This window comes from Bufo gargarizans, chromosome 3 (genome assembly GCF_014858855.1).
Source record: "Bufo gargarizans isolate SCDJY-AF-19 chromosome 3, ASM1485885v1, whole genome shotgun sequence".
In the NCBI taxonomy this organism is placed as follows: Eukaryota; Metazoa; Chordata; class Amphibia; order Anura; family Bufonidae; genus Bufo; species Bufo gargarizans.
The window spans coordinates 340,347,892-340,449,995 of NC_058082.1; the positions used below are offsets into that span (position 1 = coordinate 340,347,892).

Genomic DNA, 102,104 nt, shown 5'->3' on the forward strand with positions numbered 1-102,104 from the left:
GTTTCGGCGCATTACCGGATCCGACATTTAGCTTTTCCTGAATGGTTACCATGGCTGCCAGGACGCTAAAGTCCTGTTTGCCATGGTAAAGTGTAGTGGGGAGCGTGGGAGCAGTATACTTACCATCCGTGCGGCTCCCGGGGAGCTTCAGAGTGACGTCAGGGCACCCTATGCCCATGGATGACGTGATCGCATGGATCACGTCATCCATGCGCAGGGGGCGCTCTGACGTCATTCTGGAGCGCCCCGGGAGCCACACGGACGGTAAGTATACTGCTCCCCCGCTCCCCACTACTACTATGGCAACCAGGACTTTAATAGCGTCCTGGCTGCCATAGTAACACTGAACGCATTTTGAAGACTGATCCGTCTTCAAATGCTTTAAGTTCACTTGCGTTTTTCCGGATCCGGCGTGTAATTCCGGAAAATGGAGTACACGACGGATCCGGACAACGCAAGTGTGAAAGAGCCCTAAGAGTAAACGTCCTGAGATGTTTCGAACTGTTAGAGTGTTATTTGAGGTAATAGTTTCCACATTGAGACGTACACACCGTTAATGAAGCTATACAGGTATTAGGGGTTAGCAAGTATGTAAATTAATATGCCAACTGTGTCGGGGGTTACTTTACCCCCTCCTGTCTTAGGATCAAGTCTTCTCGTTGCTTGCTTGAATCGGTGTTAGGTTCTCTGTTGCTCCTTCGCGGTTGTACGGACCACCCGCGGCGTTTGGTTTCCTCAGCGTAGCACGTGACCAGAAGGTGATGCTGGCTACTCACGTGATCTAAAATCAGAGGACGCTCTGGCTTCTACTGGGTCCTAAAGCGGGTCAGAGAGCGATGCCACAGGTTCCTTAGTGTTAAATGTGTCCTTGGTAATGTTTGGTTAGGTGGTGGAGCCTTGACTGCTGGAAAAGGGTTGAGGGCCGCTAGGAGATGCCTCAGGTTGTAACACATTAGCGTCACGGTTTTCACAGGCCACTTTATAGTGATGCTCCATGTGTTGACGCAGGGCCATGGTGCCAATATTAGCACCATGGCCACCCTTCACCTTCTGCCCACAGATTCTACACACGGCCACGATGATGTCCTCTGGCGACTTTATAAAAAATTCCCACACTGGCGAAAATGGCATTTTACGACCACCACCATGTGCTGACTGCCTGCCGCCTCTATAAATCCATTAACCACTAGTTGTTTCGGGACAGGTAGGATCCCGAGTAGAAGACAGTCTACCCTGGGCACTTTTGGCTCCAGATCTCACACTGCTGACTCAGAGGCACGCTTGCACTCTGCTGTCTCAGCATCTGTCTCACGCGGAAGCTGCCACCCTCATCCCCTGATGATAATGAAGTCCCCTCTTCACCCAGCTTCCACGTGCAATCAGCTACATCAACATCCACTACTGTCTGCATGTCACGCTCACCAGTCTCATGGCTGTGTGCCTGACCACTCACAACACCTGCTCCCATGCGACTCTTATCAACGCTACTTGCCTGTCTACAGGAGGAAGCAGAGGATCTCTCCTCCAAATCTTGGCTGGGCAGTAGCTGCTGACTGTCCTCAATACGCTCGTCCTCACTGAAAAGTGGAGCAGAGAGACAGCATACAATACTTTCTGAGCAGAAGGAACTGAATATGAAAGAGGCAGGTTCAGGACAGGTGAGGGCACAGAGCTTGTTCCTGGGCCATGCCAACTAAGCATGGTGTCAGAGGAACCCACCGACTCCTGGCTGGGGGTGTCTGATGAGATGATGTTCAAGACCGAGTCAACCATTCAAGGACAGCAGGATTGATTGTCAAAACACGACCGTTGGATGAAACTGGCAGCACTGACCTGGTCCTGCTAGGGCTGCTACTCTACCCACCCCTTCCCCCCTTCATTGTCTTTTGGCCATACTGTACAGTAACTGAAAGTGCAAATTACAATTACAGAATCGAGGATTAATGCAATTACTTATGTAAAAAAAAAAAAAAAAACCACACACAATGTGAACGGCTCAAAATCAGTAATATCAGGCCGCAATTTCACCCCAGAATCAAGAATTAATGGAAACTTAAGATAGATGGTTGCTCTTCTTTGATGAGATCACTGATGAAGCATTTGCATGACTTTTTATAACTTTCAGGGAGTATTATAGTACAAAAAGCATATTTCAGAGACTTAGATTTAGATCTAGTTTCCTTTACTCCCTATTAGAAGACAGAGAGAGCAACCAAATATCAGGCATACAATAAGCAAATTAAAAAAACAATGTGTATTTTTTCTTCCCACAGGGGAAACTCATGGAGGGTGTAGCCGAGGATGGATCTGAGCCTTCCATATGGGTTACAGGAGTCTCCGATGCGGCTGACATGTTTCCTATGGCAGACCCGCTTTGCTTTAAAGGGGTTGTCCGGTTTCAGAGCTGAGCCCGGCCATACCCATAATTTCATACAGGCAGCCCCCCTGAGGTTAGCATCGGAGCAGTTCAGGATCACGCAGGGCAAAGGCTCTTTTGTTTACCTCAACACACTGCCGGTAGGAGGCTTCCGCCCAGCATTGTGTTCGGTGATGTCACCGGCTATGATGGGCGGGCTTTAGCTCTGCCATAGCCATTTTACAGGCTAGGGCAGCGCTAAAGCCCACCCATCAGTACCGGTGACATCACCGGGCTCACTGCTGGGCGGAAGAAGAGGCTTCGCTTGGCAGAAAGGGACCCGGTACGTTACTGACTGTAAGAAAAACGGCACTTCCGGCTGGGATTTTCTCAATGGCAAAAGTGGCATAAGAATTGTCTGGTAAAGGTAGGAGAGGCATGAGTGTAAAATTTAGGGCACTGTTGTCCACACACACCAATCTTCCCAATCCCGGACAACCCCTTTAAATAGACGTCATTGACAGGTGCGGCAGCAGACTTCCTGATGTGCACGGCACCTGGCTCAATGTACTCAAGCCTGGTCTAAATTGTAGTTAGGAGATGCGGCCGCACACTTCTGGGTATGCTTATGGCATCCTATCTCCTCCGCAATGTGGTGTGTGGCCTCCAGTGTTACTGGCCTGCTTCCTCCAGCCAAGGAAGTGAAGGCCGTTAGTTTGCAGTACAGTGCAGACTCCTGATCAATAGGAGCAAGCGCATAGGTGTTCCAGCTGACCAGCCTTAGCCCCTGCCGCAGGAGGACAAAGGAGAACCCCTGATTACGCAGGATAGGGTAAGAAGAGAAGAGAGTTAATACTCTCCATAACAGGGGCGTAAAACCAAACAATAAAGAAAAAAGCCAATCTTCTTCACCTACCCAGGGAGGCCTCTCTGTTTACTGAACCTGTAGGAACTGGAAAAACTGATGGGAGGGCGAGGGTGGGGCAATTTAATCTCTCTGTTCCTGCCCCTACAGAGGTCAAGGGGCAATCTCATTGTGTCCATCATGGTGGATGAAATGGAAAATAAAGGATTTCTGTGAAAGTTGGGAAACAAAATGATAGCATTTGCTTGCAGGTAGCCACTTTTGAGCTGCACATGTGATATCAGGCACAGCCACAGGTCCTGTCTCCTCTTTCCATGTCTGTCAGCTGCCCTGCTTCTCTCTATTATACACAAAACACATAATTCTTTATTGGAATCCTAGACTTTCCCTTCACTATTCCTGGCAATAAGCTTAATTGATAAATTTTTTACTGCAATAAGCTTAATTGATTAATTTTTGACTGTCCCTGATTGAATTTTCACTGTCCCTGTGTCATGAACCAGCGGGTGTGAACCCACAGTGCCATGTGTCCTACCTCCTATAAGGGCATTGTCTAAGTGAGCCCCTCGTTCTTTACCGTACCCCTGATGGTGGGGATAGACTTTCCCAAGGGGAACACCAGGTTACTACTGTTATAGAAATCACTCACATCAGTCTTTGTGTAAGGAAAGGTAAATCTCTCAACCACAGTCAGACAAAGATGTTTTCATGTTCAGTTCTGCTGAGCGACTGCCCTGCTCCCGCCCAGTCTGTTCACTTTTATTGTTTACTCACAAAAGAAAAGGGGCTGGCCCATCACCCGACCACTTACTTAATGTAACAAGGGTGCAGGAAGTGATGACATACAGGAAGTGATGACATAGGAAGACAAGACACCATCATTTAGAATAACATAGCCAGCTAACAAACACATGTATCCTATAACCACTGGAGTTAACTTTATCCAGCCTTGGTCAGTGATCAATGCCAGATAAAGTTACTATGATCCTCATGCATGTTTATTTACAGGACAACGTCATTATCTCCAGCGGCTGATCAGGCGCACTAGAGACAACAAACGCACGTTCCTTTCATATATTGTTCTCTTAACAAATGCATCCACGCCAAGCCAATAAATCTGCGTCTTGCGCGGGGGCCCTAGCCGGCATCCATACATCAGCCAACAAAACACTGTGCTGCTGAACACATCAGTCTCCCCCGGCCCACAGCCCAGTGCTTAGCACATGGACCATTCGCCGACGGAGACCTCTGTGCCAGGACATACACAGGAAGATATCCACTCCAATGGTTTACCCTGACACTGAGAGACATCATGACAATACACAATATATTAGAAACACAATAATAACATTTCCACAACAGTCCCTCCTCTTTGTCATATGCTCCCCAGTGTCCCTCGATGACTCTCGATCTTCTTCTTTGATGGAAAACAGAAAGTCAATCTTGACACGTAGCTCAAAAACAAATCTTGACTCGGAGATTCTTTTCTTCGGGAGCTGACTCAGTAGGTGGTTTTTTGCTCTGGTCGCCGGCTGGTTTGGAATCCTCTGCATCTGGTCCATAGTTTGGTCTTCAGGGCATCTTGTCTGTTTGGGCTTCGATAACTCAGCCGATTAGACATTAGGAACGTCTCACTCCGGCGTATAGAAGGAATGGAAACAAAAAAACATAAGTATATGTCCTATTTCCTTTTGCCTGGATTAAATAGAAAACCAGTGAGCCCCAAGACCTCCCAAAGCTTTAAAAAGGATTCCAACCCTCACTAGTCATAGCTCCGCCTCTGCCCTGCTCCTGTCAGTATGGCCCTGACCCTTGTCAATGGTGTCTGCTAGCCAGGCATAACCATCATCTAATTCACAGAAACCCTCCTTTAGACGTTCTACTGTAGTTTCTCGGTGATCTCTCACTGCCTCAATGGTTTCTTTGAACATCTCATCAACTATGGACGAGAAATTGTTCAATCGCTTCAAAAGTCCAACTCCCCATCCCGTCCAGCCAGAAAACAACTCCCTTCCAGCTCTCCCTACCCTTCTTACCTCCTTCCATACCATTAGTTTCTCCTAATCGACTGCAACGTGGCATTAGGGGGAATTACCTTATAAGCTGCTAACCCACATAGGAAATAGTAAGGACCCGTCAACTCCACACAAGAACTTCTGACAGTCACGGGCTTCCAGTAATAACTGAATAGACTGAGGGATCGCTCCCTGAGTCCGAACATCCCACCTTTCTTTCCAGCAGATATAATCTGGTCTATGGGTGTTATTAAAGAGATCGGGGGTTTCATTAGTAAGGTTAACCGTTATACCTTCCTCACAACTGGAGGATCCCACCAACTTATGCCCCTTACCACATCTATGGGCCGCCTAGCTGCCTGGACACCCATACAAGATTAACAAACGAGGAGCAGAAGCCAGAGCTATTATTAAACCTATAGCTGATATTACCCTCTAGGAATGTAAAACCAGTGCTATCAACACATGTCTCCTTGTGGCCCTGGCTAGGTTGATGTCCGTTTCCCTCCCTAAACATTAAACTAAACAAATAAACAAAAGTGATACTCTTCCATCTTTGACTTAGTTGAGCAGCTTCTTGCAGTGACCTGTGTGGATCCAGTTGTCTCGTCCCTCCAATTTCAGAGGCGTCATCAGCAGCACCTGGAATGGCCCATGATATCTCGGCTCTCTAGTCCCGTCCTCCAATGTTTTGTTAGCACGACCCAATCACCTGGTTGACTAGAATGAACACTGGTTATTGAGTCTGGGTCCGGGAGAGATTCCCGAACCCGGGGGTGGACATCGGGTCATAACCCGTGGGGCTGCCTGGGGGCAGACCTGATGGAATAAAGGGTTACAGCGGAACATTCAGGCCATGGATCGGTCGTGATTTTTTCCTTCTTTGCAAAAATCTGACCCAAGTACCGTCAAATAAAAGGCAGTCATGATGGTTCTCAACGTAATTCCCTACTAGGTTAGAAAATTGATTGACAGTTGAGAGGTTAGAATGGTTAGTAAAAAGTTTGAAGAACGTTGTTTTCGGCACCACTTTCCCCCCTTTTCATCATCCTTAAAACCAGGACGAAGAGAAGCTGGATTCAACATGGTGCATCGTCTCAAGGTTAGATGGAGAGATGAGGGAGGGATGAGAGAGGGAGAGATAGAAAAGCGCTTCTCTTGGACTCTGCAGTCTTAGCGGGACAGGAGCACCTGACAGTGTTAGTTTGCACTGTCTGGGACTTTTGAATGCCCTGTTGCTGGAGATTGATGGATTCGTGCAGCCACAGTTCTGCTTTCTGGAGGGAACCATGGCTTTGGAGTCTAGTGGGGAATTTACAGACAAACTTTTTCCCAAATCCAGACCTCAAAGGTCCCTTCTTTGGGGATGGTCCACTCTGAACCTACAGTCCCTTGGTGCCAATCTTTGAGGGGCTTAACAACTCCTCCTCTATAGATGGATTTCATGTACTGCTTGGCTGTCCTATAGTCAGAAGTGGTACCCTTCTGTTTCCTAGATTTCCCTGGACGGCTGGATGGCTCCCCTTCATTCGCCTCGAGTTGCCCTAGGGTTTCTGGCACCGTGACACGGACTCCGTTCACCCTAGTTAGACCCCAGGAAAAGGAGTAGCAGTGTGAGAAAAAGGGCTCTCGCCGACACACGGCGGGCCTCAGAGTCTCCTAATAAGATATACCAGCCTCGGTTTTGGCTCTGAATAGTGACCTGACCACAGGATAGGGCTTCCAATTGACCTGGAGTGGAATGTGCGCACAGGAAACATACAGTACGCCTGTAAGGACGGGGTACACACAGAGAACACACAGTACCTTCTGTGGGGAAAGGGGTTACTCACACAGCTATTGGTATGCCCGGGTGATATATATCACCTTGTCTCCTTAAAAAAAGCTCATCAACTCACTTTCCTTTGCCTATATTATTCTATATAGTCAAGCTGAACAGCACACAAAGCCCTTTTTGCAGTGACTGATCAAAAACCTCTCACTCAGCAGCAACCCTTGAATTCAGACAGTAGTTCCCACACAATATCACGAGACCCCCAGTACTCTCAACCAAATCTACAGAGAAGAGAGAGAGAAAGAAAAAGAAAAAGAAAAAGAGAAAAAAGAAAAAAAAGAGAAAAGTGCCAAATATGAAAAAGGAAAAACTGAATAATAGACTAAAAATAAAAAGGAAAAACTGGAAAAAAAAAACTTGATTACATCAATAAAAACCTAAAAAATAAAAATGGGTTAGTAAAAGAAAACATAGAAAACTTCAGTTACAGGAAGTCTTGCTATTTATATTGAGATTCAGTAAATGTTAACTTGAAACCAAACCTCACATACAAAAACAAAAAAACTAAAACCTGTTGGAAAACATACAACTGTACAGGACTGAATTAACAAATCAATTTTTTTTTTTTTTGGGGGGGGGGGTCTATTTAAATTAGGTCTTAGAGTTACAATGGTTTATAAATACCTTAATTTACCCTTCTCTGGCACACAAAAATTAGAAACTCTACTGAATTCCAGGAACCGATCTCTTTCTGAGCTTCACATTTTCATCGTTCACATTGGGGTTTAAAATCTGCTTCATTGATCCATGAGCTTGGCTGTCCCTGGGTTCTCTGCCTTTGCAAAGAACCATGTCTGGGACCATTACCCCACCTTGCTGAATAAACCACTTTACTTCTAGGTGTGGTTCTGGAGAACTTAACATACCTGTGTCTGTTGCCATTAGCAACGTCACAATATTGTGCAATGTGCCCACATTTTCTGCATACAAAACAACAAATAGCTTGTCTCCCTGCACAATACCTTGTCTGGGCATGGGCACATGGCGATCTGACTTGCTGCACAATATTAATCATCCCAGCATGACTAGATCCCACACTGGATCCCTGAGTCGGATCCACTATGTGACCCACAGTCCTCAGACTTCTCCATACCTACAGCCCATACATTGCCTCTAATCTCAGACACATTACTCTCTAACGATTATTTCAATGCCTCTGGCTGCACTAAGCACTGAGAATGTTCATCTTCTGTCCTCCTGCAGAGAGCAGATAATTCCCTTGTTTTGGAGCTCATTATTACACCTCACAGTACATTCATAATTAGCGCTATCTTCAGCTGCCTGCTAGACAAAAGTTCTCAATTTAACAATTTCCACTTTTCAATCTTCCACTTCTCCTTCCAAACTCAGCTTCAGCCTACAAGACTCCTGATATTTATCCGCTATCCATCCAGCAGCAAAAATCAGAGCATACTTGCCTTTCCCTTCGCACCATTTTCTGGTACCGATGAGGTTTGCTACACAATTCTGAGCCTGCAGCCATGGATCAGTAGATCCCTGCATAGCTTGAAGAATGGCCTCTGTGTCCTTCAACTTTGCTACTTCTTTAAAAATGCTTTGCATTGTACAGGAATATAAACACAATGGTTGCTACACAAAAACAAAACACTGGTACCGATCTCTAGAAGTTGTCCCAATACTTTTGGCACAGAACTACAAGTACCTCCTTTCTACACTGTAGTACCCGTATTAATTATGCCAAGCAAGTCTACAATTCAGTGTAACAGCCACAAATATACAAACATTAAGCAGAATCATCAACTATAGCACAATTTACCGCTAAACTGCCACTAATGCTCACACAATGATTCCCCTATCAGACTGGTCACTGAGCTATACCATAACCGAACACTCAACTGATATTCAGCACAAAACTTACCAACACAAAATCAAACTGTACATAGTAAGTTGCAAAAAGGATACAAAAAGACAAGATAAGTATTCTAGACAAAACTGACATTTGAGGCAAAAACAACCAAATCGCTTTCCATAAACACCAAAACTAAATGAATTCCTTGTTAAAACCTGCAGCACCAAACTCACCAACATGTCTGCCAAAGCACATGGTCTTCACACCACACAAAGGAAATTAAAGATGGCCGACAAAACCACATGGCTTGACACACACAAAGGAAAATAAAATGGCCGACAAAACCACATGGCCTTCACACAAAGGAAGACAAAATAGTATCTACAATATCCAGCAATAGGAAAACCAAACTAAACAAAACAGTTTATATATTCCCTGCTGACCATCCACCGATGGAGATCTCTGCGCCCAGCAGCTGTGACAGGACATACACGAGAAGATATCATCCACTCCAATGGTTTACTCCGACACTGAGAGAAATTATGACAATACACAATATATTAGAAACACATCCTAATAAAATTTCCACAACACTACCTCTTGAGGAGGATTGGCACACGAGGTAACTGGTCCAGACAGACAAGGAGGTACCTGAGCAAGGTACCAGAGGTACAGATGTAGTCAGCAGGCTGAGTCATAACCAGGAGCAACAGTGCAGGACCAAAGGATGAGGCAAAAGCGATGTAAAAAAAGCAATAGGTCAGGGCAGGCAGCACAGGTACAGGTCAGGCAATCCGGATTGGCAACAGGAGAGTCAAGGCAAGAAGGCAGGGATCAAACAGGTAGCGGAGTCCAGGAACACAAGCATGGGTCAGGTACACAGAAACATGAGCAGAGATATTAGCACCCTTTGCAGGACACAAGGACCTTGACGCTCAGGCATCTGGGAAGGGGGCTGAGCCATTTATATTTGTGCAGGAGGGCTAGGATTGGTGGGAAAGGTCACATGAGCTAACCCATAAATCACAGGAAGTGACGCGTGCCAGTGTTCTGCCAGATTCCTATATCTGGCAGAATGCTATACCGGGAAGTGACGCGGCCGCAACGGAATCAGCTGGAGGAGTGTGTGTGTGTGGATCTGTGCAAGCGCAGATCCACTGGATTTGTAAAAATAATTGCACCACCGCGGGAGAAGCACCTACTTAATTTGCATGTGCAAAACCGTACACCGCGTGTGCGCACTCAGGGGTAGGTAGATTTTTGTCAGTGCAAAATGTTCCACCAGATCTCCTTACCCCTGAGCACGCACATGTGGACACATTATGTGAAGCAGCTCAGCCTCACCACATAGCAGAGCTGAGTACAGGATATTGGGGTGGTGGGGGTCACCACATAGCAGAGCTGAGTGCGGTCCCTGCATGCGCATGCGCGGTGTATAGTTTTGCGCATGCAAAACTATGCGCATGCTTCTCCCGCTTGCGCAGATCCACACACACGCACTCCTCTAGCTGATTTCGGTGCGGCAGCGTCACTTCTGGGTATAGCATTCTGCCAAGGTATAGGAAGTGCTACAGAGAACAAGGTGGAAGCATGCTGTGCTCAGGGCTGGAAAGAAACTGCGGAGCAGATTCTAGGACAGACAATACGTGCAAGGACAGAGGCAAGGAGTGCAGCAGTGAATGGGGAAACACCGGCAGCAGATCACTGCTGAATACGGAGCCTGAAACCGCGGCGGTAAGCAGAGGAACATCGGCGGACAGCAGCAACTGTTACACCCTGACTCCCTAAGATCGTTTTCCTGGCAGAGACTGTAAAGCAACCACCCTCTTTCATAGCCCAGCACAGAATGGCATTCTGCTAGGGCACCTCCCTTCGGTCCGAACTGGTTCGCTCATCCTTAAATCGTGTGCATGAGCCCTTAGGGTGCTTCCATTCTTAGATTTTGGCTGTCATTTTTCTGTATTGGTGCATTTTTGTGCTAAAAGCGCCAGATCCAGATGTTATATAAAGGTCTATAGGAAACATGAAATGCAGGAAACACAAGTGCTTTTTTGCTACTGCTGTTTCTATAAGGGCTCTTTCACACCTTTTTTAGAGTGGTTACCATGGCTGCCGGGACGCTAAAGTCCTGGCAGCCATGGTAAAGTGTAGCGGGGAGCGGGGGAGCAGCATACTTACCATCCGTGCAGCTCCCGGGGCGCTCCAGAGTGACGTCAGGGAGCCCCAGGCGCATGGATGACGTGATCGCATGGCACGTCATCTATGCGCATGGGGCGCTCTGACGTCATTCTGGAGCGCCCCGGGAGCCGCACGGATGGTAAGTATACCGCTCCCCCGCTCCTACTATGGCAACCAGGACTTTAATAGCGTCCTGGGTGCCATAGTAACACTGAAAGCATTTTGAAGACGGATCCGTCTTCAAATGCTTTCAGTACACTTGCGTTTTTCCGGATCCGGCGTGTAATTCCGGCAAGTGGAGTACAAGCCGGATCCGGACAACGCAAGTGTGAAAGAGGCCTAAGGTGGCTTTTTTGTCTTCTTTTCGAAAACAGCATGCTGTAGCTTTTGGCAATTTTCAGGCGTTCACCTCTGTAGGGGAAAACACCATTAATGGGCAAACGAACTGGTCCAGATTTAGTAATCCTATAGATGGCGTAAAACTTATACAGGTTTAAGTTTGTGGTGCAAAATGACACATTTTAGTCTCCGTCTCCTAATGTAGAAACGCTAAATCAGTGGTGGCGAACATATGGCACGGGTGCCAGGGCGGCACTCAGAGCCCTCTCTGTGGGCACCCACACCCTGGAAAAAGTATATGGTGTATCAATATGCCTTAGACTTTTCCTGTCGTCTATCAGAGCAGGGCGCACTATGAACAGCACAGGCAGCGCACTGAATGTAGGCAAGCTATTACAGCTACATGATAAAGTAAATGGAAGATATATTACATTAGACTGTAGTATTCAGGTTACATTGATGTGTTGGCACTTTGCGATAAATAAGTGGGTTTTGGGTTGCAGTTTGGGCACTCGGGCTCTAAAAGGTTCACTATTCAGGAGATACTCAGGAGGTAATCTGGAGGTGGATACAATCTAAACAAGTAAGATTTGTTTCATTAAAATCTTTCCCCTCTTTACAATGGCAGACGTGGTTCTTTGCAGAAATTGTTGTGCTTTTATTTCAGGTTCCACTCTTCAGGGGTTTAGATACTGTCTGATCTGTAGACAGCTCTCCATAATGCAGCAGGAAATTACCTTTTTGAAATATGAGATTTGTAAATTAAATATGGGAAGATGGGTTACTGTAGGTTCTGGTAGACTGAGAGTTGTGGATAGAAGACATGTCCCACAGTCTGTGGCTCTCCATAATTCATTTGCAGCACTTTCAGAGTGCAAGAGCAACATGGAGGATGGCTCAAGCACAGTGGGTGAGGAACAATCATCTCCCATGCCTAAAGTATGCAAGACTGCAGCCAAAGACAAAAAGGAGAAGGTGAGGACAGATAGTAAGAAGCTGTTGGTGGGCGATTCCATGATAAGAGGTGTGAAGTTTGAGGAAAATGGTGTTGTGAGATGTCTCCCTGGTGCTACCGCTAGCAGGGATAGACGACGGATCCTTAATATTGTTAGGCAAGCAAAGCAGGAAAGGGAAGTGGATGTTATTGTCCATCTTGGGACAAACTATCTGGCTTGCAATAAGGTTTCAAAGGTGAAAGAAGCTTTTCACACACTTGGAAAGGATATACGGGAGGTTGCATCAACTGTTTTATTTTCTGCAGTTTTGCCTGTGCATAACCTTCTGCATGACAGGAAGATGCCCATTAAGGAATTCAATGCATGGCTTGGTGAATGGTGTCTGAACCAAGGGTTTGGCTTTGTGTCTCATGTTAGCTCTTGTTGGAATGGAAAAGAACTGTACAAGAAAGATGGTTTGCATCTTTCTCTCAAGGGAACGAATGTCCTCGGGTGAACAGTTCCAAGTATTTGCTAAGGAGCATTTAAATTAGGAAAGGGGGGCAAAAGAGTGATAATCCAGCAGTCCGACTGCCCCCCGGAACAATGCCAGAAGATGCCAGTAGCACAAAGGTTAAGAAATGACAAGCTCAGAGTCTTGTCTACAAATGCTCGCAGTTTAGGGAATAAGTTCAATGAACTTGAGGCTATAATGGCATCTGAGAATATAGATGTACTGGCTGTTACTGAGACGTGGTTGAAGGGGAGTAATGACTGGGATATATCAATACCAGGGTTCTCTCTATATAGGAAAGACAGAGAAGGCAAGAAGGGGGAGGGGTGGCCCTGTATGAGAAAGATAGCATAAAATCTAATTTAATACAAGTTATCGAGAACAATTTAGAGTCAGTTTGGGTTACCTTGCAGCTTGATAATCATAAGGTAACTCGTGTAGGTGTGATATATAGACCACCTAGCCAAGTCAAAGAATTAGATGATCTACTAGTTGAGGAAATCGCTAAAATGACATTGAGTTATCATTATGGGAGACTTCAATCTGCCAGATGTAAACTGGAAAACCAAAATAGCTAGTTCTGCCAGGAGTACAAATATTCTAAATTCCTTACTGGGATTATCTCTACAGCAAGTAGTGGAGGAGCCAAACCGGAAGGAGGCCATTTTAGATTTAGTATTCACAAATGGGAATTTGGTATCTGATATTACTGTAGGGGAAAGCTTGGGATCTAGTGATCACCAGTCAGTGTGGTTTACTATAAGTACAGTGACTGAGTCACACCACACAAAAACAAAAGTTTTTGATTTTAGAAAAACAGACTTTTCTAAAATTAGATTAGTGGTACACGAGTCCCTATCAGATTGGAACAGTTTCATTGCAGTCCAGGAGAAATGGGACTACTTAAAAGTGGCACTATTGAAGGCAACAGAAAATTGCATTAGGCTTGTCAGTAAAAGCAAAAAAAGGAAGAGACCACTGTGGTGCAGAAGTGGCCAGAATCATTAAAAACAAAAAAAAAAGCATTTAGGAATTATAAAAACAAAACGAGGATGACAGGCAAATTTATAAGATTAGGCAGAGAGAGGCCATACAAGTTATAAGAGCTTCTAAAGCGCAGGCAGAAGAGAAATTTAGCTCAGTCAGGGAAAAAATACGATAAGGCATTCTTCAGATACATAAATGAAAAAAGGAAACTAAAACAAGGAATTACCAAATTAAAAACAAAAGAAGGAAGGTATATGGAAGAAGATAAAGAACTAGCTGACTGCCTCAATGAATACTTCTGTTCAGTTTTCACAAAGGAAAATGAAGGAGAAGGACCTCAGTTAGGAAAGAAGACTAATGTCACGGCCATGGTCATGGTCGTGACTCCTGAACCGCAAGCTGTTGCCTGCGGTTTTGTTTGGTTGTTCAACCACAGGTGAGGGCCGCTAGTGTGTTACCTCACTTGTGGTTGCCGCGGGCAACAAGTTGTTTTGTATTGTCGCAGTATAGCAGCCTGAGCTGGTGCTAGGCAGCTTGCTGCAATGTGCATGCGGTTGCACCTGGCAACCTGTCTGTTAGGTGTGTCTTTTGTATGTCTGGTGTGCACAGGGTTTTGTTATGTGTGCACTTTCCCCTTTAACTGGTTTCACTTCCCTGGTTGGTGTTGGAAGGGTTAATTCCCTCTCCTGTGTGTGTCCGTGTGGGTGTGGCCACTTTGGGCTATAAAGCCTCTTTGGAGATCTGAAGCTGAGGGGTTCTTCAGCCATGCTTTGCTGAAGACATCCTCCTGGTAATTAACCATCTGCCAGTGGGGGCCACCCTTGTGGTCATAAGTTTATGTGATGTTCAGTTGATGTTTTCCTTTTTGGTGCAGCTATGGATCTGGGTTCCTGTGTGTGGATGTGTGTGCGCTGTGTTCATTTTGTATTGTGTGGACATCAGCTTGCCAGCACAGCGATCCAGTCAGCAAGGCTATGGCAGGTGGCTGGAACTAGTGCAGTTCACCTGCCATATCCATAGGACTGTTTGTGTTCCCCTTTTCCCTGCAGCTTGGCCAGTGAGACTCCTGTTCCTCCGTATCCAGAAGGAACAGGTCGTCTTACCCTGCTCCTAGTTCAGGGATCGGCGGAGGGTGAGTAGGGATCCGAGGTTCCTGAGCATGGGCCCTCCTACCTTCAAGTTCGGCTCATGCAGCTAGGAAATAGAGTCGGATTAGGGATGCGTTAGGAGGTGACCTGCTCCCTAATTCTGTCGTCCTGGCCGAGCAGCCATTAACATCTTCCGTCATCGCACGGCTGAGGGTTTTCCCCATCCTCAGCCGAGACAACTAATGAATCTTTTGATGCATGTGTCTTTACAGAGGAAGAGGTTCTAAGTCAGCTGTCTAAAATGAATACAAATAAGTCACAGGGGCCTGATGGGATACACCCAAAGCTATTAAAAAAGCTCAGCGGTGAACTAGCAAAACCATTAACAGATTTATTTAACCAATCACTGTTAACAGGAGTCTTCCCAGAAGATTGGAAATTAGCAAATGTTGTGCCCATTCACAAGAAAGGTAGTAGGGAGGAATCTGGCAACTATAGGCCAGTAAGCCTGACATCAATAGTGGGGAAATTAATGGAAACCATACTTAAGGAGAGGATTGTGGAACATCTAAAATCCCATGGATTGAAAGATGAAAAACAGCATGGGTTAACTTCAGGGAGAATCTTATTGATTTTTTTGATTGGGTGACTAAAATAATAGATGGCGGAGGTGCAGTAGACATTGCTTATCTAGACTTTAGTAAGGCTTTTGATACTGTCCCAACTAGAAGGCTTATCAATAAATGGCAGTCTTTGGCCTTAGACTCCTATATTGTTGAATGGATTAGGCAGTGGCTGAGGGACAGACAACAGAGGGTTGTAGTCAATGGAGTATATTCAGACCATGGTCTTGTTACCAGTGGGGTACCTCAGGGATCTGTTCTGGGACCCATATTCTTTAACCCCTTAAGGACTCAGCCCTATTTCACCTTAAGGACTTGGCCATTTTTTGCAAATCTGACCAGTGTCCCTTTAAGTGCTCATAACTTTAAACCACTTTGACTTATCCAGGCCATTCTGAGATTGTTTTTTCGTCACATATTGTACTTCATGACACTGGTAAAATGAAGTCAAAAAAATTATTTTTTTTGCATAAAAAAATACCTAATTTACAAAAAATTTGGAAAAATTAGCAAATTTCAAAGTTTCAGTTTCTCTACTTCTGTAATATATAGTAATACCCCCAAAAATTGTGATGACTTTACATTCCCCATATGTCTACTTCAGGTTGGAATTATTTTGGGAATGATATTTTATTTTTTGGGGATGTTACAAGGTTTAGAACTTTAGAAGCAAATATTGAAATTATTCAGAAATTTACAAAAACCCATTTTTTAGGGACCACTACAGCTCTGAAGTCACTTTGCGAGGCTTACATAATAGAAACCACCCAAAAATGACCCCATTCTATAAACTACACCCCTCAAGGTATTCAAAACTGATTTTACAAACTTTGTTAACCCTTTAGGTGTTGCACAAGAGTTATTGGCAAATGGGGATGAAATTTGAGAATTTCATTTTTTTGCCTAATTTTCCATTTTAACCCAATTTTTCCACTAACAAAGCAAGGGTTAACAGCCAAACAAGACTGTATCTTTATTGCACTGACGCTGCCGTTTACAGAAACACCCCATATGTGGCCGTAAACTACTGTACGGCCACACAGCGGGGCGTAGAGTGAAAGGTGCGCCGTTTGGTTTTTGGAAGCCAGATTTTACTGGACTGGTTTTTTGACACCATGTCCCATTTGAAGCCCCCTGATGCACCCCTAGAGTAGAAACTCCCTAAAAGTGACCCCATCTAAGAAACTACACCCCTCAAGGTATTCAAAACTGATTTTAAAAACTTTGTTAACCCTTTAGGTGCTGCACAAGATATAATGGAAAATAGAGATACAATTTCAAAATTTCACTTTTTTGGCAGATTTTCCATTTTAATATATTTTTTCAACCAACAAAGCAAGGGTTAACAGCCAAACAAAACTCATTATTTATGGCCCTAATTCTGTAGTTTACAGAAACACCCCATATGTGGTCGTAAACTGCTGTACGGGCACACGGCAGGGCGCAGAAGGAAAGGAATGCCATACGGTTTTTGGAAGGCAGATTTTGCTGGACTGTTTTTTTTACACCATGTCCCATTTGAAGCCCCCCTGATGCACCCCTAGAGTAGAAACTCCAAAAAAGTGACCCCATTTTAGAAACTACGGGATAAGGTGGCAGTTTTCTTGGTACTAGTTTAGGGTACATATGATTTTTGGTTGCTCTATATTACACTTTTTGTGCGGCAAGGTAACAAGAAATAGCTTTTTTGGCACCGTTTTTTTTTTTGTTATTTACAACATTCATCTGAAAGGTTAGATCATGTGGTAATTTTATAGAGCAGGTTGTCACGGACGCGGCGATACCTAATATGTATACTTTTTTTTTATTTATGTAAGTTTTACACAATGATTTCATTGTTAAAACAAAACAAGTTTTAGTTTCTCCATAGTCTAAGAGCCATAGTTTTTTCAGTTTTTGGGCGATTATCTTATGTAGGGTCTCATTTTTTGCGGGATGAGATGGCTGTTTTATTGGCACTATTTTAGGGTGCATATGACTTTTTGATTGCTTGCTATTGCACTTGTTGTGACGTAAGATGACAAAAAATTGCTTTTTTTAAACCGTTTTTATTTTTATTTTTTTACGGTGGTCACCTGAGGGGTTAACTCATGTGATATTTTTATAGAGCCGGTCGATACGGACACGGCGATACCTAATATGTATACTTTTTTTTATTTATGTAAGTTTTACACAATGATTTAATTTTTGAAACAAAAAAAATGATGTTTTAGTGTTTCCATAGTCTAAGAGCCATAGTTTTTTCAGTTTTTGGGCGATAATCTTGGGTAGGGTCTCATTTTTTGCGGGATGAGATGCCGGTTTGATTGGCACTATTTTGGCGTACATGCGACTTTTTTGATCACTTTTATTACCTTTTTTGGGAAGTAAGGTGGGCAAAATTTAAATTTTCTCATAGTATTTATTTTTTTATTTTTATGGCGTTTACCGTGCGGGGAAAGTAACATGACCGTTTTATAGATCAGGTCGTTACGGACACGGTGATACCAAACATGTGTAGGGAATTTTATTTTTTTTCATTTTTTAATTAGTGATAAATGTGTTTTTTGATTTTCACTTTTTCTTACTTTTTTTTGACTCAGACCCACTTGGTTCTTGAAGATCCAGTGGGTCTAGTGTCTGCATAATACAGTACAGAACCTATATAGGTTTCTGTACTGTATTTTACTTACACTGAACAGATCTATGCTTTCAGCACAGATCTGTTCAGCACCATGGACAGCAGGACGCCTGGGCAGGCGTCCTGTTGCCATGGGAACCTTCCCCGTCTGCCACAACTTCGCAGACGGGGAAGGGTAAGGACTGGGGCTTCGGGGGGCTGTCTGGGGGCTCTCTCCCTCTCCCATCGGGGGGCTGCAAAGGAACAGCAGCCCCCCGATGGGAGAGGGAGGGAGCCGCATCTTACTGTTAACTCTTTCCATACAGCGGTCCGTACGGACCGCTGTATGGAAAGGGTTAAACGGCTGACATCCATTCACAGATGTCAGCCGTTTATACCAGGGTGCCAGCAATGTGCTGGCACCCTGGTATGCCCACTAGAAGCCAACGATTATTCGGCGGGAGGCGGACGGGGGATCGCGATCCCGCCTGCCGCACCGCCCGCCTCCCGCACCGCCCACACTGCCCGCAACACCCCCCCCCTGCACCTCCCACCAGGCTAAAATCATGCAGGGGTGCAGGGGGGGTGATCACTATAGATTTGTGCCACACTAAAGATTCTGATCGCCGCGGCGATCAGAAACAGCAGAAATAGCAACAAACCGCAGGTCTGAATTGACCTGCGGTTTGCTGCGATCGCCGATACGGGGGGGTCATATGACCCCCCCAGGCGTTGTGACAGGATGCCGGCTGAATGATTTCAGCCGGCATCCTGTGCGGATTAACCCCTGGGGCGCCACAATCTCAATTTAAACTCATGACGTACCGGTACGTCATGGGTCCTTAAGGACTCGGGAAACATGCCGTACCGGTACGTCATGGGTCCCTAAGGGGTTAATATCTTTATCAGCGAAATTGCAGAAGGCCTTAATGGTAAGGTGTGTCTTTTTGCTGATGACAAAAAGATTTGTAACAGGGTTGATGTTCCTGGAGGGATACACCAAATGGAAAAGGACTTAGAAAAACTAGAGGAATGGTCAAAAATCTGGCAACTAAAATTTAATGTTGATAAGTGCAAGATAATGCACCTGGGGCATAAAAACCCAAGAGCAGAATATAAAATCAGTGATAAAGTCCTAACTTCAGTATCTGAGGAAAGGGGTTTAGGGGGTCATTATTTCAGAAGACTTAAAGGTAGGCAGACAATGTCATAGAGCAGCAGGAAATGCTAGCAGAATTCTTGGGTGTATAGGGAGAGGCATTACCAGTAGAAAGAGGGAGGTGCTCATGCCGCTCTACAGGGCACTAGTGAGACCTTGTCATGGAACCATGAACCAGACGTACAACAAGAGATAAGTGGAAATAAGAAGGCTTTATTGAAAATCAAGCTGTAAGGCAAAAGTCCAAACGGATGGCTAAACCGAAGCAGGGTCTTGCGAAGCCAGAGGTCAGGAACCAGAAGGGTAGTCAGACGAAGCCTGGATCAGGAACCAGCAGGGTAGTCAGACGAAGCCTGGATCAGGAACCAGCAGGGTAGTCAGATAAAGCCTGGATCAGGAACCAGCAGGGTAGTCAGACGAAGCCAGGATCAGGAACCAGAAGCAGCAGCAGTCTTAGAAGCATGTGAACACAGGAGGACCAAGCAAGGAACTGAAGCCACAGACCTCCTATATATATGAGCTAGGCATCCAGCTCCTCCCAGTGGGAAGGAGAAGCCGCAGGGTGGGAGGCTACAAGAAACCCAGAAACCAAGATGGCCGCCAGCACATGTCAAACGAAGGAGAACAGCAAGAAGGTAAGACCATGACAGTACCTCCCCCTCAAGGGCCCCTCCTCCGCGGAGTAAAGAACGGTTTCTGAGGGAAGCGTGCGTGGAAGGCTCGGAGCAAGGCAGGAGCATGGACATCTGCGGAGGGAACCCAGGAACGCTCCTCTGGACCATAACCACGCCAATGGACCAAAAACTGCACCCGACCGCGGACCAGGCATGAGTCCAGGATATTGCTCACCTCATACTCCTCACGATTGCCCACTTGGACCGGACGAGGCCGAGGAACCGAGGAAGTGAAACGATTACACACCAGTGGCTTCAACAGGGAGACATGAAACACGTTGGAGATCCACATGCCAGGAGGAAGCGCAAGGGCATAGGCTACCGGGTTTACCCTGCGAAGCACTCGGAAGGGACCAACAAAGCGAGGCGCCAGCTTGGGAGTGGGCACTCGAAGGTTGAGGTTGCGGGTGGACAACCATACGTGGTCTCCGACCTGGTAGGAAGGAGCGGGCGCTCGTCTGCGATCAGCCTGGAGTCTCTGGCGCTGCGCAGAGACCTCAAGGGACCTCTGGATCTGTACCCAAGAAGCACGTAGGACGGAAAGGTGATCCTCCACAGCCGGAATATCCTGGGGAGAGAATACCTCCGGTAACACGGCAGGTTGGAACCCATAATTGGCCATGAAGGGAGACGTCCCAGAGGAAGAGTTCACCGCCGTGTTCCTGGCAAACTCAGCCCAAGGCAGGAGGTCAACCCAATTGTCTTGGTGATCGGAGACATAGCAACGAAGGAATTGCTCCAAGGCCTGATTGGATCGTTCTGCGGCCCCATTGGACTGAGGGTGGTAGGCCGAGGAGAAAGAGAGATGAATCCCCAACTGGGAGCAAAAGGCGCGCCAGAACCTGGACACAAACTGACTCCCCCGATCCGACACAATCTCCTTGGGCAAACCGTGCAACCGGAAGACCTCCCTGGCAAAAATCGAGGCCAACTCTTGTGCAGAGGGTAACTTCTTGAGAGGAACACAGTGGCACATTTTGGAAAACCGATCCACAATCATGAGAATGACCGTATGGCCTCGGGATGCAGGGAGGTCCACAATGAAATCCATCCCCAGGTGTGACCATGGACGCTCCCCGGTGGCTATGGGTTGCAAAAGGCCCAACGGAAGGTGCCGAGGGGACTTACTCTGGGCACAAACGGAGCATGCCGCTACATATGCGGCGATGTCGGAACGTAGAGAAGGCCACCAGAACAGACTGTGAAACAGCCCAGGACAGCTGATTCTTTCCAGGATGCCCCGCGGCCTTAGGAGTTATGGTAGGTTCGCAACAACCGAGTGCGCAACTCCTCAGGCACAAAACATCTGCCGTTGGGTCTCCCAGAGGGAGCACCAGATTGAGCCGCCAAAATCTGCTCACCCAGGGGAGAGGTCAGGCTGGTGCGAATAGCGGCCAGGATCTGATTCGGAGGTATGACCGAAGTCGGAATCGACTCCTCCCCGGACAGCTCGGAGTACTGCCGTGATAAGGCATCCGCTCTGATGTTCTTGGAACCGGGTAGGTAGGAGACCACGTAATTAAAACGTGACAAGAACAGAGCCCATCTGGCCTGACGTGGTGTCAATCTCTTGGCCTCAGAGAGGTAGGTCAGATTCTTGTGGTCCGTCAGGATGAGAACCGGAACCACCGAGCCCTCGAGCAAGTGCCTCCATTCTTTAAGGGCCTGCACGATGGCCAATAACTCCCTGTCACCAATCTGATAGTTGCACTCCGCGGAAGACAGTTTCCGGGAGTAAAACCCACAAGGAAGCAGAGGACCCTCTGGTGTTCTACGCTGAGACAGAAGGGCGCCTACTCCCGTCTCAGACGCGTCCACCTCGAGGACAAAAGGCAACCCAGGGTTGGGATGCGACAGAATCGGAGCCGACACAAAGGCGGACTTTAGAGCCTCAAAAGCTCGGATGGCCTCGAGCGGCCAGACCTGGGGATTACTGCCCTTCCTGGTCAGATCCGTGAGAGGCTTGGCTAGCATGGAAAAGTCCCTGATGAACTTCCGATAATAATTGGCGAAGCCCAAAAAGCGCTGCAGGGCACGAAGACCACTGGGCTGGGGCCACTGTAAGACAGCCGAAACCTTCTCAGGATCCATGGAGAACCCCTCAGCGGAAATGATGTAACCTAAGAAGGTTACCTGGGATCGGTGAAATTCGCATTTCTCAAGCTTACCGAACAGCTTGTTCTCTCGTAACCGTTGCAACACTCGTCTGACATCCAGAATGTGGGCCTCCATGGATTCAGAATATACCAAGATGTCATCCAAATAGACCACCACACACTGCTGCAACAGGTCACGGAAAACATCGTTGATGAATTCCTGGAAGACTGCGGGCGCATTGCACAACCCAAAGGGCATAACCAAGGATTCATAATGACCGGTCCTGGTGTTAAACGCGGTCTTCCACTCATCGCCCGCCTTGATCCTTACCAGGTTATATGCCGCCCTCAGGTCGAGTTTGGTAAAGACCGTGGCCCCTTTGAGGCGATCGAACAGCTCGGAAATCAAGGGTATCGGGTAAGCGTTCTTGATCGTGATGCGATTGAGACCCCTGTAATCGATGCAAGGCCTCAACTCACCGCCCTTCTTTTTCACAAAGAAAAATCCAGCCCCTGCCGGGGACGAGGATTTGCGAATGTGTCCGCGTGAAAGCGCCTCCCTCACGTACTCCTCCATGGCCTCATTCTCCGCTACCGACAGTGGATAGACTTTGCCACGAGGAGGAACGGCACCAGATTGTAACTCTATGGCACAATCGTATGGGCGGTGCGGAGGTAGGGCAACCGCACGCACCTTATCGAATACATCCCGGTACTCCTCGTATTCAGGAGGCAACAGAGAGTCCGAGGAAGTACACAGCAACTTGACAGGCCCATGGATGCAACTAGCCCCACACTGCGGTGACCACGAGAGGATCTCGGCCGATCTCCAATCGAAAGTCGGATTATGCTTCTGGAGCCAGGGGTACCCCAAGACCACCGAGTAGTGTGGAGACGAAATAACCTGGAGACAGACCGACTCTCTGTGAACGGCACCAATGGCCATCCCCACTGGAAGGGTCTCCTGAGTCACGTGTGGCGGCAGAAGGGGTCTGCCGTCTATCGCCTCAAGAGCCAGTGGGGAACCTCGAGGCTGCAGAGGAATGGAATTGGCGGCAGCGAACACACTATCAATGAACAAACCACCAGCACCAGAGTCCACCAACGCCTGGGTCGTCACCGAGCCCCCGACCCAGGAGAGGACAACAGTAATCAGTGGTTTGTCAACACGGGAAACCGGGGACGAGGAGACTCCACCCAAGATCTGCCCCCGACAGGATCTCAGGTGCGAGCGTTTCCCGGACGGTTCGGGCATGCCAACCGAAAATGCCCACCGAGACCACAGTACATGCATCGGCCCTCGCGTCTCCGGAGTACCCTCTCCCCCTCGGACAGGCGAGCAAACCCCAGCTGCATGGGTTCACCCCCAGACAAGTCATCCCCAGGAGGCGTGGGAGGAGAGGGAGGCACGGGTGGGACAGCAAACGTAGGCGCCAATCTGTTAGAAGACCTCCGCAGGCTCTCCTTAAAGGAAGGTCTCTCCCTGAGTCTGGTGTCAATCAAAATCAGGAAAGAAATAAGAGACTCGAGCTCCACTGGTAGGTCCTTAGCTGCAACCTCATCCTTCAAGGCATCCGAGAGACCATGAGAGAAAGCAGCGACCAGAGCCTCATTATTCCAGCCCACCTCTGCTGCCAGGGTACGAAACTCAATGGCGTATTCAGCTACAGATCGTGAACCCTGTCTGATGGACATAAGGAGCTTCGCAGCAGAGGCAGCACGAGCCGGCACATCGAATACCTTCCGAAGAGAAGCAACAAAACCGGAAAACTCGGCAACCACCGGATTGTTGTTCTCCCATAAAGGGCTGGCCCAGGCCAAGGCCTTGTCCGAGAGCAGCGAGATCAAGAAGCCCACCTTTGATCTCTCAGTAGGAAAGGCATGTGGCAGCAACTCGAAATAAATGCCCACCTGGTTAAGGAAACCTCGGCACTGAGTTGGCTCTCCCCCAAAGCGCTGTGGAAGGGGGGCAGAACCGGTCATACCCCAAAACACCGCAGGCGCAGCAACAGGTGTCGGGGTAGACTCTGGCGCAACAACCGGAGCGGCAGTAGGAGCGGGCCCAGGAGCGACAACCGACCCATCGGCAACGGAAGCTAAATGAGCCGTGCGTTCAAGCAGGGTTTGCAACGCCACAGCGAACCGACCCAACAGGTGATCCTGCTGATCAAGTCTGGCAACCAGCGTAGGTAGCGAGGATGGCCCTGTACCGTCAGAATTCATGGCTTGGTCCTAATGTCATGGAACCATGAACCAGACGTACAACAACAGATAAGTGGAAATAAGAAGGCTTTATTGAAAATCAAGCTGTAAGGCAAAAGTCCAAACGGATGGCTAAACCGAAGCAGGGTCTTGCGAAGCCAGAGGTCAGGAACCAGAAGGGTAGTCAGACGAAGCCTGGATCAGGAACCAGCAGGGTAGTCAGACGAAGCCTGGATCAGGAACCAGCAGGGTAGTCAGACGAAGCCTGGATCAGGAACCAGCAGGGTAGTCAGACGAAGCCTGGATCAGGAACCAGCAGGGTAGTCAGACGAAGCCAGGATCAGGAACCAGAAGCAGCAGCAGTCTTAGAAGCATGTGAACACAGGAGGACCAAGCAAGGAACTGAAGCCACAGACCTCCTATATATATGAGCTAGGCATCCAGCTCCTCCCAGTGGGAAGGAGAAGCCGCAGGGTGGGAGGCTACAAGAAACCCAGAAACCAAGATGGCCGCCAGCACATGTCAAACGAAGGAGAACAGCAAGAAGGTAAGACCATGACAGACCTCAATTGGAGTATTGTGCTCAGTACTGGAGACCATATCTCCAGAAGGATATTGATACTTTGGAGAGAGTTCAGAGAAGAGCTACTAAACTAGTACATGGATTGCAGGATAAAACTTACCAGGAAAGATTAAAGGACCTTGGAAGCTTGGAAGAAAGACGAGACAGAGGGGATATGATAGAAACTTTTAAATACATAAAGGGAATCAACAAAGTAAAAGAGAAGATAATATTTAAAAGAAGAAAAACTGCTACAAGAGGACATAGTTTTAAATTAGAGGGGCAAAGGTTTAAAAGTAATATCAGGAAGTATTACTTTACTGAGAGAGTAGTGGATGCATGGGATAGCCTTCCTGCAGAAGTGGTAGCTGCAAATACAGTGAAGGAGTTTAAGCAAGCATGGGATAGGGATAAGGCCATCCTTCATATAAGATAGGGCCAGAGGCTATCCATAGTACTTAGTATATTGGGCAGACTAGATGGGCCAAATGGTTCTTATCTGCCAACACATTCTATGTTTCTACTATTACTACCCTAGCTGCACCAAACTGTGCCACTTTTTAGACAGATTTTTTGCACAGACATTTTAAAAAATCTGTGACCAAAAAATGAAAAACATGCATATGTTTATTCTGAATTTTTTTAGTGGTAAAAAACTGGCAGGCAAAACTCATGTGTGAAAGGTCCATAATGAAAGCAAAAACGTCTGTCTTCATTCCAAAGGGAAGCTGCCCTGTTGATGTTTTGGGAAGTGTATAACACTACAGCATTACACAGCCCATATTACCATGAATAGGCAACCATATAATCCATGACTGGGCCACATTCGCCAGTAGAGGGACTGCTCTTTACATCATTACATTAGGCCTTCTGCACATGCCATTCCGAGCATCGGGGACCGCAATTTGCAGTCCCCAATGCATGAGTAACATCCGTGCGGATTCCGCAGACGGATCCAGATCCATTTGAATGGGTCCCTAAATCGTCTGCAACTCAAAAAAATAGAACTATTGTTTTTGCAGTGCGGAAGCATGGAAAGAATCCCCACGGAAGCACACTGCAGTTCTTCTGCGAGGTCCTGTGCCTCTGTTCCACACATCACCTTCCGGATTCCACGTCCATGATGTGGGGAGCATATGGCTGGTGCCCGCATATTGCAGGCAGCAAATACAGCTGTGTGCATGAGGTCTTAGCGTTCTCTTTTCTGTTGAGGCTTCATTGCTTTTTAATTAGTAGAATTACGTAGACTGCAGCAATATTCAAACATAACAGAACCAGTAGGATCCATTTGGGAACACACCTGTTGTAGCGGTCATTGGCGCTATGACACTATGAGAATATAGCCTTAGTAAAGGTCGTCTGCAAACTCCGAAACGCCAGCTGTTGTGAAACTACAACTCCTAGCATACAAACTGGCTAGGCTGTACTTGGAACTCCGACAGAAGCGAATGGAACATGCTGGGAGTTGTAGCATCAGAATAGCTTGCATGCCAGAGGTTGCTGACACCCTGGCCTTATTGTCTCTCTGCGGTGGCTATGAAAAAAGTGATACCTTTATCTAACTGGTTTCTTGTATTTTCTTAAATCAGATTTAAATACACACACAGTAAAAAAATAAAAATAAAAAATGATTAAAAATCATCTTCTTAAAGAAAAAAAAATAAGCTGTTCATCCAAACTCTAACCGAAAACACGGAGTAGTGCCTAGAATATATGGGCTCTGGAGAGGTTTACAATCTTTACATCACGTGAAGAGGTCATGTGACCCATGCGTATTCTACGTGATTTTTTTTTTTGCTTTGGCTGCGTTGCTTAGTGCCGGCATTCTGCCCGCCTATTAAAAACTAGTGCGTTGGTAACATGTGTGTGGATATGGACCAATCACAGCTTCTTTCCTATACACACTCTTCTAACAAGATCAACGATTGGCGGCCTGTCGAAACGCGATTGGTGGAAAGTAGGTGTGGGCGCGGTTAGGCGTGGCGGGTAAACGGTTTGAAGACAAGCCCCGCCCAGCTTCCGGGCACGGGCAGGTTATATGTTACTGAACTCCGGATTCGTTATTACCGGTGACAGAGTGCAGGTGACGTATTGTATGCTATAGAGGCTTCATCTGGTCACGTAATTGTTGGACGCTTTCCGTTATCCCTGGTATCAGCCATACGTTTTTGTGTAAACCGCTTACAGGCTCCTTTGATGCCTCTCGAATGGAAAGCGTTTCAAGATGCAAACGCTTGTGTGAACAGAGCCCAATCCACACTTGTTCTGGTGTGATAGTGATGTGCTGTCCACCTGCACCTCTACTGCAAGAATTAGTATTGCCAAAATGAAGTGAATGCTATGTCACGTCATGTCAGTTGCTCCTCAGCGGTATATTTTGTTTTGGCAATGAATACCAAACGTGCATTGTAAATGTGCATGCTTTAGTGTGACGGCAGCTGCCCATTTACAGTACATGGTTGTCAGGGGTTCCAGCAATACACAAATGGTTGTCAGTGCTACATGTTAATATTGTGTCTCTGAAGAGCTTCTAGTAACATGCCATGTATTGTTTAACGCCCAGCTCCATAGAACACAATGGCGGCTCTGGACAGGTACAAGGACTCGGGATTCCAGCAGCCCGCTAGGACAGGTCTGTGGTCCTCTCTCTCTCTACATGTCACGCCCTTTGAGGGTGTCTGTGTCTGCTTATAACCTGTGGTATCATTGTGTTACAGTCAGAAGCAGCTCTTACACAGAGTGGCAGACTCCTCAAGTGTTGGCAAAACCTCCCAGCAGAATTTCTGGATCTCATGGAGCCAAGGAAGGTGCCAGTCTGCCCAATGGGGCTTCTGCTTCTGAGCATGTTGATGGTGAGTTATGATGGCCATCTTTTAACCCCTTTAGGAGCGGGCCATTTTCAGTTTTTTCCTTCAGAGCTGTGACTTATCCTCAGGATAGAACAACACATAATGCAACAGCATTGTACAAACCAAAGAAAGTACAAAGGCATATTACATTGCAAATGCTATGCTAATAAATTAGAGATGCTTGGCAAATATATTTTGTACAAAAATATTTGAGCCTCTCTGCTGCTCGTCAAGGCGATCTCTATAAGACGGGAACCTAACGCTAAATTCACCTGTTATTAGGGGTGCACCGAAATGAAAATTCTGGTCTGAAACCGAAAATTCAGGATGCCCTTGACCGGAAACCGAAACCGAAACTGCCTTTTTGCCCAAATACTTTTAAAATACTTTTTTTTTTAATGATATTTATAACAGTGCCATCCACAGACCCCCACCCACCCCATAACAGTGCCATCCACAGACCCCCCCCCCCACCTCATAACAGTGCCATCCACAGACCCCCCCCCCACCTCATAACAGTGCCATCCACAGACCCCCCCCACCTCATAACAGTGCCATCCACAGACCCCCCCCCCCCCCACCTCATAACAGTGCCATCCACAGACCCCCCCCCCACCTCATAACAGTGCCATCCACAGACCCCCCCCCACCTCATAACAGTGCCATCCACAGACCCCCCCCCTCACCTCATAACAGTGCCATCCACAGACCCCCCCCCCTCACCTCATAACAGTGCCATCCACAGACCCCCCCCACCTCATAACAGTGCCATCCACAGACCCCCCCCCCCCACCTCATAACAGTGCCATCCACAGACCCCCCCCCACCTCATAACAGTGCCATCCACAGACCCCCCCCCCCCCACCTCATAACAGTGCCATCCACAGACCCCCCCCACCTCATAACAGTGCCATCCACAGACCCCCCCCACCTCATAACAGTGCCATCCACAGACCCCCCCCCACCTCATAACAGTGCCATCCACAGACCCCCCCCCACCTCATAACAGTGCCATCCACAGACCCCCCCCCACCTCATAACAGTGCCATCCACAGACCCCCCCCCCACCTCATAACAGTGCCATCCACAGACCCCCCCCCCACCTCATAACAGTGCCATCCACAGACCCCCCCCCCCACCTCATAACAGTGCCATCCACAGACCCCCCCCCCCACCTCATAACAGTGCCATCCACAGACCCCCCCCCCACCTCATAACAGTGCCATCCACAGACCCCCCCCCCCCCACCTCATAACAGTGCCATCCACAGACCCCCCCCCCACCTCATAACAGTGCCATCCACAGACCCCCCCCCCACCTCATAACAGTGCCATCCACAGACCCCCCCCCCCACCTCATAACAGTGCCATCCACAGACCCCCCCCCCACCTCATAACAGTGCCATCCACAGACCCCCACCACCTCATAACAGTGCCATCCACAGACCCCCCCCCACCTCATAACAGTGCCATCCACAGACCCCCCCCCCCACCTCATAACAGTGCCATCCACAGACCCCCCCCCCCCACCTCATAACAGTGCCATCCACAGACCCCCCCCCCCCACCTCATAACAGTGCCATCCACAGACCCCCCCCCCCCCACCTCATAACAGTGCCATCCACAGACCCCCCCCCCCCACCTCATAACAGTGCCATCCACAGACCCCCCCCCCCACCTCATAACAGTGCCATCCACAGACCCCCCCCCCCACCTCATAACAGTGCCATCCACAGACCCCCCCCCCCACCTCATAACAGTGCCATCCACAGACCCCCCCCCCCCACCTCATAACAGTGCCATCCACAGACCCCCCCCCCACCTCATAACAGTGCCATCCACAGACCCCCCCCCCCCAACTCATAACAGTGCCATCCACAGACCCCCCCCACCTCATAACAGTGCCATCCACAGACCCCCACCCACCCCATAACAGTGCCATCCACAGACCCCCCCCCATTGCCGCTCCAGTACAGACTAGTTATAAAATGTGTACAAATAATAAGGATTCTATTCATGAGGCCCCCTCTGCAGTAGAACATTCAATATAGCCACATCCTACTCACAGGGCTGTTATCTTAATGCTGGCCGGCCGGGCAGACGATCGGCGGCGTCACGACTGACGTCACATGCCTGCGCCGCCTCCTTCATTCAGAAAGTAGGCCGGGCACATGACGTCAGTCGTGACGCTGCCGCTCGTCTGCCCGGCCGGCCAGCATTAAGATAACAGCCCTGTGAGTAGGATGTGGCTATATTGAATGTTCTACTGCAGAGGGGGCCTTATTAATTGTACACATTTTATAACTACTGGAGCTGGGGGCCGGAGCACAGTGAATGCATCGGCCCCCAGCTCCTCCTCCCAGTCCCTCCCCGCTATTTTCTGCCAATATGTACCAATATCGGCCGAAATAGATTAGGCCCATTTTCGGCCGATATTTTCGGCCGCCGGAATTTCGGTGCACCCCTACCTGTTATGTGTCATGACGGCCCACCATGAAGTTCAGGAGGTGTAGGTCCCACATGCATGCTGGGCGCCTTTTGGTTTATATTTCTGTGGTGCCAAAATGGCAGGATCGGTCATCGGTATCTGATAGGTCACCAGTACCAAGCCGCTGTGCTTGGTATTGCAGCTCAGGCCTATTCAATTCTATGGGGCTGAACTGCCCCTAGGCCTTGTGAACAATGAATTTGATGTCACTGGCCTAGAAAAAGCAAAGAGAAGGCCGCAGCGCTCACAGGAGCTGCACTGCCTTCTAAAACAGCTGGTTGGCGGGGGTCCTGGTTGTCAGATCCCTGCCAATCAGGTACTGATGACCTATCCTGAGGATAGCAAAGAAAAAGGGTCAGTCAGCACATCTCAATGCGCAGGTGCGGATCACAATGCTACAGCACTCTGCAAGCCAAATAAAGTACAATAATGCCTTAGTAATGCTAAGTGGTGCTAATACTACGCTTCTTTTGTAAATGTGAGATTCTTGGCAAATACATTTTGTACAAAATCTCAGAAAACTCTTAACTTTTATTTTTCCATTCACCTAGCTTTTGAGAGCTTAAAGGGAACCTGTCACCTGGATTTTGTATATAGAGATGAGGACATGGGCTGCTAGATGGCCACTAGCACATCCGCAATATTCAGTCCCCATAGCTGTGCTTTTATTGGATAGATAGATAGATCTATCTATCGCACCATAATCTTGCGATGCGTGAGCTAGTGTCGGCATAGTGTTCCTTCCCTGTGCTGGCATCAGCCTCAGGTAACAAACTGCGCATGCGCTAGCTCACGCATCGCGAGATTACGGCGCTCTAGCTTTGTGACGTCGGGGAGCAAGGAGGAGATTCGGAGGATGCGGGGCGGTGCTGGGCTCCTTCACAGTAGGCGTAGCTGGGCTCAAAGTCGGAGAACGCTCGAGGAGACTGGACTTATCTAAGGTTACTTTACATATCTATAAAATCGTTTTTTCCAGGACGTCCTCCGTGACAGCACTCCCCCGCCCACTATTGAGACAGGAAACGGAGAGAGGTTAAAAGCTCCCCCCCACCCACCTCCACCAGTGTTTTTTTCCTGTCCCAATAATGGACAGGGCAGAGAGTGTCTCTCCTTTTAGACTTTTCTTCTTTTTTCTTAACGCGCCAGGCTAAAACCCTGAAGCTGGGGTCCCTTAGCTGACCAGCTCCTCCAGTACCTGTGGGTCATGTGGCTCACGTCTGGAACGGAATCCTAGGGGCTGGGGAACGGTAGCCGCAACCCTGCCGGGGCTCTGGGCTAAAAGATGCCTTTCTCCAGGGGAGACCGCGCGGGAGCCGGAGTGTCTTCCATCACTTCTGGCTTCGGCGCTGAACCGGAAGTGACGTAGAGACGCCGGGAAGGCGTGTGCATGCATGTAACCTCTGACACCGGATCCAGTATGGCGGCGCCCTGCGATCCATCCCTTCGGCGAGGGACGCTGGAGTTCGGGTCTTGCGTTCCATCCGGTAGGGACCGGAAGGAGAAATGGGAGGAGCAGCCACGTCAGGAGGGGTAACTGCCAGTGGCATTTAAAATCTGGTTGGGCTAAGTGTGAGTCCTCAATCATGGATTCATCCAGTATGAGAGAGCAGTCCCCAGACCCTCCTGCCCAGGGACATGTGAGTAACCCAGGAATAGCGATAGAATTAGGGAAACATTATCGCCTATTTATCTTATCATGTCTCTTAGGGAGAAAAAGATCCTACCCTCAAGGTGGAGAGTAAAAAGAAGCCTAAAAGATGCGCTATCTGCAGCAAAAGGCTTCAAGATACATTCTGCACACAATAAAAGCACAGAGCTATGGGGACTGGGTATTGCGGATGTGCTAGTGGCCATCTATATCTGTAAAGAATAAATAAAGGCAACTGGACGTACTGTAGATTTCTTGAAAACATTTCACTCGTTCTTCCAACGAGCTTTCTCAATTCTGAGTGACTGTACAAGAATTCTCTGGGAATAAATATGTAACTGAATCCACATCTGGTAATTAGACCCAGCATTGGGTCAAAGGTGTTGAATCCATTATCCTAATTGGAGTCAGTAGGTTTGAGAAAGCTCGTTGGAAGAACGAGTGAAACGTTTTTCAAGAAATCTACATTTCGTCCAGTTGTCTTGATTTATTCTTTACAGATATACCATGACCTGGATAAATGAGAACCTTCACAGACCTAGTGGCCATCTAGCAAACAATGTCCTCAGCTCTATACCCGAAATCCCGTGACTGGTTCCCTCAAATTTTTTACTAACTTTTAGCCCCCTTAGATACTAGAACCCTGGTCCTATTCACCCTGATAGATCTCTATCAGGGTGAATAGGAGCTCACACTGTCCCTGCTGCTCTGTGCTTTGTGCACACAGCAGCATGGAGCTTACCATGGCAGCCAGGGCTTCAATAGTGTCCTGGCTGCCATGGTAACCGATCGGAGCCCCAGGATTACACTGCTGGGGCTCCGATCGGAGGAGGAGGGGAGAGGGGATCCTGTGGGGGGGCGCACTGCGCCACCAATGTTTTTAATACTGGGGTGGGGGGGGGCGCACTGGGGTTGTCCAAGTTATATTTATTGATGACCTATCCCCAGGATAGGTCATCAATATCAGATCGGCGGGGGTCTGACACCCAGCACCCCCTCCGATCAGCTGTTTGAAGAGGAGACTCGCACGGTGTCAGCGTTGCCTCCTCTTCACTGTTTACCTTCTAGCCGTTGCATCTGCAGTGGTGAGCAGGTGTAATTACACCCAAGCCGTCCCATTCATTTCAATAGGAAGGCTTGGGTGTAATTACACCTGCTCACCACTGCAGATGCAACGGCTAGAAGGTAAACAGTGAAGAGGAGGCAGCGCTGACACCGTGTCCTCTTCAAACAGCTGATCGGAGGGGGTGCCGGGTGTTGGACCCCCTCCGATCTGATATTGATGACCTATCCTGGGGATAGGTCATCAATAAATATAACTTGGACAACCCCTCTCTCATTTATTCATATACAGGAGGCGGGAGCTGCAGAATCACATAGCCGGCTCCCGACCTCTATGAGCAGTAGCTGCGATCCGCGGCACCTGAGGGGTTAACTACCGCAGATCGCAGCTACTGCTCATAGAGGTCGGGAGCCGGCTATGTGATTCTGCAGCTCCCGCCTCCTGTTGTATATGAATAAATGAGAGATTAAGCTTCATTGGTGGCGCAGTGGCCATAGCTCCTCCCCTCCTCTTGTCCCCTGTCCTTTCATTGGCGGCAGTGGCAGCAGCACAGGGGAAGGAGACACTGCTTCCTTCCCCCCTGTGCTGCTGAGGGAACACGGAGAGCGCTGACAGCAGCGCGATCTGTGTTCCCCCTAAGCTATCGGAATATCGGCAAAATAAATGCCGATAGCGTTCAAAATCCTGAATATATCGGCCGATAATATCGGTAAATCTGATAATCGGTCGATCCCTAGCTCCTATTATGCCCTGCCACAGATGAGGTCTCCATAGGAGCCTATCTGAGACAGCTTTGGATCATTAAGGAGGACGTGGGGCTGCTGCATACAGTATCCGGCTCCCCTGGGCCTCACTAGGGGTAGTCATTGCACGAGTAAATGCCCAGCCGGCAACTGCAGAAGCATGAAGTAGAGCCATGGGGTGCTGAAACTTATTAGGAGTTATGCCTGTGTGCTAAAGGGGTTCTCCAGGCCTGTACCTAAAAAGCCTCTTTCAGCTAACCTGTGGAGAGAAGACACTTTGAGCAGTACTTACACTTCAGTTGCACTGCCGATTCCGCTATCCTGGCTGGGATGACAAGGCTGCCCTCTCTTCCACTGACATCACGACTGGATGTCTCTTCTTTCTTCCTGTTCAGCCACCTCTACATTATGCAGCTGAACAGGAAGAAAGAGGAGCACGTCTTGTCGCAATGTCATAGGATGATCTTGCAGCGAGTCAGGCGGTTACATGGTTTCAGCTGGGATCATGGAATCATCAGAGCAACAGAAGAGTAAGTGTCTTCTCTCTACAGGTTAACTGGTAGAAGCCCAGAGAACCTTAAAGGGAACCTGTCACCGGGATTTTGTGTATTGAGCTGAGGACATGGGTTGCTAGATGGCCGCTAGCACGTCCGCAATACCCAGTCCCCATAGCTCTGTGTGCTTTTATTGTGTAAAAAACCGATTTGATACATATGCAAATTAACCTGAGATGAGTCCTGTACGTGAGATGAGTCAGGGACAGGACTCATCTCAGGTTAATTTGCATATGGATCAAATCGTTTTTTTGCACAATAAAAGCACACAGAGCTATGGGGACTGGGTATTGCAGATGTGCTAGTGGCCATCTAGCAACCCATGTCCTCATCTCTATACACAAAATACTGGTGACAGGTTCCCTTTAAAGTCTGATGGTTTACTAATAGGATCAGGGTGAATTAGGGGCTAATTACTGGCAATTCTGCTGGGCCTCTTCAGGATTACTTCAGATACCACCAACCGTCTTACTCTCCCATCCCCTGTGTAATGAGCAGCCAATGAAGAGCGCTGCTCAGTCTGTACTGTTGCCTGTCAGGAGCTCAGCAGCTTGGGGTACACCAGGCCATGGGTACATGTCACCGTTGCAGTCAGGATGCCTCCCCCACACCCCACAGCAATTACACAGGTCATTGTCTATAACCATTCTCTGCCTCCCCTTTCCAGCTGCTTATTAGGTGACTTTTGCTGTATCTGCCCATCCGCCTTAATTTCTTCAGACCATGACCGAGCATGGGGGGTGTGTGTGTGTGTGTGTATGTGTAGAATACTGTCCATGCAGTATGACTGTGTGCCAAGGCCTCCTTCATTCCATTAAGACCTTAATCAGAGCGGATGTTTGCATGCTTGGCCATCATGCCATTCAAGCTCCTCCACAACATCATATGTCCTTTTTCAAGAGGACATCTGTTGACAGTCAAATGGAATATGATGCCTCTCCCTGTCCTGGAGTCGAGTCAACGTTGAGGCTTACATAATGTGTCAGGTTGACCAACCCTGATTAAATACTCATTCATAGTCTCTTATTACCTTAGCTATGTTTTCGTTTGCTTGACCAAACTGTGTTTTTGTTTTTTTTAGATTTTTGCAATGCCAGTGGTAGTATGTCCTTCCAGCCAATCAGAAGCCAGGTTGCCATTCCAACAGCTCACGTTGTGCCTTCTACCATGGCACCATCTTCAAGTAACACCAGGATATATGACACAGCTGGGCTATCCACAGAATCTGTTGTGCCCAGCTGCCCCTTTGTACCGTCTGCAGACCCTTCCACTGTTGAAGACACTAGAAAGTTTGAAATGCCCAACATTGAGCCAACCATGAACCAGTCGGCTTTGCTAAATACCCTTTGCACAGATGGTAGAACAGACTTCTCCTCCGCAGTTATCAGAGATGTTGAGCCATACAGGGCTCTTCCTGAGAGCAAGGAAGTCAGAGGAGCGGAGGTAACTCATGGCGCTAGATACCAGTCTTCACATCTGCAAAGTCAGGGCTGGCGGGCAGATTCATATAGCACCCAGCCCGCACCAGAGTACAGCTCTTGGAAACTGCAGCAACAGTATGAAGAGAATTTGAGAATGAGGATGGAAAAATTGCAGGTAACTTTCATGTGTGTATGTCCCATGAGGGTACCTATATCTCTTCTTGTATGTCTCACTCATTTGCCATACCTTACAGCTGATGAGAGACTATTCTACAGCGCCAATGTACTCAGCTGGACTTAACCCCATTCCAAATGAGTGGGAACGAGTTGTAAAGGCGAGTGACAACATTCTGCTTGAGAAGGAGGTGATGCTGGAGAGGTAAGAGGGCAGTGTGAATGAGGTTGGTATGTATCCTCTCTAGGCTCTTGGAATAGTAGCTCACAGCCATGTAATGCACACTCTCAATGCAGCCACTTGTATAAAGGCTAATACTGGTTACTCTTTGCTAGGGATCGACTGATATTGATTTTTTTTTCTTTTTGGAGCCGATGCTGATAATCTGTGAACTTTCAGGCAGATAGCCGATAATTTATACCAATATTCTGTGCATTTTCATTTTCGAAAATGGGGGGAAAATGCCCCTGCGTCTTATACGGCGAATGCTGTCAGTTTTACATCGCAAGCTGCGATGTAAAGCGAGAGGGGACTCGGGGAGGAACTGGGAGGAGGGGCTGGCAATAGCGGCGGGGCGGTGCAGTCACTGTACTATAGCCCCGCCCCGCTGCTCCGGTATACTAATATAATATGTCACCTTCAATTAATAGTTATTAAATATGCCCCTTTATGCCTAATAGTACCTTAAATCCTAAGCGCTTCAGTACAGTGCAGGCCGGGCGCGCGGCAGCGTAACTCCCTGATGTCACGTGCCTGCGCCGCCTACTTTATGAATGAAGCAGGCGGCGCAGGCAAGTGACGTCAGTGAGTGACGCGCCGCCCGGCCTGCCTGCCTGCCGGCATTGTACTGATGCGGTTAGGATTTAAGGTACTATTAGGAATAAGAGGCATATTTAATAACTATTAATTGAATAAGACATATTATATTAGTATACTGGAGCGGCGGGGGATCTGTGGATGGCACAGTTATGGGCTGGGAGGGTCTGTGGATGACACATGTGTAACGGTGCCAGCCACAGATCTTCCCCCCCCCCCCCCCCCCCGGGTAACGGTGCCAGCCACAGATCTTCTCCCCCCCCCCCCCGGGTAACGGTGCCAGCCACAGATTCCCCCCCCCCCCCCCCCGGGTAACTGTGCCAGCCACAGATCCCCCCCCCCCCCCGGGTAACGGTGCCAGCCACAGATCCCCCCCCCCCGGGTAACGGTGCCAGCCACAGATCCCCACCCCCCCGGGTAACGGTGCCAGCCACAGATCTCCCCCCCTCCCCCCGGGTAACGGTGCCAGCCACAGATTCCCCCTCCCCCGGGTAACGGTGCCAGCCACAGATCCCCGTCCCCCCCACCTCCCCCCGGGTAACGGTGCCAGCCACAGATCCCCCCCCCCCCCGGGTAACGGTGCCAGCCACAGAGACCCCCCCCCCCCCCCCGGGTAACGGTGCCAGCCACAGAGACCCCCCCCCACCCCCCGGGTAACTGTGCCAGCCACAGATCCCCACCCCCCCCCCGGGTAACGGTGCCAGCCACAGATCTCCCCCCCTCCCCCCGGGTAACGGTGCCAGCCACAGATTCCCCCCCCCCCGGGTAACGGTGCCAGCCACAGATCCCCGTCCCCCCCACCTCCCCCCGGGTAACGGTGCCAGCCACAGATTCCCCCCCCCCCCTCCCCCGGGTAACGGTGCCAGCCACAGATTCCCCCCCCCCCCCCTCCCCGGGTAACGGTGCCAGCCACAGATCCCCCCCCCGGGTAACGGTGCCAGCCACAGATCCCCCCCCCGGGTAACGGTGCCAGCCACAGATCCCCCCCCCGGGTAACGGTGCCAGCCACAGATCCCCCCCCCGGGTAACGGTGCCAGCCACAGATCCCCCCCGGGTAACGGTGCCAGCCACAGATCCCCCCCCGGGTAACGGTGCCAGCCACAGATCCCCCCCCGGGTAACGGTGCCAGCCACAGATCCCCCCCCGGGTAACGGTGCCAGCCACAGATCCCCCCCCGGGTAACGGTGCCAGCCACAGATCCCCCCCCGGGTAACGGTGCCAGCCACAGATCCCCCCCCCCACCCCCCGGGTAACGGTGCCAGCCACAGATTCCCCCCCCACCTCCCCCGGGTAACGGTGCCAGCCACAGATTCCCCCCCCACCTCCCCCGGGTAACGGTGCCAGCCACAGATTCCCCCCCCACCTCCCCCGGGTAACGGTGCCAGCCACAGATCCCCCCCCCACCTCCCCCGGTTAACGGTGCCAGCCACAGATCCCCCCCCCCCCCCCCCCGGGGTAACTGTGCCAGCCACAGAACCCCCCCCCCGGGTAACGGTGCCAGCCACAGATCCGTCTTATACGGCGAAAAATACGGTAATTTCCTACACAAATCTGCTGAAAATGAACATGTTTATTGTTAACATGTATTTTTATTTTTCATTTATACTTATTTTGGTGGTTTTAACTTTTTTTTTTTTTTTCCAGTCTCCCTGCTGCTTTGTGCTTTGTGCATACAGCAGCATGGAGCTGACTATGGCAGCCATGGTAACCGATCAGAGCCCCAGGATTACACTGCTACTACATTACTGATAAAAAGCTGCCACTGCACCACCAATAAAGAGAAGGGGACCCTGTGACCACTGCCACAAATGATTAATTATGGGGGGGGGGGGGGGGGAATGCACTGCGCCAGCAATGAAGATAACTCTCTCGTTAATTCATAGACAGGAGGCGGGAGCTGGCTGCAGAATCATATAGCCGGCTCTCGACCTCTGAGTGGTAGCTGCGATCCGCGGCAGTTAACCCCTCAGGTGCGGAGAGTTAGCTTCATTGGTGGCACAGTGGCCACAGCCCCTCCCCTCCTCTTGTCCTGCCTCCTCTTATTGGTTGCAGCAGCACAGGGGGAGGGAGATGCTGCTTCAACACGGAGAGCGCTGACAGCAGCGCGATCCTTGTTCCCGATTCGTTATCGGCAAAATAGATGCCAATAACTTTCAAAATCCTGAATATCTGCCGATAATCAGTCTATCCCTACTCTTTGCACCACAAGTCTCAGCATTACATAACTGTAGTCCTACAAGTTCCTCTGCGACTGGTGCACATTAGGCAGCTGTGTGGAGCAAGAACTTTTATGAAGGAAAAGCCATGCCTTATTTATTTTTTATTATATTTGCAGGCAGCGTCAGCACATTGCAGCCTTGGAACAGAAAGTAAGGGAGGGAGAGGTGAAAGTCCATAACACACTGTTAAACCAGTCTAGTCCATACAGTGATATGTGCATGATGAGGATACAGGTAATAACATTGTAACTAAAGGCTCCATACGTTATCTCCTTTTTAAAGGGGTTTTCTGGGATTTTAAAGGAAATGTGTCGCCAAAATTTTTACTGCCAGTTAAAACCAGATGGTGAAACACTTTATTTATGTATTTATTTTTTATTGTATTTCCTGAACATGATTACGGGCTGCCATCTTGCTTGAGTTGTTTATAACAGCATTTCACCACCATGACGGCATAATATAGGAGATTGACCCCTGAGTTCTGTAGGGGCAGGAAAACAGAAAAAGATTAAATTGCCCCCGCCCACCACCCACTTCAGTGTTTTCCTGCTCCTATGGTGGCCAGGACAGAGAAAGGCCTCTGTTCGTCAGGAGGTGAAGATGAATCCATAACATGGGTTTATTTATCTGATATTGATGACCTATCCTGAGCATAGATCATCAATATTAAAATCCCAGTAAACACCTTTAAAGGGGTGGTCCCCAAGTTTTTTAAAAACCTTCAGGAGAGCAGACTATCTTATAAAATAAAGAATAACACTTTACTCGCTATAGGTCCCTAAGTTCTAGTGATGCAGATCCAGTACCCATTGTACCAGTAGTATTGACCTCACATTCCTTGTTTACATCACCACTTAACGGTTACTAGTGTATGACTCGCATATGACCGTTGATGCTAGTGAATGGCTGGGTGGTCATGTGACCAATGGACGTGATGTCACTTGTCCAACAGGGACCAGAAGCTCAAGGACCGTACCAACAGCGCTGGTAAGTAAAGCATTACTTGTAAGTAAAGCATACAATTGTTTGCTTTATAAGCAGCTCTTCTTCCCTAAAGGTTTTAAAGGGAGTCTGTCACCACTATATGACCATATACAGCACTTACATGGCGCTGTAGCACACCTATACATGATTCTAATGGTACCTTTGTTACTTTCTTTAGACATCCAGAAGCAGGAAAAACAACATTTCATATGCAAATGAGCACTCGCAAGTGCCCAGGGGCGGCGTTCAGTGTGTAGGTGCCCAGGCTGCCTTTTTAACCGTTACTCCTTCCCCAGCCTCTTCCTTTGCCCGCCCTCCTATTCCCTTGTATTATTGCTAGGTCCGGCCGAGATCCCGCTCCTGCGCACTGCTTCGCCGAGCTGGGGCATGCACACTGCAATGCCCATTTTGGGTACTGCATCAATTCAACTAGTGCGCATGCGCCAGCCGGCAAAGCAGTGCGCAGGCGTGGGATCTCTGCCGGACCTAGGGATGATACAAGGGAATAGGAGGCCGGGCAAAGGAAGAGGCTGGGGGAGGAGTAACGGTTAAAAAGGCAGAGCAGCCTGGGCACCTACACACTGAACACCGCCCCTGGGCACTTGCGAGTGCTCATTTGCATATGAAATTTTGTTTTTCCTTCTTCTGGATGTCTAAAGAAAATAACAAAGGTACCATTAGAATCATGTATAGGTGTGCTACAGCGCCATGTAAGTGCTGTATATGGTCATATAGTTGTGACAGACTCCCTTTAAAAGTTCAGTGAAATCTCCTTAATAAAATGGAAGGGAACAGCTCTGGTAACCTGTGTTTTTAGGACCTGCAGAGAGAGGTTACATTCTTAAGAGCACAGTTTTCCGAGAAGTCGGATTCAACTAGCCGAGAGAAGGCAGAACTGGAGAAGAAACTGTGTGCCATGGAGGCTGAGAGCAGAGGCTTTAGAGAGGCAATGAAAGAGTTGGCACAAAAACACTCGGAGGAAATGAAAAAGCAAGATGAGCGCGTGAGTTCTCTACTTTTCTACTGTTAGAAATGGCCATTTTACTCCAAAAATATGTTCTGATGACTTTGTGCAATGTGGCAGGTGAAAGGGAGAGAACGGCATATTAATTCATTGAAGAAGAAATGTCAAAAAGAAACAGAACAGAATAAAGAAAAGCAGCAGAGGATAGAGACGCTGGAGAGATACATGGCTGATCTTCCCACTGCACAGGACCACCAAAAACAAGTGTTGCAGGTATCTCCCACCATGTCACCAGAGCTTCAAACTCACAAATCTGTGAATGAAGCTTCACTTTCCAAAGTGTAGATAATTGCAGATGAAATCGCTGACCGCTGCCCTCACCTGCAGTATTTCAGTTGATTTGTCAGTCCCCATGTACAGACTGAGATGTAACATGCTTGCTCCACTAGAGGGAGCGTACACTCCTCCTTCCTACATATTGTGACATACCAGAAACATTTGTCATAAAACTGTCTTTGCAAGAAATTTGAAACGAGGGAAGGAGACCTCTGAACAATATAGCATATATTGAGCCATTTGTGAGCAGAATTTTGAACCTTTTGAATAATATAATATATATATATATATATATATATATATATATATATATATATATATATATATATATTATTTATTTTTAATATGGCTTTCAAAAAATGGTAAAGTAAAATCACAGAAAACAATGCACTAATACAGGCATGCTCAACCTACGGCCCTCCAGCTGTTGCAAAACTACAACTCCCAGAATACCCAAGCAGCCTACAGCTATCAGCCTATAGCAGGGAATTGTGGGAGTTGTAGTTTTACAACAGCTGGAGGGCCGCAGGTTGAGCATGCCTGCACTAATACAATAGATGCAAACATTATACTGTGTGTGTGTGTGTGTGTGTGTGTGTGTATATATATATATTTATTTTTTAGTGGGGATTCGCTCTGGTAGGCAGGGTAAGCGGACGCAGTACAGAGGCAAAAACAAGGTTGTAAAGCAAAAGTCAGTGTTTATTCACACAACAAGGAACAAAATAAAACAAACACTTGGCAGAGTCCTGGTGTTAATTCACACCGCAGGAATTCCTCCGTGGTTTTTTCAAAGTCCACCAAACTCAAACAAACAAGTCACCTGGATGTCCACAGCAGGCTTTTAGGGCGCTTGGCTTCCAGCTGGCGGCTCTCATGCAGCTCCTAGAAGCCCAGAGCCTCCACAGCTCCACTCTCACTTGGAGGAACAGACCACACCTAGCTGAGCTTCTGGCTGGGCTTTTAAACCCCAGCCCAAAACCTGGCCTGGACGAGGGGAACAGCCACCCACCCTGCTCTTTGGCTGCTCCCAATAAGAACCGGCCCGGATCGGCTTTTCAGCCACACTAAGAATAAAACAGTGTCAGTGAGCACTAGCTGCGGCTGACACATAAAATAACTGGTTCTTATCTCACCGAGGCCAGGAACCTCGGTGACACGTACCTTCCGTCAATGACTGACCCTTGCGCCTTCCTACATACCTCCCCCCTTTGTTCAACCCTGAGGGGGTGAACACACGCCAGACAGTGTACTCGGGACAGGGCATCCGCGTTTCCCTGTAACCGGCCTGCCCTGTGTTCTACTGTGAACTTGAAGTTTTGCAGCGACAAGAACCACCTGGTGACCCGAGCATTCCTCTCTTTGGCCTGGCTCATCCACTTGAGAGGGGAGTGATCGGTCACCAGACGGAATTTCCTCCCCAACAGATAATAGCGGAGAGACTCGAGTGCCCACTTGATGGCCAGGCACTCTCTCTCCACTATACTGTACCGGGTCTCTGCTGGAGTGAGCTTACGGCTGAGGAAGACAACGGGATGCTCCTCCCCGTTGACTTCCTGAGACAGTACCGCACCGAGGCCTACTTCGGAGGCATCAGTCTGGACCACAAATTCCCTCTTGAAGTCGGGCGTCACCAAAACCGGGGACCCACACAGGGCCGACTTCAAAGCGGAGAAAGCCTCTTCCGCCTGGTCATTCCAGCGGACTATCACAGACTTCCGTCCCTTTAAAAGCCCTGTCAACGGAGCCGCTAAAGTGGCAAAATGGGGAACGAACCTCATGTAATAGCCCACTATTCCCAGGAATGACCTTACTTGTCTAGAGGTGGCAGGTCGGGGCCAATTCCGTATCGCTTCTATTTTGCTCACTTGGGGTTTAAGGACTCCACGTCCAATGACATACCCAAGGTATTTAGCCTCCTCTAACCCTATTGCACATTTCTTTGGGTTAGCTGTTAGTCCCGCTTTTCGAAGGGAGTCCACTACAGCCTGTACTTTAGGAAGGTGACTTTCCCAGTCGGTGCTACGGACAACGATATCGTCCAGGTACGCTGAAGCGTATCGACGATGTGAACGGAGTACAATATCCATTAGCCTTTGAAACGTGGCGGGAGCACCATGTAGACCAAAGGGTAATACCTTGTACTGATACAGCCCCTCTGGCGTGACAAAAGCCGTTTTTTCTTTGGCAGCCTCTGTCAAGGGTACCTGCCAGTAGCCTTTGGTGAGGTCCAACACAGAAAAATACCGGGATTGGCCCAACTTTTCAATAAGCTCATCCACTCGGGGCATGGGATACGCGTCAAATTTGGACACCTCATTAAGTTTGCGGAAGTCATTACAGAACCTCAATGTCCCGTCTGGCTTGGGTATTAATACTATCGGACTGGCCCACTCACTTTTAGACTCCTCGATAACATCCAACCGCAACATAAGTTGCACTTCCTCCGAGATGGCTTTTCGCCGAGCCTCGGGTACTCGGTATGCTTTTAACCGGATTTTTGCCTGAGGCTCGGTGACAATATCATGTTGGATTACGGAAGTGCGTCCAGGGAGGTCTGAGAACACATCCGTGTTCCGACTAACAAACTCCCTGGTTTCCTGAGCCTGTTTAGGGGAGAGGCTGTCAGCAATTTTTATTGTGGCAACCGCTTCCCTTGCATCAGACTTAGGAGCCGGAACCTCTTGTCCAAGAAAGCCCGGTCGCGGGCTGTCTTCCGTACAGGTTTCCCTATCCTTCCAAGGTTTTAGCAAATTAACATGGTAAACCTGCTCCGGCTTCCGCCTCCCCGGCTGGTGTACCTTGTAATTTACCTCTCCTATTTTTTCACGTACCTCGTAGGGCCCCTGCCACCTGGCTAGGAACTTACTGTCCACTGTCGGCACCAGAACCAAAACCCGATCACCCGGGTTAAAGTTCCGGACCCGAGCCTGCCGATTATAGATCCGACTCTGGGCTCGCTGAGCGGCCTCCATATGTTCCCTGACAAGAGGCAAAACGGTCTCTATCCGCTGTTGCATCTTGGTAACATATTCCAGGACGCTTTTATGTGGAGTGGGTTGTTGTTCCCATGCCTCCTTGGCTACGTCCAACAAGCCACGAGGATGTCTGCCATATAGCAATTCGAAGGGCGAGAACCCAGTAGAGGCCTGGGGCACCTCTCGCACTGCGAACATGAGATAGGGCAGAAGAAGGTCCCAATCCTTTCCATCTTTGGTCACCACCCTTTTTAACATGGTTTTTAGAGTTTTATTAAACCTTTCCACCAGTCCATCCGTTTGTGGATGGTACACGGACGTCCGTAACTGTTTTATACGCAGCAACTTGCAGAGTTCCCTCATGACCTTGGACATAAAAGGGGTCCCCTGGTCAGTCAGGACCTCTTTAGGTAGCCCCACTCGGGAGAACATCTCCATTAGCTCTTTAGCTATAAGTTTCGCAGAAGTATGTCGCAGTGGCACTGCCTCCGGGTACCGAGTAGCGTAATCAAGGACAACCAAGATGTGCTGGTGTCCCCGGGCGGACTTTGGTACAGGACCTACCAGGTCCATAGCGATTCGCTCAAACGGTACCTCAATGATCGGGAGGGGTACCAAGGGACTGCGAAAAAGGTGCTGGGGGCTAGTTGCCTGGCAGGTCGGGCAAGACTTACAGAACTCGTCCACCTCTTTAAACACACTGGGCCAGTAAAACCGTTGTAGTATCCGGTCCTGAGTTTTCTGCATTCCCAGATGACCCCCGAGAACATGCTGGTGTGCTAACTCTAACACGAGTTTGCGATAAGCCTGAGGCACCACCAACTGTTCAATGGATTCACCTCGCAGCTGATTAACCCGATACAACATATCCTGATGGACCACAAAACGGGGGAACACCAACTCTGCCCCTGGTTGTTGTGGTTCACCATCTATTATTAGCACATTTTCCCAGGCTCGGGACAAGGTTGGATCCCGGTACCAAAATTATCCCCGGAGACATTGAGGTCTGCCAGCTCAGACCCCGGCGGCAAGTCCTCCACCTCCCCCACCATTACACTCAGTGGGGTTGTCTCCTCCTCTTCCACCAAAGTGGCGGTCACCCCTACTGCGGGACCTTTAGACTCAGGTTCCCAGGGTTCTGGTCTGCCCCCTGAGCCAGGCCATTCTGCTAGGGTTACACCTGTATCATGCATATCAGTCACTCTCGGAACCGGCCACAGTGCCGTGAAACCCGGGAAGTCTCTCCCTACTATAAGTTCATAGTGGAGGTGGGTTGCAACAGCCACCTCGTGGATCCACATGCCGGAAACCGTAGACAGAGACACCATAGCAGTAGGATAGTCTTTTAAGTCCCCATGGATACACATGACTCCAACTTTACGGCCGGTGTACTCAGCGGAGCGTACCAGGGAAGCCCTTACCAGGGTCACCAGACTTCCTGAGTCCAACAGAGCCTCCGCTGGAGTGTCTCCCACCTCAACCTGGCATAGGTGGTTCAGAGACTCCGAAGCACCCACTGCACACAGTTTCCTGGCATATAATGATTGACGGAAGCCACAGTTCGTGTCCATGGGTTCCCCCTGACGTGGACAGTCCGCTCGAACATGACCTGGCTCCCGACACCGCCAGCAGATTATTGGAGCGGGGTCCACAGGGGTTATATCCCGGGCAGGTTTGGTGGGCACCGGTTGTTGGGTCCGGGGTGGAGAGTTACGGGATCTGACTGCCCCCCTCCCAACAGAACCCCCCTGTAAGTTCCGGGTAGCCTCATAGCGCTCCACCAGGTCGACCATCTCCAGCGCATTCCCTGGGGAGACCTGGCCAATCCATTGCTGGAGAGGGGGTGGCAGAGCCCTCCAGAACCTGTCTGCTAATAACCGGTCCAACATAGCAGTGGGGCTCAACACGTCAGGTTGTAGCCACTTTTGTAACAGGTTATGCAAGTCATAATACTGGGGCCTCACGGGCTCCGCCGGATTGAACCCCCACTGATGCACCCGCTGGGCCCGGACCAGCACATTCACCCCCAGTCTTGCCAAGATCTCCCCCTTTACCTTTGGGTAGTCGGCCGCTTGAGCGTCAGGCAAGTCGAAAAACACCCGCTGGGACTCTGATGTCAGAAACGGAGCGACAATCTCAGCCCACTGGTCTTGGGGCAGCTTCTCCCTGGTGGCCACTTTTTCATACATCGCCAGGTAGGTCTCGACATCGTCTGCGGGGGTCATTTTAGGGATCGCTGCACGTACTGCTTTCCGGGCATCGTGTAAGCTTGGGGTTGCTCCTGCTGACTGTAACGCCATTACATGTTGTAGCAGCAACTGGTTGGTCTCCTGCTGCTGCTTATTAGCCTCGCGTTGCTGCAGGTTAGCTTCCACGAGGGCCTTCATAACAGCTTCCATTTCGTCTCTTGACACCAGTTTGAATCTAGCTGGTTTGATATATGACATACAACCGTGAGAAAAAAATATTTTCGGCGTTCACGCCAGCCTCACTGCGCTTGCCCGCTCCAAGCCACCAATTGTGGGGATTCGCTCTGGTAGGCAGGGTAAGCGGACGCAGTACAGAGGCAAAAACAAGGTTGTAAAGCAAAAGTCAGTGTTTATTCACACAACAATGAACAAAATAAAACAAACACTTGGCAGAGTCCTGGTGTTAATTCACACCGCAGGAATTCCTCCGTGGTTTTTTCAAAGTCCACCAAACTCAAACAAACAAGTCACCTGGATGTCCACAGCAGGCTTTTAGGGCGCTTGGCTTCCAGCTGGCGGCTCTCATGCAGCTCCTAGAAGCCCAGAGCCTCCACAGCTCCACTCTCACTTGGAGGAACAGACCACACCCAGCTGAGCTTCTGGCTGGGCTTTTAAACCCCAGCCCAAAACCTGGCCTGGACGAGGGGAACAGCCACCCACCCTGCTCTTTGGCTGCTCCCAATAAGAACCGGCCCGGATCGGCTTTTCAGCCACACTAAGAATAAAACAGTGTCAGTGAGCACTAGCTGCGGCTGACACATAAAATAACTGGTTCTTATCTCACCGAGGCCAGGAACCTCGGTGACACGTACCTTCCGTCAATGACGGACCCTTGCGCCTTCCTAATATATATATATATATATATATATATATATATACATATACACACACACACACACACACACACACAGTGGATATAAAAAGTCTACACACCCCTGTTAAAATGTCAGGTTTCTGTGATGGAAAAAATGAGCCAAAGATAAATAATTTCAGAACTTTTTCCACCTTTTTAATGTGACCTGTCAACTGTACAACTCAATTGAAAACCAAACTGAAATCTCTTAGGTGGAGGGAAGAAAATAATGTGGTTGCATAAGTGTGCGACCCCCTCTTATAACTGGGGATGTAGCTGTGTTCAGAATTAAGCAATCACATTCAAAATCATGTTAAATAGGAGTCAGCATATACCTGCCATCATTTAAAGTGCCTCTGATTAACCCCAAATAAAGTTCAGCTGCTCTAGTTGGTCTTTCCTTAAATGTTCTTAGTCGCATCCCACAGCAAAAGCCATGGTCCACAGAGAGCTTCCAAAACATCAGAGGGATCTCATTATTAAAAGGTATCAGTCAGGAGAAGGGTACAAAAGAATTTCCAAGGCATTAGATATACCATGAAAACTGGTCTGGGAGGCTACCAAGAGGCCTACAGCAACATTAAAGAAGCTGCAGGAATATCTGGCAAATACTGGCTGTGTGGTACATGTGACAACAATCTCCCGTATTCTTCATATGTCTGGGCTATGGGGTAGAGTGGCAAGACGAAAGCCTTTTCTTACGAAGAAAAACATCCAAGCCAGGCTACATTTTGCAAAAACACATCTGAAGTCTCCCAAAAGCATGTGGGAAAAGGTGTTATGGTCTGATGAAACCAAGGTTGAACTTTTAGGCCATAATTCCAAAAGATATGTTTGGCCCAAAAACACTGCACATCACCAAAAGAACACCATACCCACAGTGAAGTGTGGTGGTGGTGGCAGCATCATGCCACAGGGCTGTTTTTCTTCAGCTGGAACTGGGGCCTTAGTTAAGCTAGAGGGAATTATGAACAGTTCCAAATGCCAGTCGATATTGGCACAAAACCTTCTGGCTTCTGCTAGAAAGCTAAACATGAAGAGGAACACTCTATCTTTCAGCATGACAACAACCCAAAGCATACATCCAAATCGACGAAGGAATGGTTTCACCAGAAGAAGATTAAAGTTTTGTAATGGCCCAGACCGGATCACACCACAGATTTTCAATCTGATTCAGAAGAGGGCTGTGCACAGGAGATGCCCTCACAGCAATCTGACAGATTTGGAGTGTTTTTGCAAAGAAGATACTCATACCCAAAAGGACTGAGTGCTGTAATAAAATCAAAATGTGCTTCAACGAAGTATTAGTTTAAGGGTGTGCACACGTATGTCTAGTTTGTTTTTCAATTGAGTTGCACAGTTTATTTACATCACAGAAACCTGACATTAACTTTTCATATATAATATATAATAATATATATATATATATATATATATATATATATATATATATATATATATATATATATATATAACGGATCCGCCATTTATAGACTAACTTTTTTTTCAAATTTTTTGAGTTTAACATGCAAAAGCTGTATCTGGTTTGACTGAACACACGGCGCCGGATCCGGCGTTAATGCAAGTCAATGGGAAAAAGAACGGATTCGGCGTTCAGTCAAAATGTTCAGGATTTTTGGCCGGAGGTAAAAATACAACATGCTACGGTTTTCTGAAAAGCCTGATGCATCCTGAACGGATTACTCTCCATTCAGAATGCATTAGGATAAAACTGATCAGTTCTTTTCCGTATTTGAGCCCCTAGGATGGAACTCGGCGCCCGGAAAAGAAAAACGCTAGTGTTAAAGTACCCTTAGGCAAGTGACAAAACAAGCAGTCATATTCAAACAGTCACCTTGCGGTGTTAGTGGTAATTCACACCATGCCTCAATTCTGCCTCAGAGTGCTTGCCCATAGCAGCACCAACCTGTTTTCACACCAAACAGGTAGCAAGCCTTCATCCAGAAACGAGGCTTGCAGATCCCTACACATACATGGTTTCTGAGCCCAGCTGTCTTTCAGGACAGACAGGTGCTGCCAAAACCCAGACTGGCATTTAAAGTCTGGTATTTGACCTCACCTGGCTGTAACTCAGCCCAGCAGCACATGCTGGGAGAAAAATACCAGACCAAACCTCACTGTGTCGCATACCCCCCCCCCCTTTGCCCTTTGCTCAACCCTGAGGGGGTGAGAACACGCCGGACAGGGTATCCGTGTTTCCCTGTAAGCAGCTTTCCCTGTGTTCCACCGAAAACTTAGTTTTGTAGGGAGAGAAACCATTGGGTGACCTGGGCGTTTCTGTTCTTGGCCTGGCTCATCCACTTAAGAGGAGTGGTCAGTCACCAGGTGGAATTTTCTCCCCAATAAATAATAGAGATTCTTGGGCCCACTTGATAGCCAGGCACTCTCTCTCCACTATACTACACTGGGTCTCAGCTGGGGTGAGCTTACGGCTGAGGAAGACAACGGGATGCTCCTCCCTGTTGACTTCCTGAGACAGTACAGCACCGAGGCCTACTTCGGAGGCATCAGTCTGTACTATAAACTCTTAAACTATAAACTGTTTTTTAAAGTCAGGTGTCACCAAATCCGGGGACCCACACAGGGCCGACTTCAAAGCGGAGAAAGCCTCTTCCACCTGATCATCCTAGCGAACCATCATTGACTTGTGTCCCTTCAAGAATCCTGTCAAGGGTGCGGCTAGAGTAGCAAAGTGGTGAACAAACCTCATGTAATAGCCCACCATTCCCAGGAATGACTTTATTTGCCTAGTGGTGAGAGGTCAGGGCCAATTCTGTATCCTCTATTTTGTTCACTTAGGGTTTGACTCCACGCCCAATGACATACCCCAGGTACTTAGTCTCTTCTAACCATATCGCACATTTTTTTGGGGGTTAGCAGTAAGGCCAGCTTTCTGAAGGGAGTCCTTTGGGTAGGTGACTTTCCTAGTCGGTACTGTGGATGACAATATCGTCCAGGTAAGCCGAAGCGTACCGACAATGTGCACGAAGCACAATGTCCATTAGTTGCTGAAAAGTGGCAGAGGTGCCTTGCAGACCAAAGGGTAAGACCTTATATTGATACAACCCCTCAGGTGTGATGAAGGCATTTTTCTCTTTGGCAGCCTCCGTTAAAGGCACCTGCTAGTACCCTTTCGTGAGGTCCAAAACATAAAAATACCGGGCTTGTCCTAACCTCTCGATGAGCTCATCCACCCGGAGCATGGGATACACATTGAATTTGGAAACCTTGTTAAGTTTTCGAAAGTCATTACAAAACCGCAACGTCCCATCTGGCTTGGGTATCAATACTATAGGACTGGCCCACTCACTTTTTGACTCGTCTGCCTGCAACTTTAGCTGCACCTCCTCCGCAATGGCTTGTCGCCGAGCCTTGTGTACCCGGTATGGTTTTAATCAGACTTTTGTGTGAGGCTCAGTGGAAGTGCGTACAGGGAGGTCCGAGAACACATCCGTGTTCCGACTAGCGAACTCCCTGGCCTCCTGAGGCTGTTTAGAGGAGAGGTTGTCAGCAATTTTTACTGTCGCAGCCACCTCTCTTGCATCAGGAGGGGTCGGTACCTCTTCTAGAAAACCCGTCTGCAGGCTGTCTTCTGTACAGGTTTCCCTATCTTTCCACAGTTTGAGTAAATTCGCATGGTAAACCTTATCGGCTCCCTGGCTGGTGTACCTTTTTGTAGTTTTAAATCTCCAATTTTCTCAAGTACCTCCTAGGGCCCCTAGCCAGGAACAGCACCAGAACCAAAACCCGATCACCCAGGTTAAAGATCCGGACCTGAGCCTGCCAATTATAGACCTAACTCTGGGCTTGCTGAGCTGCCTCCATATGCTCCCTAACAAAAGGCAGCACTGTATCTTTCTGATCTTTCATCTGGGTAACGTACTCAATGACACTTATGTGGAGTGGGTTGTTTCCACACCTCTTTGGCCACATCCAAGAGACCGCGAAGGTGTCTGCCATATAGCAGTTCAAAGGGCGAGAACCCAGTAGAGGCCTGGGAATACCGCTCGCACTGCGAACATGAGATGGGGAAAAAAGGAGGTCCCAGTCCTTCCCATCATACTATATTTTTTATTTTTTTAATGTTTGGTTAAACCGTACTACCAGACCGTCCATTTGCGGATGGTAAACTGAGGTCCGTAGTTTTATGTGCAGCAATTCAGAGTTCCCTCATCACCTTGGACATAAAAGGGATCCTTGGTTGGTCAGAACCTCTTTTAGGTAGTCCTACTCGGGAAAACATCTCCATTAATTCCTTCGCTATGAGTTTGGCGGAGTTATGTCGCAGTGGCACCACCTCCGGGTACCGAGTGATGTAGTCTAGAATGACTAAGACTTTGATGTGCTCGTATCTATAGCCCTTGTTTGAAGTGCCTACATACTACCGTGCGCCTGTGAGTATAATATCAGCTGTGCATATAGCTAGCAGCAGCAGTGCTTCACTATATCAGTGTGATTTCTTGGCATTCCATAGGAATTATTGGAGGTGGAAAGATTCATGCGGAGACTAATATTTTACCCATATGTGTAGGCGTGGATAACTCTAACTTGGATTGGCTACCTTGAAAATCGTGCGGTCCATCAAAACGCGTTGATGCTAGGGGACTACGGAAATGTGGCTAGGGGGCTTGTTATCTGGCAGGTTGGGCAAGACTTGCAAAACTCTTCCACTTTTGAATATATGCTGGGCCAGTAAAACCGCTGTAGAATACGATCCTGAGTTTTCTGCAGCCCCAAGTAACCCCCGAGAATGTGTTGGTGGGCAAGATCTAATACAAGCTTGAGATGAGCCTTGGGGACCACCAACTGTTCAATAGGCTTACCCCGTAGTTGGTTTACCCGATACAACATATCCTGATGAACCACAAAACCGGGAAACACCGACTCTGCCCCAGGTTGTTGTGGTTCACCATCTATTATTAATTTTTTTTATTTTTTTTTTCCCAGGTGTGGGATAGGGTTGGGTTCTCCTCGGAGACATTGAGGTTTGCCAATTCAGGACCTGGCGGCAAGTCCTCTACGTTTCCCACCATCACACTTTGCGAGGTTGTCTCCCTCTCTTTCACCGAAGTGGCTGTCACCCCTCCCGCTGGCCCTTCTGTCTCAGGTTCCCAGGGTTCGCTCTCATAGCAGGCCACAGTGCCGGGAAGTCTCTCCCTATTATAACAGTCACCTTGTGGGTCCATCTACCGGCCACGGTGGTTAGTTACCAGCACGGTGGGGTAGTCTATTAAGTCTCCGTGGATGCACATCACCCCGACTTTCCAGCCAGTACACTCAGTGGACTGCACCAGGGTAGCCCTTACTAGGGTCACCAGACTCCGAGTCCAGCAGAGCCTATTCCAGAGTGTCTTCAATCTCCCGTATTCTTCATATGTCTGGGCTATGGGGTAGAGTGGCAAGACGAAAGCCTTTTCTTACGAAGAAAAACATCCAAGCCAGGCTACATTTTGCAAAAACACATCTGAAGTCTCCCAAAAGCATGTGGGAAAAGGTGTTATGGTCTGATGAAACCAAGGTTGAACTTTTGAGCAGGCACCTGGGGCCATGTTGGCGATCGCAGCAAACCGCAGGTCAATTCAGACCTGCGGTTTGCTGCGCTTTCTGCAGTTTCTGATCCCCACGGTCCCTGACCGAGGGGATCAGAAACTTTAGTATTCCTGCTGACACCCTGGTATAAACGGCTGACATCTGTGATGCGATGTCAACCGTTTAACCTTTTCCGTATGGAAAAGGTTAACGGTAAGAGGGGGCACCCTCCCTTTCCCATCGGGGGGCTGCTGTGCCTTTGCAGCCCCCCCGATGGAGAGAGCCCCCAGACAGCCCCGTCCTTGCCCTTCCCCATCTGCGAAGACGGGGAAGGTTCCCATGGCAACAGGACGCCTTCTCAGGCATCCTGCTGTCCATGGTGCTGAACAGATCTGTGCTGAAGGCACAGGCAGACAGTGTAAGTAAAGTACAGTACACTATATAGTGTACTGTATTATACAGACCTCAAACCCACTGGATCTTCAAGAACCAAGTGGGTCTGGGTCAAAAAAAGTGAAAAAAAGTAAAAATCAAAAAACACATTTATCACTGATTAAAAAGGAAAAAAAAATATATATATATATATATATATATATATATATATATATATATATATATATATATATATATATATATATATATATATATATATATCTCCTACACATGTTATATATCACCGCGTCCGTAACTACCTGATCTATAAAACAGTCATGTTACTTTACCCGAACAGTGAACGCCATAAAAATAAAAAACTGTGATGAAATTGAAATTTTGCCTACCTTACTTCCCAAAAAAAGGTAATAAAAGTGATCAAAAAAGTCGTATGTACGCCAAAATAGTACCAATCAAACGGTCACCTCATCCCGCAAAAAATGAGACCCTAACTAAGATAATCGCCCAAAAACTGAAAAAAACTATGGCTCTCAGAATATGGACACACTAAAACTTTATTTTTTTAATTTTTTTTTTGTTTCAAAAATGAAATAATTGTGTAAAACTTGCATAAATAAAAAAATTGTATACATATTAGGTATTGCCGCGTCCGTAAATACCTGCTTTATAAAAATATCACATGACCTAACCCTTCAGGTGAATACCGTTAAAAAAAAAAAAACGAACTGTGTAAAAAGCAAATTTTGTCACCTTCACAAAAAGTGTAATAACAAGCGATCAAAAAGTCATACGCACCCCAAAATAGTGCCAATCAAACCGTCATCTCATCCCGCAAAAATCATACCCTACCCAAGATAATTGACCAAAAACTGAAAAAATTATGGCTCTCAGAATATGGAGACACTAAAACTTGACTTTGTTTCAAAAATGAAATCATTGTGTAAAACTTACATAAATTAAAAAATTGTATACATATTGGGTATCGCCACGTCAGTGACAACCTGCTCTATAAAAATATTACATGATCTTACCTGTCAGATGACAGTTGAAAATAACAAAAAATAAAAACTGTGCCAAAACAGCTATTTCTTGTTACCTTGCCTCACAAAAAGTGTAATATAGAGCAACCAAAAAATCATATGTACCCTAAACTAGTACCAATAATACTGCCACCCTGTCCCGTAGTTTCTAAAATGGGGTAAATTTTTGGGAGTTTCTACTCTAGGGGTGCATCAGGGGGGCTTCAAATGGGACATTGTGTCAACAAAAAAAAAAAACGGTCCAGCAAAATCTGCCTTCCAAAAACCGTATGGCATTCATTTCCTTCTGCGCCCTGCTGTGTGCCCGTACAGCGGTTTACGACCACATATGGGTGTTTCTGTAAACTACAGAATCAGAGCCATAAATTGAGTTTTGTTTGGCTGTTAACCCTTGCTTTGTAACTGGAAAAAAATAAAATAAAATGGAAAATCTGCCAAAAAAGACCTTTTGAAATTGTATCTCTATTTTTCATGAAATCTTGTGGAACACCTAAAGGGTTAACAAAGTTAGTAAAATCAGTTTTGAATACCTTGAGGGGTGTAGTTTCTTAGATGGAGTTTCTACTCTAGGGTTTTCTACCATCAGGGGGGCTTCAAATGGGACATGGTGTCAAAAAAAACAGTCCAGCAAAATCTGCCTTTCAAAAACCAAACGGCGCACCTTTCACTCTACGCCCCGCTGTGTGGCCGTACAGTAGTTTACGGCCACATATGGGGTGTTTCTGTAAATGGGGGGCAATAAAGAGTCTTGTTTGGCTGTTAACCCTTGCTTTGTTGGTGGGAAAAAATGGGTTAAAATGGCTGTTAACCCTTGCTTTGTTGGTGGGAAAAAATGGGTTAAAATGGAAAATTTGGCAAAAAAAATGAAATTTTCAAATTTCATCCCCATTTGCCAATAACTTGCGCAACACCTAAAGGGTTAACAAAGTTTGTAAAATCAGTTTTGAATACCTTGAGAGGGGTAGTTAATAGAATGGGGTCATTTTTGGGTGGTTTCTATTATGTAAGCCTTGCAAAGTGACTTCAAACCTGTAGTGGTCCCTAAAAATTGGGTTTTTGTAAATTTCTGAAAAATTTCAAGATTTGCTTCTAAACTTCTAAGCCTTGTAACATCCCCAAAAAATAAAATATAATTCAAACATGAAGTAGACATATGGGGAATGTAAAGTCATCACAATTTTGGGGGGTATTACTATGTATTACATAAGTAGAGAAACTGAAACTTTGAAATGTGCAAATTTTTTTAAGTTTTTGGTAAACTAGGTAAACTTTTGGTAAATTCTTTTTTTTTTTTTTTTTTTTTTTTTTTTTTTTTTTTTTTACCCAATTTGAGCAGTGTCCTGAAGTACAATATGTGACGAAAAAAAACATCTCAGAACGGCCTGGGTAAGTCAAAGCGTTAAAGTTATGAGCACTTAAAGGGACACTGGTCAGATTTGCAAAAAATGGCCTGGCCCTAAGGTGAAATAAGGCTGTGTCCTTAAGGGGTTAAGTGGTGATAACTTTGAAACGCTTTGACTTATCCAGGCATTCTGAGATTGTGTGTAGTGTTTGTTTTATTTTTTTGGTAACATATTGTATTTCATGACACTGGTAAAATGAAGTTAAAAAAAATCATCATTTTTATTTATAAAAAAAAATGCAAATTTACCAAAAATTGAAACTTGGAATGTTTCAAATTTTCTCTACTTCTATAATACATAGTAATACCTCCAAAAATAGTTATTGGATCATTTTGGGAATAATATTTTATATTTTGGGGGTGTTACAAGGCTTAGAAGTTTAGAAGCAAATCTTGAAATTTTTCAGAAATTTTCAAAAACCCAATTTTTAGGGACCAGTTCAGGTCTGAAGTCACTTTGTGAGACTTGCATAATAGAAACCACCCAAAAATTCTAGAAACTGTACCCCTCAAGGTATTCAAAACTGATTTTACAAACGTTGTTAACCCTTTAGGTGTTCCTCAAGAGTTAAAGGCATATGGAGATAAAATTTCAGAATTTTGAATTTTGGGGCAAATTTTCAATTTTAATCAATTTTTTCTAGTAACAAAGCAAGGGTTAACAGCCAAACAAAATGCTAGGTTTATTGCCCCGATTCTGTAGTTTGCAGAAACACCCCATATGTGGCCGTAAACTACTGTACGGGCACACAGTAGGAAGTAGAGGGAAAGGTAAGCTGTATGGTTTTTGGAAGGCAGATTTTGCTGGACTGGTTTATTTACACCATGTCCCATTTGAAGCCCCCCCAGAGTAGAAACTCCATAAAAGTGACCCCATTTTGGAAACTACAGGATAAGGTGGCAGTTTTGTTGAGACATACATATGATTTTTGGTTTATCTATATTACATTTTGTGAGGCAAGGTTACCAGAAATAGAAATTCTGAAATTTAATCTCCATTTGCCAATAACTCTTATGGAACACCTAAAGTGTTAACGACGTTTGTGAAATCAGTTTTGAATACCTTGAGGGGTGTAGTTTCTTAGATGGGGTTGCTTTTATGAAGTTACCTAACGTCTACTTTTGTTATTTATGTTTTACACTTATCTTTTTATAAACAAAAAAAAAAAATTTTTGTATCACCATAGTCAATTTTTTTCGTTTTCAGACTTATCTTAGGTAGGGGCTCATTTTTTGCGGGATGAGAAGACTGTTTTATTGGCACTATTTTGGGGGGCATATGATTTTTTTTTGATCGCTTGCTATTACAATTTTTGTGATTGTAAGGTGACAAAAAAAACTTTTTTGTGACTGTGTTCATCTGAGGAGTTGGGGCGGTATTTTTATAGAGCAGAATTTTACGGACGCGGCGATGTCAAATTTGGCCCCAAAGTGATAGGTGACCGACCTTATTTTGTACAGGCGGTCATAGGCAGGATCATCTCGGGGGGACATGCTGCATTATCTGAATAATGCAGGCATTTCCGGGTGGCCTCGTTCTAGGGTGGGCCACAGGGTCCCTAGCTTGGCGGTCCCCTTGCTCCGCCGCCTTGGGGGCTCATCATCGCTAGATGATGAGGACGACGCGGATGACAACAGGAAAGTGGGGTCATCCTCGTCCTCACTGGGATTCTCGACTCTGAGGCAAGCTGGGCATTTGCCTCCTCGGCCGAGAACATCTGGCGGGCCATAGGGGAGTGTGTCTCCGTGTGTGCGTGCGTGTACATCTTCAGTGTGTGGGGTCACGGGTGTTCATGAACTCACCCTAAACCTAACAGACCCCAGACACCCAATTTGGGGTGATGCAACAAAAATTTTTATTTTTTATTTTCTCACTAACTTCCCCTGAATATCCCTGCCTAATCCAACTTTTCCCTAAAATACCTGGGGGGTGCTGGGGCACAGACGGGGGTGCTGGCTGGAGATCGGTGCAGCTCTGGATCTACGTGCAGCGCTCCTCTCTCCCCGGCTCCTGGACACAAAAGGAAATAATTTGAATGAACCAGCCGACCAATGAGAGCGATCCTGAGAGGTGATTGTCACACCACCGATCACCATCCTTTTCCGGGTTATGATTTGAGCAGGCGGCGGTGATCGGAACTATACATGACGTACCGGTACGCCATGTGTCCGGAAGAGGTTAAACTCCCATTGATGTACCTGCTGCACCCGGACCAACACATTCACCCCCAGTCTTGCCAAAATCTTGATCGCTTGATCGTCCGGCAAGTTGAAATACACCTGCAGGGAATCTGATGCCAGGAATGGAGCGACTACCTCAGCCCACTGGTCATGGGGTAGCTTTTCCCTGATGGCCACTTTCTCGTACCTCGCCGGGTAGGTTTTGATGTCGTCTGCGGGGGTCATCTTAGAAATATATATTTTTGTAGTAATGTGACAACCCCTTCCGACTTTCGACATACTGGAAGTCCAGTATTGAAAGTAGCCCTGTCATGATCAACTTATTAAACCAGACATACTGGCTTGTAGGGCTCATCGTGTTGATTACAATGATGCCTTTCTTTTGTCTGTATGCTAAACAGCTGCAGAGTACCAGCATTTTTATTAATATGCAAATGAGAAGATTCCAGCAGAATGCAGGGCTTAACCGCCTCCGGACCGCCTAACGCAGATGTGCGGTCCGGAGGCGGCAGCGCTGCGCACAGTCACGCATATACGCGTCATCTCGCGAGACGCGAGATGATGCGAATATGCGCATGCGCAGTTCGCGCCGGTATTTCGTTCAGGACTATTTCGTCAGCAACCTGCCAGCCGTGATCATTGGCTGGCAGGTTGCTGATTTTTAAAAAAAACAATCAGAAGCCACATAGCAGATCATATTAGTAAATATGATCTGTTATATGGCTGCCCTGCTCCTCTGCTGGTCCTTTTCGTCGGTTGGATCCAGCAGAGGAGCAGGCTTCACAGTGAGTACACCAAACACTACACTTTAGCCCCTGATCACCCCCCTGAACCCCAATTAACCCTTTGATCACCCCTTTGTCAATCACTAGTGAAAGGAAAAAAGTGATCAGTGTAAACTGTCACTTTTTTTTTTCACTGGTATTGACCGTTAGGTTTTAGGTATAGTTTAGGCCCCTTGGTTAGGTAGTTAGCAATCAGTTAGCGCCCAGCCCACCGCACCGCAGTCCGTTATTCGCTGATTAGCGTATCGCTAATCAGCATTTGTACTTTTATAGTATCTGGAAGTAATCAAAACTGATCACGGTCAGATCTATAATAGTACTAGTGTCACTTTAGTTCTCCCTCCACCCAAAACGCAGTGTTTGCCCGATCAGGCCTGATCGGTCGCCCACACGTGCGTTCGCCCACACCCGCCCCACCGCAGTGACAAAAAAATTTTTTTTTTTGGTTCACTGCACAATCATTTTACACGCACTGCGGCGATAAAAAAATCAGTTTTGATATTTTTTATCAACCGCAGCGGCCTCCGGTACTTCGCTAGCCTCCCCTTTGTAAGACAGGCTTGCTTTTTTTTTCTTGGGTAGTCTCAGGGAATACCCCTAAATTTAGTTGCCCACATGTCTAACAGGGGGTATTCTTCTGAAGAGGCCTACAGGCTTCTGACCCAGTCTGATGAGGAGTGGGAACCCTCATCTGATGAATCCAGCGGGTCAGAATACGAACCTGTAGAAAGCAGTGGCTCTCTGACCCAAAGTTCGGACGAGGAGGCTGAGGTCCCTGATACCACCAGGCGTACCCGGCCCCGTGTCGCTAGACCACAGGTTGCGCAGGATCCGCTTCAAGAGCAGCAGAGTGGGGCTGGTGCTGTCGGATTACGTGGTGAGGCATACACCAGCAGCCCAGCCCTCCCTGGACCTAGTACCAGCACTGCCGTACAACCTGGTGAAGTAGCGAGCACCAGAAGGGCAGTTGAAGCTGGTACGGTGGCACGTGCAGTAGTGACCCCGTCGCAGCCACCGCAAAGACGTGCCCGTAGAGCCCCTAGAATCCCAGAGGTGCTGGCAAACCCTGATTGGCAGTCCCCAACTTCAGCCGCACCCGTAGTTTTCCCTTTCACTGCCCAGTCTGGAGTTCGGGTTGAGACAGCTCAGATCGGTTCGGCCCTGGGATTTTTTGAGCTGTTCTTGACTGCGGAGCTTTTAGACATAGTTGTGGCCGAAACAAACCGATATGCCACACAATTTATCACCGCTAACCCGGGAAGCTTTTATGCCCAGCCTTTCCGGTGGAAACCAGTCCAAGTTTCCGAAATTAAAACTTTTCTGGGCCTCCTCCTCAACATGGGCCTGACAAAAAAGCATGAATTGCGGTCATATTGGTCCACGAACCCGATTCATCACATGCCCATGTTCTCTGCTGCTATGTCCAGGGCACGTTTTGAGGCCATCCTGCGGTTCCTGCACTTTAGTGACAACACCGCCTCCCGTCCCAGGGGCCACCCTGCTTTTGACCGGCTCCACAAAATTCGGCCCCTCATAGACCATTTCAACCAGAAATTTGCAGATATTTATACCCCAGAGCAAAACATCTGCGTAGACGAGTCCCTTATACATTTTACCGGGCGCCTTGGCTTCAAACAATACATCCCAAGCAAGCGCGCCCGGTATGGGGTCAAATTGTATAAGCTCTGTGAAAGGGCCACAGGCTATACCCACAAATTTCGGATCTATGAGGGAAAAGATCAGACCCTGGAGCCGGTCGGTTGCCCTGACTACCTGGGGAGCAGTGGGAAGACAGTTTGGGACTTGGTGTCACCCTTATTCGGCAAGGGGTACCATCTTTATGTGGACAATTTTTACACAAGTGTGGCCCTCTTTAGGCATTTGTTTCTAGAACGGATTGGCGCCTGTGGTACCGCGCGAACTAGTCGCGCGGGCTTCCCCCAACGGCTCGTTACCACCCGTCTTGCAAGGGGGCAGAGGGCCGCACTGTGTAACGAAGAACTGCTCGCGGTGAAATGGAGAGACAAGCGTGACGTTTACATGCTCTCCTCCATTCACGCAGACACGACAATACAAATTGAGCGAGCAACCCGTGTCATTGAAAAGCCCCTCTCAGTCCACGACTATAACCTCCACATGGGAGGGGTGGACTTCAATGACCAGATGTTGTCTCCGTATTTAGTTTCCCGCAGAACCAGACGCTGGTATAAGAAGGTGTCTGTATATTTAATTCAATTGGCTCTGTACAATAGTTTTATTCTCTACAGTAAGGCTGGGAGAACTGGATCCTTCCTCAAATTTCAGGAAGAGATCATCGAGAACCTCCTGTACCCAGGAGGTTCCGTGGCCCCATCCACCAGTGTAGTTAGCCGTCTACACGAGCGACATTTCCCCAATGTCGTTCCTGGTACCTCAACCCAACCGTCACCCCGAAAAAGATGTAGTGTCTGTAGCAGGAGTGGAATAAGGCGTGACGCACGCTATTTCTGTCCTGACTGTCCTGACGACCCTGCCCTATGCTTTGGAGAGTGTTTCCGGAAGTACCACTCACAGGTACACTATTAGCATAGGGATCATCTCACCAGGATAGGCACACAGGGCTATTAGGGCCCATTCACTCACTGCTGCTGCAAACGTCTCCTTTCACATGGGACAAAGTGCATAACGCACTTCGCCACATCTTTGGGCGATTTGCGCTTTGCACATTGACCCATGGGGAAGGAGAGGTTTGTTCTATAAAGGTAAAAAAACAAAAAAAAAACACCAGTAAGCAAAAAGGTTAATGTTCAGTTAAAAAGTTAAAGTTACATGTTCTGTTGCAAAGTTAATAAAATTATTGCGTTGCGGCCTGTTTTTTTTTTTTTTTTTTTTGTCTTTTTTACCTTCCAGGTGGACCAACCGATCGACCAGCTGCAGCACCGATGTGCATTCTGACAGAAGCATTGCGCTGCTGTCAGATTACACGCAAGTCGGTGTATGCGGCGCTGCAAGACGGGATTTTCTCCTCTGCAGTAACAGATACGTTTGCCGAGGCATACGAGCTGAGGAGGAGGCGGCGTTCCTATGCTTTGGCAAACACTTTGTATGTATGTGTGTATATATATATATATATATATATATATATATATATATATATATATATATATATAAAAAAATCCCGGCAATGATTTATTCCTCCACATCGATTGATGTGAATGGAGAAATCTGGTTTGCCAGGGCATACGAGCTAAGTGGGTATGGATGTAGGGCGGAGCTCCTATGTCCTGGCAGACGCCTTTCCCCTCCATTTTTTTTTTTTTTTGGCAGAGATTTTTTCATCCACATTGATCGATGCGAATGAAGAAATCTGTGCCGTTCATTTTTTTCTTTCAGCCCAGAGGCTGAACGGAAAAAAAAAATTCATTACCTGTATGCTCAATATAAGGAGAATAGCAGAAACTCCTAATGCTGGCCATACATGTAATGATTGCGGAGACCCTCAAATGCCAGGGCAGTACAAACACCCCACAACTGACCCCATTTTGGAAAGAAGACACCCCAAGGTATTTGCTGAGGGGCATATTGAGTCCATGAAAGATTTAAATTTTTGTCCTAAGTTAGCGGAAAGTGAGACTTTGTGAGAAAAAAAAAAAAAAACAATTTCCGCTAACTTATGCGAAAAAAAAATTTTTCTATGAACTTGCCAGGCCCCTCATTGGATACCTTGGGGTGTCTTCTTTCCAAAGTGGGGTCACATGTCGGGTATTTATACTGCCCTGGCTTTTTAGGGGCCCTAAAGTGTGAGAAGAAGTCTGGAATCCAAATGTCTAAAAATGCCCTCCTAAAAGGAATTTGGGCACCTTTGCGCATCTAGGCTGCAAAAAAGTGTGACACATCTGGTATCGCCGTACTCAGGAGAAGTTGGGGAATGTGTTTTGGGGTGTCATTTTACATATACCCATGCTGGGTGAGAGAAATATCTTGGCAAAAGACAACTTTTCCCATTTTTTTATACAAAGTTGGCATTTGACCAAGATATTTTTCTCACCCAGCATGGGTATATGTAAAATGACACCCCAAAACACATTCCCCAACTTCTCCTGAGTACGGCGATACCAGATGTGTGACACTTTTTTGCTGCCAAGGTGGGCAAAGGGGCACATATTCCAAAGTGCACCTTTCAGATTTCACCGGTCATTTTTTACACATTTTGATTGCAAAGTTCTTCTCACACATTTGGGCCCCTAAATTGCCAGGGCAGTATAACTACCCCACAAGTGACCCCATTTTGGAAAGAAGACACCCCAAGGTATTCTGTGAGGGGCATGGCGAGTTCCTAGAATTTTTTATTTTTTGTCGCAAGTTAGTGGAATATGAGACTTTGTAAGAAAAAAAAAAAAAAATCATCATCATTTTCCGCTAACTTGTGACAAAAAATAAAAAGTTCTATGAACTCACTATGCCCATCAGCGAATACCTTAGGGTGTCTACTTTCCGAAATGGGGTCATTTGTGGGGGGTTTCTACTGTTTGGGCATTGTAGAACCTCAGGAAACATGACAGGTGCTCAGAAAATCAGAGCTGTTTCAAAAAGCGGAAATTCACATTTTTGTACCCTAGTTTGTAAATGCTATAACTTTTACCCAAACCATTTTTTTTTTTTGCCCAAACATTTTTTTTTTATCAAAGACATGTAGAACAATAAATTTGGCGAAAAATTTATGTATGGATGTAGTTTTTTTTTTTTTGCAAAATTTTACAGCTGAAAGTGAAAAATGTCATTTTTTTGCAAAAAAATCGTTACATTTTGATTAATAACAAAAAAAAAAAAAAATGTCAGCAGCAATGAAATACCACCAAATGAAAGCTCCATTAGTGAGAAGAAAAGGAGGTAAAATTCATTTGGGTGGTAAGTTGCATGACCGAGAGATAAACGGTGAAAGGAGTGTAGTGCTGAAGTGTAAAAAGTGCTCTGGTCATGAAGGGGGTTTCACCTAGCGGGGCTGAAGTGGTTAATCGTTTGACCACAGCTTTGTAACACCCCCTGTGCTATGTACACTCCCTCCTCTCAATTGATTGACATCAGCATGCTGAGGGCAGAGCTGTGTCCTAGCATCTACATACCATATACAACACTTACTGCAGCTTTACCACGTTGAGACATGCTCAAAGCTAATATACATATTTCTGCTTTATTCACAAGCACAATATATGATTATAAAGAAACCAGTGATATGTTAGTTTTTTTTTCTATGCTTATAAACTATCTTCTCTATGTGAAAAGGCTATAGCTTAGTGATAAGTGCTCAACCTTTTTTCTCTCATTTAAACTGTAATAATAGTGCACATTTTTATTTTATGTTTTTTATTCAGTTTTGTGATGGGCCACCATATTTAACAATTTGTTCTTTCAGCTGTAATATTTGTACTCTTGTTTTTGAATATTTAATTTTATTATAGATGAAGGAACTTCAAGAGCAGAACTGCCTCCTGCAGGAGACAGTGAGTGACCTGGAGAAAAAGCTGAGGGAATCCAGAGGAAACTGCAAAGAAAGTGAAGCCCTGCTTGCAGATCAGAAGTTTAAAGAGCAGGAGTATTTGGAGACCATTGAAAGGTACGAAGAGAGGGGTTTATCAAACTGGTGTAAGGTAGCACTGGCTCAGTTGCCTGTAGCAACTGATCAGATTTCACATTTCATTTTCCAAAGGAGCTGTCAAAAATGAAAGGTGGAATCTGATTGGTTGCTATGGGCAACTAAGCCAGTTCTACTTTACACCAGTTTGGTAAATCTCCCCCTAAGTGATGTCATATGATTTGATGACTTAAAGGGGTCTTCCAAAAACTTTTTTTCTTATGCCCTGTAGCATGTACGACCGAATGACAGTCATACTCGCTTGCTCCCGCCATTAAGTCCTGCTCCCTAGTTTGTTTGGCCATCTTCTAGTCCCCTTTTACCATCTTCAGGTCCCTGGCTTGTTCACTTGGCCATGACATGGACATTGTCACTTGCACCACATCAGCAGTGACATGTCGCTAAGCTGCAGATGACCCAGCAGTGATGTTCCCTTTTTTTCTTCTTCATAGATTACAGAGGGAAATAAAGAAGTTAGAAATGGTGGACTGGAAAAAAGAAGAAAAGCGTCTCATAGAAGAGGCAGATAAATTGCAACAAGAAGTGGCAGCTCTGCATAAAGAGCAAGATTGCTTACAAAAAGTAGGTTATTACGTGTATGAGGATTCTTAATGAATCCTGCATCCACATATACTCACAGTGTATACTTTCAGGTGATAGAAAACCAGAAGAAGAGAATGGAACAGATGTGCAGTAAAATTAAGGTGAGAGTTTGGCTGACTACCCATCACTTCTGAAGTTGTCTGAAAAAAGTGACAGACCTATATAAAATGTTTGCCTTATTACATAGTGTACTCTGACGGCTCATAAACGCTCATTAAACCTTTTTCCGACACAGCTATTTTCCTTTTTTACGGTTTCATTTTTCACTCCCCGCCTTCCCAGAGCCATAACTTTTCTCGTTCACATAGGGCTTGTTTTTTGCGTGACAATTTGTACTTTCTAATGCCACCATTTAATATTGCATAGGATGTGGTGGGAAGCGGGAAATATTCCAAATTGGGTGGAATTGGAAAAAGGACACAATTCTGCCACAATTTTACTTTCTTTTTTTTTATTTATTTTTTTATGGTGTTTACTATGTAGTAAAACTGACTTGTGCTCTTCATTCTCCAGGTCAGTATGAATCTGTTGATATTACATATGTATAGGTTTTCTTGCATTTTTAATACTGAAAAAATACTTTTTTTATTTTGAGGAAATGGGGGTGATTTTTATTTTATTTTTTTAACTTTTTGTTAGGTCCCCAAGTGGACCACAACTTGCAGTCATCAGATTGCAGCTTGTACAGAACAATGTAATTTACGCCATTAGGCCGAACGCACACGGCCGTGTGCGATCCATGGTAACGCAGCCTGGATTCCGGCTGCGAGCAGGAGCGCACGGCGTCACTGGTTGCTATGACACCGTGCGCTTCATGCCGCAGCTGTACTACAGTAATACACTTGTACGAGTGTATTACTGTTGTACAGCGGCGGCATGAAGCGCATGGCGTCATGGCAACCAGTGACGCAGTGCGTTCCTGCTCGCAGCCGGGATCCAGGCCGTGTTACCACGGACCGCTCGCGGCCGTGTGCATTCGGCCTTATTCTGTACAGAGATTGCTATATCCCAGTTCAGTGCTGCCACCTGCTGGCCTAAATTGGGATATACTAATAATGAGCCTGTAAGCCTAGTCCAGGCTCTGGCTCATTATTAGAACAGGGTGCTATCCCCGATCTCTGCTTGGGGGAAGAAAAGCTTGCTTCAGGGTTTTAGTCCTGAGACCATGGCATCAGAAGGGTTAATTGTACGCAGTTTGCATTACCGCCGATCGCAGACATTAGGGTACTTTCACACATTTCAGTTACTGATAATACAACCATCTGCATCAGTTCTGAACTGATAGAAACATAGAATGTGTCGGCAGATGAGAACCATTTGGCTCATCTAGTCTGCCCATTATACTGACTACTATGAATAGCCCTTGGCCCTATCATATATGAAGGATGGCCTTATACCTATCCCATGCATGCTTAAACTCCTTCACTGTATTTGCAGCTACCACTTCTGCAGGAAGGCTATTCCATGCATCCACTACTCTCTCAGTAAAGTAATACTTCCTGATATTACTTTTAAACCTTTGCCCCTCTAATTTAAAACTATGTCCTCTTGTAGCAGTTTTTCTTATTGTAAATATTCTCTCCTCTTTTACCTTGTTGATTCCCTTTTATGTATTTAAAAGTTTATATCATATCCCCTGTGTCTCCTCTTTCTTCCAAGCTATACATGTTAAGGTCCTTTATTCTTTCCTGGTAAGTTTTATCCTGCAATCCATGTACCAGTTTAGTAGCTCTTCTCTGACCTCTCTCCAAAGTATCAATATCCTTCTGGAGATCTGGTCTCCAGTACTGAGCACAATGCTCCAAATGAGGTCTCACTAGTGCTCTGTAGAGCGGCATGAGCACCTCCCTCTTTCTACTGGTAATTCCTCTTGCTATACACCCAAGCATTCTGCTAGCATTTCCTGCTGCTCTATGACATTGTCTGCCTACCTTTAAGTCTTCTGAAATAATGACCCCCTAAATCCCTTTCCTCAGATACTAAGGTTAGGACTGTATCACTGATTTTATATTCTTCTCTTGGGTTTTTGCGCCCCAGGTGCATATCTTGCACTTATCAACATAAAATTTTAGTTGCCAGATTTTTGACCATTCCTCTAGTTTTCCTAAGTCCTTTTCCATTTGGTGTATCCCTCCAGGAACATCAACCCTGTTACAAATCTTTGTGTCATCAGCAAAAAGACACGCCTTACCATCGAGGCCTTCTGCAATTTCACTGATAAAGATATTAAACAATATGGGTCCCAGAACAGATCCCTGAGGTACCCCACTGGTAACAAGACCATGGTCTGAATATACTCCATTGACTACAACCCTCTGTTGTCTGTCACTCAGCCACTGCCTAATCCATTCAACAATATGGGAGTCCAAGACATTTATTGATAAGCCTTCTATGTGGGACAGTATCAAAAGCCTTACTAAAGTCTAGATAAGAGATGTCTACTGCACCTCCGCCATCTATTATTTTAGTCACCCAATCAAAAAAAATCTATAAGATTAGTTTGACATTATCTCCCTGAAGTAAACCCATGCTGTTTTCCATCTTTGAATCCATGGGATTTTAGCTGTTCCACAATCCTCTCCTTAAGTATGGTTTCCATTAATTTCCCCACTAGTGATGTCAGGCTTACTGGCCTATAGTTGCCCAATTCCTCCCTACTACCTTTATTGTGAGCGTGTTTTTCCGGCATGGAGACCCTTATGACTGATCTCAATACCGGAAAATATTAACGCTAGTGTGAAGCTGCATATAGCTAATATAGTTTCATACAGCAGGCACCCAGTGGCTATGGCACTCGCTCTGCTCTAAAGGGGTTAACCCCTTAACGCAAAACGCCATGCATGTACCGCGGGGGATGCATTGCCAGAATGCATTCTGCCGTACATGCTCGGCGGAGCGGTGCGGCAGTACATGGTAGCCGGGCCCTTGCTCTATCCGCTGGCATCGCTGTAAAAGCCGATGCCAGCGGATTAACCCCTTCTATGACGCGTTCCGCACTGACCGCGACAGAAGTGGTTTGCGGCAGGTGAAGGAGTGCATTGAGTCCCCGCGCTGCTGTGGCGAGGACTTGATGTGTCAGAAGGCAGCCTGATGCCTTGCACTGCATCAGGACCTGCCTTCTACGGGTGCCCAGGAGATCCAGCCTCAGGCAGGGTCTCCTAGGCAACCTGTTTGTGTACTACTCACTGTAGTACGAGAACAGGCAATGCATTACAATACAGATGTATTGTAATGCATTGTGGAGAGGATCAGACCCCTAAAAGTTGAAGTCCCAGATTGGGACAGAAATAAAGTTTAAAAAATAAATAAATTTCAAGTAAAAAAAAAAAAGGCCCTTTCCACTATTTATTTTTAAAATTTTTATTATAAAATCAAACACCTTAACGACCGGCTCTATCAATATACCACATGTACCACATCCTGTCTGATAGACACCATAAAAAAAAAAAAAGTCAAAAAAAGCAATTTTTGTCACCTTACATCACTAACCCTAAGTTCAGACCTGAGTGTTTTACAGCGCGTTCCTACGCGCTGTAAAACGCTCAACAAGGAGAAACCAATGATTCCCTATGGGAATGGTTCTCACCTGGGCGTTTTACAGCGCGTACGATCGCCCGACTCTCCAAGTTCTTGAGCTTCTTTGAGGCGTTTTGTCGCGCGTTCCCGTACATAGACTTTCGGGAATGCGCGACAATGTGTGTTCACTTGTCTCTGTATGCGCGATTGTAAGCGCCCGTACAATCGCACATACAAGAGCGCTCCTTTCAGAACGCTCAGGTCTGAACCCAGGGTAAAAGTACAACACCAAGCACTCAAAAAGGAGTATGCCCCCAAAAATGGTACCAATCTAACAGTCGCCTCATCCTACAAAAAATGAGCCCCTGGATAGGACAATCGCCCAAAAAATTCAACTATGGCTCTCAGACTATGGAGACACTAAAACACTATTTAAAAAAAATAAAATGGCATTCACAATGATCCAAACATGAAGTAGACATATGGGAAATGTAAAGTAGTAACTATTATGAGGTATCACTATCTGATTGGAATTTGGAAAGTTGCGAATTTTTCAATTTTTTTTCAATTATTATATTTTTTTTTTTAATAAAAATTAAATATTTTGATTTAAATTTACCACTGTCATGAAGTAAAATATGTGACGTGAAAACAATCTTAGCATGGCCTGGATAAGTGAAAGCGTTTTAAAGTTATCACCACAAAGTGGCATATGTCAGATTTGCAAAAATCAATCCGGTCCTTAAGGTGAAAAATGACCCGTCCTTAAGGAGTTAAAGGAACCCTGTCATGTTGAACATTGTGTCTGAGCTGTAGGCAGCATGTTATAGAGCAGGAGGAGCTGAGCAGATGTATAGTTTTGTGGGAAAAGGATCAATAAAACTTTAAATTCCTTCTTGTTCTGGGCTTTTAAATGAGGCGATCCTATCGGTGATTGACTACCTGCCTTCTATGACGGTGTATACTGATGTAATAAAAAAAAAATGGCCCCAAAGGGGTTGGCCACTTTCTGACTACTTGTGACCAATATGTGTAGAAGATGACAATATGGCACTAATATAGCCTTTGTTAAAAGTCTGCCCCCTTTTTTTTTTTTTTTTTTTTTTTTTTTTTTAAATATTTCATAAGATATGCCCCCTTGTTTGCCAAGTCTTTTGTGTTGTCCGCACTGATGGAAGGTCATGTGACCAGGCAAATCTCGAACATGTTATGTCTCTTCTATTCAAACACACCACTGCACCTGCACTAAACTCCAAAGAGAACAAGTGCAGATGGCAGGTGCAGTTTATTTGAATGGAGGAGACATCACACGGAGGAGATTTGTATGGTCACATGTCCCTCCATCAGCAGCCATTTTATGGACAGTATCTCTGTGGAGAGGTATGTCAGTGACAGCAGGGCAACCCTTAGAGAAGGCACGGACAGTTCCCAGGTGTCCCTGCATTCTAGATCTCTTTAAATGCTTATGTGTTTCAAATTTCCCACAAAACTTCAGCTGACATCTGGAGCTGGTGTTTTTTACTGCAAAATTGTGGAAAAATGCTACTGAAAAAAACTACTTGTCATGGCACACTTAAAGGGGTTGTCCGGGTTCAGAGCTGAACCTGGACATACCCTTATTTTTCACCCAGGCAGCACCCCTGAGGCTAGCTTTGGAGCATCTCCTGCTCCGATGCACTCCCTTGCCCTGCGCGAGATCACGCAGGGCAAAGGCTCCTTTTGTTTTGTTTTCAATAACACACTGCCGGTCGGAAACTTCGATTTTAGCGCAGGGCAAAGGAGAGCATCGGAGCATAAACCTGCTTCGATGCTCAAGTCAGGGGGGCTGCCGGGGTGAAAATGGAGGGATGTCCGGGTTCAGCTCTGAACCCGGACAACCCCTTTTTAAACGGGATTTTAGGAGTAGGATTTTGGTGACCTATCCTCAGGATATGTCCTCAGTATCTGGTCAGTGAGAGTCTGACACCTCTGCTGAACAGACATTTTGTGAGCATTGCAGTCCCCTCACAGCATAATGCATTGGGCAAGATTTATCATTAAATATGGGGGATTCAGCCCGCACAACCCTATGCAGGTGCAGATTGCTATGGCGAAATACAGATACAAACGCAAAAAACACAAGTGCAATCGCACTCTGCAACCAGCACTCTGCCCTGCTCTGTCCATGCTGGATGTTGAACAAGGCATTGGTGTACATTTTGGCCAAAGCGTAATAAGCCACTCACCACGTCAAGGTCGCCTTCAAATATTTATCATTAGCTAAAGTCAAAATAATGGAGTGAAAGTCACACGTTTTTGCGCAATGGCTAAAACTGCACAAAAATTGCGACTTTTATTGGCTCTGCGCTATGCTCGCCAGTTTTCTGAAAGTGGGAGTGTTTTCTTCTGTGAATTAATCTCTAGACGTGCGACTTTTGTAAAGCCGCTTACTGAAGAATAAAGTGCTACCGTCAAACCACATTTATCACAGTATTAAATGAACATTAATAAATCTGACTTGGCCAGAAGTGACTTTGGACAGATGTAAAAGTGGAGTAAGATGTAAGTGTAATGATAAATCTGGCCCATTGTATAGTGGCTGTGCCTGGTATTCCAGCTCATGCCCATTCACTTGAATGGGACAGAGTTGCACATAGGCCATATGACTGAACGTGACATCAGTAGCCTAGGAAGAGGTCGCAGCACTCCCTGGATCACCGCACCATCCTCGAACAGCTGATCGTCGGCTTGCTGGGAGTTGGACCCCCAACGATCAGCTAATGATGGCCTATCCTAAGGATAGGTAATATTCTACTCCTGGAAAACCCTTTTAAGGTGTTATTGATTTTGGTGCTTTCTTTGTACACCTATATTATAGCCTCATATGTATGTGACATTTGTTATATCTTTAGGGTTTGGAGCAGCAGGTCTTTCAAGAAGAGGCTACAGGACAAGCTTTGAAGGAGGAATCTCAACAAAAAGAAGCTGCACTGAAGCAGCTGAAAGCAGCTGTAAAGGATGTAAGTCACCTACGTGCATGTTGCATAGTGTAAGCCATCATGTACAACTATAAAATATGAATGTCATGTAAAGCCTGAATTGTCTTGTTTCAGTTGGCCACACAAAACCAGGACCTCATGGAGAGCAATGTCACAATGCAGGAACAACTGCGGCTTGCTTCACTAAAGGCACAGCCATTAGATGTGCAAGCCGGGCAACTCTTCACACTGTATAAAGAAATGAATCGCTGCCAGAAGGATCTGAGATCTATATGCTGTTTGCTGAGCCAAAGGGTACAGGGTGTAGACCCTAACCTGTCTATGTTGCTAGGTGTACACTGTAAGTCTGCCTATATTTTCTCGTATATCTACATCGTATTGCGCTATGTATTAGATACTTGCCAAAGTACTGTAGCTGAATATCTTCTTTCAGGCATTTACCCCTTAAAGGGGTTGTGTAGGCCATACATATAAATGGCCTATCATCAGGATTAGTGTTGAGCCGAGCGAGCTTCGGATGCTTCATCCAAAGTCGCTTTGTTCAAAACTTCAGAGTAATATTCCATACAGTATTAGAATGTATGGGCTCTGATGAGCCGAAGTAAGTTATTTGCAAAATTGCGTGTGACTTCGTTAAATAACTTCAGTAGTTGATTTTTAAAGTGGAAAACCACTTTACACTTGAAACCGAACTCTGCTTTGGTTCCGAGGTACTAGTTGGAACCATGAAGTCACATGCAATTTTGCATATAACTTCGGCTCGAGCCCATAAATTCTAATACTGTATGGAGACGGATCTCCATACAGTATTATTCTGACTAGTCAGGATAGGTCATCAATATCTGGTGCTGATTCCTCTTCATTACACTACGCTAGTCTCCTCTGGAGCAGTGGTGTAGTGTAATTACAAGTACTCGCTTCATTCAAGCAAATGGAGCGAGCACTTGTCACTACACTGCTCCAGAGGAGACGAGTATAGTGTAATGAAGAGGAAGCAGCGCTCGCATGGAGTGCCACCTCCTCTTCGAACAGCTGATCGGGTGTTGGACCCTCACCAATCGGATACTGATGACCTATCCCGACGATAGGTCATCAATATGCATGGCCTGCACAACCTCTTTAACCTCCTAACAGTCACATTAAAATTGGAAAAACTCCCCAAAATGTCACTTTTTATATTGTAGAACTTTTATAATTGTCATCAGTATATCTTGTTGGTGCACAACTCGGGGGACACAATTGCATGTTTAACACCTTTGTGACATAATTAATTTTAGACTTAAGGGGAAGGGGGGCAGCTGCTTTAGCTGCTCATATCTCTGGTTTAGTAGCAGCTGGAGATATGGGCTTTGCATTGTTTTGAAGTTTTTAAACAATACCAGAATAACAGCATCATCTTTACTACATGGGAAGATATCACTGTAAGAGATCAGGATGCAGCTGAAAGTAAAAGTAAAGGCAGGTTGTACCGCATTTATTTGGGACTTGATAACTAACTGGTCTTTTATGAAGGCCTGGAATGCAAACAAGACCAGGCCCATGCTTCTGTCTGCTACCAATCGGGAGATATCGGCAGCTAAAGCAGCTCTTCCACTTCTGCCGGAGCCCAGCTGGGACAGAACAGTTAAAGGGGTTTTCTGGGAATTAAGAAAACAAAAAAACACTATTACTTTATTATAAATACATTTCCCAAATACCTTTCATTAGTTATAATGGCTCATTTTGTCTTGGGAGCAATCAGGAGAAATAAAATGACAATCATCCTATTAGTACACACAAACCCTGTCCTAATCACACAGCAGGACAAGTTACTTCAGAACACTGAGCTAAAGAGCTGCCTTATCCTCCTCTCCTACTTGTCGGGATTATGATCCTGAATACAACTGATAAGACCTTTTATCTGAATCTCTGTAGGAATGCAGTTCATGAGAAGACATAAAGTAAAGGGGATGGACAGGACAGAGTGTGGTAATGGAGACTGAATATAAGTTCTGTTGCCTATTGGTCACCTCCTTTCGGTACTTGATATCTCCTCATGAACTCCATTCCTACAGAGATTCAGCTGAAGATCATATTAAACTATTCACAATCATAATCCCTACCGAGTAGAGCAGAGAGTAAGATGAGGCAGCTTTTGAGCTAATTGTTGTGTAGTACCTCTGACTGCTCTGTGATTAGGACAACGGCCATTCTTTTTCTCCTAATGATTGCTCCCCAGACAAAATGAGCCATTAGAACGAATGAAAGTTATTTGGGAATATATTTATAATAAAGTAATATTTAATTCTCATTTGAATACAGAGGCAAAAAGCAGTCTGGTTTGAAGCTGTTTGGCAGCTGCACTTATACAAGCAGGCAAACAACGCAAGTGTGTGTTTGTATTAATTGTGTGACTTTAGATTACCTGACTTGAGATTCAGGGACTTTAGGAGGGGATTACAGTAAACCAGTTTCTTATCACTGTATTGTATTTTCTCTTGTCTTGAGTAATCCCCATTTAGTATGTGTTCCATTATTGACGGTGCAGTCCAGTGCACATCTTGCGTGATGTATGCAGTCCTGGAGCAGCTGTTTGAGGATGCATAGCTTTGTTCAAAATGTGAGCAAATTGCCTGTTTGGAATCGCACATTGTGTATCTAACTGGGTGAGTTTCAACACTGAGAAGTGTTGGAAATTTGGAACAGAATTTGCTGCTCACTGAGCAGGCACTCTATGGGGTAGATGTGGGGGAGGGTGATGGAGAGGAGGCTCGGGAAAGTGAGGTAGCTAGCTGGGTAACCGTTAGAAAGCAGTGTAAAGGGAAGAGTGCCAGGGAGGCTAGTCCTGATCTGACACACCCCAACAAGTTTGCAAGGTTGGCAGATGAGGGGGATGTCTGTTCAGGGAGAGCAATGATGCAGCCGGACACTTCCTCTGCCAGTCAGGGGAATGTCAGCTCCAGTAAGCAGGAGAGCAGGGCAGGCCAAGACAGCTGCTGCTTGTGGGAAACGATTATTAGGGGTACAGATACGACAATCACGGTCTTTGACAGATTGCCCAACAGTGTGTTGTCTTCCTGGCACTTGAGTTTGACACATCGCGGATCTGGTTGACAGATTACTGGGAGGGGCTGGAGAAGATCCACGGTCATGGTCCATATCGGAACCAATGACAAAGTTAGAGGTAGGTGGAGCGTCCTTAAAAATTATTTTAGGGATTTAGATCACCCTCTTAGGCGCAAGGACCTCAAAGGTAGTGTTTTCCAAAATACTACTTGTACCACGAGCCACACAAGAAAGGCAGCAGGAGATTAGGGAGGTTAACAAGTGGCTCAAGAACTGGTGTAGGAAGGAGGGGTTTGGGTTCCTGTAGAACTGGGCCGACTTCTCTGTCGGGGTACAGGCTCTATCGTAGGGATGGGCTGCCCTTCAATGGGGAAGGGGCAGCTGTGTTGGGGGAGAAAATGGCTAGAAGTTTGGAGGAGTGTTTAAACTAGGGACTGGGGGAGGGTAATAGTGTAGATAGAGACCTGGGGCGAGGGAATGGAAGGAGGGCCTAGAACGGTTCATAAGGAAAGGTGTAGGGTAAAAATATACATAAACCTCTTTAATTGTATGTGTACTAATGCCAGAAGCCTGACTAATTAATAAAACTGGTGAACTGGAATTTGGGTGAAATTAGTGATGTGTGAGGCAGTGCTCCAGACTAAAAAATAAAATTAAAATAAATATCAAGGAGCAGTTAGCTCCTAACCTGAAAAATTTAGTCGCCACATTTAAAATACATATAATTACGGTATAATAAAAAGACATGTCTTACCTTGTGTAGTTGCCCATTTGTCTCTCCTTTTTGATTCATTCTTCTAAACCCATCAATCTTGAGGCTCACCGTCCTTCATTACACCCCCACCTACTCTCACCCACATGGCTACTGTAGTGTTCCAATAAAAAAAAAATGGGATGCTTAGGAGCATGAGGTTTCCTAGGCTACAGCCCACACAGTTAAAGGGGTTGTACACTAATTTCTATGAACTCTGACTAGCCAGATTTGCGTTGCTGATCATGATTCCTTGATCCCTAGGTGCTGGGCCTTGGCTTATTCACTTCTGGGCCTCCGCTACTTGTCTTGGGGTTTCTCCGTGAAAACTTTTATCCTAATGCCGCTGCAGCCAATCACTGGCCACAGTGTAGATCTGCTCCCCTTACATCACATAACCATTTAACATAATGCAAGGGAAGCAGTGATCAGTTATTGGCTGTAACAACGTCAAACGGGACAATTTCATGAAGAGACTCAAGACAAGAAACGGGGGCTGTGGAGCAAACGAGCCAGGACCCAGCACTGGAGGATCAGGCAAGTATGATCACCAACAAAGGTCCTGCCAGTTTTAGAAACTGGTGTACAAACCCTTTAAGGAGTAAATTATTATTATTTTTTTTTAAGGGGGTTTCAAACCAGTATTCTATATGTGACACAGAATGGGTTAAAATAAACTATCCCCACTGCACTCCTTCAAAGGCCAATCACTTAAAGGGGTTGTCTCATTACAGACAATGGGGGCATATCGCTAGGATATGCCCCCATTGTCTTATAGGTGCGAGACCTGCACCTAAATCAAGAACAGAGCCCTGAAGCTGAAGGAGGGTGCACTGCGCATGCCCCCCTGTTTACCATTTATGCAGCCAAGTGTCCTCAAAGGAAGTAAAAAAAAATAATAATAAACTATAAATGCTCCCCTAGTCCTCATGATCCAAGCTCCAGCACAGCCCTCCCCAACAGCAGCAGCGCGGTGTACAGTCGCACATGGGGCTGCGGTGTACAGTCGCACATGGGGCTGCGGTGTACAGTCGCACATGGGGCTGCGGTGTACAGTCGCACATGGGGCTGCGGTGTACAGTCGCACATGGGGCTGCGGTGTACAGTCGCACATGGGGCTGCGGTGTACAGTCGCACATGGGGCTGCGGTGTACAGTCGCACATGGGGCTGCGGTGTACAGTCGCACATGGGGCTGCGGTGTACAGTCGCACATGGGGCTGCGGTGTACAGTCGCACATGGGGCTGCGGTGTACAGTCGCACATGGGGCTGCGGTGTACAGTCGCACATGGGGCTGCGGTGTATGAGGACCAGCTCACAGCTGATTCCCAGCTGTACGCTTTCTCCTGCTACACAGACCAGCAGCGCGATGTCTGACCCTACATTGCGCTGCTGCTAGGGATCGCTGGTTGTGATAAATGGTGGAAAGGGAAGCAGACTGCTTCCCTGTTTCACCATTACTATCTGCTGCCTCTGCTTCCATAGGACTCGGAGACAGCTGAGAAGGATATAAAAACATGGGGGAATAGCAGTCAAGCACTGGAAGTGACAGCCATAAAGTTAGCTGATGGGGCCAAAGGGAGTGTATACTAAAAAGAGTTTTGCTTAGTGCAATACCTATGTAAATTAAACTGGCAGGCAGCAAACAGAGGGGAAACAGAATGCTTGCAGACAGGAGCCCAAGCCATGCCCACCCTCTATGCGGGGTAGTGTAAGGGGCGGATCTTCACCCAGCAGACGTCTGCTGCATAAAAGCCCTTTCTTCTTAGAGGCAGAACAGCGGAGGGTCTGGGCGCAAGTGGCGACAAGAATACAAAGTCTTGTCGCCATTTTGCAATTCTAAGTCGCATTGGCGACCATTTTGGTCGCCATCAGGAGCCCTGTGAGGACGACTGTGACATAGTGGGAATAACTGAGACATGGCTGGATGATAGCTATGACTGGGCAGTTAAAGGATAACTGTCTTTTTTTTTTTTTTTTTTTTTAAGAAGGCTGGGCACAGGAGTCTTAGGAGTTAAAATTACATTTATATTCCCCCCCCCTTTCTATGCAATCTAATGCTCCGTTACATTCACTGACCTGCGATCCCTGTGATAATAATTCATGAAGCAGCAGCCGGCTCACTGCACACAGTGCTTCTACTTCCGGCGGCTGCTTTGTGAATTATTATCACAGGGATCGCCCCTTTTCTAATAGGAGACGGATGGCCATTTTAGCCCCAGTTTTCTACCAAAAATAAACGTTTTGGCTAAATTAAAGTCTATTGCAAAACTGTTGCCTATCACTTGCCTTACACTTTAGCAAACATAATTAAATTATGACAGTTATCCTTTAACATACAGGGTTACAGTCTGTTTAGAAAGGATTGTTTGTCAAAACTGGAGAAGGGGATGAGTTTGCCTTTTATGTAAAGTTCTGTCAAAAGCTCACACTCCGGGAAGATATAAGTGAGGGACATGAACATGTGGAGTCACTGTGGGTAGAAATACATGGAGGAAAAAACAATAATAAAATGCTAATAGGAGTTTATTAAAAGCCACCTAATATACCAGATGCCACAGAAAATCTACTTCTAAACTAAATAAACCAGCTGGCAAATCGTAATGAGGCCATTATTATGGGGGACTTCAACTGCCCAGATATAGTCTGGGAATCTGAGACCTGTACATCTAAGTAATAGCCTTCCAATTGTCATTCAAAAGAGTTTCTTCAGGGAGGCACAAAAATACCAAACTTCAAAAAAAGGAAAATTTAGCCAACTAAGAGGCCATTGGCCTAACTAACTTTGACAAAGTCATCAAAAATAAAAATACAGCCTCTAATTGTGAGAATTGCATGCCGTTATGGGAATAAAAGGAAACTGGGAAAAAATGTAAAGAAAGCAATAAATGACAAGGTTTTTAAATCACTAAAACAGGAGGGTAGTGAAGATGTATTGAAAAACTATAAGGCTGGGTTCACACGGGCGTTGCGGATGACATGCGGGAAAATGTGGATTTTTTTTTTTCTCCCTCATATCATTGGGGGACACAGGACCATGGGTATGGCTTGCTGCTGCCACTAGGAGGCGACACTAGGCTGAAAGCTGTTTGCTCCTCCCCTGCAGGCTATACCCCCTCCAGCCTGGAGAGAGCATATCCGTTTAGGACCAGGGCAGCCTCGCTCCCCTGCTTCCCCCCCAGCTACAGGACCACCCTCTCTTCAGCCCTCTTCTGCCTGGACCCCTGGTGCCAGCGGTTGTAGGGTGGCCCTGCTGGTGATGCATCTGAGGGTGAAGACCACAGATGAAGATAGGTAAGAGACTCCCCCTCTCAGTCAGCAGTCACCTTCCCCCAGGCTCCCCCTCTCGGTGGGACAACATGCCCAGGCCCGTCCGATAAGCCGGACATCCCACAGCACCAGTACCCCCTTCCCCCCCCCCCCCGCGTGTGCTCGTCAGCCTCAGACTTAACCGCCGTCCGCTCCGTCTCCCTCCGTTCCTCGCCGCTGCATCGCACACAGCACTGGGTTTCAGTGCGATCGCAGTCGGCACTCGTGTTTGCGCAGGGCAGATGCACCATTGGCGGGGCGCCGGGATCCTCGTTACTGCCGCACGGCCGGTGTTGGGGACTCTCTCTCCTGCGGGCTGACATATTAGTCGGGAACATTAGGCACGCTGGCCTCGGCTGCGGTCACGTGCACAGGGGTGGGCGGTGCTAGATTTCCTCACTTCAATTAGTCTGCCGCTCCCGGGCTGTAAGGGGGCGTGGCTTATTCTCCCGCCCTGCAGAAACTTCCTCTTCCTCCCGGCGCAGCGTGGTGGACACAGGACCGTGGCTCTCGCTCCGTTCTGGTAAGAGATAGATACCCCGTCCAGCAGGAGATCTGACCATGTCTGACCTGGCCACTGACCCCCCTCAGACAACCTGTAGGACCACTTACTATGCCTGTTCCGTGTGTTCAGCTAAATTCCCTCGGGGCCAGTCACTATCACTGTGCTCGGCTTGTCAGAAGCCTGCGCAGAGCAATCCCCCTAGAACACTGCAGCCCACAGAAGCCTTAGATCGTCCTGTTCCGGGGGAACCAGACTGGGCAAGGTCTCTGTCACGGGCAGTGGAGGACCTCTCTAAGATCTCCCATTCCACCCTTTCATTTCTGGGTCGTTTAGTGGAGAAATCGCCACCGGTGCAATCCGCGCAACCGCATTGCACGCAAACCAGAGGCAGACCGCCTAGTAAGCGCCCCAGAGCAGGCACCCGTTCCTCCTCTGACGCCTCAGCATCCCCCCCTGTTAGGCGACGCACTGTCAGAGGGTGAGCTTGGGGATTCGGATGCAGATATGGACCTGGAGCACTCTTCTCAGATTGGTGGATAGCCTGATTTCGGCGATAAGGGACACCTTCCGGGTTCAGGAGGACCTTCCCTCCACTAGCCAACAAGGGGTGTCGTTTCTGCGTGCGAAACAGACCCCCAAGGCGTCACCGTTGCACGAAGATTTTTCTATTGTGGTTAACAAGGCTTGGGACCAGCCGGGTTTGCGTTTTGTTATCCCAAAACGCCTACACCTACTCTACCCCTTTCCACGCGAGACCGTGGAACAATGGTCCTCCCTGCCGAAGGTGGACCCGCCGGTGGCTCGCTTGGCAAAATCTACGACCATTCTGGTAGCGGATGGTTCTTCCCTCCAGGATCCGGTGGACCGTCGCGTAGAGTCGCTCTCCAAGTCAATCTTTACGGCGAGCGGTTCGGCACTGCGTCCGATTTTCGCATCCACTTGGGTAGCCAAGGCGGTTTCGGAGTGGTCCCTCCGGTTGAGCCAGGACATTTTGTCCAACCTCCCGCCCGCTGAACTCGAGTTGTCTGCGCTCCAAATTTCCCATGCGGGGAAATATCTCTGCGAAGCGGCACTGGATGCTGGGTCGATGGTTGCCCGTGCCTCAGCTCTCGCCACTTCGGCCCGCCGGGAGTTATGGCTCAAGGCCTGGAAGGCTGATTCTTCCTCTAAACGCTCTCTTAAAGCTTCCGTTTTCTGGGGCTCAGCTGTTTGGGCCAAAACTGGATGTAATAATCTCAGAAGCTACGGGTGGGAAAAGCACCCATCTGCCCCAACCCAAAGCGAAGCGGCCTTTTCAGTCCAGGTCTGCGTCTTCACGCTTCCAGTCCTTTCGCCGTTTCTCAGGCACCCGTTCAGTTCCCTCCTCCACGGCGGGACCGCCCAACCAGGATCGGCAGCCTTCCGCATGAAGGTTTGTCCCCACCCTCTCAGGTGGGTGGGGGGGGGCGTCTTCTCCTGTTCCAGGACATTTGGCACGCCCACATTCCGGACGCATGGGCGCTCGAGGTAGTTTCCTCGGGCTACAAAATAGAATTCAGGTCCCTTCCCCCCAACCGTTTCTTCCTTTCCCAGCCTTCCAAGGATCTCGTCCGGGCCGCGGCTTTCTTGAACGCCGTCCAGTCCCTACTCCTGCGGGGGTGATTTCTCCGGTACCACCGGAGGAGCGTTTTACAGGTTTTTTATTCCAACCTGTTTGTGGTCCCCAAGAAGGAGGGCGATGTGAGACCGGTGCTGGACCTCAAACTTTTGAACCGTTATCTACGGGTTCAGAGGTTCAGAATGGAATCTCTCCGTTCTGTTGTGGCCTCACTGGTGCAGGGGGAGCACATGACGTCATTGGACATGCAAGATGCGTATCTCCACATACCTATCGCTACCACACACACCAACGTTTCCTCCGATTTGCCTTCCAGTCGGATCACTTCCAGTTCGTTGCTCTGCCATTCGGTCTGGCGACGGCCCCGCGGGTGTTCACGAAGGTTCTGGCACCACTTCTGGGGATTCTGCGGTCCAGAGGCATTACCCTTCTCCCATACCTGGACAACATCTTAGTCAAAGCCCCGTCAGCATCGCAATGCGCAGACAGTCTTTGGATTACGATGAGCACGCTCACTTGCTTCGGGTGGATTCTCAATCGACGGAAATCATGCCTGTCTCCTACCACTCGGATCAGGTTCCTGGGTATGACTCTGGATTCCGAGGCTGCCGTGGTGCGTCTGCCTCTGGTCAAGAGATCGGGCATTCAGAATGCAGTGGATCTGCTCACCCGGCGTCGCAAGGTATCGATTCGCAACTGCATGCGAGTACTGGGGCTGATGGTGGCCTCATTCGAGGCGGTACCGTTCGCCCAGTTCCACACCAGGGAGTTTCAGCGGCTCATCCTGTCCTCCTGGGACAAGTCCCGGGATTCACTGGACCTCAGGATCTCGCTGTCTCAGCCCGTTCGCGAGGCTCTCGCCTGGTGGATGGTTCCAGGCCACCTGTCGTCGGAAGTCATTCCTGCCGGTGTCATGGACAGTGATTACGACCGACGCCAGCCTCCGCGGTTGGGGAGGGGTCTTCGGTACCCGGACAGCCCAAGGAGTCTGGTCTCTGTCGGAGTCCAAACTACCCATCAATATCCTGGAGCTCCGGGCCATCTACCTCTCCCTCTGCCATTGGACCAACGATTTGCGGGGCCGTCCGGTCAGGATACAGTCGGACAACGCCACAGCGGTTGCCTATATCAATCACCAGGGGGGGACGCGCAGCAGAGCGGTGATGGACGAGGCCGCGAGGATTCTGCAGTGGGCGGAAGCCCATGTCCCAGTGATCTCGGCGATCTTCATCCCAGGCGTGGACAATTGGACGGCGGATTTCCTCAGCCGAGCGACGATGGACTCGGGGGAATGGGCTCGCCCGGAAGTGGATCTTATGGCATCTCGGTTGAACCACAAACTCCCGTGCTTCCTGTCTCGCGCAAGGGACCCGATGGCCTACGACGTAGACGCTCTCGTGGCACCGTGGGACAACTTCAGTTTTCTGTACGTGTTCCTGCCGCTCCTACCGCGGATTCTTCGCAGAATCAGGATGGAGGGTGTTCAAACGCTCCTGATTGCCCCAGACTGGCCGCGCCAAGCTTGGTACTCGGAGCTCGTTCTTCTCCTGGGGGACGCGCCGTGGCCTCTTCCACTCAGGCCCGACCTGCTCTCACAGGGCCCAGTCTTCCACCAGGGTTTACATACGCTGCATTTGACGGTGTGGCTATTGAAACCTTCCTGCTGAAGAAAAGGGGTTTCTCGGATGCGGTTGTTCGCACTATGATTAGGGCTCGGAAGCCCTCCTCCGCGAAAATCTACTATCGAACGTGGAGGTCGTTCTTAAAATTCTGTGAGGACAGGGGCCTGCCCTCTAGGAAGTTTTCCCTCCCTACGGTGTTGGCTTTTCTTCAGGCGGGTTTGGAGCTGGGTCTGGCCCTGAGTTCGTTGAAAGGTCAGGTTTCGGCCCTTTCCATATTTTTCCAGCGTACGCTGGCGGTTCTGGGCCCGGTCAAGACCTTCCTGCAGGGTGTTGCACACACCGCGGTCCCATATCGGCCACCGTTGCATTCCTGGGACCTGAATTTGGTGTTGGTGGCACTTCAGTCCGAGCCGTTTGAACCCCTGCGAGAAGTCTCCCTCCGCATGTTGTCATGGAAGGTCGCATTCCTAGTTGCCATTACTTCCATACGTCGGGTGTCAGAACTGGCGGCGCTGTCGTGCAAGGAGCCCTTCTTGGTGTTCCATCAGGATAAGGTGGTGCTCCGGACGGTGCCGTCGTTTCTGCCGAAGGTGGTGTCGGCGTTCCATGTCAATGAGGACATTGTCCTGCCATCGCTTTGCCCTAAACCTTCCCATCCTAGGGAAATGGCGCTTCACCGTTTGGATGTGGTGCGGGCCTTACGGATCTACCTGGCCGTGGTGGCCTCCTTTAGGCGAGCGGACTCCCTGTTCGTGATTCCGGAGGGTCCTCGTAAAGGTTTGGCGGCATCCAAGGTGGCGATTGCTCGGTGGATTAGATTGGCCATTAACGAGGCCTACCGCTCCAAGGGCAGGGTTCCTCCACCTGGTATCACGGCTCACTCTACCAGGGCGGTCGGGGCTTCTTGGGCGCATTTTCACCACGCTTCGGCGTCTCAACTGTGTAAGGCAGCAACTTGGTATTCCTTGCACACCTTCACCAAGTTTTACAAGGTGCATTCGTTTGCATCGGCGGATGCTGCTCTTGGCCGTAGGATCTTACAGGCCGCAGTGTAGTGTCTCACCTGTGAGACGTGGAGTCAGTGGTTTTCCCGCCCCGGGGACTGCTTTAGGACGTCCTATGGTCCTGTGTCCCCCAATGATATGAGCGAGAAAACGAGATTTTTGTGAACTCACCTTGTAAAATCTCTTTCTCGCTTTATTCATTGGGGGACACAGCACCCACCCATTGTTGTTGGTTTCTACTGAGACCAGTGGTCCAAGTTGCCGGTTGGGACTGGTGTCCGGTTTGGTTGTTTTGTTGGACTGTGGTCTTTCCTGGTTTTGTTTTGTTTCGGTATGTTTTCTCCTACTGCTGAAGCACAAACTGATATGCTCTCTCCAGGCTGGAGGGGGTATAGCCTGCAGGGGAGGAGCAAACAGCTTTCAGCCTAGTGTCGCCTCCTAGTGGCAGCAGCAAGCTATACCCATGGTCCTGTGTCCCCCAATGAATAAAGCAAGAAAGAGATTTTACAAGGTGAGTTCACAAAAATCTTGTTTTTCCCCGCGAGTTCAAAGCGTTTTAATGCGTTTTGCATGCGTGTCAGAAAAATCAGCATGTTTGGTACCCCTACTTCACAGAAGTTCGGGTTTGGGTTAGGTGTAGATTTTATTATTTTCCCTTTATAACATGGTTATAAGTGGATTAAGAGGAGTTTAATTTTTATTTTAATTTTTTAACCCCTCCATCCCTATTAAGGTTTCTGTATTAAGAATGCTATTATTTTGCCTTATAACCATGTTATAAGGTAAAATAATAAAGATCGGGTCCCCATCCCGATGGTCTCCTATCAACCGTGCGTGAAAATCGCAAGCGGATGCTTGCAATTTTTACACACCCCTATTCACTTCTATGGGGCCTGCGTTGCATGAAAAACGCACAAAATAGAGCATGCTGCGATTTTTCACGCAACTCGCAAGTGATGCGTGAAAATCACCGCTCATGTGCACAACCCCATAGAAATGAATGGGTCCAGATTCAGTGCGGGTGCAATGCGTTCACCTAGCGCATTGTACCCACGTGGAAATCTCGCCCCTGTGAAAGAGGCTTAAGGAAAAAAAGAATATGTAAAAGCAGCTAAACTAGAGACCAAGAGATTAATTGCCAAAGAGAGTAAAACTAACCCTAAAATGTTCTTCAGTTTTATATAAATGGTAAAAAGTATAAATCTGAAGGTGTTGGCCCTTTACAGAATGATGAGGAGGGAGTTGCAGAGAGCGATGAGGAGAAAGCAAGTCTATTAAAAAAAAAAAAAAAAAATTCTCCACTGTATTCACTGAAGAAAATACTGTCAGATGACATGCAGAATGTAAAAGTAAATTCCCCATTAAAAGTGCCCTGTCTGACCCAGGAATAAGTACAGTGGCGTCTTAAAAAGATTAAAATAGACAAATCACTGGAACCAGATGGAATACACCCCATGTCCTAAGAGAATCAAGTAATGTCAAGACCCTTATTTCTGATATTTAAGGACTCTATACTGACAGGGAGTGTTCCACAACATTGGTGCTTAGCAAATGTGGTGCCAATATTTAAAAAGGGTAAGAAAAAGAGCAAGGAAACTATATAGGCCGGTAAATTTAACATCTGTCATGGGTAAACTGTTTGAAGGTTTTCTAAGAGATGCTATCTTGGAGTACCTCAATGAAAATAAGCAAATAACGCCATATCAGCATGGCTTCATGAGGGATCAGTCATGTCAAACTAATTTAATCAGTTTCTATCAGGAGGTAAGTTCTAAACTTTACCGCAGCAAATCAATGGATGTTGTATATCTGGACTTCTCCAAAGCATTTGACACTGTACCACATAAAAGGTTAGTATATAAAATGAGAATGCTTGGACTGGGGGAAAATGTCTGTGGCTAAGTGACTGGCTCAGTGATAGAAAACAGATGGTGGTTATTAACGGTACACACTCAGATTGGGTCAAGGTCACTAGTGGAGTACCTCAGGGGTCAGTATTGGGCCCTATTCTCCAGTATATTTATTATTGTAGAAGGCTTGCTCAGTAAAATATCAATTTTTGCAGGTGACATTAAACTGGGTAAAGTAATGCAGAAGAGGACAGTATACGGTGTAGGGATTCGCTCTGGTAGGCAGGGTAAGCGGACGCAGTACAGAGGCAAGAACACGGTAGTAGAGCAAAAGTCAGTGTTTATTCACACAACAAGGGGAAAAAAAATAACACAAACACTTGGCAGAGTGTTAATTCACACCACAGAAATTCCTCATGTTAATTCACACGGCCAAAGTCCACAGAACTCAAAACAAACACGTCACCTGGATATCCACAGCAGGCTTTAGGGTGCCTGGCTTCCAGCTGGTGGCTCTCATGCAGCTCCCAGAGACACAGAGCCTTCACATCTCCACTTTTACTTGAGGGAACATACCACACCCAGCTGAGCTGCTGGCTGGGTTTTTAAACCCCAGGCCAAAACCTGGCCTGGACGTGGGGAACAGCCACCCACCCTGCTCTTTGGCTGCTCCCAATAAGAACCGGCCTGGATCGGCTTTTCAGCCACACTAAGAATAAACAGTGTCAGCGAGCACTAGCTGTAGCCAGGAACCTCGGTGACACGTACCTTCCGTCAATGACGGACCCTTGCGCCTTCCTACAACGGCTACAGATGGATCTGGATAGATTAGAGGTTTGGGCAGAGAAGTGGCAGATGAGGTTTAACACTGACAATTGTAGGTTATGCACATAGGAAGGAATAATGCAAGTCACTCGTACATACTAAATGGTAAAACACTGGGTAACACTGACATGGAAAAGGATCTAGGAATTCTAATAAACAGCAAACTAAGCAGTAAAAAACAGTATCGGGCAGCTGCTGCCAAGGCCAATAAGATAATGGGTTGCATCAAAAGGAGCATAGATGCCTGTGATGAGAACATAGTCCTGCCACTTTACAAATTGCTAGTCAGACCACACATGGAGTACTGTGTACAGTTCTGGGCTCCTGTAAACATAGACATAGCAGAGCTGGAGAGGGTTCAGAGGAGGGCAACTAAAGTAATAACTGAAAGATTATCAATCAGGGTTATTCACTTTAGAAAAAAGACAACTGAGGGGAGATCTAATAACTATGTATAAGAATATCAGGGGTCAGTACAGAGATCTCTCCCATCATCTATTTATCCCCAGGACTGTGGTGAGGGGACATCCTGTGTGTCTGGGGGAAAGAAGGTTTGTACACAAACATAGAAAAGGATTCTTTACGGTATGAGTAGTGAGACTATGGAACTCTCTGCCTGAGGAGGTGGTGATGGTGAGTACAATAAAGGAATTCAAGAGGGGCCTGGATGTATTTCTGGAGCGTAATATTACAGGCTATAGCTACTAGAGAGGGGTCGTTGATCCAGGGAGTTATTCTGATTGGAGTCGGGAAGGAAATGATATAATATAAATATATATATATATATTTTCCCATATCATCACCATGACGGCCACAAGGAGATTGACCCATGACCTCTGTGGGTGCAGGAAACAGAGGAGGTTAAATTGCCCCCTCCCACCACCGCACCTCAGTGTTCCTGTCCCCACTGTGGCCAGGGTCAGAGAAGAGTCTCCCTGCGGCCAGCAGGGAGATGAAGATAGGAATTTGTTTCTTTTTTTTTTCTTCTTCTTCTCCAGGGGCCTCCTGGTTACCTGAGGCTCGTCGGAGCTCCCCCAGTCCGCCGGCGGCCGCGTGCTCATGCTGGGCTGGGGGATATCGGGAGGACTCGCTCCAGCTGGTCTGGAGCCTGCTCCCGGGCCGCAATCTTCCTCCTCCCCTGTGGGTCGGGCTGGTGGCGGCCGGCGTGTGCGCAAGCCGACGTCGGTGACGTCACTTCCGGGTTCGGATGCAACCCGGAAGTAAAGCGCGGGAGCAGAGCAGTTTGAATAAAAGGCGGGAGCGGCCATATGAACGCTGATCTGAGGTCTGTGAGTACTGCAACTGCACTTTGCTTCACAATATGTCAGGTCCCGAGGTACAAACTGTTATGGAGCTTGATGCTCCCTCTCTGCCTCCTGTAAGTATCCTGTAAGAGGCGCAAAATTTTTTTTTAAAAACTCCTCGCTGCATCTCTTGTGCTAGGAAACTGCCTGACGAATATGGAAAGAAGCTTTGTAAAGCATGTTCTGATGTGATCCAGCAGGAACAATCGTCCCTTATGGAGAATATCAGATCGGTGGTTCAGGAAGAAATCCGGGCCGCTAGAGTTGCTCCGTCTGATCCCCTGGACGAGCCTTCTCGCAAGCGTCCGCGTTCCAGGATTATTTCCTCCGGATCCGAGGATGCTGGCGATAAAGATTCTACTTCCATGCAGTGGGAGGATGATCCATCTCTCTCTGAAGGGGAAATATACGAAAATAGGACATTTTATTTTTCCTCAGAGGAGATGAGTGACTTGCTAAAGGCAGTCAGAGCGACAATGGGGATTGAAGAGACCCCTAGGTCCTTATCCATTCAGGACGAAATGTTTGGGGGACTCAAGGTGAAAAAATCCAAGGTCTTCCCCATAAACGAACACATTAGACAAATGATTCTGGAGGAATGGTCGGAATCAGAAAAACGATTGGGGATTTCCAAAGAATTTAAAAATCAACTATTATTCGACCCCTCTCAGTCTAAGTTGTTTGACGGGACCCCTAAAGTAGACGTGCAGGTGGCGAAAGTTAACAAAAAAAACTGCCCTGCCGTTGCTGCCCAATTGAAAGATGCTATGGAGCGGAAGGCAGATGCCCTTTTAAGGAAAGCTTGGGAGGCCTCCATGTTTAACATCAAGGCCAACATTGCGGCCACATCCGTCGCCAGGTCTATGTACCTATGGTTAGGAGAACTTGAGAACCACCTAAGCAGTAAGACCTCCAGGGAAGAAATCTTGCAGTCGATCCCGCTACTTAAATCGGCTACGGGGTTCCTGGCAGATGCATCGGCTGAATCTATTAGATTCTGTGCTAAGGAGGCAGGGCTTTCCAATGCGGCTCGTCGGACTTTGTGGATGAAGTCCTGGTCGGGCGATAGAATCTCTAAACTAAAGTTAATATCTATCCCCTTTTCAGGAGAATACGTATTTGGGCCGGTCCTAGACGAGATACTTGAGAAAGCGGCCGACAAGAAAAAGGGACTCCCTGAGGAAAGGTCCTTTAGGAAGAACCAGTCCTTTCGGTCCTACGGCGGACAAAACAAGACTGTTAGCGGGAAAGGCAAGTCAGGCCGCTGGTCTTATCCCAAAGGGGGTAGAGGAAGTGGCTTCCTTCTCAAGCCCCAATCCAAATCTGAGGACAAACAATGACGCCATTGTAGGGGGGAGACTGAAGGATTTCCTGGGTCCATGGTCACTAACATTAAGAAATCCTTGGGCCTTGGATATCATTCGGCAAGGTTACAGGATCGAGTTCACCTCTCTCCCCCCTACAAGATTCGTCGTCACAAAAAAGCCTACCAGATTCTCCAGCCTAAATATTTTTCAGGGAGTCCAGGACTTGGTGAAGAAGGGTGCTGTAATCCCAGTCCCCGCATCTCAAAGGGGTCAAGGGTACTATTCAACCCTATTTTTAGTAAGGTAAAAGGAAGGAGACTTCCGGACCATCATAAACTTGAAACAACTGAACAAGTTTATTCTTTACAGGAAGTTCAAGATGGAGTCTCTCAGATCCTTAGTACCGTTGATAAAGCGAGGGGCATTTATGTGCTCGGTCGACCTGAAGGACGCCTATCTGCACGTCCCCATTCACCCAGATCACCAGAGGTTTCTAAGATTTGCTATCCTAGACCCTTCCAATCGGATTCGTCATTTCCAGTTCATAGCACTACCCTTCGGGATTTCAGCCGCTCCAAGGCTTTTCACCAAACTTGTGATAGAGATGATAGCCCCACTCAGGCAGGAGGGGTTAAATATAGTGCCATATCTGGACGACTTCCTAGTTATAGCAGACTCAAAAGAACTCCTGCTGTCGGACTTGGAAGTATTTCTGTCCCGCCTATCTCAACTAGGATGGATAGTGAACGAATCCAAGTCAATGTTGGTTCCATCCCAGAAGGTGAGATTCCTGGGAGTTACTCTAGACTCCGTAACTCAGTCAACTTTTCTTCCACAGAGCAAAATCCAGTCCCTGATAAACAAGGTGAGGCACTTCCAACACCGGAAAGGATGCTCAGTGAGGGAAGCAATGAGCCTACTCGGCTTCCTAACCTCCTGTATACCCTCTGTCGAGTGGGCACAGGCTCACTGCCGTGTGATGCAGATCTGGCTATTGTCCCACTGGAACAAGAAGAAGGGTTCTCTGGACTCCAAGCTCCCAATCCCAGGATTAGTAAAGAGGTCCCTCTCATGGTGGACGAAGGAGAAGAACCTGTCCCAGGGAGTCCCATGGATCAGATCACAGTCAATTACCATCTTCATGGACGCCAGCCAATCCGGTTGGGGAGCAAAAATCGACAGAGCCTATTTCCAAGGAACGTGGAAGCGTCTGATATCTGCCCAGTCTTCAAATTTCAGGGAGCTGTATGCGGTAAGAGAAGCCCTTCTCGCCGCCAGGCAATTGATAAGAAATCAGCATGTGAAAGTCCTATCGGACAACGTGACCGTGGTCTCCTACTTGAAACACCAGGGAGGTACTCGATCAAGGAGACTCCAGAGTATCTCCAGAGGAAATCTTCTCCTTTGCAGAAAAAGAACTAAAGTCCATCTCGGCAATGCACCTGAAGGGATCCCAGAATCTAGAAGCAGACTTTTTGAGCAGACAAGTGGTGGATCATACAGAGTGGGCACTGAATCCAGAGGTCTTCAATATGCTAACCCAAAGATGGGGGCTTCCTACAATAGACCTGTTCGCATCAAGGAGAAATACGAAAGTACAAACATTCTGCTCCCTAAATGCCGGAGATCATCCCTGGAGAATAGATGCCTTCTCCCTAAAATGGTGCTGGGATCTAGGGTACGCATTCCCTCCATTGCCGCTCATCCCGAGGGTCATTCAGAAGATTCAGGAGGGGAGAACCACGGTAATATTGATCGCTCCGTTCTGGCCAAAGAGAAGTTGGTTCGCTCCTCTCTTAAAGCTAGCAATAGACGAACCAGTGAGACTCCCACTCAGAGGGGACATCCTATACCAGGGTCCTTTGCTACATCCTCATCCGGAGTTCCTGAAGCTCACGGCTTGGATCCTGAGGTCTCCCTCTTAAAGTCTCAGGACCTGTCAGACCAGGTTATAGCCACCCTGAGATGTTCTAGGAAGAAAGTAACTTCCGCGATATACCTGAAGGTCTGGAAGAGATTCTGCTCATGGTCTGGCAAGGAGAATCCAAATTTTGTGGGGCCTAATATCCAGAAAATTCATTTCCTTGATGTTAGGCGTACAGTCATTAGATACTTGGAAGCCACTAGGGACTTCAGGAAGTATGACAGTCTGCTTGTCCAATTTGCTGGAAGGAATAAGGGATCCAGGGTCTCAAAATCCTCCATTGCAAGATGGATTAAAGACACTATTACCATATGTTATAAGAATCAGAATCTGGATCCTCCTTCCAATATTAGAGCTCACTCTACCAGAGCTGTATCCACTACCTTTGCTGAAAGAGCAGGGGCCTCCCTGGATGATATATGCAGGGCCGCCTCCTGGTCTAGTATTCACACATTTGTGAAACATTACCGTTTGGACTTGTCTGGAACCTCTGACCTCTCCTTTGGTCAGAAGGTTCTCCAAGCGGTTGCCCACACCCATAAAAAATAATTTTATAACTCTCCTTGTGGCCGTCATGGTGATGATATGGAAAAACCGGAATTAGACTTACCGGTAATTCAGTTTCCATGAAATCACCATGACGGCCACAAGGAGATTGACCCATGACCTCTGTGGGGGCAGGAAACAGAGAAGAGGTTAAATTGCCCCCTCCCACCACCGCACCTCAGTGTTCCAAAAGATATCAAGTGCCAGAAGTGTCCTAGTATTTCCCAGTATTACACCATACCAGAAAAATACCGGTGAAAAAGAACCTCAAACAAAAGAAAGGGAGGGAATATATGGGCCGTCATGGTGATTTCATGGAAACTGAATTACCGGTAAGTCTAATTCTGTTTCCCCCTCCCCTAAAGTGGGGAAAATTGGCTTCTACCTCCCCCTTTTTTGCCTTCCTCTCGATCAACATGCAGGGTAACACCGGATGGACAGATGTCTTTTTTTCCAGCCTTATAAACTGTTACTATGTTACATTTTTCTTAATTCCCAGGGAAACCCTTTTAACTTTTTGCACTGTTGAGCTTGGGCAAAACAGTTAGGTGGTTTAAGGACTGGGCAATTTCCCGTTTTTGCTCCTTTTTAATTTTTTACTCTCTGCCTTACAGGGGCCATAACTTTTTATTTTTAACTCTAACATTTAACTTTTGCTTATCTTATTAATATATTTGTTTTCTATATTTTAATTCTAGTTTACTAATAGAATTTCTGACCAGTGGCATAGAAGTTCAGCACATTGTCACTATGTGCTGATATTCCTATTGGATTCCCTGTGCTTACACCATACTGTATTATATGTGAGGGCAGCTTGCTGAGATATAACTGCACACCATATTTTATATCTGCTGGTTACAAATGTTTGTGTAAAATAATAATGCTCAAGGAGAAAAAAAGGATTTTCAATGTTTCCACTTTATTCTTCTCTAGCTACTACAGGTTTGCATGAACAGGAAGAAGATGTTGAATTATTCTCTGTTGAAAGCTATCTGAATGGCATAGACAAGCTGAAGAGAGACATTGAGGAGCTGCGCACGACCATCAGTGACTGTTATGCACAAGATATGGGAGATAACTGTATCACACAGTGACGGCTTGTGTGTCCTGAGGAATGGATGTCCAGGACAAAATGAGAACTGCTCAAATAGAGATGGGGAGGCCTTATGGCAGTAACATTCCAGTTTCTAAGGATGTACCTCCAGATAATTAAAAGTAAAATAGTGCATTTTTATTGCGTAACTAAGTGTCTGCTGAATTTCACAAGAATTTAATAATGCACTAAAGGTCCTCCTATTGTGTTCCCAATACGCCAAAAATCCTAGCAGTCACTGGCATGTAACAAAAATAGTGCTGCACTGGGTTACCATCCAAATACCGGATAGATTGGACAGGCATTAGGTGGATCTAATGTTAAAGAATGGGAGCTTGCCTCCTCTGGGGGTACAGGAACATTTTTATATCACTATACTGCAAAACAATATAGGCACCTGTATGGGACTGAAAAATATATATATATATATATATATATATATTTATTATTTTTTATTTTTTTTTCAGTACTCTATCAATACTGAGGCCCTGGGAATGCTGGATTATTTTCTACAAAGATTGGGTCTCAATTTCTGTTATACAGTGCTCCTTACCCCTTGATTTACTCTCCACATGAAGCTTTGTGAAACATTAGCTTAATAACTTTCTTTAAGCCACTAGAGAGCTTATGGAAAACTTTGTGTTTTTAAAGAGGACCTCACACGCCTGTTTTAATAGTTACATGCATTCCCTATGTAATAACAGTTCTGGAGCATCTAGTGTTATGACTTTGTACCGTTCCTTTATTTCTGCTAGAAGTTATAAATTAATTACTAGCAGTCTGCAGTAAGGGTACAGTGGTACCTGACAACGGCAGGGCTTATTAGATAGAATGAGTCTTGTCAGGTAATCAGTGCTGCCATTGTCAGGTACACGTCCTCAACTGATTGCCACCCCTCTGTACCCTTCCTACAGACTGCTAGTAATTCATTCATAACTTCTAGTAGAACTAATACAGGAATGGCACATCATAGTCATAATATATGTTCCAGAATTGGTATTACATGGGGAATGCATTAAGCTATTAAAAAGGGCATGTTGGGAGCTGTGACGGGTCCTCTTTAAAGCTACTTTTGCTTGGCGTTCTGGGAATTTGTAGCACTGTATGTAAAAATATCTTGGCGTAACTAAACCTTTTGAGTAAAGTTTTAAGATGTCCCTAATGCCCTAATACATTTTTTTTTCTAATAAACTATATAATTTTTTTTATTATACTTTTCTTGACATAAAGCGCACCATTCCCTGTGCGCTTAAACTGACATTTCTGAACTATGCCAGCTTTTAGCTTAGCGAAGCAGGCAGCAGACCGCTCCACTAAGCTAATCCTGGCATAGCACATGGGTACAGGGTACCCATGTGCTATGCCAGGAGTTAGGCTCCTTTCATACGAGCAAGTTTTCCTCACGAGTTGAATGCGTGACGTGAACACATTGCACCCGCACTGAATCCTGACTCATTCATTTCAATGGGTCTGTGTACATGAGCGTTTTTGTTCACGCATCAGTTCTATGTTGTGTGAAAAATGCAGCATGTTCTATACTGTGTTTTTCACGCAGTCCTGGCCCCATAGCAGTGAATGGGGCTTTAGTGAAAAACACATTGCATCCGGAAGCACGTGCGGATACAATGTGTTTTTTCACTGATGGTTGCTAGTAGATGTTTGTAAACCTTCAGGTTTGTTTTTTTTCACATGCGTGAAAAACGCATCAAAACGCATTGTACGCGCGCTTAAAAAACTGAACGCAATTGCAGACAAAACTAACTGAACTTGCAAAATGGTGCGAATTTCACTGAACACATCTGGACCTAATCAGTCACGCTCGTGTGAAAGCCCTTAGTAAACTGCTGCGGCCCCATTCATAAAATGTCATGCCTGTACTCCATACACTGCTGAAAAGTCAGCGGTGTACAGAAATGTCAATTATGGGCTACTTTCACACTAGCAGGTGAACAGCCTGACGGATTCGTGCTGCCGCTAGTGCACGCGTGCCGCTGGAGGTCCACTCTGGCCTCATTTACTATAATGGGGGTGGGCAGGAGTTCCAGCGGCAGCCCGGCAAACATTCCCGGAGGTGGCTGGATAAAAACGACATGTTCACCCGCCACAACAGCCTGCCAGAGAAGGCTGCCGGTAGTGTGAAAGTAGCCTGAAGGGTGCACTTTAGGGAAAAGTCTAATAAAAAAAAAATACAGAATTCATTAATAAAGTATATTAGAAAAACTTGTATTAGGGACATCTTAAAATTTTACTGAAAGGTTTGCTAAATTCAGCAGCTTAAGTATAGGTACACAATCCTTAAATGGTTTGTACAGGGTTTTACTATTTCAGAGTAGCTCCATTAATTGTGTAGTGGATGTAGCCTGTAACTGTAGCACTGGTGCCATTTACTTCAGCAGGAAGCACTGCAGTTACTACCTCCATACACTACACAATGGCTAGAGCTGTGTGGTGCCAGAGCTACTATGTAACAGCTGATTGGTGGGGTATTCGATCCCTGATGATGGGCTGCTGGCAAACCCACCAATCCCATAAACGCAGGGACTGTAGGCCCCTTTTGGTTTTGGAGTTCACAGCACCCCTCACAATTAACTGCTTGCAGTACCTGTAGCTCTTTTCTTTGATGGGACTGTTTTGTAGTTTATTACACAGCCTCTGGTCGATGGCAGCCCAGCAGAAGTGAGAACAGATGCACGTTTAGAATGAATAAATAAATAAAAAATGCTGATCCTGATTTAATGTTCTTAATAATTAGACCAGTCTATACATTTTTTTTTTTTTTAATACCTTAATGTGCCTCTAACTGCACTTCCTTGGCACATAAAATTACTGTTCTAAGAATGTGTATGTATTTATTCTAGGTGTAAGAGGTCTTGTGTTTTTTGTTGGTGTGTTGTGTGCCTTTTTTTTTTTCCCTTCTTTTTTTACTTTAATACAATAAACGGCTTTAAAAAAAAAACTTTCAAAAAAGTTGGCATATATATGTCAGAGGGTCTACTACCACTTCAGCCTCACCCATTTTGTTCAGGGGCTGCTGTTGGTTGAATGGCTGGTGATGGGTTTTGGTAGCTGTGCCCAAGGTCATTGGCCCCTTTCAGACGAGCGAGTGTCACGCTGCAGACTCGCAGTGCAGCACCCGACCTCAACTTCCAGCTCTGCCGGGGTCCTATTGCATTATATTGATTTATGATGCTATGTAACCCTTACAGTTCTGGAATGTATTGGATAACTGTAAAGATGATATAACATCATAAATCAATATAATGCAATGTGACCCCAGCAGAGCTGGAAGTTGAGGTCTGGTGCTGCACTGCGAGTCTGCAGTGTGACACTTGCTCATCTGAAAGGGGCCATTAACTGATTGGGATTGTATTTCATTTTAAGTTGGGTTTGTATCTTGGTTTTAACCCTTGTAATAAGTAATATGTAGTAATGTAACCCACTCTGGTTTGAACGCCAATGATAAATCTGTCAGTAACCTCCTAAGCTCCCAACAGTATCAACTGCAGGCAGCCAAAATATTACTAACTTTGGCTATATGAGGAAAGCAAAGATGTGATCCCTGAAGAGAATTTACAAAACTAAACTGCACTCCATTTTGGATCTTTTGAGAGTAAAAAAAAAAAATAAGTTACCGTAAGTACCCTTTAACCATTTTACATCCGGGCCATTTGCCCCTTTCCTGACCAGGCCTAATTTAGCAATTCTGACATATCTCACTGTGTGGTAATAGCTTTGGAACGCTTTTACTTTTCCAAGCCATTCAGAGATTTTCTCGTGACACATTGTACTTCATGATAGTCATAAATCTGAGTCAATATATTTCACCTTTTTTATTTATGAAAAAATCTCAAATTTACCAAATTTTTTATAATTTGCAATTTTCTAAATTTCAATTTCTCTGCTTTTTAAAATAAAAAGTTATACCTCATAAAATATTTATTACTTAAAGGGAACCTGTCACCAGGCTTTTGGCCATAGAGCTGGGGACATGGGCTGCTAGATGGCCGCTAGCACATCTGCAATACCCAGTCCCCATAGCTCTCTGTGCTTTTATTGTGTTCAAAAAACGTTTTGATCCATATGTGTCCTGTATCCGGAGATGAGTCCAGCAGAAAGAAGCCCAGCACCGCCCCGCGTCCTGCGAATCTCCTCTTTGCTGGCTGACGTCACAGTGCTGGAGCGCCGAAATATCGCGATGCTCGAGCTAGCGCATGCGCAGTGTTGGCATCATGTTCATTCCCTGTGCTGGCATCAGCACAGGGAACAAACTGCGCATCGCAAGATTTCGGCGCTCCAGCTCTGTGACATCAGCCAGCAAGGAGGAGATTCGGAGGACGCGGGGCAGTGCTGGGCTCCTTTCCGCTGGACTCTTCTCCGGATACAGGACACATATGAGGTTCATTTGCATATGGATCAAAACGGTTTTTTAACACTATAAAAGCACAGAGAGCTATGGGGACTGGGTATTGCAGATGTGCTAGCGGCCATCTAGCAGCCCATGTCCCCAGCTCTATGGCCAAAAGCCTGGTGACAGGTTCCCTTTTAACATTCCTCATATGTCTACTTATGTTGGCATCATTTTGGAAATGTCATTTTATTTTTTTAGGAAGTTAGGCTTAGAAATTTAGAAGAAATTCTTAAAACTTTTAATAAAATTGACACAACTTTTTAAGGACCAGTTAAGGTCTGAAGTCACTTTGCGGGGCTTACATAGTGGATACCCCCATAAATGACCCCATTTTAGAAACTACACCCTCCATGTTACTTAAAACTAATTTTACAAACTTTGTTAACCCTTTAGGTGTTCCACAAGAATTGAAGGAAAATGGAGATCAAATTTTTCAATTTCACTTTTTGGGCAGATTTTCCATTTGAATCCATTATTTTCTTTAACACATCGAGGGTTAACAGCCAAACAAAACTCAATATTTATTACCCTGATTCTGCGGTTTACAGAAACACCCCACATGTGGTTGTAAACTGATGTAAGGGCACACGGCAGGGCGCAGAAGAAAAGCAGCGCCACATGGTTTTTGGAAGGCAGATTTTGCTGAACTGGTTTTAGATGCCATGTCCCATTTGAAGCCCTTCTGATGCACCCTTTTAGGAGAAACAAGTGACCCCATTTTGGAAATCGGGGGATAAAATGCCAGTTATATTGATACTATTTGAGTACATATGTGTTGTTGTTTTTTTGTTGTTTTTTGGGATCATTCATTATAACACTTATGGGGCAAGGTGACCAAAAAAATTAGTTGTTTTAGCACAGTTTTTATTTTTATGGCATTTATCTGAAGGGTTAGGTCATGTGACATTTTTATAGAGCAGAGCGTTATGGATGTGGCGATACCTAATATGCATACTTTTTCTTATTTAAGTTTTACACACACTAGCATTTTTTAACAAAAAAATTGTTTTAAGTTTCATCGTTTTTATTAAATTTTTAAAAAACTGCAGAATGTAGTGGGCGCAGCCACTGGAAGAAGGCATATTACGGTGGATGCAGCCGCCAGGTATTAAACAATATAAATTGGTCGCGGCCACCCAGTAATAGGTGAAATGTGGTGGACGCAGCCACTTAAAGAAGGTTCAGTTACATCAAGTTCAATAAACGGGTTTAACACTAGACAAGATTTCTAGTGTAATGGTATCCTTTCATGTGAGGCACCTGGGCATCCGCTTGGATGATGCCAACCAGGTGTCAATGTAATAATAAGCTAAAAAGAAAAACCCACAAGTAAACATGAGCGATTGAAGAGACCAGTCTGTGAGGACGCTAAAGGCAATAGGAGAAATTTATTATCAGAAAAATGAGTGAGGTATCTTGTGGATGAGACATCCAGGGGGCCCATGTTTGCTCATGTTTTGCGATAGAGAGCATTGAGGGTGGAATAATTTTTTTCATAGTGGCATGTTGTGTTCAATTCTAATATCACTTCTGAGATGTCTGGGGAAGTTGGGTGTTTCCGATGACGAGTCACTATTAATTTAGCACTGAGCAGTACACGTCCCACTATGGGCCTATGAGAAGGGTGTACATGATGGATGCCCAGGAACAACAGTGCTAATTCCAGGGTCGGGTGTATAGTTACCTTTTTGTTATCTCCTTGAGTAAAGTGAACACTCGTTGCCAGAAACCTGCAAGAACTGGGCATGTCCATATTATGTGGAATAATGATCCTAAGTTCCCACATCCCCCATCCAGCAAAGAGGGGTAGATAGTATGTAGCCTCTGAGGAGTAAAATACCAGTTTAGGAGCATCTTAAATCTCTCCCCCCCCCCCCCCCCCCAACGCTTTGTAGTGGGTGGCGAGCTAGCCAATGGCGAGTGACCAGGAGTTGTCAGAGAATGAACGCCCTGTTCCCACTTCGTGAAAGGTTTAGTCTTAATAAATTTAGTTTTATTGCCTAAGAAATCATAAATGCGACCAGTCGCTCATTTCCTCAATACGCCAGGAAATTGATATATTTGGAGAATCCCTGTATGAATAGGCGGGAGTGATATGAGAATAGATGTTAGAAAATGTTTGTTTGATTCTGAGATGGCTGAATAACTCACCAGATGGTAGCTGGAATAAGTTTTTTGGATATTGGTGAATGGGAGGATTCCATCAACAGAAATTTCAACAGAAATAAGTTGAGAGACCCTCCCAATCCCCTTCTCTCGACTATGTCCTCTGACTTTTCTCAGTTCTCCATGAAAGAGATCTCGTGGGTGGGTAGAGTGGCGGCATTTCAGATGATGGCTCTTCCTAAACTGATCTATATATTCCGAGCTCTCCCAATTTCGGTCCCAGAACTATTCTTTAAAAAGGTATAATCTCTAATTTTGTCCAAATATATATCTGGAAATCGTCCAAACCTAGAATAGCTCAGACACAACTCTTTCTAAGGAAAAGAGCAGGTGGAATAGGTCTAACCACTATTAATGATAGTTATAAAGATCACTATTAATGAATAGGTCTACCCACTATTAATGATAGTTACAAAGCTATTGGGCTCTCACTTACTAGGGAATGGTGGATACAAGTTTGCTCCAAAGCTTGGCGCCATATTGAATCCCATTCCGTTGGCGGAGATTCCTTGAGGGACCTTTTTAATCCGTATCCTATGGAATCGGAAAATCCCTGACCTCTCCCTTCTGACTGTGAAACATACAGGGAAGCTTTGGTTACAGATTTGTGATACTTTTGCAGATGCCAGAGATTCTCTGTTCTCTCATTCTGACACCTGTACTTTGAAAACACTAATTCAGAACATTAACTTAATCCAAAAATGATGTTTTAAAGGGATTCTGTCATCATATTTAACCCCTCTAACCTAAACATATGCTTATGTCCAGACTAATAAGAAGAATCCTAAGCTGGCCTTATTAAACCTCACTGTGGCTCTATTTGCCCAAAATACAGGTTTTTATAACCTGTCAATCACTTGCTTAAGGTGCCCAAGGAGAGGTCTGTTAATACAGGGTGTCTGGCCGCACCCCTTGCCGTCTGGTACCCAACGCCGCCTCCCCTGTCTTCAGCGCTGCCTCCTTAATACTCCCCATCCCTCTGCCAGATCCTGCGCACTAGGCTCAGCCTGATGCGTCCGTGCGGACTCCTGGTAGCGGCTTCGTTGAGCGAAGTGCGCATCAGGCCGACACATGCGCACTTCGCTCAACGAAGATGGGAGGTGGTTAAATAACCACCTCCTGGGCGGATGGGAGGTGGTTAAATAACATGAAATGGCAACATTCTCGCCAATCCACAGTGTAGAACTACTCTTCTACTGCAGTTCTTGTAAACACAATTTCTACTACTCTAAAAGAAAGATGGAAACATTGAGCACACACAAGGGCTATGGAGACTTGTTCACTGGTGATGATTTTTTTTTCTTTGCCTCCTAAGTGCAAAATGTAGAAACTTTACAAATACATAATTTTATTTTTAAATCGTACCAGTTTGTGTAACACCTTGATATAGCTGGCTATACTGCTGCGTCTGGCATATTTGACAGCCCACTGCTCCTGCCTCTGCTCTACATCTACCTTCTATGTGTTAGAGCAGCAGGAAGGTTAAGGAGGTTGTGCACAACTGATAAGCATGTCGAGAGGACAAAGCATCTAAGGCTGCGTTCACAATCTCCATTTCAGAGATCCAGTTCAAAGGCTGGTGGTCAGCTGGACAAAAAACTGTTGCATGCAAAACAAAAACAATATAAAATATCTATAGATAAACAAAGCAGTGAATAAAGCTAACATAACAGCGGGGTCCCTTTATAGAAGTGTGTTCAATAACACATTGGGAACAGGACCACAATCCTATATCCCCTCTGTAGCCATCTAGCTTTTATCCAAATATTGCAACCAAGGTATAGCCAATATTTAATTGTTTACAATAATCCTACTATAATTAATATGTTGATTGAGTCTTATTTTTTTGTTTGCGATCAGTTAGCCCCAGGTACTGAAGGCCACCCTTACACTCTTAACAGATAAAACACAAGTTATTTCATTAATTGGATACTTGCACTCTGGTACTTGCATTCTTCTAGAGAATACAAATTGTTTCTCCGGGTGCAATGAATGACATATTTTATGTGTGGACGGAAACTTTGTCTCGATACAGTGCCCATCTGGGTGCTAACTTTACAGTGGGTTTTCATCGCCTATGCTCTCAGCCATGCCTGTGTTACGGCTCGTGTGCACACTGTATCACGGATGCGGACCCATTAACTTGAATGGGTCCACGATCCGGGAAGTAGTGAAATGGAGACACAGAGTGCTTCCGTGTGGTTTCTCCCCATGCCTCCGCACCACAAAAAATGGAACATATGCTTTTTTATTTTTTTGCACTGCGGATGATCACAGACCCATTCAAGTTGAATGGGTCTGCATCCATCGGTGGCAGCTGCACGGATGATTCCCGTCCCTTTGGGACCTCCAAATTGCGGTTCCCAATGCACGGAATGGCCGGCACACGTTCGTGTGCATGAGCCCTAACATTAGAGATTAAGCTTTACATAGCCCACTTCTGATACTGACAAAGCATTTCAGCCCTGTATTTATCCATCGTCACAGTAATGAGCCCAGAAGCTACAGCTGCGTTTGCCTCAGGCGAGGTGAAAGTTTTGTACTGGAGTGGGAGGGAATGGCATGTCCCACTACCAACACCTAAATGCCATTCCATAAAAATCCAAGCTCTTGAAACACTTCAAAGTGCCTCAACAAACTAGACTTTGCTGAAACCACCCAGCTCTCCTGGATTATTTTACCTCTCCCATCTGAGCGTTCTGGTTGATATTTACACCCCCTCCAGTACTTTACCAGCCACTATGTACAAATACTTTTGGGATCTCAGGGATAATATCCCCCAGCCATTCTTCAGGACACGTCAGTGTTTTTTAAACACCCTCTTAATTCTGTCTTCATCCCTGTGTTAATAAAAGGTGGAGTTACCATCTTAATCTCAACTTCTTTTCCCCCAATAAGTTCTTGTTCACATTTCTGAGTCCGTTTGTTCCAAGAAAAAAAAATCCATCCGCATTTCATTCATTAAATCATCCATGTTTGGTCTGTGTGTCCGTTCTTGCTTTTTCAAAAGTATCTCCTATCAATGAAAAACTGACCAAACATGGACCCACAGACTTCAATTGGCATGTTTGGTCCACATCACAGACCAAACAATGAGGGAATTTTATCAAAATTGGTGCAAAGAAAAACTGGCTTAATTGCTTATAACAACCAGTCAAATGCCACCTTTTATTTTTCAGCGCTCCTTTGGAAAATGAAAGGTGGAATCTGATTTGATCTGATGGTTGCTGTGGGCAACTAAGGGTACTTCCACACTAGCGTTTTTCTTTTCCGGCACGGAGTTCTGTCCTAGGGGCTCAATACTGGAAAAGAACTGATCAGTTTTAACCTATTGCATTCTAAATGGAGAGCAATCCGTTCAGGATGCATCAGGACGTCTTCAGTTCAGTGTTTTGGATGGAGGAATTATCTCAGCATGCCCCGGTATTCTCTCTGTCCAAAATTCCGGATCAGTTGCGTTCATTTCTATGGGGCCGCCGTCTATTGCCATCTGCCCCATAGAAATGAATGGCAGCATGTGGGGAGCTGCGCTTGGTGGTGGACGGCCCCCGGGAAATCCGGGGTCCTCCAGCCACAGCGCTCCCCACTTCTTGTTGTAGGTGCAGGTCCCAGTGG

The 102,104-nt window shown here is 46.7% G+C and overlaps 1 protein-coding gene across 1 annotated transcript; it reads left to right on the forward strand.

Annotated features, from left to right (window-relative positions):
* Window positions 1-26,829: 26,829 nt before the first annotated feature.
* CEP85 (centrosomal protein 85) lies at window positions 26,830-93,400 on the forward strand. Its single transcript, XM_044286212.1, has 14 exons — window positions 26,830-26,919; window positions 27,400-27,468; window positions 27,554-27,688; window positions 35,262-35,776; window positions 35,856-35,980; window positions 38,928-39,045; window positions 40,613-40,798; window positions 40,880-41,032; window positions 63,965-64,119; window positions 64,590-64,719; window positions 64,791-64,841; window positions 71,148-71,255; window positions 71,349-71,574; window positions 91,756-93,400. The coding sequence occupies exons 2-14, from the start codon at window positions 27,414-27,416 to the stop codon at window positions 91,914-91,916; spliced, it is 2,118 nt and encodes a 705-aa protein (XP_044142147.1). The 5' UTR covers window positions 26,830-26,919; window positions 27,400-27,413; the 3' UTR covers window positions 91,917-93,400.
* Window positions 93,401-102,104: the final 8,704 nt, after the last annotated feature.

Coding starts and splice junctions, on each gene's coding strand:
- CEP85 (XM_044286212.1), top strand. CDS start 27,414: ATGGCGGCTCTGGACAGGTACAAGGACTCGGGATTCCAGCAGCCCGCT. Junction 27,689..35,261: donor TGCTTCTGAGCATGTTGATG/GTGAGTTATGAT, acceptor TGTTTTTTTTAG/ATTTTTGCAATGCCAGTGGT. Junction 71,575..91,755: donor TATGTTGCTAGGTGTACACT/GTAAGTCTGCCT, acceptor ATTCTTCTCTAG/CTACTACAGGTTTGCATGAA.